The sequence below is a fragment of the Gorilla gorilla genome, chromosome 23 (assembly GCF_029281585.2).
Source record: "Gorilla gorilla gorilla isolate KB3781 chromosome 23, NHGRI_mGorGor1-v2.1_pri, whole genome shotgun sequence".
NCBI classification, from domain to species: Eukaryota; Metazoa; Chordata; class Mammalia; order Primates; family Hominidae; genus Gorilla; species Gorilla gorilla.
In genome coordinates, this window is record NC_086018.1 from 19,054,158 (window position 1) to 19,194,775 (window position 140,618).

A 140,618-nucleotide genomic window follows, 5' to 3' on the forward strand; every position below is an offset into this window, starting at 1 on the left:
CTCCCAAAGTGCTGGGATTACAGGTGTGAGCCACTGTGCCTGGCTGTAAGAAACTATCTGATGAAAAGGACCAGGTGGCTTTAAGCAACGGTAACAAAATATTAACTTAAATAATAAAATCTGGGCCAGGTGTGGTGACTCACCCCTGAAATCCCCACATTTTGGGAGGCTGAGGCAGGCAGATCGCTTGAGCCCAGGAGTTTCAGACCAGCCTGAGCAACATGGCAAAACTTCATCTCTACAAAAAATAAAAAAATAAAAAGCTGGGCATGGTGGTGTGTGCCTGTAGTCCCAGCTACTAGGGAGGCTAAAGTGGGAGGATTACTTAGCCCAGGAAGTCAAGGCTGCAGTGAGCCGTGAACATACCACTGTACTCTAGCCTGGGTGATAGAGTGAGACCCTGTCTCAAAAATAAAAATAAAATCTGGTTGGGCATGGTTGCTCACAACTGTAATCCCAACACTTTGGGAGTCTGAGGTGGGAGGACTACTTGAACCCAAGAGTTCAAGACCAGCCTAGGCAACATAGTGAGACCTCTACCAAAAAAAAAAAAAATTTAAATTAGCCAGGTGTGGTGCGGCTTTCCTATAGTCCCAGCTACTCAAGAGGTTGAGGCAGGAAGATTGGTTGAGCCCAGGAGTGTGAGGCTGAAGTGAGCCGTGATCGTGCCACTGCACTCCAGCCTGGGCAACGAATCATGACCGTGTCTTAAAAAGAAATAAGGGCTGGATGCAGTGGCTCACTCCTGTAATCCCAGCACTTTGGGAGGCCGAGGTGAGTGGATCCCGAGGTCAGGAGTTCAAGACCAGCCTGGCCAACACAGTGAAACCCTGTCTCTACTAAAAATACAAATATTAGCCAGGCGTGGTGGTGGGCACCTATAGTCCCAGCTACTTGGGAGGCTGAGGCAGGAGAATCGCTTGAACCCGGGAGGCAGAGGTTGTAGTGAGCCGGGATCGTGCCACTGCACTCCAGCCTGGGTGATAGAGGGAGACTCTGTCTCAAAAACAAAACAAAACAAAACAAAACAAAACACCAGGTGCGGTGGCTCACGCCTGTAATCCCAACACTTTGGGAGGCTGAGGCAGGTGGATCACGAGGTCAGGAGATCGAGACCATCCTGGCTAACACGGTGAAACCCCGTCTCTACTAAAACTACAAAAAAAAGTAGCTGGGCATGGTGGTGGGCGCCTGTAGTCCCAGCTACTCGGGAGACTGAGGCAGGAGAATGGCGTGAACGCGGGGGGGTGGAGCTTGCAGTGAACCAAGATCGCACCACTGCACTCCAGCCTGGGAGACAGAGCAAGACTCCATCTCAAAAAAAAAAAAAAAAAAAAAAAAAAAAAAAGAAAAGAAACAGTAAAAAAAATAATAATAAAATCCAAAATCCTTGCCTAGGGCAGTCAAAGTCCTCCAGCATTTGGGCCCTGCCAGCCTCACGGACGCCAGCCATTCTCCCACTACAGCCAAAACGAACTGTGTTTTATTTACGCACTTATTGATTTTTGTTTTAGCATTATTGGGGGTCAGCTGTCCCTGACTTGCCCACTTGCCACACTCAGCCAAGTGACGCTTGCGCTCCTGGACACTGTCCCCTCTGGCCTCGCAGCCATTCCTCTTCAACGCGGCACCCCCATGGCTCCCTGGGTGAGTCCTGCTCTTCTCCCACTCTTCCGTGTAGGCATAGAAACCCTGACGCTCTCCTTACCTCCCCTCCGCCTCACACCCTTCCTCCAGCCTGTCCCCAAGCCCTCGGGCTCTTCCATTGCAAACTGCTGGCCCATCTGCACCTTACTTCCTCAGGAGATGCTGTCCACCTCAGCCTGATTGCCACACAGAGTAAACGAGCTGATGTTTACAAAGTGTTAGTGACTCACAACTGCTCACTAAACAGCTTTAAATAAAATGTGAACCTCCAAGTTCTGACCCCTGCTTACCACCTTCAACACTATGGCTCTGGACTGCACCATTCCGAGAGCTCCTAAGGAGCCTGGCTGCCCCCACCTTGTCTTCCTCCAGCAGCCAGTAGAGCCTCTCAGACTTTCAGAGAGCACAAGTCCAAACCCCAACATGGCTCCTAGGCCCGGCGCCGCCAGGACCGCTCCTGCCGCTGTGCAGTCTGCTGCTACAGGCCTCTGTGCCTGCTCATTCCTCTGCCTAGCCCCTCCCTCACTTCCTATGGCCTCACCCTAATGCCATTTCTTGGGAAGCCTTCCCAGGCCACTCACCCCCAATTGCAACAGTGTCCCCACAGCACTCAGCATTACCAAGGATGCTTTCATTTATTTATTTATTTTTTTGAGATAGGGTCTCACTCTGTCATCCAGGTTGGAGTGCAGTAGCACAATCCTAGCTCACTGCAGCCTCCACCTCCCAGGCTCAAGCAATCCTCCCACTTCAGCCTCCCCAGGTAGCTGGCATTCTAGGATCCAAGAGCTCACGGACCACATCTTGTGCACCTTTCCCTCCATTGACAAACCCAGGGCTTGGAAAACCAAACACACTCAAATGCTCTGACACCTGAATGGAGAGCCAGCCCGTCTGCACCTCAGAGACATGGCATCTGTCCAAGGCAAAGGCCGCTGCCAGTTGGGGCTGGGATTCAAATGCTCTGGGCTCCTTTCAGCTGACCTGGAGGTACGGCCTGCTGATCGAGAAGCACGGGATGGCCTGATTTCACAGCAGGGACCCTGCAGGAGGCAACTCATTGTTACCTTGGCCAGAAAGAGGAGCTGAACATGAATAGGCAAAAATTCCAAATCCCAAAATCGCTGGGGACTGAGTTTTTTTGTTTTTTTGTTTTTTTGTTTTTGACATGGAGTCTCGCCATGTCGCCCAGGGTGGAGTGCAGTGGCGCAATCTCAGCTCACTGCAACTTCTGCCACCTGGGTTCAAGCAATTCTCCTGCCTCAGCCTCCCAAGTAGCTGGGATTACAGATGCCTGACACCATGCCTGGCTAATTTTTTGTATTTTAAGTAGAGATGGGGTTTCGCCATGTTGGCCAGGCTGGTCTTGAACTCCTGACCTCAAGTGATCTGCCCAACTCGGCCTCCCAAAGTGCTGGGATTACAGATATGAGCCACTGCACCTGGCCATGGGGGCCAACATTTTCTTAAATCCACTGGTCAGCGGCATTAGGGGAGGCCACGTGGCTCAGAAAGTGTCTGGGCACAGGGACAGGTGAGCGCTCCTCAGCCATCTGCCCAGGGCACGGTTCTCGGTAGCACCAGGCGCACTGAGAAAGACACCTGGGCCCTGCTGGTGGCCCAGCCTCTTACACTGCCACCAAGGCCCTCCAGCCTCCCATCTGGTCTCCACAGCACAGAGGCGAGCCTTTGTGTGGGAAAGGACGCAGCCTGGCACTGCAGGGAGAGGCCTCGGCTGCTGCACCCCTGGCCAGTTCTGGCCTCCTAGGGAGCCTGCAGCCCTGCCTGCCTTTCCCAACCCTGGTCCCCATGCGGCCCCTCGATGACTTCTTCCTTCAGCATGGGGTCCGTGCAGCTTCCTGCTCTGTGGGGGGCTTCCTGCCACCTCCCCGTTGGCTCTTTCCGCCCCAGCCTGGAGCAGTGGAAAGAGTAAGTCCGGCCTGTGCCGCGTGGGTGGACATACGAATGCGGCCCAGGCCAGGGGGCTGCAAGACCAAGTCCCAGCCACCCAAGCCTAGGGCTTACATGTGTCCACACACTCTTACGCGATTGTGGAAAGGTGATCAGTATGGATGCTGCACACTACCTTACAGCACGGTGGAGGCAGGGGCAGCATCCTGCCACTGGCAAAAGTAACATTTTACAGCACAACACCAGGGACCTTTAATGACACAGTCTGATTTTACCCAGGTCATTTCGAGAAAAAGCCTTTCACAAGCTTCCTTCTACATTTGCTGTGCAACTTAGTGAATGTCCTTTACAAAGTCCTATTGGAGGCTGGGCACGGTGGCTCACGCCTGTAATCTCAGCACTTTTGGAAGCTGAGGTCGGCAAATCCTGAAGTCAGGAGTTCGAGACCAGCCTGGCCAACGTGGTGAAACCCCGTCTCCACTAAAAATACAAAAATTAGCTGGGCATGGTGGCACGCACCTGTAGTCCCAGGTAGTCGGGAGGCTGAGGCAGGAGAATTGCTTGAACCTGGGAGGCGGAGGTTGCAGTGAGCCAAGATTGCGCCACTGCACTCCAGCCTGGGCAACAGAGTGATAGTCAGTCTCGGAAAAAAAGAAAAAAAAGTAAGTCCTGTGGGAAACATTTCTTGGAATATTTAGCATGGGGACACTTCCTTTTGTACTAAGATGAAAACCACCTCCAATTCCCACTTCCCGGCCTTTGCTTTTTCACATCCCTCCTCTTTTTGGGAGCAGGGCAGAGGGACACCTTGGGCACACAGAGCCAAATAGGATCCTCAGCCACACATTTTAGCCCCCTGGAAAGCATGGCAGCTTTCTCCTACTCCTGTTCTTTTACTGTGTCAAACATTCTCCACTCCATAGAAGACTTTTACTGCAATCCACCTCAAATGGCTTTTGGAAAACGACTTATTTTTTTTTCTTTTAGAGTCTTGGCTGGGAGCAGTGGCTCATGCCTGTAATCCCAGCACTTTGGGAGGCCGAGGTGGGTGGATCACGAGGTCAGGAGATCGAGACCATCCTGGCAAACATGGTGAAACCCCGTCTCTACTAAAAATACAAAAAAATTAGCCGGGCATGGTGGCAGGCACCTGTAGTCCCAGCTACTTGGGAGGCTGAGGCAGAAGAATGGCATGAACCTGGGGGGCAGAGCTTGCAGTGCGCCGAGATCGTGCCACTGCACTCCAGCCTGGGTGACAGAGCGAGACTCTGTCTCAAAAAAAAAAAAAAAAAAAAAGATAGAGTCTCACTCTGTTGCCCGGGCTGGAGTGCAGTAATGCAGTCACGGCTCACTGCAGCCTCAAACTCCTGGGGCTCAAGGGAGCTTTCTGCCTCCGCCTCCTGAGTAGCTGGGACTATAGATGCATTCACCTCACCTGGCTGAAAAGCTGGTTTTTGTTTTTGTTTTGAGATGGGTGTCTCACTCTGTTGCCCAGGCTGGAGTGCAGTGGCACGATCTTGGCTCACTGCAACCTCCGCCTCCCGGGTTCAAGTGATTCTCCTGCCTCAGCCTCCCGAGTAGCTGGGATTACAGGTACCCACCACAATGCCTGGCTGCTTTCTGTATTTTTAATAGAGACAGGGTTTCGCCATGTTGGCCAGGCTAGTCTTGAACTCCTGACCTCAGGTGATCAGCCCACCTCAGGCCTCCCATAGTGCTGTGATTACAGGTGTGAGCCATCACGCTTGGCCAAGAAGCAAGTTTTTTTTTTTTTGAGACGGAGGCTCGCTCCGTCGCCCAGGCTGGAGTGCAGTGGCACAATCTCGGCCCACTGCAACCTCTGCCTCCCGGGTTCAAGTGATTCCCCTGCCTCAGCCTCCTAAGGAGCTGGGACTACAGAGGCGTGCCACCACCCCCAGCTAATTTTTTGTATTTTAGTAGAGACGGGGTTTCACCATGTTAGCCAGGATGGCCTCGATCTCCTGACCTCGTGATCCACCCACCTAAGCCTCCCAAAGTGCTGGGATTACAGACGTGAGCCAACGCACCCGGCAGCCCAGCTAATTTTTTGTATTTTTTTTGTAAAGACGGGGTTTCACCATCTTGCCCAGGCTGGTCTCGAACTCCTGACCTCTGGTGATCCACCCGCCTCAGCCTCCCAAAGTGCTGGGATTGTAGACATGAGCCACCGTGCCTGGCCATAAATGAAGTTTTACTGGAATATATCCATGCTCATCTGCTTACATATCATTGGTGGCTATTTTTTTTTTTTTTTTAAGAGTTTTGCTGGTCGCCCAGGCTGGAATGCAATGGCTTGATCTCGGCTCACTGCAACCTCCGCCTCCTGGGTTCAAGCAATTCTCCTGCCTAGCTGGAATTACAGGCACCCACAACCATGCCCAGCTAATTTTTGTCTTGTTTCTGAGATGGAGTTTCACTCCTGTCATCCAAGCTAGAGTGTAATGGCACGATCTCAGGTCACTGCAATCTCTGCCTCCTGGATTTAAGAGATTCCCCTGTCTCAGCCTCCCGAGTAGCTGGGATTACAGGCACCCACCACCACACCTGGCTAGTTTTTTGTTGTTGTTGTTGTTGTTTGTATTTTTAGTAGAAAAGGGGTTTCACCATGTTGGCCAGGCTGGTCTGGAACTCCTGACCTCTGGTGATCCACCCACCTTGGCCTCCCAAAGTGCTGGGATTATAGGCGTGAGCCATTGTGCCTGGCCCCACTGATGGCTACTTTTGCACTATGACAGAAGGCTGAGTAGTCACAACAGAGATGGTGTTACCTGTAGAGCCTGAAATATTTACTATCTGGCAGCCAGAGGCAGTGGCTCACACCTGTAATCCCAGCATGCTGGGAGGCCAAGAGGCTCGCTTAAAGCCAGAAGTTCAACACTAGCCTGACAAGATAGCAAGACCGTCTCTACAAAAACAAAAAAAATTAGCTGGATGTGGTGGTTCACACCTGCAGTCCCAGCTACATGGGAGGCGGCAGTAGGAGGATCAGTTGAGCCTAGGAGTTTGAGGTTACAGTAAGCTATGATCCACTGCACTCCAGCCTAGACAAAAGCTGGAGTAAATATATATATATGTAAATCTATATGTAAATATAGATTTTATATATCTAATATAAATATATTTTTACAATCTACTTAATAGAAAGTTTGCCAACCTCTAGATCAAACTACACATTTTACAACTATTTGGTGGATATAAATTAGGGAGAAGAGAGTATAAATGAACTAAAATCCTTATTGATAATAAGTCCAGACTCCAAAACGGAATAAGACAGCAGTGTAAGAATACTATTTAGACACGTAGAGACAAATGCAGAAGAAAGTGCTAAAATAATTCAAAGTGATTGGCTGTATAGTATGGGATGGAGTTGGGGAGACAAACTATTTTTGTTTTAAGCCTTTTTGAGAACCATTTAATTACTTAAATTCTATTCAGGAATTACTTTGATAAAGCCAAAAAATCATTTTAAAGCAAATGAACAGAACTCACCAAGACTTAGAGTAGCTGTGCTCAAGTTCTTCTGGAGTCTGGGGTCACTGTGTTCATCTCCGGCTGCCAGGAGCCACCAGATGTCTGCAGTCCATGCCAGAGGTCTAAGGTGGCAATCACCCTCCACCCCTGCTCCTCCTCCTAGGTCTTCACATGAGGATCCCCATTCTGGGTGGTCCCTGGGGATTAACATTACCCCTTTTCCTTCCTCCCTCCCCCCCCTCTCAGGCCAAGCACCAGGAAGCAGCAGTGGGCAGAAGGGAGCAGCCCTCACCTTGCCCCAGCCCTTCCTCAGTCCCAACTGAGCCACTCCAATGAGGGGTCCCAGGCACTGGGCAGCCATCCTCCTCTCCCCAGTCACCAGGTCCATGCTGCTGTAACTGCGCACGCATCGCTGCTTCCCAGACAGCCTCAGCTAACTCAGGCCAACACTGCCCAAGAGGATGCTGACACCAAAGTGCTAGTTCCCTGGCACGGTGCACACCCCAGGACCCACCAAGCACCACTGAACAGTGGCAGGCAGATGCCCATCCCAGACCCCACCCTTCTAAGACTTAGAAGCCATGTCACTTTGCTAGAGAGAACAGCCAAAGCAGAATATGGAGGTCCCACACCAGAGTTTTCAATCAAGCTTTTAATGAAAAGATCATAAAATAACAGTTTCTTATCGCTGTACATTTAAGACTGCACACTTCTGAATGGAGAGATCAGTCGTTGGTGAATTGCTTTTCTATGACACTGGGCAGCTGTGTAGCTGCAGCTCTGACCTGAATTTATACAAACTCTCAAGGGACATGAACTCAATGTGACAAGTGACAGCGGCGGTGGCCAGTACAGGAGTGCGATCCCGGTGTCCCTCCCCCCTTCTGGGAAGGGCATAAAACAAAACATGATCCCTCTTCCAGTTCCAATTAAACAAAACAGCTACAACCCCATCCCTCCCCCCTCCCCTTCGAGGTATTTGCGAGAAATGAGCCAGTGCCCAACCTGGGTCCCCCCGGGGTGGGGGAGGGCAGAGGGAAGCTAGTGATGGGTGGGGCAGAAAGGCTCCCCTCAGCACCTGGCCCCACGGGGCCCGCCAAGTGGAGGGTGGGAGCCCTGGGGATCCTCCCTGCCCCAGTGAGGTCTGTTATGCAGCATTTTTGAGGTCAATAAATTACAGCAATAAATAGCAAGGTGAGGTAGGGGGAGGGGGTCCTGGTAGAAAGTTAAAGTGGGGTGACTGAAGCCGGGGCATCCTAGGAAGGGGGTCCTGGGCAGCCTCAGTTCCCACCGCTCATGCCCACCCCCACCCCAGCATGGAATGTCAGACTGAGGCTCCAGTTAGGTCCCTCCCCAGCCCTCACTCCTGGCGTCTGATTCACAGGTTCAGTAACATCTGCCCCAACGGGGTTCTGGGAAATAGGAGGACCTTGGTCCCTTTAGAGGGCATGCCAGGGCTGAGAGCCCTTGTCTGCTCTAAGGCCTGGCACCTTTGGCTTTTGTCCCCCATGCCTGGGGGGTGGACGGATGCAGCCTCCTGCTCCCTGAGCCCTGCCCTCCGGCTGCCCAGGCCTCACCCCAACTCAGGATGGCCGCAGGAGGGCAGGGGGTCAGCCTGCCCAGCGGCCCAGCCCGGATCGCACTCCTGCACAGGGCCTGAGGTCCAGTGAATACTGACGGATTGGGGGAGTGGGTGGGTGGCCCGGTGCCCCCGAGTGGTGATGAACGGTAAACACACACGGCTGCCTGAGGTGGGGAAAGTCGGTGAGGGTCCGGATTGTTCATTTCACAGGCTGAGGTGTATGGCTATGCTGCGAGTCTCTGAGATTCTTATTTGCTTAAAGGTTCATCTTTTCTCTTCCTTTTTTTTGCAATCCTGGAGGAGCCCTTGCTGGGGCTCGGTCCGGCGGGAGCACACAGTGGCAGAGCCCGGCCTGCCACCCGCTCACTCGCCCCAAGTCTGAGAAATAAATACATTCATCACTGCACAAACATATTGATACAAAAACAACACTGTTAAGAGTGTTTGCACCGTCTATGTTGGTAAGGACCAGACCCAGTCAGCCCCTTCTGCTGCCTGGGGTGGGGTTAGGGGGTCCCCAGGAGTGGGGACCCACCAGAGTCGACTGAGCTGTGCAAAGGTCCCGGCTTTTTGGCTTGAGTGGGACCCTCGCATCAACCCATCCCCAAGGGTCACGGGCAGAGCAGCAGGGGGACCCAAGCCCAGACTCGGGTCCTGTGGCCAGAACTGACGGCCATCCCCACGTAGGCTAGCTGGTCAGGACCAGTGTGGTCCGGCCAGAGGGCCTTGGGGGCTGGTCAGCACGGGCCCAAGCTCTTTGGTGCCAGCTGGGCTTGGAGGGGCCCTGGGAATGGGGACGAGGGCTCAGGTGACTCCAGGGAGGCTTCCAATCCCTCCCCCAGCCCCAGGGCTACCCTTCTCTGCCTGTGAGCCACTCCAGGGCCAACTCAGAAGGGCTTCCAGCAGCAGGGGAGGGTTCCCTGGACTGGCCTTACAGCTGCTGAGGTCTGAAACTGTAAAAGCTTATGTAAACAATGAGATAAATATATTAGCATCTTTTTTCTGAGCCCATGGAGGTTCCATACTCATTCAAAATGTGCTTTGGTTTAAAAAATAGGCTTTGTGAATTTGGGTATGAGCTTATTTTTTTTTTCTTTGTTTATCCTCTCTTTCCTACATGATATCTGCTATTTTCTGATTCCTGTTTCTCCGAAACATTCAGGAATTAAGTGACGAACGCAGAGAACTGTAAGCCGCCTTGGCCTCCAATAACCCAGTTTCCTTGTGAGGCTCTTAACATCTCCACACACACACACTCGCACACACCTGACGTGGAAATCAAAGGAAAAAGAAAACAAAGCCAAATGTTGTGTTAATCCCGCCCCGCCCCACAAACCCTTAAAGTCTTAAATAGGAAACTAGTGTTCTGCTTTCTCATTAAAATACAGAAAAGGCTCGATACAATACTAAGGTGGATACAATACTATGTCGCACGAACGTCGTTGAGTGAGGGGCCTCTGCTCCCAGTCCCTGAAGTTCTGCAAAGGAATCACCTACTTTCACGAGTCACCTCACAGATGCGGCTGCCCACAGCCCGGGAGGCCATGCACACGGCCAGGCGCATGAACATTTCCCGCGCGGTACAGACTTTGTGTCGTGTGGCTTAAGTGCTGATGGGGTGGGGTGGCGTCAGGACAGCAGGAGCCCCCTCACGGAGTATGGGTGAAGTCCATGGGTCTCCTCCCCCTAGGTCCCTAGCCTGACTTGCTGGAACCTGAGACCCAGGGTCCAGTCCTCTGTCTCCCACCAGGAGGGAAGAGGGGCCGTCTTAGGCTGGGATCACCACAGGGAGGGCTCAGCCAGGAGCCTCATCTGCCCAAGCTCCCTCACCCCCAAAACACGCCGCTCACCACTTGGGTCCCTGAACTCAGGCTCTGTTTTTAGCTGGAGGGTCTCTAGAGGGGTGGGGGTAGGGGATGACTCTCTATTTTTTTGGTCTAAACTTAAAATAGAATGAAAAGAGAGAGAAAAAAAAATGGTGAAGCAAGATGACGATAAAGGCTGCCAGCCCAGCCCCACAGCTTCAGCTGGCTGAAGACAGTGGGACTGAGATCAGCAACCTTGGTCTGGCCTTGAGAGCCCACTTCAGGGCCCACAGAAGTATCTGAGGCTGGCTAAGCCCAAGATGAGGGGCGAGAGGTGGGCCCCGAGACAGTGGCCGGGGGCCAGGACTGCTCAGGGAAGTGCCATCCCTGTTCCCCGGGGGGCCCTGTGGTCAGCTCTCTCAAGCTTAAAACTCTTGCACAAATGGAGGATAGGAGTGGCAAGATGAGGGCTCACTTCCGCCTCACCCTGGCCAGGAGCTGCAAAGACCTGCCATCCTCCTCATGGTTCCCGTCAGCACCCAGTGCCTGGCTCCAGGCTGGGGCCTCACACCCCTCACCTATACCACAGAGGTTTGTGTGCCCGGGGTGCCAGGGTCCCCTCGAGGTGGATGTGGCCCAAGGCTCAAAGGGAAAACCCACAGGTGAGCTGCAGGCACTGGGCCACTTGGCGCCCTGCTGGCTCCTGCACACGACTTCCTAGGTGCTAAGCGAAGGAAAACAAGAGTGTCAAGGGCTTCCACTGCCAGTCACCAACATATCGTTGTCATTAATTCAAGAGGTAGCAAAAGGTCAGAAGTCTCCACCTTGTTCAGTGAGGAAGGAGGGAAAGCGAAACATCTGCCCATGCATACGGCACACACCACACAGACAGACACACACACACACACACACACACACACACGCACGCGCACACAAATGAAAACGAGTACCGACGGCCCCGGCATTGAGTCTAGCCTCCCCCCACCCCCCGGAACCCCAGACCTTCCAGTTCAAACAGTCACATAAACGTTACACTGGTTTTTCTCTTAATAAAAAACAAGTACCTCTAAACAAAGAATATTCCTTGGAAACTACAGGAAAAGCACTCTCCCCTGAGGCAGCCGAGGCAGGGCTCAGGGACCAGGGAAGCCTTTGGGCAAGAAGGGCTTCTGGGGCCTGGAGAGGTGGCACGCCGACACCCCTGCAGCGCCAGAGCCGGGGGACGCGCAGGAGTGCCAGCGGCCCCTGTTACATTCAGTCTTCAGACCCAGGCTCAGCCCCGGAGGGGGCGGAAAGAAAATAAGCTATTGTTTGTTTTGGTTTAAAAAACAAAAATCAAAAAGAAAAACAGAGGAACAGATCAGTAGGAATAACAGCAACACAGGCCCAGAGGGCTCTTTAGTTGTAGAGAGGTAGGCGGTGGGGTCACCCTGACTGTCCCAGCGCCAGTGAGCAGTGCCACCCTGGCTCAAGGAGGGAGGGATCTGCACCCCCAGCACCTGTTCCCTGCAGAACCAGGGCCGCACGCGCCCGCACAGACACAAGCACACGTGCACACACACAGACACAGCCAGCAGGGTGAGGCCTGCTCCCGACACCACCCTGGCCGTGGCCAGCGTCCCACTGCCCTTTCTCCAAGCCGCCTGCAACAAAGGGACCAGGTCCCAGCGAGACCCACGTGACCCAGCCCACAGGCCCTGCGGTGGCCCCCGCGGGGAGCTGGGGGCCTGGGTGGGATGGGGAGGTAGACGGGCTGGGACCCCTGGCTTCCCTCCTCTCGGCTCTGCTTGGTACGGACTGTCCATTAAAGCTCTGGGTGTGGGCAGTGGGGGCCAGAGGGGCCACCCGGAGCCTCCACTGGACCCAGGGTCTCGCCCCTGCTGCTGCATCACCTCGCTTCTCCTTCCATGGGTTCCCGGGGAGCAAGGTGGCAGAGGGCGCCCGCGGGTCTTTGGCTTCTAGGAGGGGGAAGTGTGCATGCGCAGGTGGCTGATGAGGTTGCGCTGCTGGGTGAACTTGCCCCCGCACAGCTGGCACTCGTAAGGCTTCTCGCCCGAGTGCACACGCATGTGCTCCGTGAGGCGGTACTGACGGGTGAAGCGCATGCCACACTCATCGCAGGCGAAGGGCTTCAGGCCCAGGTGGCTCCGCATGTGACGCGTCATGGTGCCGCGCTGCGTGAACATTTTGCCACAGATGTTGCAGGGGAAGGGCCGTGTCAGCCAGTGTGTCTTCTCGTGCTGCCGCAGCGTGGCTGGGTCCTTGTAGGTCTTCTCACAGACCGAACACTTGAAGGGCCGGGGCTCAGCCGTGTAGGCCGCACTGGGTGCTGACAGGTCCTCGGCCTCCTCCTCGGCACCCCCACTGCCTGTCTCGTAGGCCCCCTCTTCCTTGATGAACAGCTCTTCCTCCGTGTGAGTCTCCACGTGCGCATTGAGCTGCTCAGAGCTGGGGAAGCCCTTGGCGCAGGGGATGCACACGTACAAGTTGTCCCCGTAGGACACCGTCTCGTAGCCCTCCTGCCGGTACATGTAGTGGGCGCTGGCGTGGCCGCTGCCCCCCTCGCTCCCGCTCTGCGCACTGTCTTCACTTGCATCCTTGCCGTTCTCCTCCTCCTCCTTGCAGGGGTAGGGGGGCTCCCCATAGGGCCCGCTAGGGCCAGCCCCACCAGCCAGGATGCCATTGGGAACCCTGTCCCCGACCCCCTCACCCTCCTCTCCCGGGCAGGGACCCTTGGGCCCCGCTTCTCTCCGCTCAAAGGGGGAGCCAGCCACAGGCTCCTTCTTGCCCCACTCCTTCTTCCGAGTGGAGTGCCGGAGGCTCTTCCGAGGCTGCCCACCAGGTGCCTCCAGCAGGCTCAGGTGGTTGTCCTCGGCCCCCTCCAGATCCATGGGCTCATCAGGGGTGCCCCCCAGCTCAGAATAAGAGGCACTGTTGGCAACGGGAGGGGCAGAGGCCGCAGGGGGCGAGCCATGTTGGCTGTCGCTCAGCTGGGCTGCGTCATCGGGAGTGAGGTGGGGACCTGGGGTGGCAGGGGGCAAGGGTGGGCTTTTCTTGGACAGGTCCAAGCCCAGCTCCTGCTCGCAGCCCCCGCTGCTCCCGTTGGTGCTGCTGCTGCAGCCCCCCAGACCCGCCTCCCCGCCAGCTGGGCAGACGGCCCGGCCCAGACCTTGCACGCTATCCTGGTTAGAGCCACCAAGAAAGAGTTCATCGTCTGAGCCTTTGGCTTGGGGGAGCTCCTGGGGGGCGTGGGCCCCCTTGCGCCCATCCACGAGCCCCTGATACCGAGCTTGGATGACAGAGGCTGTGGACAGCCGCTGGCTGCGGGGGGGCCGCCCCATGCCAGCGGACCCCGCCCTCCCAGAGCCAAAGGGCTTGCCGGCTCGCTTGAGTTTGCGGCGGCAGAGGGCTGCCAACTCGGGCAGCTGGAGGTAGCTGGCGGCAGTGAGGAGGGTGCTGAAGTTGGGCTCGGCTGGCTGGTCGCTGGGCAGCAGCTTGCCTGTGTAGATGAAGTCCAAGATCTGCTGGAACACTGTGGAGCTGACCATGTCTGTGTCCAGGTTGATGAGGTTGTCGTGCAGGACCAGGGACTTGAAGTAGATGCTGCTGGCGGCTAGGACGTTCTTGTGGGCCCGGAAGATGGAGTTCTCCACCATGATGATGACGTCACACAGGAAGCCCTTGGTCCTCTGCTGGTTCAGCTGCAGCAGGAGCTGCTTTGAGTGGCTGGGCAGCTCCATGTCGGGCCCCATGTCCCCGCGCCCTGCCCACGCGCACCACCTGTGGGCAAGAACAGGCATGCATGCGTCAGATGACTGGCACACTCGGACCAGGGCTCTGGGGCAGGGTGGGGCTCGACGAGGCAAAGGGCCTCAGAACTGACCCCACATAGGGCAGCAGCCCCTGCGGCACAGTACACGGCACATAAGCCCACAATGCCCACCACACGCAGGCGCAGTACACGTGTCACCTCACTGAGGACTCAAACTGAGAAGGGACAGAGGCCCCTGCCCCATTTGCACTAATGAGAAAATGGAGGTGGAGGGTGATGAGGAGACAAATAGAGAAACTGGGATTTGCATTTGGTTTCACAGCCCGGGCTACTGTCTCTACACTAAATGAAGTCGATCACACACCCTCAGGGACCAGAAGGGGACCCAAAAATGACCAGATGGCTTTAAACTTCGGGAAGCAGAGGACTCTGTGAGAGGAGCTTGTCTTGAAAGCTGGCAAAAATCCCCCAAAACTAAATGGTGGTTCCTTTTGAAATACGGCAGGGCCCAAATCAAACTGCCAGCAGTCATGTTGCTGCCTCCCAGATGCTGCAGTCAGCCTGCAGCCAGCCCTGCCTCTCCCCAAGGCCCTGGGCCACCTCGCACTCTGGGCGGGCGCCAAGTGCTGCCCCAGCCTGGGCTTCCAGCTGCCAAGGAGGAAAGGTAGCTTAGGCCAAGCACCTGGCACCACCTGAACCCTCTGTCCTCTCTAGGAAGGGCAGCGCCATCTGGGCCTAGGAAAGGTGGACAGCTGGCCTCCACCACACAGACTGGCACAGGCACTAACTGAGATCAGTAAGCAAGAAACACACCGACGCCGCTGGTCTCTGCAGGAACCCTGCCGGCCCAGGTGTGTTCCTGCTTATGCAGCAGCAAGACATGGGGTTCTGAGAGCGGGTGCTCCTCGCCACGCTTCCCATCCCCACTGAGCAGCCTCCTCTGCCATGGACCAGGCACCCCACAGTGGGAGTGCAAGGGCAGGGCAAACGGGTGCACAGTGGGCACCAGATGGACCCCAGGGGGAGGAGGGAAATGTCCCTCCAAGGGCAGAGGCAAGGACTGTGGCCGGCGGTATAAAGAATGACTCTGGAAGGCTTTGAATAACTCAAAGCCATCCTCAGCCCTAAGCCCAACTCCCCAGTACAAAATGCAGTACTCCCAGCTCCATCCTCTCACTCCTACCAGAGTCCCTCAGAGAATGGCTCAGCAGGAGGGTGCTGGGGAAGGCATGCCAGTGTCCAGGTGGCCACCTGTGCCCCGGATAGGCTCACAGGCTTCCACAGGGCAGGGGGCCAGTGAAAACATGAACTTTCCTCATGGCTGACGGACAACCGAGCAGCAGGGCCCACAGGCAGCTCTGAGCCTCGCAGTTCAGGGTCCAGTCTCTCAGCAGCTGAACTACTCTGAGCCCACCGCCCTCTGGGATCTACTGTCCCTCCCAGAGTGTCCAGCCCTGCCTCCCAGAGCAGAGGCCTGGAAAGGGTCCCACCCTACCCAATCTTCTCATGACAGAAGCTCTCCCCAGCCTCATGCCTACCCTTGCTTGCAAAGACAAAGAAAAACCCTAACATTCACATGCCCCTGAAGGTGCCAGAGCTCAATGTGAACACGCAAGGGTGCAACACAGCCTGGAACACCGCTGGCACTCAGAGCCTAACAGCAAGAGGCAGCAAGCACCTGCCAGCGGCTCTCTACCTAGCAGCCCAGCCCACAGCAGTTCAGGAGGGTGCTCATGGGCTGGAGACTTCATGAACCAATCCTCCTCCACTTCCTGCCCCCTCAACCCACCAGGCAGGGACAAAGAGCCCCCAAGGTGTGGCTTCCACACTTGGCCCCAGTAACCTAGCTCCCAGAAAACACCAGTGCCGGCTCTGCCAGCACCCAGACACCTGGTACCCCGAGACTGGCAAGGGGACTGGAAGAGGGCAGTGGCCTCCAGGCTCCCTCCACACTGCCCAGTGCTGTGTGCACACAAAGGACCACGGGTCAGACAGATAGAGGCCGAGCTGTGGGGCTGTGTGCCACCCAGAAACTCCGGGGAAAGGGGCCAGTGGCGGTCCTCCCTCCCCTGCGCCTCACCGGAGTGCCAAGGGCCCAGACACCATGTGAGCAGCAGCCAGCGGGGGGGGGCCTCCTGAGCGCGTGGCCTTCCTGGGGGTGCATCAATGCCTGGTCACCTGGGGAAGAGAAGACGAACACAGTCACCCAGACAGCCATCAGCGAAGAAGGGAGGGAAGGGCGATGAAGGGAAGCACCTGGGGGTCTCTGGCTGGGGCACCAGGGGCAGCCCAGCAGGAGACTGTGGCCACAGAGCCTGCTAGTTGGATCTGACAGCCAGGAAGAGTAAGGACCAGCGAACAGGTCTAGGGAGTTCGGTGGGTGCAATACCTGCCCCTCTAACACATACAGGACATTAAGGACACCCAGGGGCCACCTAGGCCAGGGGGCGCTGGTGGCAGACACACAGTTCTTGGCCTGCGGGTGTGGTAGCAGGAGGCCTGGGCAGGGCCCTTCCCAGGCTGGCCACATTTACATAACAAAAGGTCAAAATTGGAGCCACTTGTGCAAGGGCTATTTATAAGAACCAGTCTCAACCGCTTTTGGTTCCCCTGTTCCTTCCCTTCCTGATCTGCTCTCACCGCCTCCCTGCCCAGAGGGCCCAGCCCCCTAGCCCGCCTGGCCTGACCACATGGCCTTCCCTCTCCAGAGGTTTCACTGCCTAAGGGCTCACCCAAGCTGCAGGCCTGGGCTTTCAATACCGGCCCACCAAAGCCTTGGGCAGCTGCCGCCAGGAAACGGCGGGTTCCCTCCCACCCCCAGAGCTCTGGGTCCTGCAGGAGGGGGGATCCTGAGGTGGTGGGTCCTTGCACCCCACACCTGCCAGCCTGGGCCCCCACGGAATAGAGCCGGGGTCGGGGAAGGGGCGTGCAGCGGCCCGTCCCCGTTTCCCCTTCCCCCACTCCACCCCCAGGGCCAGGGAGGCTCAGCAGGTCCCTCAGGAATGTGACCAGACCCGGGGTGCCGGCCCAGAGCTGGGAGGCCTAGGCTGCAGCTGGCCAGCTGTCTCTCCAGCCCCTAGTGCAGCTCCCCTCTGGGTGGGGGGTGTGAGGGGAGGGGTGCATGGCTGGTCCAGGACCCCACCAAAGGCCCAGAGGGCAGCAGAACCAGCTCTGTTGGTAGGAAGCCCAAGGGCGTCCACAGTTAGCAAGGGTTGGGCCCAGTGGACTAATGCTGGGATGAGGCCAGTAGGGCAGGGGCCACTGAAACACTGGCGGGAGCAGTCGAAAAACTGGATAGAGGGTCTCGGTGGCACACTGGAGGCAATCAGATACCACCATCCAGCCCTGTGCCACTTCATCTGCTCCCCAACCACTGGCCCTCAGGACTCAGTCAACCAGAGCCCTGTTGGGTAGAGCGCACGCCAAACTCTGCAGCCAGGGGTCACCTGACCTTGCCAGAGGCCAGGCCAGCTACTGGATGCCGCGCAGGGAGTGGGTGGCAGAATAGGACTGGGGGGCACCTGAGTGCCATGGGGGTGGGAACACCCTCCGTCAGTGCCCACTGCCTGGCCCTGACAGGCACTTTACAAGCCCAAGGCTAGGACTAGGTCTCCCCACCAAGGAAGGATGGCCCCAGGCTGGGTCAGCTGTGATGTAGAACAGGGCAGGGCTCCTCCCTGAACCCTCCACTTGAGTTAGGGGGTGTCAGAGCCACCTGCAGAAAGTTCACAGCAAGCACAATGCCACCATGCGTGCCATCCACACCAGCTGGGCCAAGTCTGGGCCACATCTAGGCCGCCACTGTGTCTGCGAGCAGCAATGCGGCCTCACCCCATGGCGGGGCAGGGGGGTGGCACACGCCATCCTGCTGCGAAACGCCTACTAAGCACTGCTCTTTCCTTCTCAGCCACAGAGCTCCGCCCTACCCGCTCACCGCTGGACATGAAACAGCAAGCGCCTATCCTGGAGGGCTCCGCCTGGGGAGTGCCAGGTAACCGGAAACACGGCTCTGGGTGCTGGCCCGGATGCTGGTGCTCAGCCCTGGAAGCAGCTGACTGCAGGCTGCGACGAGAATGCCACCTAGCACCCAGCAGCCCCTGGCGGCAGGCCCGGGCAGCACGCCTATCAGCCCCAAGGCTAGCACGCCCAGCCCTGGCCTACTGCCCATCCAGAAACGCTGGCTCCCAGGACGCCCAGGATCTGAGGCAGTAGGGCAGCAGGCCTGGGCTATTGGGGCCAGCTGGGCATTCGCCTAAGGCTGTGACCCATCCCCTCCCTAGGACAGAGCCTTCAGGGGTCCAGGGGAGAGGCAAGAAGGGCAGCACAGAAACTATCTCCCAAGTTAGGACCCCTCAGCTCCAGGATTCCCCCTGTAGGTGGACTGGCCCCAGCTGGGAAGGGCAAGAGCCCCAGCAGCTGGAGGGAGGGCCAGCTCTCTCTGCGGAATCCTGAAGGTCTGCAGGAAGGAACACAAAGCCTCGGGGTTACCTTCCCAGGCCATCTGTTAGAGCAGACACACGGCCCTGTTTACAGAACAGCCAACATGCAACTGCTCTCCTTTCCTTCCCCTCCCAGTCCCTGCCACAAAAAAGCCAGAAAGCCATGTCCCCAGACACTGAGGGCAGGCCCAGGGCCCAGGCAGGTGCTAGCGGGCTGGAACAGCACTGAGATACTCCAGCCTCTCAAGCCACTGGTGGCACATGCCCAAGCTCTGTAGAACTGGGCCAGCCACAGCAGCCCCACCCCCGCTCTGTTCGCCCTCAAAGAACTTACAGTAAGGCAGCTGCTCTGCAAGGCCCAGTCAGAGCCTACCCGGCCCAGCAAGTCCATTCTGTGGCAAGAAAAACCTTGGGGACACACATACCCAACTGCTAAATAAGATTATCTCTGGGGAGCGGGATTACAGAAAAACCATAGTATCTGTATATTATGTTCATTTCTGTAATACTCAACATTTTAAAAAGTATTACTTTTTTTTTTTTTTTTTTGATGGAGTCTCATTCTGTCCCCCAGGCCGGAGTGCCATGGCGATCTGGGCTCACTGCAAACTCTGCCTCCCAGGTTCATGCCATTCTCCTGCCTCAGTCTCCCGAGTAGCTGGGACTACGGCCGCCTGCCACCACGCCCGGCTAATTTTTTGTATTTTTAGTAGAGACGGGGTTTCACCGTGTTAGCCAGGATGGTCTCGATCTCCTGACCTTGTGATCCGCCTGCCTCAGCCTCCCAAAGTGCTGGGATTACAGGTGTGAGCCACCGTGCCCAGCCAAAAGTATTACTTTTAAAACCCTAAAAATACAAAGGGCAGAAATGATGCAGACACATGGATGAACCTCACAGTCGTGGCACTGAGTGGAAGAAGACTTTTGCGAGAGTACAGACTGCATGACTCCATTTACATCAAGTTCTAGAATAGGCAAAACAGACTGAGGGTAAAAACCAGAGCAGAACAGGCTGTGAGGGACAGGTGAGGACTGTCCAGGATGGGGCGAGGGACAAGCGCCCACTGCCTGGCCCTGACAGGCCTATCCAGGACGGGGCATGAGGAACTCTTTGGGGTGAGGGCAGCTCTCTATCTTGCTGGGAATCTGGGTTAAGGTAAATGAAAATACAATTTTAGGCCCTTAATTGCATGTAAACTTTACTTCCAATGAAACCTCCAGACAGACGCTTTCACAGGACATTCTCATCTCAGAAGCTCAGCACGATACCCTGGAAACACCACCAGCTAACCTTTTCTGGGCACTGTTGTATGCCCGACCATGTGCTATGTCACTGGAGCCGCAGGGCCACCCAGGAGCCTGTGTGTTCTGTCCATGTGATGAGGTGGGCTCCTCTCAATCTTCACACAGCACAGCTGAGCCTCAAACCCAGCACTCACCCTGACCTCTCACCTCCCCACAAGGTAGGAAAACCTGGGGCTGAAAGTGTGCAGGGACATGTCATCTTTAGCCTTGGGCACAGGCAACCCTTCCCACTGATGATTTCCAGATCACCCAGGGGTATTGGTTCTGCCTCAATTTTCCAACTGGCACAGAGATCAAGGGCGACGGTGAAGCAGATTGGAAGGGCAAAGACGCCACGGTGGGAACAGGTTCCTATCCCTCCCGGCTGCTCCCCAGCTGGGTGGCCCTCAGTGCATCTCCAGAGGGCAGTCAAAAGCCCCAGGCCAAGACCACCCTGCACTCTGGATCCCTCTACTCGCTCACCAAACACAGACCAGCCAAATAACCAACGGGGATGGCAGAGGCCAGGGCACTGTGCACCCCTCGCTGCCTCCTGACACTCGAAGCAGCCCCCCATTGGGGGACCCACTAGCCCATGATCCTACGCGAGCGAGGTCAGGCCACGCCTGCCCGTGTGTGGAGCCTCTGGTCAGTCCACGTGGCTGCAGGGGCCTGTGGGGAGGCTGGAACAGGGTTACCTCAAGGCCTTTCTTCTAAGCACCCAGCAAAGGGCAGGAGAGTGTGCTCTGGTCAGCATCTTTCAAAGGCCAGGAGAGAGGAGGTTTTCAGATCAAAGTGATCCCTGCTGAGGCAGAAAGCAGAGAACTCCAGCCCCAATTCTGAGAGGCACTGCCCCAACCCAGCCTGGATACCCACCTTGCCTAGAACCTTGGCCTCCAAGAAGCCAGGCATTCAGAACTGCTCCAGGTGCTGGGCCTCCACACGGCTCCTTCTGGAGGCCATGACTCTGGGAGACAGGAACACATCTCACGCCCACGTCCAGGCCCACAGGTGGGGGTCAAACTCAGGGTGTGGTCTCAGCCACATGATACCCCTGCCTTCAGACTGAAACTTCTGGCTCACGCCCAGCCAGGAGGGAGGCCTGGGGAGAAGGGTGAAGACCAGGAAAGGGTGCCACCCCAAGCAGGCCATCCCGCCTAGCCCTCCTAGGATCCTTCTCATCCACCTTCCTCCCTGGAAGCTATCCTTTACTACCAAGAAAGGGGCTTCCTGCAGGAGGCCTGGAGCTATGCTGGAGGACTGAGAAGATCCCCCCAGCCCACTCCCAAGGAGCAGCACCTTAACCACCTCCCAGCCTAAACAAAAGTAACAGTGAAATGAGAACCCTCCAGCTGACGCCAAGACAGCTGAGAGTGAGCAGGGCCGCCCACAGCCCGCCCGAGCTCCACTGTCAGGTGGGAGGGACAAGCATGCCAGGCTGAGAAGCCATGCTAGGCAGGGCAGGGACACCAGGCAACTTCCACAACCCAGAGGTCTAAGTACATCTGACCAGGGTCAGAGAGAGCCCCAGACTTGCTGCCACTGCTCCCAAACTTAAGTCTAAGGTCAGCATCGGCCCTGGTTCCAGGCCAACCCCCAACTATAGTCACCTCATACTTCAGGTGTGGCCGGGACAGATGCAGCTGCAACGGGTGGCCCTGTGTGAGCTCAGCCTCTTCCCAGGAGCCCCTAAGCCATGGGAGAGACTGCCTGGAAGGCACAAGGCAGCCAGGCAGGAGGCAGCCAGTATCCCACAAGTGCCCCAAGGCCCAGCCCCTGGACACACCAACCAGCCCTGCACAGTCACAAGCCCAGGACTTTGTTCATCCTATCCCCATGGCCTGGAGTCCTCCCTGAGGAAGTCTTGGTAGACAAGAGATAGCTCCAAGGGGCGAAGGCTGCACCTCGCCCACCGCCACAGCCCTGTATGAGATGGCAGCCTACATGTGGGCAGGTCTGATCTCCTCAATCTTCCCACAGGCCCAGCGAGCGGGGCGTTATCTCTGCAGTTTCAGATAAGAAATTAAAGGTTCTTGGGGGTTAAGCAACTTGCCCAGGGTCACAAGAGCATGTAGGTAGCAGAGTGAGGGCCTAAAGCATGACTCCAGAGTTGTAGTCTGATGACCGCCCCCTAACGCAGGCAGGGCCAGGGATGCCACTCACACATGGCTTCCAACTGCCAAGCTGCTTGGGGGAGCTAGAGGAGGCACCGCCCTCCATGCACTGGTGTGCCAGGAGCAGGGACTCCAGTCTACACCTCCACCCTCACTCCCCCACCCCCCAGCACCACCTGCCTATCCACAGCAGGGCCTCACCTGGGTGTATTCTCCCAAACTCACTGTGAGGGCATGGGGTCTGCCCAGCTCCTCCACCAGAAGTGACAAGATGGAGCCCCCATGCAGCCTGCTTTGGAGGCCCAGGTTGTGCTTGCTGCTCCTCTGGGAACACCTCCACCCTCCATGACCTCCTTCCCTGTCCCTTCAGGCATGGGCTGGTGGTGGGTGGGGCTCACTGCTCTGGGCAAGCCCAGCCATGTAATCCAGCCCAGACCTGGATGCCGGCCAGCAGCTCCTGGCTCTCCTCCCAGACCATCCTCCTGGAAAGCAACAGGCTCCACAAATGCCAGGAGCCCAGCTCTCTCCAACGCAGCTTCTACAAAATAAACACTCGGGTTCCACTCAACACATTGGTGATGCAGCGATTGGGACCTGAGGCTGGCCTCCTCCTCCTCTGCTCCTCAGGCCAGCCCTGTGGCCTAAAGTGAGGGAGGTAGCATCCACCCCAGCCCAGTGACTTTCCCAAGCCCGTCCTGAAATGCCCATGGGTCCTACTGATGACCTCGTACTGCCCACAGCAGGGCCAAGCCCTGCATGGTCCGAGCCACCAGCCCATGTGTACTGTCCCTTCTGAGGTGAGGAAGCCCGGGCTAACACCCCAGCACAAGGAAAAGGCTGGAATGGGCTGCTGAGAGGAGAGCTGGACCGAAAGTGCCTCCAAACTGTGCTTCCCCAGAAGGTACAGCCTCAGTCCCCTCCCTCTCCTCATCACTTCCGGGTTTGGAGCCAGCAAGGAATGGGGCCAGGAAGACCTTGGAGACCTGCAGCTGACTTCCCCTGCTAGTGCTGGCATCAAGGAGGGCCCCAGGCCTGGCACAGTCTGGCTGACAGTTCTGAGACAGGATATTGGAGAGAGGCAAGGGAACATTGCTTTAAGAAGCAGAATAACGGCCAGGTGCGGTCTGTAATCCCAGCACTCCGGGAGGCTGACATGGGTGGATCATGAGGTCAGGAGATCAAGACCATCCTGGCTAACACTGTGAAACCCCATCTCTACTAAAAATACAAAAAATTAGCTGGGTGTGGTGGCACGCGCCTGTAGTTCCGCTACTCCGGAGGCTGAGGCAGAATTGCTTGAGCCTGGGAGGCGGAGCTTGCAGTGAGCCGAGATCGCGCCACTGCACTCCAGCCTGGGTGACAGAGTGAGACTCTGTCTCAAAAAAAAGAAGCAGAATAACAATTTAAGGTTGTGATAGTGACTACGAATGCTGTGCTCACCTCCAAACTCCATCCCAACACCACCCTGCCCCCTAAGAGGGGCCTGAGCATGGGGTAAAAGGCTCGCTGACAGCCACAGAGCAGGAGCCCACGCAAGACCACCAGAGGATGTGCAGCTGCTGTTCCTAGTAGGTGAGGAAAAAGCAGGAATCTGGCAGCCACGTATGTCAGGAGGCAAAACAGGCCCTGTGCTGGTTTCTGCAGTCTTCTCCAGCCCACTTCCCTGCTCTTCTTGCTCACTGGCCATGACCCAAGAAACAGCAGCAGCACCACCAGGGATCTTGTTAGACATGCAGAGGCTCAGACTCCATCCAGCCCTAACCACCAGAACCCTGGGGGCTCAAACGCACAGTCAACTCTGAGAAGGGCTAGGTTAGAAGCTTTTTTCCTTCTTTTGTTTTTACCTGGACACCACTGATTGGAAAGCTCTCTACGGCCTGAAAGCCAAGCGCTCCACAAGTAGTAAACGCTCAAGGGATGGGCATCAAGTGGAAGGTGAAAGCCCCCAAAACAAAGATACATGTCCCATGTACACAAGCTCACAGGCTGGTGAATACAAACGGTAGACCTAGAATGTGCCACACCAAGGCTGAGCGTGTTACCACAGGTACCAGAATGGTGACCACGCTGGAGGGTTCCACAAACCCTGATCAGAGAAGCAGGCGTGAGTGGCAGGCAGAGAACACAGCTCTGTGTGGCAGGGAGGGAGGACAAGCAGTGGCAGCACAGCAGACAACAGGTGGAAATTCTACATGCAAGGCACTAAATGGGCGAGGAAAGCCTGGGCCGCCCAGGTGGAAGGGACTATCGTGATCATCTCTCTCACCCTAGGGACACCTTAAAAGGAGGTAACTGAGCCCCAAAGGGAGGCACCCAGCACAGCTGAGTCACAGAGCTGCAGCCATCCAACCCACAGCTCCAGGAGGGACTCTCCAACTTCACAATTTCAAAATCAACCCTAGCAGCTAACAATTTCTTAATGCCAAGTAAAGACTAGAATTAGAAACAAACAGAAACCCTATCATCTTCTACCATCATTACTTCACAGAAGAAAACATTTCAATGATCGAAGAGCAGGAAGAACTACTGGCAGTCCTGCACCTATGCAGTTCTCCAGGCCTGGCAAAGGCTCTGAGGCAACCAGCATGAAGGAGCCACTGCACCGTCTGTACGCAACACCGCCTGACCCCCGGGCTGGGACAAGACTGAGATGACATGCTGAAAGGGAATCAGAAAAAACAGAAACACAAAAATTCAACAACAGATACTAAAGACGGGATTTTGACTAGCCAAACAAAGACTAAAAGAGTATCTCCCAGGGACGAAAGGAAAATGGGGATGTTTTTAAACAAGACCAGGACTGTTCCGGAAAGAATAAGAACGTCAAAGCCCATCAGGAAAAAGGTAACACCAAATGTTGGCCAGGCAGTAAGGCAACCAGAAGTCTCACATACTTTATAATTTTTTATTTTTTTGAGAGAGAGTCTTGCTGTGTCACCCAAGCTGGAGCGCAGTGGCGAGATGGCTCACTGCAACCTTCGCCTCCCAGGTTCAAGCAATTCTCCTGCCTCAGCCTCCCGAGTAGCTGGGATTACAGAAGTGCAGTGCGCCACCACCCGCAGATAATTTTTGTATTTTTCGTAGAGATGGGGTTTCACCATGTTGGCCAGGCTGGTCTCCAACTCCTGGCCTCAAGTGATCTGCCCATCTCAGCCTCCCAAAGTACTGAGATTACAGGCATAAGCCACCGCACCTGGCCAGAAAACTCACATGGTTTAGAAAACCCTTGGATGGCACAATCTAAAACTGTGGGCCCAAGGCCGTGGGTGGTGGCTCACGCCTGTAATCTCAGCACTTTGTGAGGCCAAGGTGGGTGGATCGCCTGAGGTCAGGAGTTTTGAGACCAGCCTGGCAAACATGGTGAAACCCCGTCTCTACTAAAAATACAAAAATTAGTCGGGCGTGGTGGCAGGCTCCTGTAATCCCAGCTATTTGGGAGACTGAGGCAGCAGAATCACTTGAACCCAGGAGGCAGAGGTTGCAGTGAGCTGAGACTGCGCCACTGCACTCCAGCCTGGGCGACAAGAGCCAACTTCGTCTCTAAATAAATAAAGCAAACAAGCTAGCTAGCTAGCTAGCTGTGGGCCCAAAAACTCACCCAAGGTATACGCCAACAAGAATGCACACGTATGCACACCAAACAGGCAGGCACACTCATGAAGGCCCAACAATGGAAAACAACTATGCCCACCTTGAGAAGGGACAGCTGCAGGTATAAAAGACTATGATCCAGCAGTGAACAGGACAGAACGTTTAGGTTGAACTGTATGAATTTACCTTTTAGGGGTAAAAAAACAGCTGACTGCTGATAATTTCACATGGTTTGACTTACAAACAACACAGATGAATCTCTCAAATATACTTTTGAGCAAAGATGCCAGAGCCAAAAAGACTATGACAGTTCCATTTGCATACATTCAAAAGCAGGCAGCACTAATCTTATGGGTGGGGGTTGAGAGTGACTAAAAGCCTCAGGATACGTGAGGGGCTTCCAGGGTTGTGTTTCTCACTCTGGATGCTAGTTACAAGGGCATAATCATTTGTGAAGAACTCTTGGAGCTGTGCACACTTCTTACGTAGGCTGTCCTGGAATTCAATACAGTGCACAGAAACCTTCAGAAGGGAAGCAGAGATCAACTTCATCCTGATCAGCAAGTAGACTCAGTCCAGGCAGCAACCTCTCCTGGACCCCCAACCAATAACAACAACACAGGAAGCAAAATATTGGCAGGACAGCTGGCAACGTGGCAATGTCCAGGATGGAGCGCCCATCCTAGAGGAGGGAGTTCACACAAGCCAGCCAGGAGCCCACAGGAAACAGAGAGACTACTGTAAATCCTTATTAAGAGCAGACTCATGTCTGCTATCTAAAAGATAAAAACCTGATAATGTTTTTAAGTTGTCCTAAGGTCCAACTGACTTTTTTTTTTTTTTTTTTTTTTTTTTTTTTTGAGACAGAGTTTTCCTCTTGTTGCCCAGGCTAGAGTGCAATGGTGCAATCTCGGCTCACCGCAACCTCCGCCTCCCGGGTTCAAGCGACTGTCCTGCCTCAGCCTCCCGAGTAGCTGGGATTCCAAGTGTGCACCACCATACCTGGCTAATTTTGTATTTTTAGTAGAGACGGGGTTTCTCCATGTTGGTCAGGCTGGCCTGGAACTCCCGACCTCAGGTGATCCGCCCGCCTCGGCCTCCCAAAGTGCTGGGATTATAGGCGTGAGCCACCACACCCAGCCCCAGTTGACACTTCTAAAGGAGAAGGGGTTCTGCAAATCCTGAAAGGTAAGCCCAGGAGAAACAGGAAATCTGGGAGCACGGCAAGCGAGGTTCAAACAGGACACCAAATAATTCCCAGCAACCGCCTCCAGCAGGTCCTGGTGGCAGCCAGGTAGGGCAGGAGCCGGCTGGGCATATCAAAGGGAGGAAGCCAAGAAGAAAATGGGCGAGACTCTCAGGGATTTGGGGTCAAAGGAAGCCGCTGGGAGAAGGAAACAGCCCACTTGCTCCTTCATAGGTAATCAACACACAAACCCCCCCAGTGCCTCAAATGGCTCAAGAGCTACAGCCAAAGATCAAGGATCAAGTTATTTTACTCCAAATAAGAAAAAAAAAAAAAAAAGTTATACATTGGGCATCCATTGGAAGTTTTGTGATTGTTTGGAGACAGGGTCTTGCTCTGTGGCCCAGGCTGGAGTGCAGTGGCGCGATCATAGCTCTAATTTCTGGGCTCAAGGGATCCTCCCGTCTCAGCCTTTTGAGTAGCTGGAATTAAAGGTGCATGCCACGATGCCCAACCAATTTTTAAAATTTTTTGTAGAGATGAGGTCTCACTATGTTTTCCAGACTGGTCTCAAACACCTGGGCTCAAGTGATCCTCCTGCCTCAGCCTTCCAAAATGTTGGGATTACAGGTGTGAGCCACTGTGCCAGGCCTTAAAAAGCAATTTTTACAGATAAAATTGGGCAATTGCTATGGAAAATATTACAATCTATGGTCCTGTGCCTGAAAAGCCTCCAAGTGTGATACTTTACAGAGAAGAGGTCTCTCCTGTCCAGTAGGTAACTTGAAAGTGTCTAAGAGACAAGTGCCCAAGAACTCAAAGAATGAGCGAGGGATCCATTCAAACTCAGGGAGAAAAATGCTCACAAAGTTTCACTGCACTTCTAAACTGAGTCTCAGTGGTGCATTAAGGAACTGGATTTAGAGACAGAAAACAAAATAAACTGGCACTTCTCTGCCTCAGGAAGCATAGCTTGGGGGTGAAAAGTCAGCTACTTAGAAGGCATCAAAAACAAAACCCAGAAACCCACCCAAATGCTCACTGCCAGCAGGACAGGTGATTATGTGTGGATGGCGCCACCCTGGACACTGAAATGGAGAATGGGAACGCAGGAACTGCTGCTCCTGGTGTCCCAAGAGTGCAGGACACCCGGCTCCCAGCGATCTGAGCCAAAATCATTCGCAGTTTCAGGATCCAGACAAAGGCGGGAAACCGACAAAAGCCAGCGAATGGCTGACCCACAATTCAGAAGACTGTTGGCTTCTAGAGGGAAGTGGGAATAAGCCAGGGAGAAGTGCATGGGGTGTCCCAGGAACTTGGGAGGCTATTTCTTATGTGGCCATGAGGGAACAACGGTGTCACGCTTAGTGGGACACCCACGATTCAACCAATAGTGGGTTTACCACTACTTATCTCTCTATTCTTTAAGATTTGTGCACACACATATATACGTGTAATTTACCTTTGTTTTTTTTTTTTTTGAGTCTTCCTCTGTCGCCCAGGCTGGAGTGCAGTGGCACAATCTCGGCTCACTGCGACCTCTGCTGCCCGGGTTCAAGCGATTGTCCTGCCTCAGCCTCCCGAGTAGCTAGGGATTACAGGCACCCATCACCACACCCAGCTAATTTTTGTGGTAGAGACAGGGTTTCACCATCTTGGCCAGGCTGGTCTCAAACTCCTGACCTCAAGTGATCCGCCTGCCTCGGCCTCCCAAAGTGCTGGGATTACAGGCATGAGCCACCATGCCCGGCCTATTTACACCTTTGTAAATAACTTCTTAGAGTTCAATGGCTAAGTCTACAAAGGAAGCTGAGCCTGCTCTGTGCAGAAGTCTCAAAAGAAAGGAAAGTCGGGTGTGGTGGTTCATGCCTTTAATCTGAGCACTTTGGGAGATTGAGGCAGGAGGATCGCTTGAGCCCAGGAGTTCAAGACCAGCCTGGGCAACACGGCAAGACCCTGTCTCATTTAAAAAACAAACAAACAAACAAAAAAACAGAGAGAGAGAAAGAGAGAAAAGAAAGAGAAAAAAGAAAGAGGAAAGAGACCTCCCTGGAAATCCCAATCCAGGGAGGAGCCAAGAGGCTAAAGCTGAGGTGCACTCACAGAGCACCTCCCTTTCACCACCCGAGAGATCACCTGGTCCACAGCCGTCAAACTCAGCAAGGCCACACAGTTGGGCAGCTATGACAACAATGCACAAATGAGGGCTTTGGAGGGCTCAGTTCCCACAAGAGATAACCCAGAAAATATCACCCTGTCCTAATCATACAAAGCAAAAGAACCTGGGGCCTCCACACCCGGGGTAGCAGGTACGCTTCACTCAACAGAAGTTGTCCAGGAGGGAGAAATCCCAGGCAACCTCCCAAGGTCTACAGGAGAAAGAAGGGCAGAATCAGAGCCACTCTAAGTGAAAATATCAGCGTTTAGAACACAATCGCCCCCCTGCAACCCCTCCAGCCAACCCTCGCCTAGTCCCTGTACCCTCCAATTCAGAGTCCAACAACCCTGAGTTATCTTTCTCAACACCCATCTCATCAAGCCACTCCCCTGCTTAAAGCTTTCAATGGGCCGCGCATGGTGGCTCACACCTTTAATCCCAGCACTTTGGGAGGCCCAGGCGGGCAGATCATCTGATGTCTGGAGTTTGAGACCAGCCTGACCAACATGGAGAAACCCCATCTCTATTAAAAATACAAAATAAGCTGGGCATGGTGGCGCATGCCTGTAATCCCAGCTACTCAGGAGGCTGAGGCAGGAGAATCACTTGAACCCGGGAGGAGGAAGTTGCAGTGAGCCAAGATCGCGCCATTGCACTCCAGCCTGGGCAACAAGAGTGAAACTCTATCTCAAAATACAAAAAAAAAATTAAAAAAAAAAATAAAGCTTTCAATAAATTCCTGATGCCTAGTATAAAGTCCATGCTCAGGCCTGGCATGCAAAGCACTTCCCACAGGGGCATCAAGCCCACCTCATCCCTTCCACAGACACACCTGAGAGCTCCTGCAGGCCGTGCCCTACTCTGGGAGGAGCCTGCCCCCACACGACTCCCTCCTCTGTGAAGCCAGAACTGCCTCTGTTGTCCCCCCGCTTCCAACGTCAGCACCAGCTGCCAAGCTGCTTCCCTCCTGCCTACCCCACCACCCCATAGACCAGTACCCAAAGCTAGACCCTGTGTCCCAAGCAGCCACAGCAGCAGGCATGCAGCAGGCACTCATAAACATTCATTAGGTGAGCAAATGCTGGTCAGAGCCAATGCTGAGAAGAGACAGAGTGAAACAACATGTGAAAGATAAGGAGGCACGTGGTGAAGATGGAAATGTCCAGTACCCTCCTTGCCACTGGTTCTAACATTGTGTTGTTTACATTCTTAAATAGTCAGGGCTCCTAAAGAGCATCTGCTTATGTGGCTTCTATATTACTGTTTTATGGGGTTTTTTCTGAGACAGGGTCCTGCTCTGTCACCCAAGCTGAAGTGCGGTGGTACAATCATAGCTCACTGCAACCTCGAACTCCTGGCTTCAAGCCATCCTGCAGCCTCAGCCTCCCAAAGTGCTGGGATTACAGGTGTGAGCCACTGCATCTGGGCTGTTGCTGTATTTGATGTTACCATGTACTACAGTAGTGCCCTCTTATTCAGTTTTTTTTTTTTTTTTTTCTGAGACGGAGTCTCGCTCTGTGGCCCAGGCTGGAGTGCAGTGGCGTGATCTCAGCTTTCTGCAAGCTCCGCCTCCCGGGTTCACACCATTCTCCTGCCTCCGCCTCCTTAGTAGCTGGGACTACAGGTGTCCGCCGCTGCGCCCAGCTAATTTTTTGTATTTTTAGTAGAGACGGGGTTTCACTGTGGTCTCGATCTCCTGACCTCGTGATCTGCCGCCTCAGCCTCCCAAAGTGCTGAGATTACAGGCGTGAGCCACCGCGCCCGGCCAAAAAAAATTTTTTTAAAGGCTGAGCACGGTGGTTCACGCCTGTAGTCCCAGCACTTTGGGAGGCTGAGGTAGGTGGATCACCTGAGGTCTGGAGTTCGAGACCAGCCTGGCCAACATGGTGAAACCCCATCTCTACTAAAAATACAAAAAATTAGCCAAGCGTGGTGGCAGGTGCCTGTAATCCCAGCTACTTGGGAGGCTGACGCAGGAGAATGGCTTTACCCCGGGGGAGGGTGTGGGGTGGAGGTTGCAGTGAGCCAAGATTGTGCCATTGCATTCCAGCCTGGGCAACAAGAGCGAAACTCTGTCTTAAAAAAAAAAAAAAAGGGCCGGGCGCGGTGGCTCACGCCTGTAATCCCAGCACTTTGGGAGGCCGAGGCGGGCGGATCACGAGGTCAGGAGATCGAGACCATCCTGGCTAACATGGTGAAACCCCGTCTCTACTAAAAATACAAAAAATTAGCCGGGCGTGGTGGCGGGCGCCTGTAGTCCCAGCTACTCGGGAGGCTGAGGCAGGAGAATGGCGTGAATCCGGGAGGCAGAGCTTGCAGTGAGCTGAGATTGCGCCACTGCACTCCAGCCTGGGCGACAGAGCCAGACTCCGTCTCAAAAAAAAATAAAAAAAAAGGCTGGACGCAGTGGCTCATGCCTGTAATCCTAGCACTTTGGGAGGCCGAGGCGGGTGGATCACCTGAGGTCAGGAGTTTGAGACCAGCCTGGCCAACATGGTGAAATACAAAAATTAGCCAAATGTGTTGGTGCATGCCTGTAATCCCAGCTACTGGGGAGGCTGAGGCAGGAGAATCACTTGAACCTGGGGGAAGCAGAGGTTGCAGTGAGCCAAGATCACGCCATTGCACTCCAGCCTGGACAAGAGCAAAACTCCCTCTCAAAAAAAAATAACAACAACATTTAAAAAAATACAAAAATTAGCTGGGCCTGGTGACAGGTGCCTGTAATCCCAGCTACTCAGGAGGCTGAGGCAGCAGAATCCCTTGAACCCAGGAGACGGAGGTTGCAGTAAGGAGAGATTGTGCCACTGCACTCCAGCCTGGGTGATAAGAGTGAGACTCTATCTCAAAAACAAAAAAAAAAGGGCTGGGCACGGTAGTTCACACTTGCAATCCCAGCACTCTGGGAGGCCGAGGCGGGCAGATCACGAGGTCAAGAGATCCACACCATCCTGGCCAACAGGTGAAACCCCATCTCTACTAAAAAATATATATATACATACAAAACTTAGCTAGGTGTGGTGGCGCACACCTGTAGTCCCAGCTAGCCGGAAGGCTGAGGCAGGCGAATCACTTGAACCCGGGAGGTGGGGGTTGCAGTGAGCAGAGATCGCACCACTGCACTCTAGCCTGGCGACAGAGCGGAGACTGTCTCAAAACAAAAAAAAAAAAAAAAGAAAAGAAAAAAAGAAGGATAGCGTTGCTTTACACTTTTATAAATCTCTTTAATGTCTAGCCTAATAGAAGAAGCTGGATTCTCATATCTCCTGCATTCAGTCTGTTAGGATATGTGGTTTTGATTAAAGTCTTTAAAGAAATTTGGCCTTACACAGAAAGAAGGAAGGAGTATTTTAATAACTTTTTCAGAAAACTGTCTATTCTTCATCGATATTACACTAAAGCTCGACAAATGAGTTTCTTAAAAGTTGCTATGGGCCAGGCGCGGTGGCTCACGCCTGCAATCCCAGCACTTTGGGAGGCTGAGGCAGGTGGATCACTTGAGGTCAGGAGTCCAAGACCAGTCTCGCTAACGTGGTGAAATCCCGTCTCTACTAAAAATACAAAAATTAGCCAGGTGTGGTGGCAAGCGCCTGTAATCCCAGCTACTCAGGAGGCTGAAGCAGGAGAATTGCGCAACTGCACTCCAGACTAGCAACAGAGCAAGACTCCGTTTCAAGGAAAAACATAAATAAAAGTTGCTATGTAGGCCAGGTACGGTGGCTCACATCTGTAATCCCAGCACTTTGGGAGGCTGAGGTGGGCGATCACAAGGTCAGGAGTTTGAGACCAGCCTGACCAACATGGAGATACCCAGTCTCTACTAAAAATACAAAAATTAGCCGGGTGTGGTAGCACGTGCCTATAATCTCAGCTACTTGGGAGGCTGAGGCAATAGAATTGCTTGAACCCGGGAAGCAGAGGTTGCAGTGACCCAAGATCGTGCCACTGTACTCCAGCCTGGGCAACAGAGACTTGATCTCAAAAAAAAAAACAAAAAACAAAAAAACAAAAAAACAAAGTTGCTATGTAGGCTGGGCACAGTGGCTCAACACCTGTAATCCCAACACTTTAGGAGGTCGTGGTAGGAGGACTGCCTGAGCCTAGGAGTTCAAGACCAGGAAGATCCCATCTCTGGAAAAAAAAAAAAAAAAAAAAATAGCTGGGTGTGGTGGCGCATGACTGTGGTCCTAACTACTCAGGAGGCTTATGCAGGAGGATCATTTGAGCCCAGAAGGTGAGGCTGCACTGAGCCGTGATTACATCATCACTGCACTCCAGCCTAGGCAACTGAGGGAGACCACATCGCCAAAAAAAATTAAAAAAAAAAAAAAAATTGTAAAGCCTCATGCCGGGCATGGCGGCTAATACCTGTAATCCCAGCACTTTGGGAGGCCGGGGCGGGTGGATCACCTGAGGTCAGGAGTTCAAGACCAGCCTGGCCAACATGGCGAAACCCAGACTTTATTAAAACTAGAAAAAATTACACCAGGCGCGGTGGCTAATGCCTGTAATCCCAGCACTTCGGGAGGCCGAGGCGGGCGGATCACGAGGTCAGAAGTTCGAGACCAGCCTGACCAACATGGTGAAACCCCATCTCTACTAAAAATGCAAAAATTAGCTGGGCATGGAGGCACATGCCTGTAATCCCAGCTACTTGGGAGGCTGAGGCAGGAGAATCGCTTGAACCCGGGAGGCAGAGGTTGCAGTGAGCGAGATCGCACCACTGCACTCCAGCCTGGGCAACAGGGCAAGACTCCATCTCAAAAAAAAAAAAAAAAAAAAAAAAAATTAACCAGGCGTGGTGGCAGGCGCCTGTAATCCCAGCTACTCGGGAGGCTGGGGTAGGAGAATCGCTTGAACCCAGGAGGCGGAGGTTGCAGTGAGCGAGATCGCACCACTGCGCTCCAGCCTGGGTGACAGGGCAAGACTCCGTCTCAAAAAAAAAAAAAAAGAAAAAATTAACCAGGCGTGGTGGCGGGTGCCTGTAATCCCAGCTACTCGGGAGGCTGAGGCACGAGAATGACTTGAACCCAGGAGGTGGAGGTTGCAGTGAACTGAGATTGCGCCACTGCACTCCAGCCTAGGCAACAGCGAGACTCCATCTCAAAAAAAAAGCCTCATGCATCCTTCCTATTTCATCACACAGAAAAGTAAAAATATGTGTAATTAAAGGTCTAGATTTAATACTCAGTCATCTGTACTGCCTCCCCTGGACATGTGTAGAACTGGTGGGTCTCAGCCCCCAGTGCTGGCTAACAGTGGGGAACACAACTCTGGCAGTGCAACTGTCCACCCACGGCAGAGGCCAGTGATTTTTTTTTTTTTTTTAGATGGAGTCTCGCTCTGTCACCCAGGCTGGAGTGCAGTGGCAAAATCTTGGCTCACTGCAACCTCCGCCTCCCAGGTTCAAGCCATTCTCCTGCCTCAGCCTCCTGAGTAGCTGGGACTACAGGCGTGCGCCACCACACCCAGCTAATTTTTGTATTTTTAGGAGAGGCGGGGTTTCACCATGTTGGCCAGGCTGATCTGGAACTCCCAACCTCAGGTGATCCGCCCGCCTTGGCCTCCTAAAGTGCTGGGATTACAGGCGTGGGCCACCGCATCTGACCTTGTAACTTCTAAATATACTGAAAAAGGTATCGGGGACCCTCAGGGTCTGCAAACAACTTTGAGAATAGCTGACAAGCACTGTCTCAAATATTTCTAACAACTCATTTACAGGCAAGGAGAATGAGGCCTGGAGAGGTTAAGAGACTGGCCCACGGAGGAAGCAGGAGTCATCTTTCCACAAAACTACAGTTCCCCAAAAGCTGAACTCTTGGACAAGGAGCCCACTGCCAAACCTAAGAGTAACAAATTTCAGCAAATAAAAGGAAGTGCCATTTCCAATGGCATCCTCGAACACTCTAAGAGGCAGGGCTGGCAGAATCCATCAGTAGGCCTCCAGAGGCCTGCTACTAAGAGCCAGCAACGCTGCTGAAAGCGGCACTGCCTCTGCAGGCTGTGTGACCAGGACCCGGCGGGGGCCCTGCACCTGGAAGCAGAGGGGGTCGGTGGGGGAGGGGTGCTACCAGGAAGCAAGATGTGCATGCTGCCTGCTGGGGGCATGAAGTCAAAGTCCCCTCCTGCCCAAAGTGGCTAGGCCAGCCCTAGGCTGCCTTATCAGCATCAACACATGCCTGGAATGTGGGACTTTGGCAACAACCCTCTCCCTTCGGCCAGCACGGGGCTGACGCCTGGTCCCTGGGCTCTGGTTCACAGTCAGAGGACAACCACCTTGAAGCACCACAACCCGCACCCCCAGCCCATCTACCAGAAGACAATCTACCAAGAGTCACCGAGAGGAGCTATCCCGCCTGTGTCCCCACACCACCAAGGGCCGTGTCTGAGCACCTCGTTTGTCCACACTCAGAGAATCTCAAGAGCTCAGCTCTGGTCCCTGCAACATCCAGACCATCCCCCACATGGCTCTCCTGGAGGTGTTCGGCAAAGGCACAGGCTGCCGTGGGGCAGAAGATTCCCACATACCAGACAGTAAGGAGCTGCGTGTGACTGGAAGGATGAGGACGACCCAGACAATGCTCTCTGGCCCCTGGTCCTTGGGGAGGAATGGGGGACCTGCAGGGGACCACCTTCCCACTCTGGGAGCCAGACTCCCTGGCTTTGTCCAGAGCAGCCATCCCACTACCCCACTCAAAATGAACATCTCAGCTGCCCTCCAGCCCAAGCACTGCGCAGAGTAAGGAGTCCTCACTCACAAATGGGTCCGAGGCTTTCACACACTTCACCTGGAGCTTCGCCACTCACTTCTTAGATGTATGACTCTAACTTCTCTGAGCCACTTGTACAACGAGGACTGACAAAATGATGAGGACCACACCGGTGTGTTCTGACAACTGAACCGGGCATAGAATGCCCACTGCCAGGCTGAGCCCAGGAACGAGCCCAGGATGAGTGCTTACCCTCTTCGCCACTACCTTCCCAGCCTTCTGTCAGAACTCCGTGGGGACCATCCTCCTCCCATCTTCTAAGCCAAGTACCCTGGTACAAGCCAGACAGAAACTATAATAGCAGCTGCTTCCATAAAGGGGAAGGGCCATGGGGTCCCGGAGAGGGCTGGGGTGAAGGGGCACAAGACCTAGGGCAGGAATCCACCCCCAGATCACTCACTCAGGACAGGACCACCTGGACCCAGCTACCAAGATGTGCACCACCCCCTTCCTTCTGAGCCCCTTTTCCCATCTCCTCTACTGCCCCTGGCCAGGTTGCTGTCCCAGCTCTAAAAGGCAAGATTTCCTACCCAGGATGCTGACCAAAACCACACCCAGGGGCCTACCCGTCCCCCCACATGATAGGCTGCTCCTAGCTGGCAGGAGCCGTCTTATAGCCTCTCTCCCTCAAATACAAACAAAACCCCAGAACAACCTATTGTTCTGTTCCAGCAAAGGGGGCCAGGCCCAGCCAGGCCCTACCTGAAGCTCTGCCTCCCGTCCCCCTTCAGTCCCCTCCCACTCTTCCTTCTCTGCCCCTATTAATGGCCTCATATACCTTGCCCAGATAACACAGCCCAAGAAACCAACCTCAGGGACAAATCCCTTCTCTTCCAGGGAGAAGAAGACAGAGGTCCCAGGAGTCCCAGGGGCCCCCATTACTGGCCACCTCCGCTCAACCCAAACTGCACTATGTGAGGTCCCGCCAGACTACATACAGGCCGACAAGAGCCCAAGAATGCAGCCAGGAAACCAGGCCAGGCAGACTCCAAAAGCCCGTGCTACAGGGTCAGTAGGACCCGCCTACAGCTGAGGGCTATAGGCAGCTCTCCAGAGGACCTCCCAGGAGAAGCCAACAGTGCACATGGGCTAGGTTCCTCCTGCTGTTCACCCTCTGTGCCCAGTAACTACCCAGGAACAGGCATGACTGATTCTGCCAACTCATTCACTGGGTAACCGCTGACCCCACCAGGCCCTCGGAGTAAAGCAGTTAGTGAGAACCGCAGGTAAAAGCGCGGGCTACTCATCCCTCCGCCTGTGGATTCTATTATCAACAAAGATGCATCACCTGCTAGAAAAGCGGTTCTCAAACTTGGCTGCACATCAGGTTCACTTCAAAAGCTTCAGGAAGAGCTAGTGCCTTGGGCCCACCCCAGAGACAGGTATAAGGTATAGCTCAAGGTGAGAACCAGAGCACCAGCAGGCAGGCCTCTGCCAGGCAGCATGGGCAACGTGTGCTGGGTGAATGTGCGGCCTGCACTCATCACCCAGAAAAGCCCCACTGTGTCCACACAAGGACAGGCCACCGAAGTCCCAGTCCCCACTCTCCCTTCTCACTTACTTTGTGAATGAGAGCTCACCAACAGTTTACCGTCTTCCGAGTGCTGCGGCCTCACCGCCCGACCCGCAGCAGGGGTGAGGGCTGCAAAGGCCATGCAACAGATCCTCCCCCTCAAAGGGGCTCAGGCCTCAGTGTGGTAACGGGAGCGGCCCCTTCCCACACTTGTCAGAGAACCCACCCACCCGGTGGAATGAAGCCGAAGCCGAAGCCCAAGCCGCAGGGCAACAGCCCAGGACGGCAGGGGACAAGTCTGTACAGCAGCCACACCCCTGCCAGAGCCAGGAGCTCTTCCATTTCCACAGCAGGCCAACTCTCACCTGGAAGCACCCACCTAACCAAACCCAATCCCTGCCTTCTTTTAGTCACACTGGGAACTGCCACAGGAAGGCTGGGGACTCCACATACTCCCTCCTCACCACACCCCATGTGTGATCACCCTTAAACAGAAAACATGCACCTAAGATCCTACGATGCGCTGCCCACCTCACAAAAAACAGGTGCCTCTAGGTAAGAGGCACCTAGCTGACCCATCCCTGTTCCCTCTCACCATTAGAAGGACCCCCAAGTCCCCCTGTTCTAACACCGAGGCTGCACTCCCACTCTCCACCCACTAACATTACCATAAAAAAAATTGAATAGTTAGAAGGAGGGGCTCCCCAAAGCCTGGCCACCTTCCCGAGGGTCCCAAGCAGTTTCTTGGAGTCCCTCTCCCCACTCAGTCCCGCCACACCCCTCTCAGGCAGTCTGGCCCTTCCCTCCTGAACTTTGGCGGGCTGGAACCAGCTCCCAGCCTTTCCTCCCTTATCAAGCTCACTGGGGGCCCACACAGAGCTCCCATCCCCACCAGCTTTTCTCGCTTTGCCACTCCCAGCTAAAACTGGGCTCAAGGCAAGCAAGCCTGCAGTCCCTCAGTCCCTCGGGGCCCAGCCCCTCCTCAGAGCCCTCCCCCAGCCCAGGTCCCTAACCCTTAGGGCAAGGCCCCTCCCAGCAGGAAGCGAACCCTGGCGGTGCCAGGCAGAGTCAAACTGGAAGGGCTGGTTCAGAAGCCCCTAAATGGGAGCCAGGACCTCTCTGAGGGAGGGGGCTTTCAGCCCCACTCCTCCCTCGTGCGATCTCAGATCTCTCCAGACACCACACTATATGGGCCTCCACAGGCGGTGGAGTCAAAGGCATTTACCCTCCAGCCCCCAGCAAGCTACTTAACTTCCAAAAGCAGCTCCTTCCCTCCTCCAGAGGAGACCGGGCCGCGTGCTGAACTGCAAGCGCCTCTATCACCCCGCCCAGGCAAGTCTGTGAGCACCAGAAAGCAGGGGCCAACACGACTTGGTCTAAACCAAGGGGGCCAGGCACTGACTTTGTGCTCAGAAAATGTGGCGGAATGAATAAAAAGCTTGAAAAAGAGCCGCATACATGCCTGGCTGGCAGTGGGGTCTCCCAAGCGGGCTTCACAGCTCACACAGTACCCGTGGGTCCGCGTCCTCAGTGCTCTCCAGCTGTCTCCACTGCCACCCTCTACCCTACCACTGCCTTTTAAAACCCAGTAGCAGTCACTTCCTGGTTAAAACCCCTCCCCTCCAGGCCAACCCCAACCCACATGGCATCCAGGGTTCTCAGCCAGCCCACGGCCGGCTCCTCCCACACCACCGCTATGCCCTCTGCGCTCCGCTAGATGCCAGCCCTTATCACCCCATCTTATAATCATTTGTTGAGTGTCTGCCTTCCCTAGGCTGAGCTCCAGAAAACAGCGATACATGAATGTAAACTCCAGTTCTGTTCCCATTGTAGAAACGAGGCAGGAGAGTCAATCACTGCTCAAGGTCATGACGGGAGTAAATGGCAGAGCCAGCAATGCACTACAGACTTTGCGACCAAGTCCAGTTCCCCTCTCACTGCCCCACAGGGGTCCGTCCTAGGCCAGGCTCGGAGGAGACAAGAAGGGAGGAACCCAATGTGTTCTTTCTTCCCGCGGTGAAAGCTGCCTCCCAGGCCAGCAAGAGCAGCCCAGAAGAAGTGCCCCACTCTCCCAGGGATCAGGTACTGGGGGCAGCGGGCAGGACAAGGTATGGGGTGGGGCTGACTGCTCCAGGCCAACAGACCAAGCAATAAGGTTGGAACCACAAGTCCCCTGGGTAAACTGAACTTTATTCCTTCCTCACGGCTCTCACTCTCCAGAACTGCCCCGCCAGCTCTTCTCCAGGGGCTGGCTGCTGATTAAATGGCACTTCCCCACCCCTCAGATCTGACCCCGCAAACAATAAGGACTTGAGGAAGGCGGCAGGCTATCAGCTCAATAATGCAAAACCCTGTTGCTCCTCGTCCACAACAGCTGACTTCAAGTGGATGGGAGGCTGCGCTTATTAACAAAATGAGAAATCTGATCTACGGAAAGAAAACACTACGTGAGGATTAATCCGCGACTGCAGCTTGTGGAGAAGGCTGGGCTGCTGGCCAAGACCAAGGATCGAGGATGGGATCGTGCCTACCTGTCCCCAGAGCAGGTATCATGCAGCACAACAGGACTCATCACCCCTGCCCCACCTGCGCCTTCTCTTCTCCTTCCAGCAACTTCGACAATCATTTCGGTTTTGCCTTAATTAAAGGCCTGACTCCCTCGGGCTGCTTCTTCCTCTACACAGAGGCAGCAACCAGAGGGAGATTTTTCTTTTCAGGAATCGGTCGTAAAAACTCAGTGACTAATCTACAGGTTCCAACAACTGGCAGAAAAACACCGCAGGGAGAGGTTGCTGGGCACGCAGCAGCACTCAGAGCCAATTGACCAGAGAAGCTGGGCCACAGGCACTCTACTACAACCTCCCTCCCCCCTCCCAGCCCGACACTGGCCTGCCGACCCACCTGAGAGCTCTCACCTCCCAAGGCAGGCAGCTGGGGAGCCTCTTCCCAGCCTTCCAAGTCTACTGCTCGTCCTGTGGGACCTAGAGATCTTCACAGTCTCAATGGCACAAGACGGAACGTTCACTTCCAGGCAACAATCCTGGGCCACAGGACTCAGTTCAGCCCCCAAGTATCAGACTCCCAGCCCTGTTCTCGGTGTTCAGAGCCCACTAAACCAGCAGTCTTGCCACACAGCTTTGTCTCCAGAGGCCAGCTCATCCTCTTTTTTTCACACTACTCCAGCAACCCGGCTCCACCAAGCATGCACACTCTCCTTGACACAGGGCTCCAGACCAACCACATGGCCTGTGCTCCTGAAAATGTCTGCCTGAAGGCCCAGGGAGTCCAGACACTGGCAGATGAGAACGGAGGAAAAGAAGCCAAGCCAGAAGCCAGGAAGCAATAAATGCTAGACCCAGAAAGGCCTTAGCTTTGAGTGACCCAGCTCCATCCCTCCATCCTGGATCCTTGGAGGACAGCCCCAAGTTCAGCCTAGGAGCTCCCAAGGCCCCTCCACTACCTGCCAGCTCTCCGACAGCACAAGAGACACACCAATCCCACATCAGTCAACAACCCACCGCCACAGGATTCCTATGGGCAAGGCTCTGCCCCTCCCCCCAGCACATATGTCAGAGGGGTGGCTTCCCTGGGTTACACCCCTCCTGCTGTTGGGGGAGTGGGGGGTCGGGGAACACAGCTTTCCAGATGTGCTTGGCAACTCCTACTAGAAAAGACTAGGGGTGCGGGGGACAGGAGAAGACATGGATAAACAACTTTAACACCGCTCCAACCCATCCGGCTCAGCACTGGGCTCCCTTACACAGGCAGTCCCAGGCAGTTCTGGGTGGGGCCGTTGGGAGCATTATCTGGCCTCATTCCCTCCTCTCAGCAAGTCACTGCCCCCCAGGGAGAGGCATTCCCCCCCACCACGCACACACCCAGGCCTGTGTGAATATGAACCATCTTGGAAGATAAACAGAGAGTGACAAGCTGGGGCCCCTCAGCCCCCTCCCTCAGCCAGCCGGTCCCTTCCCCCTGAAAGCCGACCCCCTCCCCCAAGCCCATCTCTCTTCCTGCCAAGCGGCTGCCTACAGGAGAGGTCTGGGGGCAGGGCAGCGAGCCCACCAGCCGCAGAGCCCGGCCCTCTGGGAGCGGCCCCTCCAGGCCCGCCCCTGTCCCTGCCGTGGCCAGTCTTCCCGCGGGGAGGAGGCAAGAGGAGAGGAGACCGCAGACGGTGCAGGACCGCAGTCCTGGAAATCGCAAAATCCTCTAGCGAGGGGGCGGCCGCGGGCGCAGGACCGTTTGCATAATGGGAGCCCTCCCGCCTGTCAGGCAGCGCAGCTCGCCCGACGCTGTTCGGATTAGATTGCTAATGAAAAGGCACAAAGAGCCGGCGCCCGCTCGCCCGCCGACCCCCGCTCCGCAGACCCGCGCCGCCTGGGCCTGGCGCGGCCCGGTGGGCTTTGTGCCCCGGGTGCCCCACCGCCCGCGCCCCTCCGGGCATCTGGCCCACAAAGCCCGGGCCTGCCAGGGGTCCCGCGTGCGCCCCAGCCCAGGCCCGCCAGACGCTAGCGCGTCCCCCACGCGCGCAGCCCCACGTCGCCCGGGCGCGCGCGCGTCCACGCCCCTCTCCCCGGGGACGCGCCCAGCCCGCGGCCCCCGCCCCCGCCCGCGCCCCGCGCCCCGCGCCCCCCGCCCCCCAAGGCCGCCCCTCACCTCGTGTGCGTCGGCGGCGGCGCTCCGCCCGCCGGCCGGCCGGCCCTACCAGCGGCCCTTGTCCTCAGCGCCCGGCTCGCGCCGCACGCGCCCGCCCCGTCCGCCTGCCGCCAGCCCGGCTCGGCTCCCCGCCTAGCGCGCCCCGAGCGCCGCTCACAGCCGCCCGCCCAGCGCCATCTTGGAAGCTTGTGACGTCGGCGCCGCCCGCTCACCCCTGACCCACATCTGAATGGGCGAGCGGCGGGGCGGGGACAGGGGGCAGCTGGGGGCGTGGTCTGTGAACAGGGGCGGGGCCTGCGGGGGCGGGGCCGGGCCGGCCAGCGGTCCCAGCACTAGGCGGGGCGGGCTGCCGGGGTCCGGCGCCGTGGGGGAGGGGTGCGCAGGAGGAGCCGGGGACCCAGACCCCGGACATCTAACCGGACTCCGACCTCAAGCGCCAGGGCAGGACCGCGACCTCGCCCCTGAAATATCCGGACCGCATACCCGCCCCCGGGACGGGGACCCTGGCCCCCCCGACAGGCTGACGCCCACCCCCTCAAACTCTGGTGGACTTACCCCCTTTTAGCCCTACCCTGACCCCTAGGAGCCCCGAATTAGGGACCTCTATTCGGCCTACGCGCCCCCTCCCCGACCCCTTTGCGACCCCTGCTCGACGCTCCCTGCGGTTGCCCGAGGCTCAAAGGCGCAGCCAGCAGTGACTGCAAGCTCGGGGGTCTGGGCTCCTGGGGAAGCCCGGGCTGGTTGGGTGCAAAAGAGAAGGGGCGCCCCTCCCCTGACCCCAGCGCCCCTCGGGCCCCCGCGGGCGCACCCCCGCGAACCCTACCTGCTCCGAGGGCGCGGAGGACCCAGCACGCTGCGCTCAGCCAGCCCCTTCCGGTGGCCGCAGCCCCTCGCAGGCCCCAGGGGTCAAGCGCCTGCCCGAGCCGGCCCACCAGGACCCGGGCTCCCGGCCGCCATGCAGATAGCCTTCCCAGGGGCTGGGCTGGCCTGAGCCGCCACTGCTTCTCTAGGGAGCTAGTTAATGGACCTCTCTCTACTTTGAACACCAAACAAAGGAACACACCACTATCGAGGTCGCCCAAGTCCAAGAGGAGCCCAGGCCTGCCTTACAGGGAAGTTGTGCCCCAGCTCCAGTCAAGATCAAAAACCAGTTTCAATAACCCTTCGCCAAGCTGATGATGCAACCTTTCTTTCCTAATCGATGTATAGGTTTAATGTCATCCTAACAACATTTCTTAGACTTCACAAAATTCTAAGTTCACCTGGAAAAATAAATAGCCGAAAACAGCTATGGTTTTCCCCCCTTGGGAACAAAAGCAGGCATGAGGGTAGACTTGCCCTAACAGATATCAAAACAAATTGTAAAGCTACCGCAGGCATTTCAGTGTGGTACAGAACAAGAAATAGAATAGAAAGCCTAGAAACATCCTAGAAATGGTAAGAACACAATAGATGAAAAAGGAAATATCAAACATCTGTGGGAAAAAAAAGAGCTATCAAACATCCCTGAAGAAGAACAAGAATATTCCACAAATAGAGCCTAGCAGAGGACTCACTATTTGAAGGAACGACTGAAAAAAAAAGTCAACCATTCTACTAACCCAAGACATATAAATTAAAACTATAGGCCGGGCGCGGTGGCTCACGCCTGTAATCCCAGCACTTTGGGAGGCCAAGGCGGGCGGATCACGAGGTCAGGAGATCGAGACCATCCTGGCTAACACGGTGACACCCCGTCTGTACTAAAAATACAAAAAATTAGCCAGGCGAGGTGGCGGGCGCTTGTAGTCCCAGCTACTCGGGAGGCTGAGGCAGGAGAATGGCGTGAACCCCGGGGGGCGGAGCCTGCAGTGAGCCGAGATCGTGCCACTGCACTCCAACCTGGGCGACAGCGAGACTCCGTCTCAAAAAAATAACTAAATAAATAAAACTATAAGAAGCTGGGTTTTCTCCTAAACAAATTAAAAATCAGTTTCAAGTGATAACCTTCAAACACAAGGTCTGATAGGTAATCACTCTCATATACTTTTGGAAGCACATAAATCACCTCAAAATTCCTGGACATGAGTTTGGCCGTATGAGCCAAAAGTTGTTTTTTGGGGGTTCTTTTGTTTTTTTGTTTTTTTGAGACTCGGAGTCTCACTCTGTTGCCCAGGCTGGAGTGTAGCCTCAAACTCCTGGGATCAAGTGATCCTCCTGCCTTCCAAAGTGCTGGGATTACAGGCATAAGCCAACGCACCTGGCCCCAAAAATATTTTAAAATAATTATACCCTCTCAGACCAGTATCCCAGGATTCTGTTCTGGGGAAATTAGCCACGTTTGCAGACCACGTACTTATTATCTGTCTCTCTACCCATAAGTAAGTTTGTACCTGTAAGTTTGGAACCCATGCCTAGGAGCACACCTGAGACAACAGGCATTCAACGGTCCCTTGTTTCATCTGCATTTGAAAACTAATGTGGCTGGCTCATGCCTGTAATCCCAACACTTTGGGAGGCCAAGGCCGGCAGATCGCCTGAGGTCAGGACTTTGAGACCACCCTGGCCAACATGGTGAAACCCCGTCTCTACTAAAAATACAAAAATCAGCCGGGTATCGCGGTGCATGCCTGTAGTCCCAATTACTCGGGAGGCTGAGACATGAGAATTGCTTGAATCTGGGAGGCTGAGGTTGCAGTGAGCTGAGATCATGCCATGACACTCCAGCCTGGGCAACAGAGGGAGACTCAGTCTCAAAAAACAACAAAAGAGATAGCTAATATATGATAATATTTTTTAAGTGTCATGTATAATAATGAAAGAAAGCATATACAGGCGGTGGCTCACGCCTGTAATCCCAGCACTTTGGGAGGCTGAGGCGGGAGGATCACCTGAGGTCAGGAGTTTGAGACCAGCCTGGCCAACATGGTAAAACCCCGTCTCTACTAAAAATACAAAATTAGCTGGGCATGGTGGTGTATGCCTGTAATACCAGCTACTTGGGAGGCTGAGCAGGAGAATTGCTTGAACTCCAGAGGCGGAGGTTGCAGTGAGCTGAGATCCTGCCATTGCACTCCAGCCTGGGCAACCGAGCAAGACTCCGTATCAAAAAAAAAAGAAAAGAAAAAATAAAAGAAAAAAGCACATACAAATTTCTCACAATGGGGTTAAATAGTCCACATAATGGAATGTGGATTAGGCCAGGAGTAGTGGCTCATGCCTGTAATCCCAACACTTTGGGAGGCTGAGGCGGGCGGATCACCTGAGGTCGGGAGTTCGAGACCAGCCTGACCATTATGGAGAAACCCCGTCCCTACTAAAAATATGAAAAGTTAGCTGGGCGTGATTGCTCATGCCTGTAATCCCAGCTACTCGGGAGGCTGAGGTAGGAGACTTGCTTGAACCCGGGAGGCGGAGATTGCGGTGAGCTGAGATCGCACCATTGCACTCCAGCCTGGGCAACGAAAGTGAAACTCCGTCTCAAAAAAAAAATTAGCCAGGCATGGTGTCACATGCCTGTAGTCCCAGCCACTCAGCAGGCTGAGGCGCAGCACGAGAGTTGCTTGAACCTGGGAGGCGGAGGTTGCAGTGAGCCGAGGTGGTGCCACTGCACTCCAGCCTGGGCGACAGAGTGGGACTCCATTTTAAAAAAATAAATAGGCCAGGCGCGGTGGCTCACGCCTATAATCCCAGCACTTTGGGAGGCCCAGGCAGGTGGATCACGAGGTGAGGAGTTCAACACCAGCCTGGCCAAGATGGTGAAACCCCGTCTCTACTAAAAATACAAAAATTAGCCAGGCATGGTGACGGGCACCTGTAATCCCAGCTATTCGGGAGGCTGAGGCAGAGAATCGCTTGAACTCAGGAGGCGGAGGTTGCAGTGAGCCCAGATCACACCACTGCACTCCAGTCTGGGCGACAGAGTGAGACTCGGTCTCAGAAAATAAATAAATAAATTAATTAATTAAATTAATAGGATGGGCACGGTGGCTCACTCCTGTTATCCCAGCACTTTGGGAGGCCGAGGCGGGTGGATCACCCAAGGTCAGAAGTTTGAGACCAGCCTGGCCAACATGGTAAAACCCCGTCTCTACTAAAAATACAAAATTAACCAGGCATGGTGGCGTATGCCTGTAATCCCAGCTACTTGGGAGGCTGAGGCAGGAGAATTGCTTGAGCTCCAGAGGCGGAGGTTGCAGTGAGCTGAGATCCTGCCATTGCACTCCAGCCTGGGTGACAAGAGTGAAACTCCGTCTCCAATAATAATAATAATACATAAGTAAATTTTTAATTAAAAAATAAAATTTTTATTTATTTATTTATTTTTTGAGTCAGAGTCTCACTCTGTCATCCAGGCTGGAGTGCAGTGGCATCATCTCAGCTTGCTGCAACCTCTGCCTCCCAGGTTCAAGCAATTCTCTGCCTCAGCCTCCTGAGTAGCTGGGATTACAGGCGCCCACCACCACACCCAGCTAATTTTTGTATTTTTAGTAGAGACGGGGTTTCACCGTCTTGGCAAGGCTGGTCTGGACCTCTTGACCTCATGATCTACCCGCCTCGGCCTCCCAAAGTGCTGGGATTACAGGCGTGAGCCACTGCGCCCAGCCAAAAATAATTAAAAAAAAAAAAAAAAAGAAGAGGCCAGGTGCAGTGGCTCACACCTGTAATCCCAGCACTTTGGAAGACTGAGGCAGGAGGATCACTTGAGGTCAGGAGTTGGATACCAGCCTGGCCAACATGGTGAAACCCCATCTCTACTAAAAATACACACAAAAATATTAGCCAGGCATGGTGGCACGCCCCTGTAGTCCCAGCTACTCGGGGGACTGAGGCAGGAGGATCACTTGAACCCAGGAGGTGGAAGTTTCAGTGAACCAAAATCACACCACTGCACACTCCAGCCTGGTCAACAGAGCTAGACCCTGTCTTAAAAAAAAATTGTATTTTTTATACAAAAAAAATTAGCCGGGCCTGGTGGCAGATGCCTGTAGTCCCAGCTACTCAGGAGGCTGAGGCAGGAGAATGGCGTGAAAACCTGGGAGGCGGAGCTTGCAGTGAGCCAAGATCATGCCACTGCACTCCAGCCTGGGTGACAGAGCGAGATTCCGCCTCAAAAAAAAATTTTTTTTTAATTTGTATTTTTTAAATGCATGCAAAAATATTGATATATGGAAAAGCAACTGAAGAAAATAAATCAAAAATATTTACGGAGGTTCTCTCTGGAAGTTGGGAATTTTTTTTCTACACATGCATACTTTAGCGTGTGTGTTATTTTTATTTTATGAAAGTAACATTTCTAATCGGAACAATTCTAGAGATGCTGAAGCACATTTTATTTTTATTTTATTTATTTTTGAGACAGAGTCTAGCTCTGTTGCCCAGGCTGGAGCATAGTGGCGTGATTATGGCCCACTGCAGCCTCCACTTCCTAGGCTCAAGTGATTCTCCCAGCTGGGACTACAGGCATGCACCACCACACCCGGCTAATTTTTTATTTTCTGTACAGACAGGGTCTCACTGTGCTGCCCAGGCTGATCTCAAACTCCCAGACTCAAGCAATTCTCCCACCTCAGCCTCCCAAAGTGCTGGGATTACAAGCATGAGACACCATGCTCGGTAATTTTTTTTTTTTTTTTGTGCAGGTGGAGTCTCGAGCTGTCACCTAGGCTGGAGTGCAGAGGCGCGATCTCCGTTCATTGCAACCTCCAGCTCCCGGGTTCAAGCGATTCTCCTGCCTCGGCCTCCCAAGTAGCTGGGATTACAAGTGAGCACCGCCACACCAAGCTAATTTTTGTAGTTTTAGTAGAGATGGGGTTTCACCATGTTGCCAGGGTTGTCTCGATCTATTGACCTCGTGATCTGCCCACCTCGGCCTCCCAAAATGCTGGGATTACAGGCGTGGGCCACCGTGCCCAGCCCATGCCCAGCAATTTTTTAAAGTTAAATTCTCCCTCCTCCTCCACCCTAATCAGTCCTTTCTGAAGTAACATTAACAGTTTAACTCTCTTCTCTGACATCAATATGTATCTACTCACCTTACAAAAAAGATCCTACTATTTTGAAATCATAGACATTTTTCTAGTTCATTTCCATAATTCCTTCTTTTTTTTTTTTTTCATGTCAGACGGGTAATGTGCCTATGTCGTAACAAGATTTGAAGGTGGCGGCGGGGCACCGTGGCTCACGCCTGTAATCCCAGCACTTTGGGAGGCCAAGGCGGGCGGATCACGAGTTCAGGAGATTGAGACCATCCTGGCTAACACAGTGAAACCCCATCTCTACTGAAAATACAAACAAATTAGCCAGGCGTGGTGGCGGGTGCCTGCAGTCCCAGCTACTCAGGAGGCTGAGGCAGGAGAATGGCGTGAACCCGGGAGGCGAAGCTTGCAGTGAGCCAAGATCGCGCCACTGCACTCCAGCCTGGGTGACGGAGCAAGACTCCCTCTCAAAAAAAAAAAGATTTGAAGGTGGCACATCTTACATGGGAACGTGTGTGAACACATAATCATCATGCTTATGAACTACAAAAGGATCATAATTCATTCTTTAAGAGCTGACAAATGTTCCAGAGTATGGAGCTTCTGTAATTTATTCACACTTCGTTAACCATGGTTGTTCAGTTTATTTACAGTGTGGTGCTTTTTGTTTTCTTTTTTCTTTGCTTTTTTTTTTTTTTTGAGATGGAGTCTTGCTCCTGCCACCCAGGCTAGAGTGCAATGGCACAATCTTTGCTCACTGCAACCTCCACCTCCCGGGTTCAAGCAATTCTCCTGCCTCGGCCTCCTAAGTAGCTGGATTACAGGTATCTGCCACCATGCCTGGCTAATTTTTGTATGTTTCGTAGAGACGGGGTTTCACCATGTTGGCCAGGCTGGTCTTGAACTCCTGACCTCAAGTGATCCACCCGCCTCAGCCTCCCTAAGTGCTGGGATTACAGGTGTGAGCCACCGCACCCAGCCTACAGTGTGGTGCTATTAAAAAATATTTTTAGGCTGGGCACAGTGGCTCACACCTCTAATCCCAGCACTTTGGGAGGCCGAGGCAGGTGGATCACTTGAGGCCAGGAGTTTGAGACCAGCCTGGTGATCATGAAGAAACCCTGTCTCTACTAAAATATTAGCCAGGCATGGTGTCACATACGGATAATCCCAGCTACTCGGGAGTCTGAGGTGGGAGAATCACTTGAACTAGGGAGGCAGACGTTGCAGTGAGTTGAGATCATGCCACTGCGCCCAGGCTGGACAACAGAGCGAGACCTCGTCTTAAAGTAATTAATTAATTAATTAATAGAAATAAAATAGCAGATTTCAAAAATTTGTTCTCCCTGGCAGCAACCCAGTAAAGCTAGATCTGGGCGGAAGGTAATATGGAAATATAAAAACTACAGATTAGCAGGGATGGGAAGACCCGCCAGAAATGGGTTCATTTTGTGTCCTCACTCCCTCCGGATTCTCTGTGTGTCTAGTCCAAGATCTAACCACTATGATCTGCTTTCCTCATCCATTTGGGAATCAGGGCACCACCCCCTTGGGAGGCTTGAATGACATGTGGTTGAGCAGGCAGAGCACGGAACTCAGGCTCTGGTGAGCCCTGGTACAGTGACTATGATTGTTGTGTCATGTAGGAAGGGTCTGTTATTTTACCATTATCTGTTTTCAATAAAAACAGAAAGAAAACAAATATACAAAATACCCCCATACAGTAAATTTCAGCTTCTTACTATGACAGCTAGATTTAGCATTTAACAGTATGCCCAAATTTGAATTTCGGATAAACAACCAATAATGCTTTAGTATAAGTATGTCCCGGCCGGGCGCGGTGGCTCATGCCTGTAATCCCAGCCCTTTGGGAGGCCGAGGCGGGCGGATCTCGAGGTCAGGAGATCAAGACCATCCTGGCTAACACGGTGAAACCCCGTCTCTACTAAAAATACAAAAAATTAGCCGGGCGCGGTGGCGGGCGCCTGTAGTCCCAGCTACTCGGGAGGCTGAGGCAGGAGAATGGTGTGAACCCCAGGAGGCGGAGCCTGCAGTGAGCTGAGATCGTGCCACTGCACTCCAGCCTGGGTGACAGCGAGACTCCGTCTCAAAAAAAAAAAAAAAAGTATGTCCCATACAATATCACTTCTCACCTTCCCATATCCCAAGCTCAAGACACCTTATATACGCCATGATTTCTCCTGCCATCTCTGGGCATTCACACCAGGGCTCCTCCTGTCCAGGCCAGCCTTCTCCCTTCTCCCACCTGTGCCTGGTGAACAACTCAGTTCAGACATCATCTCTTGTAGGAAGTCTCCTGTGATCCCAGGCTAATCACCCTGATACAGTCCTGAAATACTGCTGAGCAGCTGGCATGAGGGCAGGAAGGCTTGGTCTTGTTCACTCTTGTATCCAGCTTATACATGGCACCAAGTAGGTTCTCAATTAAAAGTCAAATGAGGGGCCAGGTGCAGTGGCTCACGCCTGTAATCCCAGCACTTTAGGAGGCCAAGGCAGGTAGATCACCTGAGGTTGGGAGTTCGAGACCAGCCTGGCCAGCATGGTGAAACCCCATCTCTACTAAAAGTACAAAAATTAGCCAGACGTGGTGGCAGGCACCTGTAATTCCAGCTACTCGGGAAGCTGAGGCAGGAGAATCACTTGAACCCGGGAGGGAGAGGTTGCAGTGAGCCAAGATTGCGCCATTGCACTCCAGCCTGGGCAACAGAGCAAGACTCCATCTCAAAAAAAAAAAAAAGTCAAATGAAGTCGGGCACAGTGGTTCGCGCCTGTAATCCCAGCACTTTGGGAGACTGAGGCAGGAGGATCACCTGAGGTCAGGAGTTCGAGACCAGCCTGGCCAACATGTGAAATCCTGTCTCCACTAAAAATACAAAAAAAAAAAATAGCTGGGTGTGGTAATGCACGCCTGTAATCCCAGCTATTTGGGAAGCCGAGGCAGGAGAATTGCTTGAACCCGGGAGACAGAGGTAACAGTGAAGTGAGATCATGCAACTGCACTCCAGCCTGGGCTACAGAGCAAGACTTTGTCTCAAAAAAAAAAAAAAGTCAAATGAGACCACTCATGGTAGCTGGCGCCTATAATCCCAGCACTCTGGGAAGCCAAGGCGGGAGGATTGCTTGAGTCCAGGAGTTTGATACCAGCCTGGGCAACACAGTGACATCTCGTCTCTACAAAAAATTTTTAAAATTAGCCGGGCATGGTGGCACTCGTCTATAGTACTAGCTACTTGGGAGGCTGAGGTGGGAGGATTGCTTGAGCCCAAGAATTCGAGGTTGCAGTGAGCTATACTTGCGCCATTGTACCATAGCTGGGCAACAGCCAGACGCGGCCTCAAAAAAAAAAAAAAAAAATTAGCCGGGCATGGTGGCATGCACCTATAGTCCCAGCTACTCAGAAGCTAAGACAGGAGGATCATTTGAGCCCAGGAATTTGACGCTGCAGTAAGCCAAGGTCACACCACTGCACTCCAGCCTGGGAGACTGAGTGAGACCCTGAGTCTAAAAAAAATAATAATAAAAATGAAAATGAAAGTCAAATGAATGAGGCCAGGGGTGGTGGCTCATGCCTGTAATCCTAGCACTTCGGAAGGCTGAGGTGGGTGGGTCAGCTGAGCCCTGGAGTTACAGACCAGCCTGGGCAACATGGCGAAACCCTGGCTCTACAAATACAAAAAAGAAAAAAGCCAGGCCCATGGTGGTGAGTGCTACTCAGGAGGGTGAGGTGGGAGAATAGCTTGAGCTCAGGAGGTCAAGGCTGCAGTGAGCTGAGATTGCATCACTGCAGCCTAGCCATGATGACAGGGCAAGACCCAGTAGAAAACCAAGGTTAGAGAGGTTAAGTCACCTGCCCAAGGTCCGTAGCTAACCTCAGACTCCAGCCCCTCAGACTGACATGAGCTCAGTTCACCCTCTTAGGAACACCATCTGAAGAATGCATCCCCAGCAAGCATATTCCCTGTAGCAAAGGCCAGGCCTGTGATGGGTGCCCCGCTCCTCACCACACACCTCCCTGTCAAGTCACCACTCCTTCACCCCTAGCAGAGCCAGGCACCTTGAGTCCAAGGGAGGCCACTCATGGAACTGTCATTCAACCAACAGATGCTGACAGCAGTGATGAGGTGGGCACTGGGCTAGTGAACAGCACAGATGTGTTCCCTGGCCTCAGAAGCCCACAGACTAAGGAGAAGATGACAGAATACTCACAAGGGTGCTGGGGCTGGGCAAAAAGGTGCAGGCTGCTTTGTCTGGTCATAAGAGGGGAACTGACTTCCCTGGTCTGAGGAGCCAAGGAAGGGGCCGTGCCCTTGCCATGCCCTCTGCCTGCCATGCCTTGCTGTTCTTCAGTGCCTGCTCTAAGGTCACTCCTAGTGTGGTTTTCTCTGGCTGCTCTTTTTTTTTTTTTTTTTTTGAGACAGAGTCTCACTTTGTCACCCAGGCTGGAGTGCGGTGGCACCATCTTGGCTCACAGCAACCTCCGCCTCCTGAGTTCAAGTAATTCTCCTGTCTCAGCCTCCTGAGTAGCTGGGACTACAGGTGTGCACCACTACGCCCAGCTAATTTGTGTATTTTTAGTAGAGACGGGGTTTCACCATATTGGTTGGCCAGGATGGTCTCAATCTCTTGACCTCCGGATCAACTCCCCTTGGCCTCCCAAAGTGCTGGGATTACAGGCGTGAGCCACCGCGCCCGGCCACTTGTTTTTTGGAGTCTCACTCTGTCCCCCAGGCTGGAGTGCAGTGGCGCAATTTCGGCTCACTGCCAGCTCCGCCTCCCGGGTTTACGCCATTCTCCTACCTCAGCCTCCCGAGTAGCTGGGACTACAGGCGCCCGCCACCACGCCTGGCTAATTTTTTGTATTTTTAGTAGAGACGGGGTTTCACCGTGTTAGCCAGGATGGTCTCGATCTCCTGACCTTGTGATCCGCCCGCCTCGGCCTTCCAAAGTGCTGGGATTACAGGCTTGAGCCACCACGCCTGGCCTCTTTTTCTTTTTTTTTGAGACAGATTCTCACTCTGTCGCCCCCAGGCTGGAGTGCAATGGCGCAATCTTGGCTCATTGCAACCTCTGCCTCCTGGGTTCAAACAATTCTCTGCCTCAGCCTCCCGAGTAGCTGAGATTACAGGCGCCCACCACCACACCCGACTCATTTTTGTGTTTTTAGTAGAGACAGGGTTTCACCATCTTGGCCAGACTGGTCTTAAACTCCTGACTTCATGATCCACCAGCCTCTGCCTCCCAAAGCGCTGGGGTTACAGGCTTGAGCCACCGCACCTGGCCATGCTCTTTCTTTTTTATTTGTATTTTTATCTGTTTCTTAGAGACAGGGTCTCGCTCTGTCATCCAGGCTGGAGTGCAGTGGTGCAATCATAACTCACTGCAGCCTCAAACTCATGGGCTCAAGGGATCCTCCTGCCTCAGTCTCCCAAGCAGCTGGAAGCAGCTGGGACTACAGGTGTGCACCACTATGCCCAGCTATTTTTTTTTTTTTTTTTTTGAGACAGAGTCTCGCTCTGTTGCCCAGGCTGGAGTGCAGTGGTGCCATCTCGGCTCACTGCAACCTCTGCCTCCCGGGTTCAAGTGATTCTCTGCCTCAACCTCCTCAGTAGCTGGATTACAGGTACCTACCACCATGCCAAGCTAATTTTTTTGTTTGTTTGTTTTGTTTTTTTTTTTGAGATGGAGTCTTGCTCTGTCACCCAGGCTGGAGTGCAGTGGCGCAATCTCGGCTCACTGCAAGCTCCACCTCTCAGGTTCACGCCATTCTCCTGCCTCAGCCTCCCGAGTAGCTGGGACCACAGGTGTCCCCCACCATGCCCGGCTAATTTTTTGTATTTTTAGTAGAGACGGGGTTTCACCGTGTTAGCCAGGATGGTCTCAATCTCCTGACCTCGTGATCCGCCTGCCTTGGCCTCCCAAAGTGCTGAGATTACAGGCGTGAGCCACCGTGCTCGGCCTAATTTTTGTATTTTCAGTAGAGACACGGTTTCACCATCTTGGCCAGGCTGGTCCTGAACTCTTGACCTCATGATCCACCGGCCTCGGCCTCCCAAAGTGTTGGGGTTATAGACGTGAGCCACCGTGTCTGGCCTGGCTCCACTTTCTTAGGGAGCTTTGCTTGCCCTCTGCTTGGGGTAGTTTGTGAATTCAGTGCTCTGTCTCTCCCAGGTCCTGGGTCTCCTGCTCCTGATCAATCTGCCACGTGCCATTTGATCTCAGAGTTGTCTCCACCATTAGACTGGCAGGGTCTGTTTTCTGGGGTCTGTGTGTAGGATACAGTGGCCCCAGGATGGGTAAAGGAGGGGACCCAGTTGTTCTTCTGTGATAGGTGGAGACAAGGGCCAGCAGGGCTGTTTCTCGGTGAAACTCATGGGGAGACAGTCGAACCAGGAACCAAATCCGGCCGGGCGCGGTGGCTCACGCCTGTAATCCCAGCACTTTAGGAGGCCGAGGTGGGCGGATCACCTGAGTTCGGGAGTTGGAGACCAGCCTGACCAATATGGTGAAACCCCATCTCTACTAAAAAAAAAATACATATATATACAAAATTAGCCTGGCGTGGTGGCACATGCCTGTAATCCCAGCTACTCGGGAGGCTGAGGCAAGAGAATCACTTGAAACTGGGAGGCAGAGGTTGCGGTGAGCCAAGATCGCACCATTGCACTCCAGCCTGGGTGACAGAGACTCAGTCTCCAAAAAAAAAAGTCCAAAAATTAAAAAAAAAAAAAAATGCCAAGCTCAGCGGCTCACGCCTATAATCCTACCACTTTCAGAGGCCGAGGCGGGCACGGTGGCGCGTGCCTGTAATCCCAGCTACTCGGGAGGCTGAGGCAGAAGAATCACTTGAACCCGGGAGGCAGAGGTTGCAGTGCGCTGAGATCGTGCCACTACAATCCCGTGTGGTGACAGAGCGAGACCTGGTCTCAAAAAAAAAAAAAAAAAAAAAAAAAAAGTCCTGGCTGTGCCACTAGGCCAGATGCCCTAGAACTGACTTCTACGGACCTCAGTTTTCATACCTGTGAAATGGAACTCAGAGCCATATCTGCTTCATTGGGTTGTGTGAATGTGAGGTAGTTACAGGATGGAGCAGGCAGAAGGTCAGCACAGCCTCAGTGGTTGGAGGAGTGGGGGTCAAGTGGACAGAGAGGGTACCCCAGGGCCAGAGGTAGAGGCAAGGTGAAGCAATGCTTCATTTCCCTGCTGAGGTTCCTCTCTAGCAGTTTGGAGGTGGGGCAGGAGTGGAGAAAACACATCCCCTCCTCAATCTGGGCTGAGGAACAGGGTTCTTGAGGCACCAAGAACCTCTTTGGGGCTCTGGCTTGCCTCCTGTAGTGAAAGGGATGGGCTGTGTGCAATGAACTCACACCTGTAATCCCAACACTTTGGGAGACAGAGTCAGGAGGTCCAGAACAGCCTAGGCAACATAGCAAGACCCTGTTTCTACAAAAAACTTTTTAAAAATTTAGCCAGGCGTGGTGGTGGCACCTGTAGTCCCAGCTACTTGGGAGGCTGAGGTGGGAGGATTGCTTGAGCCTGGAGAGGTTGAGGCTGAAGTGAGCTATGATAGCACCACTGTACTCCAACCTGGGCAACAGAGTGAAACCCTGTGTCTAAAATAAAAAGAGGGCCTGGCGTGGTGGCTCACGCCTGTAATCCCAGCACTTTAGGAGGCCGAGGCAGGCAGATCACTCGAGGTCAGGAGTTCAAGACCAGCCTGGCCAACATGGTGAAACTCTGTCTCTACAGAAGTACAAAAATTAGTCGGGCGTGGTGGCAGGCGCCTGTAATCCCAGCTGCTTGGGAGGCTGACCTGGGAGAATCTCTCGAACCTGGGAGGCAGAGGTTGCAGTGAGCTGAGATCACACCATTGCACTCCAGCCTGGGCAACAAGAGCGAAACTCCGCCTCAAAAAAAAAAACAAAAACAAATAATAAAATAATAATAATAATAATAAAAAGAGGGTGGGAGTGGACCAAGGCCTAATGGCATGGAATTTGCAAACTCTATCTTCCTAGTTTTCTTTGGGGAGCCTTCCTCCATCACCAGGGCCCAGCAGGGCCTCAGATGGCAGGGGGTGGGGGGGACTACACATATCCCTCATGGCCAAGATGCTAGGAAGCCCCTGAGCTGGGGCAACAGCCTCTGGTCACAGTCATGAGGGAGGCTGGGTGCAGTAGCGCTTATCTCGCCTGACCTTGTGGAGACTGACCACTCCCTCCTTCTGGAAAACGTTGCCCCCTGCCCTCTCCAAGGCCTCCTTCTTCTTACATCCCCTGGTCCTGGCTAGGGCCTCAGCACCCAATTCTACTCCTTGACCCACCACCCTGTGGTGCTTTTGCCAGGCCCCAGCCCACAGCCATCTGCCAAACACCTCCCCCTGGAGTCCCTGCGGCGTCTCTGACTCAGCAGGTCTGTGCCTGCCCCTGCTGTTCCCCCCACCCAGTGGCTCTGCAGAGCACCCTGTTGCCCAAGCCCTGAGTGCTGGCCACTCCCAGGGCCTCGCCTTCCCCCACCACCAGCACCACCAATTTGAATTCCTATCTCTCCCTCTGGCCTCCTCCCTAGACCCAGGCCCTGCCCCAGGGTGGGGGAAGGAATCCTATAGATAAGGGCATTGGTCAAAGGGACACACCTGGGTTCAGGCCCCCAGCTCTGGCCCCAACCTGCTAAATGACCACACCCCTCTCCAAATCTGAGTTATTCCCTATGTAAAAGGGGGAAGTAATTAAACTAGCTGGGTATGCTGTGCTGAGCAATATGTGAGCTCAGGAAAGGTCAGTTTTCCAGGGGAAGTATGGCCGCTGAGAGCCTCAGTCTAGTGCTTCTCATTCACGAGCTGGTTGGTGCCTTTCCTAAGTTGGAAATGGGTTAGTCCACAAATCCCGTTGCCTGGTCCATGCCAGGTCCAGGTACCTGCATTCAGGGTGCAGGGTGGAGTAAGACAGTCTGAAGGGAGAGGTAGCAGGATGAATGAGTAATTCCTGGGTGCGTTTTGGGATTATGCCTAAGGGCTGTCCGAGCACGTGGGAGGGGTAGCTAAATCCTGTAAGGGAGGGGAGAATGGGGAAGGCTGCCTGCAAGAGGTGGTGGAGGGTGCTTTCAAAGGATACCTGGGAGTGAGCTGGCTGTAGGCACAGGGCAGCTGGAAGGCCAATTTTAGGGAAGAGGAAATTGAGGCTGAAAGTCAAAAAACAAGGGAACTGCCTGAGGTCTCTCAACTGAGAAGTGAGTGGGCCAGGGTTCACATTCAGCCCCCACTCCATTCTCAGGCTGGGCAGGAAGGTACTTTGCCCTCAGGAGGGCACCTTCGACCCAAAGCACCCTGACCAAGAGGCTGTGCACTGTGGCAACCCTAAGACTGAGGCCCAGGTCCTGGAGTTCCACCAAGGTAGGTACAACCAGCCAGGCCGTCAGTGACAGGAGGATTTACTGGGGCTTCTAGGGACCCCGTGAAAGGGCAAAAAGACGGCACAGAAGCCTGTGGATATCAGATATAGATAGTGAGGGCTAGGGCTTTATGGGGAGGGTGGATGGGCCCTGTGGGTGGGGGATGTTTAGGAGATCTTCCAAACAGAGCATTCCAGCCTGGGGGAACAACCCATTATAGACCCCACCCAGCACCGAAGACAGGGACAGGTGGGGCTGAGCCTGGAGGCTGGCAGGACCTGTGCGGCCGGCTGTGGTGTCAGCAATGCCACCGTGTGTGGAACCCTCTGTGCCTAGGTTCCTGGAGCCAGCTCCACCTGGCAATGTGCTTTGTTTCACAAGACTAGAGTTGGCCCATCTTGTTCCGCCTCAGATGGAACACCTGACCTCCTGCACACCCCACCCAGCCTCCAAATTCAACCACCCCAGTAGTGAGACAGGGAGAGTAGGGTGTGACCAGAAGGTGGAATGAGCTTAAAATAGGCTGCAGAGATATCTCTGAGCTTTTAAAAAGTCATATCTTTCATATCGTGTTCTTGTGAAATCTTCTCCAGATTTTTTACAATGACTCTGAAATTGATCAGTTAGCCTCATGCTTTCAAAATCCATAGCCGCAGTGAGCGAGAGGGGGCAGGTCAGCTAGAGGTGGAGGGGGCAGATGGGCCAGAGGCGCCTGGGCAGGGGTGGATGGGGCCTGGACAGGCTTAGTGACCCTTGCACCAGAACTCTCCAGACACCACCCCTTCGCCCACTCGTTAGGCTCCTCTGCCTTCGGGCCGGCTGGGCTGCCCATCCCCCCTCGTTCCCCTCCTGGGCAGGTCTGGACTGGACAGGTTTTGGGCCTCCAGGTCGTGCAGTCAGTCAGGGAAGGGGCCTGGTGCAGGCCACAGCCAGGCATCCACCTCCTTCCCAGCCCACCCCTACCCCCCAGCAGCCTGCCAACTTGCTAGACCTGTGCGGCCTTCCCTTCTGCTGAAAGTCTCCAGATTCTCAGGGCTCTGCACGGGGAGCCAAGCTGGGGCTTAGAACTGTGCTCCCTTGCCCCCACCCCCGACTTGTGCCCTCATCAGCTTTCTTTTTTTTTTCTTTTTTCTTGTTTTTTTTGAGACAGAGTCTCGCTCTGTCGCCCAGGCTGGAGTGCAGTGGTGCGATCTCAGCTCACTGCAACCTCTGCTTCCCGGGTTCAAGCAATTCTCCTGCCTCAGCCTCCTGAGTAGCTGGGAGTATAGGTGCGTGCCACCACACCCCGCTAATTTTTTGTATTTTTAGTAGAGACGGGGTTTCACCATGTTGGCCAGGATGGTCTCAATCTCCTGACTTCGTGATCCGCCCGCCTCGGCCTCCCAAAGTGCCGGGATTACAGGCGTGAGCCACCGCGCCCGGCCTATTTTAAATTTTTTTTGTAGAGACAGAGTCTCACCATGTTGCCTAGGCTTGTCTCGAACTCCTGGTTGCAAGTGATCCTCCCCCCTCTGCCTCCACCGTAGCTGGGATTGCAGGCACAAGCCATGACACCCCCCTTCTCATCAGCTGTCTGGGTCTTTCTCAGGGTCCTGACACCAGGCCAAGTGTTCTGCACACCTGACCTGCTCAAAACAAAACCAGTTCTGCCACAGTCTGGGAAAATGAGGCTCAGAGAGGCCTTGCAGCTGTCTGTGAGCAGGCTGGCATTTGGATCCAGTGACTGGGTTCTGGAGCCCAGTGGCTCTGTGGCCCTGCCTCTCCAGCCTTATGCTTCTTTAAAACTGCCCATGGCCTCTGAGGTTGAGGATTTAGGGGAGCAGGGCTGCCAGAGGGGTGAAGAAGGAGATCTTTCTGTGGGTGGGTGTCAGAATGACCGGGCCTGACACTGGTCCCTGCTCCCCTGGAAGGACAGCCCCTCTCGGTTATGTGGGGGGGTGGGCTGCCTATGGTGCTCTGGGGAGAAGGGAGGGAGAGAATGGGGCTGGTCGGGTGGGGTGTGGATTCCAGGCCTGCTTGGTCAAAAAGATACAGTATTTCCTATTCCCCCTTATACTGGGCAGGCAGGTGTGGCCCAGGCAGCTCTGCCAGGTGTGCAGTCCCTGGAGAATGACCCTTAAGTGCACCTAGGCTGCCCCCTGGCGGCAGCATGAGGTCCTCCTCCCAGGGCTTGTAACCCTCCCAGGGGGAGGAGGTCCACACCAGCTGATGGGTTGGCACCTGTCCCCAGTCCCTTTCTTCTTTCCTGTGCCACTGCTCCCAGAGTTGCCCAAAACACACGATCAGGTGCAGTGGCTTGAACGAAACCCTGTCTCTACAGAAAATACAAAAATTAGCCAGGCATGTTGGCTCATGCCTACAGTCCCAGCTACTTGGGAGGTTTAGGTGGGAGGATCAACAGCCCAGGAAGTCAAGGCCGCAGTGAGCAGTGAGCTGTGGTTGCGCCACTGTACTCCACACTGTAGCCTGGGTGACAGAGTGAGACCTTGTCTTTTTTTTTTTTTTGAGACGGAGTCTCACTGTGTCATCCAGGCTGGAGTGCAGTGGCGCGATCGGCTCACTGCAAGCTCCGCCTCCCGGGTTCATGCTATTCTCCTGCCTCAGCCTCCCGAGTAGCTGGGACTACACGCACCCCTCAGCCTCCTGAGTAGCTGGGACCACAGGCGCCCGCTACCACGCCTGGCTAATTTTTTTGTATTTTTAGTAGAGACGGGGTTTCACTGTGTTAGCCAGGATGGTCTCAATCTGCTGACCTCGTGATCCACCCGCCTCGGCCTCCCAAAGTGCTAGGATTACAGGCGTGAGCCACTGAGCCTGGCCGAGACCTTGTCTTAACTAAAAAAAAAAATAAAAAATAAAAAAAAATAAAAACCTAGGTAACATGCTGGGGGGTGATGAGGGTTATGGAGGAAAATAAAACAGGTGGGGGCTGGAGTGAAGAGTGGGGGTGCCCCTTCATAACTCTGACAAAGACTACAATGCAGCTGTCAGAAAAAAAAGCTGATTTGAGGCAATGGTCAGGGAAAGTTGTGAAATTAAGTAAAAAGTGATGGAACAGGCTAGGTGGGAAGTGGTGGCTCACACCAATAATCCGAGTGCTTTGAAAGGCCAAGCAGGAGGATCTCTTGAGGCCAGGTGTTTGAGATCAGCCTGGACAACATAGCAAGACCCTGTCTTTACAAAAAAATGTAAAAATTAGCTGGAGGCTAGGCTCAGTGGCTCATGCCTGTAGGGAGGCCAAGGTAGGTGAATTGCTTGAGCCCAGGAATTTGAGACCAGCTTGGGCAACATGGCAAAATTCCATCTCTACAAAAAAATTGCCAGGCATGGTGGCTCACGCCTGTGATCCTAACACTTAGGGAGGCCAAGGTGGGCAGATTACCTGAGGTCAGGAGTTTGAGACCACCCTGGCCAACATGGTGAAACCTCGTCTCTACTAAAAATACAAAAATTAGCTGGGCGTGGTGGCGCATGCCTGTAATCCCAGCTACTCGGGAGGCTGAAGCAAGAGAATTGCTTGAGCCTGGGAGACAGAGGTTGCAGTGAGCCTAGATCGTGCTACCTACTGCACTCCAGCCTGTCTGACAGAGCAAGAGTATGTTTCAAAAAAAAGAAAAATTAGCTAGGTGTGGTGACATGCACCTGTAGTCCCAGTTACTCAGGAGGCTGAGGTGAGAGGATCACTTGAGCCCAGGAAGTTGAGGCTATGATCGTGCTACTGCATTCCAGCCTGGGTGACAGCCAGATTCTGTCTCAAAAATCAAAACACAACAGGGCACAGTGGCTCACTTTGGCCTTCCAAAGTGCTGGGATTACAGGTCTGCACCACCATGCCTGGCCTGAGAGTGCATGAATTAAAGTTTCTATTCTCTTGCTAGTCTGTCATTGCTTCCCTAGTGTGTGGGAACCATACTTGTCCCCACTTCTCAGTCAGAGAGCAGCCTGCCAACCTCCAAGTCTGTTGCCCCTGACCCAAAAGGTCCCAGGCTGTCCTCTCGGCAGAAGCAGCTGTCTTGTGGCTTACTGTGCTCAGACTCCATTTCTAGGCTGTGGGCTCATCAGGGATCTAGTGCTTTGAAAAAGTGTAAAGGAGAGCAGCAGTATTATTCACAATAGCTAAAAGGTAGAAACGACTAAAGTATCCATTGACAGATGAATGGATAAACAAAATGCATTACATACACACAATGGACTATTATTCAGCCTTAAAAAGGAAGGAGGCCAGGTGTGGTGGCTCACACCTATAATCCCAGCACTTTGGGAGACTGAGGCAGGCGAATCACTTGAAGCCAGGAGTTGGAAACCAGCACAGACAGCATGGGGAAACCCCCTCTCTACTGAAAATACAAAAGTTAGCCAGGTGTGGTGGCACATGCCTATAATCCCAGCTACTGTGGAGGCCAAGGCATGAGAATCGCTTGAACCTAGGAGGTGGAGGTTGCAGTGAGCCAAGATCATGCCACTGCACTCCAGTCCGGGTGACAGAGTGAGACACTGTCTCAAAAAAAAAAAAAAGGAAACGTCTGGTGGAAGAAGGGAAGAAAATTGGCCAGGCACACTCTGGTAGGGGATGGTTGGATGATGAAATACAGACAATAGAAAAACCTAGATAAAGACCTGGCATAATGGCTCATGCCTGTAATCCCAGCACTTTGGGAGGCCAAGGTGGGCGGATCACCTGAGGTCAGGAGTTCGATACCAGTCTGGCCAACATGGAGAAACCCCATCTCTACTAAAAATACAAAATTAGCTGGGCGTGGTGGTGTGTGCCTGTAATCCCAGCTACTCGGGAGGCTAAGGCAGGAGAATCGCTTGAACCCGGAAGGTGAGGTTGCAGTAAGCTGAGATTGTGCCGTTGCACTCCAGCCCAGGCAACAAGAGTGAAACTCCATCTCAAAAAAATAAAAATAAAAATAAAAAAGAAATAGGCTGGGTGCAGTGGCTCACGCCTATAATCCTAGCACTTTGGGAGGCCAAGGGGGGGGCGCGGGGTGGATCACTTGAGGTCAGAAGTTCGAGACCAGCCTGGCCAACATGGTGAAACCCAATCTCCACTAAAAACACAAAAAATTAGCCGAGCATGGTGGTGGGCACCTGTAATCCCAGCTACTCGAGAGGCTGAGGCAGGAGAATGGCTTGAACCTGGGAGGTGGAGGTTGCAGTGAGCCAAGATCACCCCACTGTACTCCAGCCTGGGTGACAGAGTGAAACTGTCTCAAAAAATAAATAAATAAATAAATAAAACTTTTAAAAAGTAAGAAGAAGAAGAAGAAAAAATATGGAAATAAAAAAACAAGAAAAAAATAATAGGCCAGGCGCAGTGGCTCATGCCTGTAATCCCAGCACTTTGAGAGGCCGAGGTGGGCGGATCATAATGTCAGGAGTTCAAGACCAGCCTGGCCAACATAGTGAAACCTCGTCGCTACTAAAAATAGAAAGAAATTAGCCGGGCATGGTGGCGGGCACCTGTAATCCCAGCTACTTGGGAGGCTGAGGCAGGAGAATCACTTGAACCCATGAGGCGGAGGTTGCAGTGAGCCGAGATTACGCCATTGCACTCCAGCCCGGGTGACAGTGCAAGACTCCATCAAAAAAATAAATAAATAAAATAAATAAATATTAATAATAATTTTAAACAATTAAAAAATATGGTTTTTTTTTGAGACAGAGTCTCACTCTGTCGCCCAGGCTGGAGTGCAGTGGCATGATCTCGGCTCACTGCAACCTCCGCCTCCCAGGTTCAAGTGATTCTTCTGCCTCAGCCTCCCAAGTAGCTGGGACTACAGGCACGCGCCACCACGCCCAGCTAATTTTTGTATTTTTAGTAGAGACGGGGTTTCACCATATTGGCCAAGCTGGTCTCGAACTCCTGACCTTGTGATCCACCCGCCTCGGCCTCCCAAAGTGCTGGAACTATAGGTGCGAGCCGCGCACCTAGCCAAAAAATATGTTTTTTAAAATAATAGAGATGAGGCCGGGTGTGGTGGCTCATACCTGTGATCTCAGCACTTTGGGAGGCCAAGGTGGGTGGATCACTTGAGGTCAGGAGTTGGAGACCAGTCTGGGCAACATGGTGAAACCCTGCCTCTACTAAAAATGCAAACCTGAGCTGGGCATGGTGACGCATGCCTCTAGTTCCAGCTACTCGAGAGGCTGAAGCAAGAGAATCGCTTGAACCCGGGAGGCGGAGACTGCAGTGAGCCAAGATTGCGCCACTGCACTCCAGCCTGGGAGACAGAGCAAGACCCTGTCTCAAAAAATAACATAACAACATAACATAACATAACATAACATAACATAACATAACATAACATAACATAACATAAAATAAAATAGATGAAGGCCAGGTGCAGTGGCTCACGCCTGTAATCCCAACACTTTGGGAGGCCAAGGCAGGCAGATCACCTGAGGTCAGGAGTTAGAGAGCATCCTGGCCAACATGGTGAAACCCTGTCTGTACTAAAAATACAAAAAAATTAGCCAGGCATTGTGGCGGGCGGCCAATAATCCTGGCTACTTGGGAGGCTGAGGCAGGAGAATCACTTGAACCTGGGAGGCGGAGGTTGCAGTGAGCCAAGATGGAACTACTGCACTCCAGCCTGGGTGACAGAGCAAGACTGTGTCTCAAAATAATAATAATAGGCCGGGCACGGTGGCTCATACCTGTAATCCCAGCACTTTGGGAGGCCGAGGCGGGCAGATCACAAGGTCAGGAGATCAAGACCATCCTGGCTAACATGGTGAAACCCTGTCTCTACTAAAAATACAAAAAATTAGCCAGGCGTGCTGATGGGTGCCTGTAGTCCCAGCTACTTGGGAGGCTGAGGCAGGAAAATGGCGTGAACCCGGGAGGCGGAGCTTGCAGTGAGCCAAGATCGTGCCATTGCACTCCAGCCTGGGCGACAGAGTGAAACTCCATCTCAAAAAATAATAATAAAATAAAATAAAATAAAAATAAAAATAATAATAATAGAGATGAGGTTTCGCCATGTTACCCATGCTAGTCTCCAACTCCTTGGCTCAAGCGATCCATCCACCTTGGCCTTCCAAAGTGCTGGAACTACAGGCTTGCGCCACCACCCTGGCCTTAAACAATTATTCATGAAAGGAAGGAAATTCTGACACATGCTGCAACATGGATGAAGCTCAAGGACATTATGCTAAGGGAAGGAAGCCAAGGACCTGCCAGCCGAGGTCCCAGTCCGTCAAGGGCTCCAGTGAGCGAGCAGGATTGAGCAGGTCCCTGGACTGAGCAGTGGGAACTCTGCTTTGCTGTGAGTGTGGCACAGGTGGCGGCAGCCTGTGGAGTGCAGGCTCTGTGGAGCAACTGGACACTCTGTTGAACGAAGTGCAAGGTGGTAGGTTTTTGCTTTTTTTTTTTTCTGAGACAGAGTCTCACTCTGTCTCCCAGGCTGGAGTGCAGTGGCATGATCTTGACTCATTGCAACCTCTGCCTCCCGGGTTCAAGCAATTCTCTGCCTCAGCCTCCTGAGTAGCTGGGATTACAGGCGTGAGCCACCACGCCCAGATAATTTTTTAAATATTTTTGGAAGAGACGGGGTTTTATCATCTTGGCCAGGCTGGTCTCGAACTCCTGACCTCGTGATCCACCTGCCTCAGCCTCCCAAAGTGCTGGGATTACAGGCATGAGCCACCGCGCCCGACCACAAGGTGGTAGTCTTTCTCAAGGACGCTGGGGCAACCCCATTGCGTCTTCACCAACACCCTGGTACAGATCCTGCAGCTGCAGTCTACCCCGCATACAACATGTTCAATGATCCGTAGCTAGACAAGGCATTGAAAACTATCCCATAGGCCAGGTGCAGTGGCTCCTACCTGTAATCCCAGCAGTTTGGGAGCCAGGCGGGTAGATCATCTGAGGTCAGGAGTTCGAGACCAGTCTGGCCAACATAGCGAAACACCGTCTCTTCTAAAATACAAAAAATTAGCTGGGTGTGGTGGTGCATGCCTGTAATCCCAGCTACTTGGGAGGCTGAGACATGAGAATCACTTGCACCGGGAGGCGGAGGTTGCAATGAGCCGAGATCACACTACTGTACTCCAGCTTGGGTGACAGAGTGAGACTCTGTCTCAAAAAAAAAAAAAAAATTAGCTGGGCGTGGTGGCATGCACCTGCAGGCCCAGCTACTCAGGAGGCTGAGGCAGGAAAATCGCTTGGACCCAGGAGGCTGCAGTGAGCCAAGATCGAACCACTGCACCACAGCCTGAGTGACAGAGTGAGACTCCATCTCAAAAAAACAACAACAAAAAAATCAACTATTCCATGGGAGGCAGAGGCAGGAGGATGGCTTCAGGCCAGGAGTTGGAGCCAAGCTAGGCAACATAGCGAGAATTCCTCATCTCTACACACACACACACACACACACACACACATTAATTAGCTGGGTGTGGTGGCGCATGCCTCCAGATACTCAGGAGGCTGAGCGGGAAGGATGGTTTGAGCCCTGGAGGTTGAGGCTGCAGTGAGCCATGATCATGCCATGACAGAATGAGGACCAGGTGGAAGAACTGAAAACGTTGGGGATCCACACGTCCGCTCCATCCTTTCAGATGGAAAGAAATACCAAGACTCAAAAAAATGAGGGTGCCCAGGTCCTCACTGAGCAGAGATTCACTGCTAAAAAAAAGCCTTACCTATTTGGGTTTTCACTAGTAAGCTAACAACTGCTAGCACTGATCTTTATGGTTTGTAAGCAGTTGGTGATTTTAGTTTGTCTGGGTTTCAGCCATGAATATTCTATTGTAAACTTAATTATAACAACTGCACTGTAATAATTCAATGTCCTATTATGATGTTGTTATAGACAAAATTTGCCTTTACATTGTCATTTATTTTATTTTATTTTTCTTTTGAGACAGGGTCTCACTCTGTCACCCAGGCTGGAGTGCAGTAGCTCAATCTTGGCTCACTGAAACCACTGCTTCCCAGGCTCAAGCGATTCTCCCACCTCAGCTTCTCGAGTAGTTGGGACCATAGGTGTGAACCACCATACCAGGCCAATTTTTGTATTTTTAGTAGATACGGGGTTTCAACATGTTGCCCAGGCTGGTCTTGAATTCCTGTGCTCAAGCAATCCACTTGCCTTGCCTCGCCTCCCAAAGTGCTGAGATTACAAGTATGAGCCATTGACATTTAATCTTCCTTCCTTCCTTCTTTCCTTCCTTCCTTCCTTCCTTCCTTCCTTCCTTCCTTCCTTCCTTCCTTTTCTTTTTTTGAGACAGAGTCTCGCTCCGTCGCCCAGGCTGGAGTGCAGTGGCACGATCTCAGCTCACTGCAAGCTCCACCTCCTGGGTTCAAGCATTTCTCCTGCCTCAGCCTCCGGAGTAGCTGGGACTATAGGCGCGGGCCACCATGCCCAGTGATTTTTTATTTTTATTTTTTTTGAGACGGAGTCTCGCTCTGTCACCAGCCTGGAGTGCAGTGGCGCATTCTTGGCTCACTGCAACCTCCACCTCCGGGGTTCAAGCAATTCTCTGTTTCAGCCTCCCGAGTAGCTGGGATTACAGGCACCCACCACCACACCCAGCTAATTTTTGTATTTTTAGTAGAGATGGGGTTTCACCGTGTTAGCCAGGATGGTCTCGATCTCCTGACCTCGTGATCTGCCCACCTTGGCCTCCCAAAGTGCTGGGATTACAGGCGTCAGCAACCACGCCCGGCCTCTTTCAGTCATTTCTGATGACACCGGAGAAGGCAGTGTCCTTCCCTTATTGTCTCTTTTTTTTTTTTACCTGGGTATTCTGGAAGTGTCTTTCCTCTGACAGTGTTGTTGGACGTGGGGAAGCAAAAGGGTATCAAAGAGAAGGAGAGAAGGGTAAAGACCGCCCCTCATTGCTGCCCTCCCAGAGGGGCAGCCTGGGGAGTCTATGGAGGAGGTGACTTTGAGCCATGATGTGACCTTAGATGAGGGGCCTCTCTGAGCCTCAGGAAGCTCTTCTGCAAAATGGGGCAAATAAAGAAATGCCCTCTGTGTGCAGTGGCTCAGGCCTGTAATCCCAGCACTTCGGGAGGCCAAGGCAAGAGAATCACTTGAGCGCAGGAGTTCCAGACCAGCCTGGGCAACATAGTGGGACCCCATCTCTACCAAAACATTTAAAAATTAGCCAGGCATCAGGTGTGGTGGCTCAGGCCTGTAATCCCAGCACTTTGGGAGGTTGAGGCAGGCGGATTGCTTGAGCCCAGGAGTTTGAGACCAGCCTGGGCAACACAGTGAGACCCCCTGCTTTTACACACACACCAAATTAGCCAGGTGTGGTGGTGCACATCTGTAGTCCCAGCTACTTGGGAGGCTGAGGTGAGAGAATCATTTGAGCCCTGAAGCTCAAGACTACAGTGAGCTGTGATTGTGCCACTGCCCTCCAGCCTGGGCAACAGACCAAGACTCTGTCTCAAAAAAAGGAAAGGGCCGGGCGCGGTGGCTCATGCTTGTAATCCCAGCACTTTGGGAGGCTGAGGTGGACGGATCATGAGGTCAGGAGATCGAGACCATCCTAGCTAACACAGTGAAACCCCGTCTCTACTAAAAATACGAAAAATTAGCCAGGCGTGGTGGCGGGCGCCTGTAGTCCCAGCTACTCAGGAGGCTGAGGCAGGAGAATGGCGTGAACCCGGGAGGCAGAGCTTGCAGTGAACTGAGATTGCACCACTGCACTCCAGCCTGGGCAACAGAGCAAGACTCCATCTCAAGAAAAAAAAAAAAAAAAACCGGAAAAGAAGGCCGGACGCAGTGGCTCACGCCTGTAATCCCAGCACTTTGGGAGGCTGAGGCGGGCGGATCACAAGGTCAGGAGTTTGAGACTAGTCTGGCCAACATAGTGAAACACTGTCTCTACTAAAAATACAAAAAATTAGCCAGGTGTAGTGGTGTGCACCTGTAATCCCAGCTACTGGGGAGGCTAAGGCAGGATAATTGTGTGAACCCGGGAGACGGAGGTTGCGGTGAGCCGAGATTGTGCCATTGCACTCCAGCCTGGGTGACAGTGCGAGACTCTGTCTCCAAAGAAAAAAAAAAAAAGGAAAAGAAATGCCATCCCAAGGTGATCCCTCACAGGAAGTGACTCAGAAAAGCAGTGAGCTACGAAAGCTATCTGAATGAAGCAAGATCGTCATCTGGGAGACACTGACTACCCACTCCTAGCAAAGGGCTCAGCAGCACACGGCCTCCCTGCGGGGATGCCCTCGGGGAAGATGTGGCCCAGGGGAGATTTTTGGACCTTGCTCCTCAGTCCTGGCTCTTAGTAGGACCCTCTGCAGCCAAACTAGCATATCTTGAGCCAGGCTGACCTTAAAAAGTAAGCATTCAGGGCCTAGGGACCTTGGGCAAAGCAGAGAAGCTGGTGTCAGATGAGGTGCAGCATGTACAGTAGGATAAGGTGTTCTCAGGTCCCCAGTGCAGCCCCAAGATGAGCCTGCAGTATTTTCCTTATATGATCTGGTCCTACTGTGGGCAGCGCTGCTGCCCAGAGCCTGAGAGGATTATGAAAACATGGCAACGGAAGTGAGGCCAGGGGACACAGCATGGGGGCATGAGGAGCAGGGGACAGCGGGTGGGGCTAGAGGAGAGGGAGGTTTAGGGAGGCCTCTGCTGCTGTGACTGTGAGCCCCAGCCAGTGATGACGTGGCCACCGCACAATCTGAGTTCTGGGAACCATGTGATGGAATGTGTTCTGGGAATAGATTGCAGCCAGGAAAAAAAAAAAGCAGAAGGGTGCACCCTCCCTTCCTCAGCCAGGAAAACATTTCTGTAGCCCTTGCAGACCCAATGCGCAGAAGTGAGAGGGAGGAAAGCCAGGCTCATGTTTCCTTGGTTGTGCTTCAACTTCTAAAATATGTTTTTTCTATGAACATTTTAATGAGGGGTTGGACATAAGACAGAAAAATAACATTCTGAGAGCTCGTTTGGAGGTTCTAGCAGGGGAGCGCAGCTACTCTTATACTCTTGACTGAAGACCGATCGTCCTCTATCGGGGATGGTCATCCTCTTTCATTGAGCACACAGCTTCTGGAGGGACGCACATGGAGTGGTGAGGGAGGAAGGGGATACCCGCCTAGTCAGCCAGATCAGCCGAATCAACCCTGATGATCAATGGGGTGACACATGTCGCAGCCAGATCACCCTCACATCCCAAAAATAACATTCAGAATGCTTTTTTTTTTTTTAAGATGTAGACTTTTCTTGAGACTTTCGTACAAGGCAATGGATAGATAACCTTAACCGCCTAGACAAAACACACATTGGCCACAGAAAAAGGCGCTTCTCCATATACCTGCCATAGTTATCAGCAACTTTGAAATGACTTCTCAGACTCTCAGGGGTTGGCTTATTGTGTTTGCTTTTGCAAATAACTCAGGCTTAAGTCCTGCTACTTTCAGAGCCTAGGGGACGCTTAAGGACTATCATCAGTTTAAGACAGTGGCACTTGGAGCACATGCTACTTATGGTGGTGAGGAGGGGTGCTGGTGTGAGGGTCTGAACGCTTGCTTCTCCTCTGGCAGGGTGTGAGCAGCCAGAGGCCACTACCTGGCTTGCTCAGTGTCCATGGAGGGACATGTGATCCAGCAGGTGGGCAGGAACCAGGCCCCTGTGGCCGCCCAACTCTCCATAATAGAATCCTTGGTCATCCATGGGCCCGTAAACCATGACCACGTCTCCTGCCCTCAGCGCCAGCCTGCCCTTCCCCTGGCCCCCCATTTGCCCATCCCCAGGATCATAGTCCAGAGCTGCTATCATGATCTTTGAAGTCCACAGTGGGAGTCTCTTGGAGTTCCCCTGGAGCACCAGGCAGGAACCCTGGGGGTTGGTGAGCCCCTGAAAGTCCTCGAGGTGGGCCACAGAAGGCGGGTGCCCTTGGGCCAGAGAACGCCACCTCCTATCAGTCTGCTCTGTCCCCACCTCCATTTCAGCCACTAGGCGCCCAGGGATATTGCCCACTTGCCTGTTGCACTCGCTGAGGTAGAAATCATGGGTGTCCTGAGAGCCCCACACTCTTAGCAACTGCCTTTTCTGGAAGACCAGCTCCTCCTCTGCAGCCTTGAGGTTGGCAGACATCACCAGGGGGTTGTAATCAGAGAGGGCCACAAAGACCCTGGCTGGAGTGTTGGCCCCCGTCCCCAGCTGTTGGGGGCCACCCCTGGGCATCTTGATGACTTTGGCGGATGGAGCTGGACACAGTGCCGAGCTGGGCTCATGGAGCTGGCACTCTCTCTTGACCCCCAGAGCTTGTCCTTGCCTGCTGTGGGGCTCAGGCTCCCTCCTCTCCTCTCGCCTCTCTGTGCCCCACAGATCCAAGCACAGTGCCTCCTGCTCCTCCTTCAAAATGTTATGGAAGTCAGATGCATACTGTTGGCTGGCGCCCAGCTGGGGAGGTGTGAACCCTTGGGCATCTTGCTTTTGCCGAAGTACCCTCTCAAGGGCAGCCTTTTCCTGACACGCTTCTTTCCTGGGCCCACACTCGGTGCGTAGATGGATGAATCCTGGAGCAGGGCTTTTGCTGGTGCCCATGTGCTGGTAGCAATTTTCCTTCTCCCCAGGCTGGTCACTGACCGAAGGTGGCCTGTGGTTATGGGGACTCTTCTGAAAGAGCAGGTCCTTTCTACAGCCCTCCCAGGCCTCTGCAAGCTCCTGGGCTTGGCTGCCAGCCCCTGAACTCGGACATTCTCCTTCTGAGCCCAGGTTGGACACTGGGGATTGCCTCCTTGGGGGTTCTTCAAAGAATGCTTCTAGGAACTTGGCCTGGGGCTCCCCGCAGCTTCCAGGGTTGTGGGGGCTGGCCTTGGCACTCAGAGGAGCCAGTGCCAGCTTCTGGGGGCAGACGGGGAAGGTGACTCTGTAGGTGGATGGGTCGCCACAAGTGTAGCTAAAGGGTGGAGTCTCTGGCCATCGGTGACACATGAAGAAGTCGTCGGGGATCTGAGCCGGCACTGAATCCAGGGACTCACCACAGAGTGACATGGTTCTCACTGAGACCTTCTGCCACGTGAGGGGCACCTGTAGCTGGGAGAATTCCAATAGGGTGCTCCCAGCAGTGGCATCGGCGACCTCACAAACCTTAAGCCCATCTGCATACACAGCATAACCGGTGACCTGGACTCCATTGGAGGACCCAGCTGAGTCAATGGTCACAGGGAGCCAGCTGACCACCAGGACACCTGGCGAGGCATGGCGCTCCACCAGCACATCCAGCGGTGGGTGGGGAGGTCCTGCCAAGAGTGTGTCGAAGGTCATGGTGGAGGACATAGTTCCCCAATACACCTGCAGCAAGTCCCATGGCAGCCGCACCTCCACCCGCGCCCGGTAGTGCGTGCCGGGGCACAGGCCCTGGAAGGTGTAGCAGCTCACGCCCGCTGGGGTCAGGGCATGCTCTCGGTCATCAAGATATACCACATGGGGGTGGCGGTGGCTGCTGTAGACCCAGGTGATGTTGGCTGATGTGGCTGTGACATTCTGCAGGTGTAGCTGCATGGGAGCCATACGGAGCACCCCTTTGGTCCCCAGAAGGGGTCTGGAGAGGCCCTGCTTCCCCATGCTCTGCAGCAAGCCCAGCTGGCAGGCTTCCATGTTGGTATCCAGGATCTCTGTTGCTACTTCTGTCTTGGAGCCCACCCTGACCATCTGGCACAGCCCTCTGTCCACCACTCCCTGGGCTTTCCCAGATAATAAGCTGTCTTCCTCCAGAGCTTCATCCTGCCCCGCTGGGAGTTGATTGGGGCCAAGATCAGGGCATTTGGCAGGCAGGCAGCCTGGGATGTAGCTGTCCGGAATCTGCTCCACGAAGTTGGAGGGCACCAGCCCCCGCCGGCCATCCTCAAGCTCCCCCTCATAGAAGCCATCCTCATCCATGTCCCCGAAGATATATATGTAGTCCCCAGCTGTGAGGGGCAGCTCACCCTCAGGGTGATCACTGGGCCCCTCAAATGGGTTGTAGTTATACTGAGCCATGAAGATCTTGAGTTTGGGGGCAGCAGGAGCCGCCGAGTCCCCCATTTCCAGGGCCAGGGACACGCTGTCAGGCTCCAGGTCATCCACCTCACTGGCTGTGTCCCTGTCCAGAGTAGGGCAGGATGGCACGGTGGCCCACATCGACCCCTCAGAGGAGGAGTTTGACTGGGAGCTGGTTTTCTTGGACAGAGGTTGGCTGGCAGGGACTGTCTCTGAAACTTGGGGGACACTGGCTGACTCCCCAAGGGCAACTGGGCTCTCCTCGAGGGAGGCTTCCCTTTTCTCCTGTATGTCTCTGTTGGGCTGTGACACTGCGTAGTCTTCAGGCCGTGCCTGGAACTTAGGCCTTCTGCTACCTTTAACTTGGGACTCCGGCATTTGACTGGTCTCCCAGGGCTGTTCAGGAGGGTGACCAGGCTGACACTGGAGCGCCTGTATCTCCTTCCAGGAAGCATGGAGGTCACACAGGGCCTTCTGCGGGTCGCGTTGCAGCTGCTGCTGCCTGTCCTGCCCGCGCGCCGCCTGCTGCAGCAGCTGTTCGGCGATCAAGCCGGAGGCATCGCGCTCTTGACACGCGCGGCCCAGGTGGCCGCGCACTTCGCTATTCTCAGCCTCCACCTTCCGCACCCAGTCGGTCTTGGCCTGCAGCCGCCCATTCTCCTCCGCCAGCCAGGCGTTTTTGAGCAGCGCCGCCTGCAGCTGTGTCTCGGCCTCCTCGCCACGTCGCCGCGCCGGGGCCGCCTGCGCGCCCAGCTCCTGGCACTCGCGCCGCCGCTGGTCCAGCTCGCGCTCCAGCGCCAGCATCTGCCGTCGCACCTCCTCGCAGGTTGCGCTCTGGCCGCCAGCCTCAGGCGGCGGCCTGCTGAAGCCGTTGCCCTGCTGAAGCATCAACTGCCTCTGCAGGCGCAGCACTTCCCGCTGGGACTCGCGCTGCAGGCGGTCTAAGTCTCTGACGTTGAGCCACTGGGTGCAGAGGCCGCCCCTTCCAGTATGCAGGTCGCTGCAGGGACCCGAGGCAACACGCGCCTGCAGGAGGTGGCACTCCTGCCGCAGCTCTTCGATCTGCTTGTCCTTGGCCAGCGGCGCGCTCGCCTGCTCCGACAGGTCCCGAGCGCGCTGGCGGGCAAAGACTTGGCATAGCTCCAGGCCGGCGCAACTCTCGCCGGGTATAGGCGCGCTCACGGCCCGGAGGTTGGTCTCCTGCAGCTTGCGGGCGCGGTCAGCTAGGCGCCGCGCGAGCCCGGTCAGCTCCGCGCGCTTTACCTTGAGCCGCTTCACCTTCTCGTCTGCCTGGTAGGGGCAGCCTGCACGCCGCAGCTGCTTGTTCTCCTCTTGCAGGGTATAACAGCGGCGCGCCAGCACCCACAACGCCTTGGCCAGCAGCCAGTTCCGCTTTATCAGCTCTTGGTGGCCCAGGCCCGGGGGTGAGGGAGTCAGGACTTCGCAGGGCTGGCTCTCAGAGCCTTCTCCTCCCCGCGGGTTGCTGAGTTTCCTGTGGGCTGATGGTGGTGGTGGCGGCGGGAGTGGCGATGGTGGCGGCGAGAGCCTCCGGGAGCCAGGGGTGGAGGTGTCTGGTGAGGAGGGCCGCTCCTCGGATTTGGAGGCCTTGGGGAGGCTCCGGGTGCTGTCAAGCGAGCGGGAACACGCAGGTGCGAAGCAATCAAGGGAGCTGGCGTGCGTGGAGAGCAGGCCGTCTGGGGAGCTGGAGCACGCAGAGGACACCAGGTCTGGCGAGCGGGAGCGCACACCGACTTCAGCACTCAGGCTGTCTAGAGATCCGAGTTGACAGGCGGGTTTGGGGGCGTGGCAAGAGCCGCTGGAGGTCTGGGGCAGCGGTTCTTCCAAGGAATGCACAGCTTGGGGGTCCGGTGATCCCGACAAAGCCGGGTGCCCGCGGAAGTGCGCCAGGATGTACTTGAGGAAGAGCTGGCGCCCCACCTCCAGCGCCGCCTGCAGATAGCGGATGCGCGCCGCCTGCTCGCCGTCAGTCTGCCAGCGAAGCTGCGCCAACACTTCCTGCAGGCGACAGCGGCACTGCGCCGCGGAAACCTCGGACGCCCCCGGGCGGCTACAGTGGCCGCGGTTCACCAGCTCCTCGGCCAGCTGGCGCTGCAGCTCCCGGGCTTGGCGCACCACGCCATCGCGCTCCCGCTGCAGCAGCTGCTGCAGCTGCCGCTGCTCGGCCTCCTTCCAGCGCAGCAGCTGCCGGATCTCGGCCTCGCGTTCCCGCTGCATCTCCTCTTGCAGCTGCCGCAACTCCCGGCTGCGCTGTGCCTCCCACTTGGAGCGCAGATGGTCAGCCAGCTGCCGCCGCTCCCGCTCGGCCTCCTCACGCAGCTGGCGCTCCCGGGCAGCGAAGCGCCGCCGTTCCGCCCGCCAGCCTGCCCGCTCCGCCTCCAGCTCCGCCCGTAGCTTCTCCAGCTCCCGCCTCTGGTTCTCCAGCACTGCCGCCGGCGGGCTGGAGCAGCCCGGCTTCTTGGGCGACGCGCCCAAGGGGCTGGGCGAGTCCTTGGCCATTGCGGCCGCGGCCCGGCTGGTCTCCAGACTTCGCCTGGCAGGCCTCAGCTCGCCAACGGCCGCCGCCGACCGCCCGGCGCGCCCCTTCCGGCGCCCCCTGGGGGTCTCCGCGTGCCCCTTCCGCCTCTTGGCGTGTTCCCCCGCCTCCTGCCGCGGATGTCTGGCCCAGGCGCCTCTCCACCTGGCAAGGCCAGGGCTGGACTCCCACACCCCTGCTCAAACTGGCCCATGTCCCTTCCAGGATGCACGGGGGCTTTTCCGGTCCCTACACTTTTCCTGCTTCTAGCACCAAGTCCCTTGTGACCCTCCCCAGGCACCCTCCCAGGCACTGTGCAGTCCCAAGCAGGCCGCGGTGCCCTGAGGGAAGTCTGGGCTGCTGCTCCTGTACTTGGAGAAAGGGGCAGGGTGTGTGTGTTAAGGCCACCCATGGGGTGTGGGCATACCTGGTCGTGGGTTCAGGTGGTGTATTTGGGTCAGGTGGCTGGAAAATGCAGCAGGATAGGCCTCAACTTGGCTAGACCTGGACTCCCCAGGACCCTTCAGCCCCCTAACAGCCCTGATCACCCAACTGGTCATCCACCTTTTGGGGAAAGGATGTGCCTGATACACATTTGTGTTACTGCGCAGAGTCGGCTCAGAGGAGGTGTAAGCGAAAAGACCCTCCCCAGCAAGGTGGCATAGGGACCCAGGGCCAGATAGGCATGAGGGGCACTGCCCAAACTGGCCATCCCACATCCAGGTACCACCTGGTGACAAACGCTGGAGCCCCAGTGTCTGGGCTACTCATTGGCATCTTAGGTAGAGGCCTCAGGATGGGCCAGGAGTGAGGGTGAGGCTTCAGCAGAAATGTTGGAGGCATCCTGAGCTGCAGAAGAAACACACACACACACACACACACACACACACACACACACACACACACACATAGAGCTGCAGAAGAAACATACATACATACACACACACACACACACACACACTGAGCTGAAGGAATACACACATACACTGAGCTGCAGAAGAAACATACATACACACACTGAACTGAAGAAATACACACACACACACACACTGCCTCTCTGACTGGTGGCCACCTGTGTGGCTTGGGAGCTAAGAAGCCCTGCTTCAGTCTGGCTCCTCTTTGCCCTTCCTGTCTGCTCCTGGTGCCAAGTGGCTTTTGGGAGACATGGATGGACACCTGATACCTGGCAGTCTGCATCGAGACATTGATTTTTTTTTTTTTTTTTTTTTGAGATGGGGCCTCACTCTGTCGCCAGGCTGGAGTGCAGTGGCGCAATCTTGGCTCATTGCAACCTCTACCTTCCACGTTCAAGAGATTCTCCTGCCTCAGCCTCCCAAGTAGCTGGGATTACAGGCTTGAGCCACCATGCCCAGCTAATTTTTTGTACTTTTTAGTAGAGACAGGGTTTCAGCATGTTGGCCAGGATGGTCTTGAACTTCTGACCTCAAGTGATCCACCCGCCTCGGCCTCTTCAAGTGCTGCGATTACAGGCATGAGCCACTGTGCCCGACAAGACCTTGATATTGAAGTCACATCAGAGGCCCCTTTGCTTCTTGGTCTGTCGTATCTCCCTGTCCCCAGGAAGCACCTGGGATCTCTCACAACTGCTGTGTTCACTCAGCTTATGGCCCTCCTTTACAACACTCAAGTTTTTCAAATCAGTTTCCCCGGAACCCACAGAACATGCCTTTAGGCAGTGTCAAGTAACAAGAACATCGGGAATTATGGCTCCAGATGTTCTTTTTTTTTTTTTTGAGATGGAGTCTCGCTCTGTCGCCCAGGCTGGAGTGCAGTGGCGCGATCTCTGCTCACTGCAAGCTCCGCCTCCTGAGTTCACGCCATTCTCCTGCCTCAGCCTCTCAAGTAGCTGGGACTACAGGTGCCCGCCACCAGGCCTGGCTAATTTTTTTTTGCATTTTCAGTAGAGATGGGGTTTCACCATGTTAACCAGGATGGTCTCGATCTCCTGACCTTGTGATCTGCCCGCCTCGGCCTCACAAAGTGCTGGGATTACAGGTGTGAGCCACCGCGCATGGCCCTTTATTTATTTTATTTTATTTTATTTTATTTTGAGACAGAGTTTTGCTCTGTCACCAGGCTGGCATGCAGTGGCACGATTTCGGCTCGCTGCAACCTCCGACTCCTTCGTTCAAGTGATTCTCCTGCCTCAGCCTCCTGAGTAGCTGGGATTACAGGCATGCGCCACCATGCCCAGCTAATTTTTGTATTTTTAATAGAGACAGGGTTTCATCATGTTGGCCAGGATGATTTCGATCTCCTGACCTTGTGATCCGCCCACTTTGGCCTCCCAAAATGGTGGGATTACAGGCGTGAGCCACCGTGCCCAGCCCAGATGTTCTTTATGAGAGGTGAGGCAGATGTAGTGTGTATGTGAGAGGAAGGGGAGGTGAGATGCAGGGATGGCCTTAGCCTTGAACTGGTGCTGGGCTCCTGGACATGGTAGCCACAGGGAGGACTATCTTGAGAGAATCTTCATCACAGCCCTGTTTTACGGAAGAGAACCTGAGGCTCAGTGAGAGCCACTGGCTTGCCAGGGCACATAGGCAACTGAGGCAGAGCTGGTGGGTGGGGTTTCACAGCCTGGATGCCCTGCTGCAGTCTCCAGTAGGGCCTCAACTGTCAGGTCAGGAGGGCAGGCTGGGCCGGGCATGGTGGCACAGACCTGTAATCCCAGCCCTTTGGGTGACCAGGGTGGGAGGATCACTTGAGCCCAGGAACTCAAGACCTGCCTGAGCATCATAGAGAGACCCTGTCTCTACAAAAAAAATTTTAGCTGGGCGTGCTGGTGCATGCCTGTAGTGCCAGCTACCCAGGAGGCTGAGATGGGAGGGTCACTTAAGCCCGGGAGTTTGAGACTAGCCTGGGCAACAGAGTGAGCGAGACCCAGTCTGCATTTCCAGCTGAGATGAAATGATTGCTTGAGCCTGCAAGGTAAGGTCAAAGTCACAATGAGCTGTGATGGCACCACTGCACTCCAGCCTGGGCAACAGAGCAAGACTGTCTCAAAAAAAAAAAAAAAAAGCCGGGTGCAGTGGCTCACTCCTGTAATCCCAGCACTTTGGGAGGCTAAGGCAGGTGGATCACGAGGTCAGGAGATAGAGACCATCCTGGCTAACACGGTGAAACCCCGTCTCTACTAAAAATACAAAAAAATTAGCCATTAGCCAGGCATGGTGGCAGGCACCTGTAGTCTCACTTATTTGGGAGACCGAGGCAGGAGAATGACATGAACTCAGGAGGTGGAGCTTGCAGTGGGCCGAGATCCCGCCACTGCACTCCAGCCTGGGTGACAGAGCGAGACTCCATCTCAAAAATAAAAATTAAAATTAAAATTAAAAAAAGAGAGTAGGCTGTCACCAAGAAAAAGGACACTGGGGTGGATGGGTCTCTGGGAACCCCACAGTTACCATCCAGCAGCTGCCCCAAAGTATGTCAAAAGCATTCGGGAATGTTGGTTGAGTGGATGAGCAAAGCCAGGCTTCCCCAGGGCTGGGTTTCTGCCATCCCTGTTCTCATCATGTTGTGCAGTGATTGTCCAGTGACCTGCCTGTCACCCCCATCAACTCTGATCTTGGGGAGAGCAGAAGCCGTGTTTTCCCTTGTCCCTATTGCATCCCTGCATGTGACTTAGCACATCACTGGTGCCCAAGACATATGAGAATGAGTTGCAGGGAGGCAGGAGTCCCAGCATGAGCTCACCATGCTGCTGCCTTCTCCAGGTTCAACTTTCTCACCTATTAAATGAAAGAGATGGTTTCTTTTTTTTTTCTTTGAGATGGAGTCTCACTCTGTCACCCAGGTTGGAGTGCAGTGGCATGATCTCGGCTCACTGCAATCTTCACCTCCTGGGTTCACGTGATTCTCCTGCCTCGGCCTCTCAAATAGCTGGGATTACAAACACCTGCCACCATGCCTAGCTGATTTTCATAGTTTTAGTAGAGACGAGGTTTCGCCATATTGGCCAGGCTGGTCTTGAACTCCTGACCTCAAGTGATCCACAGGCCTCAGCCTCCCAAAGTGCTGGGATTACAGGCGTGAGCCACCATGCCCAGCCTGAAAGTGGTGGTTTCAAACTGGGTTCTTTAGGGCTCCAGGGTTCCTTGGAAATATAGAACTGCTGGGCACACACCTATACTCCCAGCTACTTGGGAGGCTGAGGCAGGAGGCTTGCTTGGATCCAGGACTTCTGGATTGTAATGTACTATACTGATGGGGTGTCTGCACTAAATTTGGCATAAATTGGTGACTTCCTGGGAGCAGGAAACCACCAGCTTGTCTAAGGAGAGGTGAACTGGCCCAGGTTAGAAAAGGAGCAGGTTGGCCGGGCTCGGTGGCTCATGCCTGTAATCTCAGCACTTTGGGAGGCCAAGGCGGGCAGGTCACCTGACGTCAGGAGTTCGGGACCCGCCTGGCTAACATGGTGAAAACCCGTCTCTACTAAAAGTGCAAAAATTAGCTAGGCATTGTGGCGCATGCACGCCTAATCCCAACTACTCGGCAGGCTGAGGCAGGAGAATTGCTTGAATCTGCGAGGTGGAGGTTGCAGCAAGCTGAGATTGCACCACTGCACTCCAGCCTGGGCGATAGAGTGAGATTCCATCTCAAAAAAAAAAAAAAAAAAAAAAAAAAAAGAAAGAAAAAGGAAAATGAAAAGGAGCAGGTCAAAACTCCTGTGCTGGCTGGGCGCAGTGGCTCACGCCTGTAATCCCAGCACTTTGGGCAGTTCAAGACCAGCCTGACCAGTATAGTGAAACCCCATCTCTACTAAAAATACAAAAAATTAGCTGGGTGTGGTGGCGGGCGCCTGTAGTCTCAGCTTCTCGGGAGGCTGAAGCAGGAGAATCGCTTGAACCCGTGAGGCAGAGGGTGCAGTGAGCCGAGATCATCCCATTGCACTCTAGCCTGGGTGACAGTGCAAGACTCCATCACAAAAAAAAAAAAAATTTTTTTTTTTGTAGGCTGGGCGCCGTGACTCATGCCTGTAATCCCAGCACTTTAGGAGGCCAAGGTGGGTGGATCACTTGAGATCAGGAGTTCAAGACCAGCCTGGCCAACATGGTGAAACCCTGTCTCTATTAAAAATACAAAAATTAGCCAGGCATGGTGGCACGCGCCTGTAATCCCAGCTACTCGGGAGGCTGAGGCAGGAGAATCGCTTGAACCCAGGAGGTGGAGGTTACAGTGGGCTGAGATCGTGCCATTGCACTCCAGCCTGGGCAACAGAGAGAGACTCCATCTCAAAGAGAAATAAAAAAATTGTGGCCCAGAATGGTGTCTTAAGCCTGTATTCCCAGCCCTTTGGGAGGGGGGGATGGGTGGATTACTTGAGCTCTGAAGTTTGAGACCAGCCTGGGCAACATGACACCCACCTCTACAAAAAACACAAAAATTAACTGGGCATGGTGGTGCATGCCTGTACTCCTAGAGACTTGGGAGGCTGAGGTGGGAAGATTGCTTGAGCCTGGGACGGCAAGACTGAAGTGAGCCATGAGTGAGTCACCGCACTCCTGCCTGGGAGACATAGTGACACCCTGTTTCTAAAACAAACAAAAAAAGGCCAGGCATAGTGGCGTGTGCCTGTAGCTCCAGCTACTTGGGAGGCTGAAGTGGGAGAATAGTTTGAGCCCAAGAATTCAAAGCTGCAGTGAGCAATGATCATGCCACTGCACTCCAGCCTGGGCTACAAAGAGAGACTCCATCTCTAAAAAAAAAGTAAAATAAAATAAAATTTAAAATTGTTTTATTATTTATTTTTTGGAGACAGGGTCTTGCTCTGTCATCCAGGCTGGAGTGCAGTGGCGTGATCTCGGCATACTGCAACGTTCGCCTCCTGGACTTAAGGAATCCTCTCACTTTAGCCTCCTGAGTAGCTGTGACTACAGGCTAGCACCACCATGCCCGGCTAATTTTTCTTTTCTTTCTTCTTTTTTTTTTTCGCTTTTTTTTTTTTTTTTTGTAGAGATAGGGTCTTACGATGTTGCCCAGGCTGGTCTTAAACTCCTGACCTCGAGCAATCCACCTGCCTCGGCCTCCCAAAGTACTGAGATTACAGGCATGAGCCACCACACCTGGCTAATAAAAAAATTAATAGGCTAGGCACAGTGGCTCATGCCTGTAATCCCACTAAGGAGGCCGAGGTGGGCGGATCACGAGGTCAGGAGTTTGAGACCAGCCTGGCCAATATGGTGAAACCCTGTCTCTACTAAAAATACAAAAATTAGCTGGGCATGGTGGCAGGTGCCTGTAATCCCAGCTACTCGGGAGGCTGAGGCAGGAGAATTGCTTGAACCCAGGAGGTGGAGGTTGCAGTGAGCTGAGATCACGCCATTGCACTCCAGCCTGAGCAACAGAGCGAGAGTCTGAGTCAAAAAAAAAAGAAAAAAAAATTAACAACAGGCCAGATGTGACGGCTCATGCCTGTAATCCCACCACTATGGGAGGCTGAGACGGGCAGATCACTTGAGCTCAGGAGTTCAAGACCAGCCTAGACAACATGGCAAGGCTGCATCTCTATAAAAAAATTACAAAATTTAGCCTGGCATGGTGGTGCACGCCTGTAGTCCCAGCTATTTGGGAGGCTGAGACGGAAGGATACCTTGAGCCTGGGAGGCAGAGGTTACAGTGGACTGAGATTGTGCCATTCCACTTCCACCTGGACGAAAGAGCCAGACCCTGTTTCAAACAACCAAAAAAACAAAAAACCCAACCCCCCAAAATAAAAACAATAATAATAAAAATAAATAAAACAGAAATACCATAGGCCTGTTGGGAGGAGGTATGCAGGAAGTGGATGGGGAAAGACACTGCCCCTACTTGCTTCAGTGGGCAGATCTACTCTTTTTTTTTTGAGACGGAGTCTCACTCTGTCACCCAGGCTGGAGTGCAGTGGTGCAATCTCGGCTCACTGCAACCTCCGCCTCACGGGTTTATGCCATTCTCCTGCCTCAGCCTCCCGAGTAGCTGGGACTACAGGCGCCCGCCACCGAGCCCGGCTAATTTTTGTATTTTTAGTAGAGATGGGGTTTCACCGTGCCAGCCAAGATGGTCTCGATCTCCTGACCTCGTGATCCACCCTCTTCGGCCTTCCAAAGTGCTGGGATTACAGGTGTGAGCCACAGCACCCGGCTGGCAGATCTACTCTTAAGTGTCATTTATCAGATTCAAAGAAGGGTTTTGGTTTAATAAAGCGTTATGCTCCTTGAAACAAGTTTGAGAACCCCTGGGTTAGAGGACCTCTTGCCCATTGTGTGCTCACACACACACGACACACACATACCCCATCCCAGTACGTAATGACTTCCCTGACCCGGACAGAAGGCGATATGTCCCCCTTACATCTCAGCTGGCTCCACATCGCCAGCTCTGTATTCCACTTTCCCTCTCTCTACAACCCCAGTCTATGACTTTTGGGCCATGGAGTCTGGGTTCCTGGGCAACCTGGTTCACATCCTTCTCCTGCCGGCATGGCCTGGCTCCATTTCTGTTCGGCTACCAAAGCCCCAAGCTTTGTAGAGCCTGCCTGGCCTTGAGGAGGGGAATGGGCTCCATCCTGAGAGCCTGCAGGAGGGTTTAAGCTTCCCATCCCCCATTGCTACAGTAGCTCCCCCAGCTTTTCATTCCATATCCTTTATTTTTATTTATTGAAAACTTAATTTTTGGCCGGGTGCGGTGGCTTACGCCTGTAATCCCAGCACTTTGGGAGGCCGAGGCAGGCGGATCACGAGGTCAGGAGATCGAGACCATCCTGGCTAACACGGTGAAACCGCGTCTCTACTAAAAATACAAAAAATAGCCAGGCGTGGTGGCGGGCGCCTGTAGTCCCAGCTACTTGGGAGGCTGAGGGAGGAGAATGGCGTGAACCTGGGAGGCAGAGCTTGCAGTGAGCTGAGATAGCACCACTGCACTCCAGCCTGGCAACAAAGTGAGACTCTGTCTCAAAAAAAAAAAAAAACAAAAAAAAAAAAACAAATTTTTTCTTTGTAGAAACAGGGTCTCCCTATGTTGCCTGGGCTGGTCTCAAACTCTTAATCTCGAGTGATCCTCCCACCTCAGCCTCCCAGAGGGCTGGGATTACAGGCACGAGCCACCACACCCAGCCACATATTTTTTATTTTTGTTTCTATGTGTTTTCTGTCTGTTCTTTGCTGTCTCCTCCATGTCTAGAACAGTGCCTGGCACATGATAGGTGCTCAGTAAATACAGGACTGAAGAAGACAGAGGCAGACAGGCCAGATGTGGCTGCTGTCCTTAGGGAATTGACAGTCCATGATCTATGAGAATGAGCTGCAGACTGGGAGGCAGGTGTCCCAGCACGGGCTCACCAAGCTCCTACCCTCTCCCGGTCCAGCTTTCTCACCTATGAAATAAAAGTGAAACTGGACATGGTGGCCCACGCCTCTAATCTCAGCAGTTTGGGAGGCCAAGGTGGGTGGATCACTTGAGATCAGGAGATTGAGACCAGCCTGGCTAACATGGTGAAACCCCATCTCTACTAAAAAACACAAAAATTAGCCGGGCGTGGTGGCAGGTGCCTGTAATCCCAGCTACTTGGGAGGCTGAGGCAGGAGAATTGCTTTAACCTAGGAAGTGGAGGTTACAGTGAGCTGAGGTTGTGCCACTGCACTCCAGCCTGGGTGACAGAGCAAGACTCTGTCTCAAAATAAATAAATAAATAAACAAACAAACAATAAATGAAAGTGATGGATTACATGAATGGTTTTCAAACTGGGTTCCTCAGGGCTCAGTTTGGGGGAGAATGCAAAGGTTAAGTACAAATAACAATGGGATGTAGTAACATTGGCGCTTGGGCGAGTGCTCTGGGTGAGGAATGTGGTGCTCATGGGGAGAAGAGCCGCATCAGAGCAGGCTTCCTGGATGAGGCAAGGAGGAAACACAAGAGCTGAGAGCTGAAGGAGAGGGAGTGAGGAGCTGGGAGGCGATTTCAGGCAGTGGGAACTGGAGCTGCAAACCCCCAGCCTCCTGCAGTCTGGCTATCTGTACCAGCCCTCACCCATGCCCACCACCCTCAGGGCACGCACATCCCTTCTTGCACGGATATTCTCCCGTCCTATCATGACCCTCGTTTGAGGGTGCAGGGAGGACTGGAGCTCAGAGAGGGAGGGTCACCTGGCCAGACCCTAACCAGCTGAGTTCCAGTGGAGTTCCTTCCATCCCCCAGCACTGGATGGGGCTGGATACCTGGAGAGGGTGCTGCTCTTCCTGGGCCCTGCAGCCTGCCTGGCTGGTCCACATCTTCCTGGGCCAGGAGGGCAGTATTGTGCGAGCTTCTAGCTCTCTGGCTGGGGCCCCCTGGCCTACTGGGCTGGCTTCCTGCCCTGGTGGCCCTGGCCCAGCTCCCCAGCTCATGTGCCTCTGCAGCGAGTGGGTCAGCCCCTTCCCATCTGCACTTTACAAGCCTCATCCCTGAATCCTCCCCATAGCCAGGGAGCCTGGCACTCTCCTCTCCAGAGAAGGAAACTGTCCAGGGTCACACAGGGACTTATGGGCAGGTCTGTGTGACCTGAGTCTGGGCTCTGAACTGGTGCTTGCAGGGTCTTGCCCTCTGGCTCTGGCAGCCTGAGTGTTACTGTAATTCCTGAGCCTTTGAACAAGCAGGCACTGCTTCCTGAGATCCCCACTGCTGCTGTCAGCGTCTCTGTTTCCCAGCTCCACACTGCTGCCAGGACAGACGTATCTTCTGTCTTGTAGCATCTCCATTTCTCTTCCCTTTAGATATATATATATTTTTTTTTTGAGATGGAGTCTCGTTCTATCATCCAGGCTGGAGTGCAGTGGCGCAATCTTGGCTCACTGTAACTTCTGTCTCCTGGATTCAAGCGATTCTTCTGCCTCAGCCTCCCAAGTAGCTGGGATTACAGGCGCATGCCACCACGCCTGGCTAATTTTTGTATTTTTAGCAGAGACGAGGTTTTACCACGTTGGCCAGGCTGGTCTCAAACTCCTGACCTCAGGTGATCTGCCCACCTCAGCCTCCCAAAGTGCTGAGATTACAGGCATGAGCCACCGCTCCCGGGCTGGGTCTATTTCAATCACCCTCCTTCCTCTGCAGCCTGAAACTTGAGGCTTTGCCCACTTCCCAAAGGCACGAGTAGCAATGACCATTTGTTCTGTCATTTGGCCATAGCTCTAGGTCAGAGGACAGTCCTTCATCAAATGTTTGTTAAGCATCCAATCTAGCCAGGGGATGACAAGGGCCAAGTAATGTGTTAATTTCTTCATTCACGAAGCACAGAGAATGGAGTAGAAGGAAGGTGGAAAGGAGAAGGAAGGAAAAGAGAGAAGAAGGAGGATAGAAAGGAAGGAAGGTGGGAGGGAGAAAGGAAAGAAAGAGGGAGTCCTTTAGGTTATCTAAGCCCCCTCAGGACTTGGTCTGGCCCTCACAGTCCAAGAACAGACTTGGGCTTGAGCCTCTGACCAGCCAGATGACTGAGAAGCTGAGGAACAGCTTGAGCCTCAGTTTTTTCCTCTGTAAATGGGGTTGATAGCAGTTCTGACCCAGCGGGCTGTTGGGGGAGTCACAGAGATGCTGGGTGCTGCCTTTGCACTCAAAAGGGTCCAGGCTAGGTGTGGTGGCTAACACCTGTAATCCCAGTACTTTGGGAGGCTGAGGTGGGAGAATCTCTTGAGTCCATGAGTTACAGACCAGCCTGGGTAATATAGAGACAAACTGTCTCTATAAATTTTTTTTTCCAAAAATTAGCCAGGCATGGAGGTGTGCACCTGTAGTTCTAGCTGCTTGAGAGTCTGAAGTGGGAGGATAACTTGAGTACAGGAGGTTGAGGCTGCACTGAGCCATGATCACACCACTATACTCCAGCCTGGGTGACAGAGCCAGAACCTATCTCAAAAAAAATAAAATAAAAAAAAAAAAATCAAAGGGGTCCAGCATGCATCTTACTGTCAGCTTACCTAAGGGAGCATGATAAATTGAGTCCCTGCCACGATGGACATGGGGAGTGTAGTGGGAGGGAATGGCAAAGGCACCACAGGCAGAGGGAACAGCCTGGGCACAGTGGGGGGTGTGATGTGGCACAGCACTGATCGTGGGAAGCGAGGGATGTGGGAGATGAGGCTTCAGGTAGTCAGAGGGAGGTTGAGGCAAAGTCTCACCTGCATGCTCTAGATGAGGTCCAATTCCTGGTACCCAGCTTCCTAGCCCAGTGATGGGCCACTTCTCTCAGGGCCACAGTTTTCTCTCCTATCAAATAGAACATGTTAGCACTGCTCTATGGTGCCAATGAAGGGTATAAGTGTCCAGTGCCCATTTCCTGCCCCAGCAGAGGCACTTTCTTTTCCCTGTCCTCTTGCCTACTGGGGAACTCCTTCCATCCCTGGTTCCTCCCCCAGCTTCTGCGAGGCCCCTCCTCTGAGCCCCCACACCTCATCAAACCCTCAACACCCTCTGGTGTTTTCCTTGGTGCCTCTTCAAGATGCTGTGAGCTCCTTGGGGGCAGGTGGTGCCTGTTTACCTCTTTTTTTTTTTTTTTTTGAGTCGGAGTCTCGCTCTGTCGCCCAGGCTGGAATGCAGTGGCGCGATCTCGGCTCACTGCAAGCTCCACCTCCCGGGTTCACGCCATTCTCCTGCCTCAGTCTCCTGAGTAGCTGGTACTACAGGGGCCCGCCACTGCGCCTGGCTAATTTTTTCTTTTTTTCTTTTCTTTTTTTTTTTTTTTTTTTTGAGACGGAGTCTCGCTCTGTCTCCCAGGCTGGAGTGCAGTGGCACAATCTCCGCTCACTGCAAACTCCTTCTCCCAGGTTCACGCCATTCTCCTGCCTCAGCCTCCCGAGTAGCTGGGACCACAAGCACCCGCCACCACGCCCAGCTAATTTTTTGTGTTTTTAGTAGAGATGGTGTTTCACCGTGTTAGCCAGGATGGTCTCGATCTCCTGACCTCATGATCTGCCTGCCTTGGCCTCCCAAAGTGCTAGGATTACAGGCGTGAGCCACCACGCCCGGCCTTTTTTTTTTTTTTTGTATTTTTAGTAGAGATGGGCTTTCCCTGTGGTCTTGATCTCCTGACCTCGTGATCCACCTGCCTCGGCCTCCCAAGGTGCTGGGATTACAGGCGTGAGCCACCGCGCCTGGCCCTGTGTATCTCTTTTTCTGGACCTCGGCCCAAGGCCTAATAGGTGAGTGCCCAGGACTCCATGCTGACTGGAGGAAGGAACAGCATGTGGTCAATGTGAGCAGAAGGGCCTGGTAGTCCAGGAGAAGGAAGAAGCCACTTCTTTTCAAAAAAATTTATTGCCAGGCATGGCGGCTCACGCCTGTAATCCCAGCACTTTGGGAGGCCGAAGCGGGCGGATCAGGAGGTCAGAAGTTCGAGATCAGCCTGACCAACATGGTGAAACCCCGTCTCTACTAAAAATGCAAAAATTAGCTGGGCATAGAGGCGCGCACGTGTAATCCCAGCTATTCGGGAGGCTGGGGCAGGAAAATCGCTCGAACCCAGGAGGCGGAGGTTGCAGTGAGCCGAGATTGCGCCACTGCACTCCAGCCTGGGTTGACAGGGCAAGACTCCGTCTCAAAAAAAAAAAAAAAAATTTATTACTGGCCGGGCGTGGTGGGTCACGCCTATAATCCCAGCACTTTGGGAGACCAAGGCGGGCGGATCATGAGGTCAGGAGGTCAAGACCATCCTGCCTAACACAGTGAAACCCCATCTCTACTAAAAATACCAAAAAAAAAAAAAAAAAAATTAGCCGGGCGTGGTGGCGGGCTCCTGTAGTCCCAGCCACTCAGGAGGCTGAGGCAGGAGAATGGCGTGAACCCGGGAGGCGGAGGTTGCAGTGAGCCGAGATCGCGCCACAGCACTCCAGCCTGGGCGAAGAGCGAGACTCCGTCTCAAAAAAAAAAAAAAAAAAATTATTATTTATTTTATTTTGAGAGGGACTCTCACTCTGTCACCCAGGTTGGAGTGCAATGGCGTGATCTCGGCTCAAAGCAACCTCCACCTCCCGGGTTCGAGCGATTCTCCCGCCTCAGCCTCCCAAGTAGCTGGGACTATAGGCGCCCTCCACCACACCCAGCTAATTTTTGTATTTTTAGTAGAGATGGCGTTTCACTATGTTGGCCAGGCTGGTCTCGAACTCCTGACCTTGTGATCCGCCTGCCTCAGCTTCCCAAAGTGCTGGGATTACAGGTGTGAGCCACTGCACCTGGCCTATTTATTTTTATAGATATGGTGGTCTTTCTATGTTGCCCAGGCTGGTCTTGAACTCTGGGCCTCAAGTAATTCTCCCGCCTCAGCCTCCTAAAGTGCTGGGATTATAGGTGTGAGACTGTACCCAGCCAAAAAACTCTACTTCTGTTTTTCTTTTCTTTTCTTTCTTTCTTTTTTTTTTTTGAGACATGGTCTCACTCACACAGGCTTGAGTGCAGTGGCACGATCACGGCTCACTGTAGTGTCAATCTCCCAGGCCCAAGTGATCCTCTCACTTCAGCCTCCCAAGTAGCTAGAATTACTTGGCCATCACACCTGGCTAATTCTTTTTTTATTTTTTGTTGAGACGGGGTCTCCCTATGTTGCCCAGGATGGTCTCAAACTCTTGGGTTCAAGCAATCCTCCTGCCTTGGCCTCCCCAAGTGCTAGGATTACAGGCATGTGTCACCACAAGGTTACTTCTGATGGGAGGCTTGGGGAGATGGCACAGAAAGGATAGGTCTGTATGAACAAGGTTTGGCTGAGTGCAGGGGATCGGGTATGACTAGAAGCCAGGCCTGCTAGAGGGAGCAATGAAGGTTTTAGAGCAGGAGAGGGGCCCCAAAGGCCAGGCAGCCCTTCCACTGGGACTGGGTACATTTCCTGAGTGCTTGTTTAGTAAAAGCACTTTGTAGCTCAGCGGCTTGACTCCCCACCTGCAAAGTGCAAGGGAGTCATCTTGCAGGCAGCGGTGAGGATGTAAGAAGATGTCATGGCAAAGGCTAGCTAGTCCTTGACATTGAGCCTCTGATGATCTCACTCTGTAGTCTCAGCTTAGCACATCCGGGTCAAAGGTATGAATTGTGCTTCCTCAACTGGCTTGGAATTTCTCAGCGTAAGCGTCCCTTTCCTCCGTAATTCTCCACAGAGGAAAGCAGTTCCCAATACAGCTATGTTTTTTCTTTGTCCTGGGCCCAGTAAGGGCAGGTTCTGTGCTCACAGTAGACCCCAGAGTCAGTCCCAGACGTCTAGTCCCACCATGACCCTAGAGATCTGATGGGGTCCCTCATACATACGCTGAATGTGTATTGAACACCCAGTGTACTGGCTTTGGGGGAGGTAAAAGGCAGGCAGAATCGCTGATCACATGAGGCTTGTCATCTAGTTTCTCCCTCCTTTACTGTGTCAAGCCTGGGCTCCCAAGATGAGTGTGAGGCCAGCCTTATTCCAGGATATATATATCTATATATATATTTTTTTTTTGAGACGGAGTCTCGCTGTGTTACCCAGGCTGGAGTGCTGTGGCGCGATCTCCGCTCACTGCAAGCTCCGCCTCCCGGGTTCACGCCATTCTCCTGCCTCAGCCTCCTGAGTAGCTGGGACTACAGGCTCCCGCCACCACGCCCGGCTAATTTTTTGTATTTTTAGTAGAGATGGGGTTTCACCATGTTAGCCAGGATGGTCTCGATCTCCTGACCTCGTGATCCGCCCACCTCGGCTTCCCAAAGTGCTGGGATTACAGGTGTGAGCCACAGCACCCGGCCCCAGGATATATTATTTCCAGTTCCCTTTCCTTCTCTCCTTTCAGGAGAAACCCACTGTTCTTAGAAATGGAGAAAAATGTCCAGGCCCAGTGACTCACACCTATAATCCCAGCACTTTGGGAGGCCAAGGTGGGTGGATCACTTGAGGTCAGGAGTTCAAGACCATCCTGGCCAAAAATGCTAAAACCCTGTCTCTACTAAAAATACAAAAATTAGCTGGGCATGGTGGCAGGTGCCTGTAATCTATGCTACTCAGGAGGCTGAGGCAGGAGAATCACTTGAACCCGGGAGGCAGAGGTTACAGTGAGCTGAGATCATGCCATTTTGTACTCCACCCTGGGTGACAGAGTGAAACTGTGTCTCAAAAAAAAAAAAAGAAAAGAAAAACTCCTTAAGAAGGTCTGAGTATATTCTGAAGCTATGTTCTTCTCTCTGCATTGCTACCTGAGGTCCAAACCACTGTCACCTCTTTGCCTGAATGATTGCAACCGGTTTCCAAATGGCCCCTGCTCCCCTTCTTATCCTCTTACCCACCTCCATTCACCATTTTCCAATCAGAGTACTCCTTTTTTTTTTTTTTTTTTTTTTTAAGATGGAGTCTCACTCTGTCGCCCAGGCTGGAGTGCAGTGGCGCGGTCTTGGCTCACTGCAACCTCTGCCTCCCAGGTTCAAGCGATTCTCCTGCCTCAGCATCCAGAGTAGCTGGGATTACGTTCGCCCACCACCACACCTGGCTAATTTTTGTATTTTTAGTAGAGACGGAGTTTCACCATGTTGGTCAGGCTGGTCTCAAACTCCTGACCTCAAGTGATCCACCCCCCTCAGCCTCCCAAAGTGCTGGGATTACAGGCATCAGCCACTGCGCCGAGCCCCAAAGTACTCTTTAAAACATGCGTCTCAGCCCAGGTGTGGTGGCTCATGCCTGTAATCCCACCACTTTGGGAGGTTGCGGCGGGAGGACTGCTTGAGCTCAGGAGTTTGAGACCAGCCTGGGCAAGACAGTGAGACTTCATTTCTACAGAAAATAAAAAAAACTTAGCAGGGTGTGGTGGAACGTGCCTGTAGTCCCAGTTAATTGGGAGGCGAAGCAGGAGGATCCCTTGAGCCTAGGAGGTCGAGGCGGCAGTGAGCTGTTATCGTGCCACTGTACTCCAGCCTGGGTGACAGATCAAGACTCTGTCTCAAAAAAAAAAAAAAAAAATCATCTGACCATGGGGTCAATACTCATATCTATCAAAGACCTCTCACAGCACATGGAATAGAAACCAACTCCTCCCCTTTCTACAAGACCCTCCATCGTCTGTCCCCTGCCTCCCTCCCACCCTATAATCCTTTTACTCCATTCCGGACCCTGAGACAGCCTCATGGTCTTTGCCAGTGCTGCTTCCTCTGCTTGAAACATTCTCCTCCAGTCCTCCCAGCTGTTCCTGCCCATTTTCCAGGTCCCAGCATTGGCTTTGGAGCCAGCAGCCCACCTGTGACAGGAGCCTGGCTCTGCTCCTAGCTGGCCGTGTGACCTTGGGCAAGTCACTGGCTTCTTCTGTGCTTCTGTTTATTGTGAAATGAGGATGTTAATGCTAACGTATCCCAGAGGATGGTTTCAAGGATTAAAGAAAATAAAGCACTAGAGAGAGGTCTGGCACTTAGTAGGGCCATTTCCTCAATTTGGCTTCCTTGACCTCTCAAAGTATGTCCCCACAGTCACTTTCCTATCATCCAGTTTTCTTCACAGAGCTTGGCAGTGTGAAATAACCTTGGTTATTCAACTTTTTTTTTTTCCCCCAAGATGGAGTCTTCCTCTGTCACCCAGGCTGGAGTGTAGTGGCAAGATCTCGGCTCACTGCAACCTCTGCCTCCCGGGTTCAAGCGATTCTCCTGCCTCAGCCTCCTGACTAGCAGAGATTACAGGCGCCCGCCACCACGCCTGGCTAATTTTTTGTATTTTTAGTAGAGACCGGGTTTCACCACGTTGGCCAGGCTGGTCTCGAACTCCTGACCTCGTGATCCACCCGCCTCGGTCTCCCAAAGTGCTGGGATTACAGGCGTGAGCCCCCGCGCCTGGTCAACTATTTTATGCAATCAATATTTATTATGCTCCTACTATGTGCCAGGCACTGGTTGTAACTGCCATCTGATTGGACGATCCGTAAACGCTGAGGCCCAGTCTGTGCGGTTCACTTGCGTTCCTCCACGCGCCCCCCAGCACAGTGGGAAGCACACAGTAGGTGCTCCGCTCTGCTCCTGTGCCCCGCCCCGCGGCCCCTCCCCCGCTCCAGGAAGTGCGGGGGCTCCAGCCGCCCGGCCGGCCGCGATGCATTCTGGGGAAGGAGCAGCACCAAATCCAAGATGGCGGCCAGCAGGAGGCTGATGAAGGTAAAAGCCATTCTCTGGCAGCGGCCGGGCGTGGGGCGGCGTCCCAGGCTCCGGATCCCCGAGGCAGGCGGCGGCTTCTCAGGGCGCTGCCGTCTGGCTTCCTGCCCTACACGGCCTCGTCGGTTCCCTGGGCCGCGCGCAGGCTCAAGGTGCTAACGGGGCTGGCCTAGGCCGCAGCCTGGGCGGGAGCGCGAGGCCGCGCTGGGAGCCGCTGTCGGCCCCTCAGCCCGGCCCGGGGCGTTCACGCCACTCTCCGCCCGGAGCTTGGCCGCGTCCCCCTGTCGCGGAGGCCGCGGTCCGATCCGAGGGCGTCGTTAATGTGAGAGCCCGGTTGGGAGGCTCCAAACCGGGCGCCTTCGGGGAAGGCCCGAGCGCCGGAGCCCCTGCCCGGAGCCCGCGCCGCGGAACCGCCCCGCCCTGGGCCGCAGCGCGCCGGGCTTGCAGCTCCGCTTGGCCCGGCCGCAGCTCGGGAGTCTGGGAGGTTCGGGCTAGGAAAGAGAGAAGGAGGCCAGGCGGCCAAAGTTAGGTCAGTTTGTTGGTGGGTCGTTTGGAATTGCGCTGGGTCCTAGCAAACTGTCGCCTTGTGACTGCAGAGTCACACAGCGGGTAAGTTCCAACTCCAGGAAGGCCTGAGGTCGGCCCCGATCGCGGCGCGGTTCTGCTTCCCTCTCCTCCACTCAGTCATCCCGATCTCCCTTCCCTGATAAAGTGCCATTTTTGGGGGGATAACGGTTGATTTCAGTCGTTCGAATCAAAACGGGCCAAAGTTTATAATAATAACTTGGTACTTTGGATCTTGAATGCAGCAGGGTGCTTTCTCGCTAATTGGCACCTTTTGGTGAGGAACACATGCTAAATTGGCTTAGTACTTTTGCCAGTGGATTTGCCAAGGTCCTCCGTAGCCCACCCCGCCAGCATCTGTGAGTCGGCGGCTGGGTAGTGCTGCCGGCCTGCAACGGGCCGGAAATTAAAAAAAGGCCCAGGAGCCAGTTTCCTGAGGGGAGATAAAGAGCTGGGGTTCGTTCTGGGCAGAGCAGTGCTTGGTAGAGCTAGACATTGAACTTGGAGCCACAGTCTCTGAGCCTTCCCTCCCTCCCTGGGAACGTTTCCTTTCTTTTGTTCCCTAAGGGCTAGAGAGGACATTAACTTTATAAAACTGGAGTGGAAGTGGGCACAAAAGAACAGTCAGAGGACTTCAGACCTCTCCTCATCTCTTAAGCTAGTGACACCACCATTCACCAGATAAGGGGTCGGTTAATGGCTTTCTTTCCTACCCTACTCCCAGGTGCAGTCGTCCATTAACCCTTGTGGATTTAAATTTAGAAAGATTTCTGGAGTGCAGGCCGGGCGCGATGGCTCACGCCTGTAATCCCAGCACTCCTGGGAGGCCGAGGCGGGGGATCACTTGAGGTCAGGAGTTCAAGACCAGCCTGGCCAACATGGTGAAACCCTGTCTCTACTAAAAATATAAAAATTAGCTGGGCGTGGTTGCATTTGCCTGTAATCTCAGCTACCCGGGAGGCTGAGGTGGAAGAGTCGCTTGAACCCGGCAGGTGGAGGTTGCAGTGAGCCAAGTTTGCACCACTGCACTCCAGCCAGGGCAACAGAGTGAGACTCCATGTCAAAAAAAAAAAAAAAAAGATTTCTGGAGTGCATGCCTTGCTTTCTAATGTTACTGAAATTACTCTGAATCTATATCCTCATCTCTCAGGTGCCCTCCCAAGTGCTCTCCTCCCCAGACTACCCCTGACGGACACCAGAGTTCTTTTAAAGCAGATAACTCAATTCTTTCACTCCTGTTAAAAAATTCTATGGTCTTATTGTCCTCAGCAATTAATCCTAACCTCTTACTTGGCATGCAGGACCTTTCTGAGACTGGCTGAAAGCAATCCCTTGAGCCTCACCTCCTGCCCTTTGGTTTCCCACAATTCTTGAACCTAATCACAGTAGCTACTATTTTTCCAGCTTTTACTTCGTGCTTTATATGCATGATCATGTTTAATCCTTCCTGTGAAGTAGACATTGTGATTTCCATTTTGTCGATGAGAAAAGATTCTTTGGCTTGCCCAGGGTTACCTAGCTAGGGAGAGTGAGTTGTGATCGAATTCGGTTCTTTCTCCAAAGCAAAGTCTCCTGCTCTTACTTGCTGTCTGATGTCCCTTTGCACGTGTTGTTTGCTCTACCCAAGAAAAGCTGCCTTCTCCTCACTTCTCCCTTCCAGAGAAGTCCCAGGTTCAACTCCAGTGCCAACTACTCTGTGAGCCTGTGCTCCCACATCCCCCTTCAGAATGTGTTGTTTCCTCCTTTGTGTGACCACAGCGCTTTCTTTATATTTCTCTTTGAGCACTTGTCACAATCTCTTTGTGTTAGAGACTTGTCTTTCCTGTACTGGGTTCTGAGATCCCGAAGGGCAGGGATCTTGACCTGATTCATCCTGGTAGCCCCCTAGCCTATCCCAGTTGACCCAGTTTGGAATCTTCAGGCTCTCAGGGGTCTAAGAGGGGACTTATTATGGTTTTAAAATTATTACTCTGTTTCTAAAAAAAAAAAACAGACCTTGGAAAAAAATTGTAACATTAACTGAGTATTTATTAAATATTAGGTTATTTACGTAAGTCATCTTTTCAACACTCAAAGTTAGTGTATTGTCATTTGTATTTTTTATAAATGAGGACATTGTGAGGTTAAGTAGGTTAAGGGAGTTACCTAAGGTAGAATTGTAGAACGTGGTGGGGAGAGAGAAGACGCTGACTCTTCCTGGCTCCAGGACCCAAATTCCATGCCTCTTGTCAGGCTTTCTTTCTTACTCAAAGGCTGCATGGAGCGGTGTGTTGTTTCTTAAGTTGAGGATGGAAAGGCTTTCAGTTCACTAGGGGAACACCAGTTATGTAATGCTGATCATTGGCTGTGAGAATCAATGTTTAAGACTGTTTTTTTTTTCTTTTAAAGGAAGAAAAATTATTGATACAAGTTGATAAACAGTCTTTTCAGTACATAGGGTGGTAATAAAGTGATTTTCGTTGGTGAAAAGTTGGGGCTTAGTGCATGGAACAGTGCCTTAGACATAGCAATCTAGCAAATGTTGAATGATCAAATTAATTACATCTTAAATAACTTTAGATTTCTGTTAAAAATGTTTTCTAGGACATTCCACAGCAAAGGTTTCTTTGTAACAATGGACTGTCTGCAGATAGTGTAAAACACATTATTAAAAGTAGAGTGATTTGCATATACTACACTGAGAAGTTATTTTAGGCAAAGTGAGTATGATAAAGTCTTTTATTTCAAAAGCACTTGCCAGGAGGATTAACCTCTTTTAGAACCCTTTTTAGGAATTACAGTGTTAATAAAACATTAAGTACATTTTAATTTGCAAGCAGCTAATTTAGCATTGTTGGCTACAACCAGATTGTAACCATTGCTTCAATCAGGATGGGGAAATTGCTGCAAAAGCCAAAAGTGAAACCTTTATGTGTGGCTTAGGCAACTGATTGCCATCTGATCATTTCTTTGCAGCTTCACACTGCACACATTTCCCCTAAGGGCCCTCCTGTTGAGTAGCTTCCCAGAAGGGCTTTTCTCAGAGGGGAAATCTGTGGATTTAGAGGGGTGTGTGTGTAATGTCTTATTACTTATCATGACATAACTGTTGAGTTAAGGAGTTTCGCTCTTGTTGCCCAGGCTGGAGTACGATGGCACGATCTCTGTGCACTGCAACCTCTGCCTCCCAGGTTCAAGCGATTCTCCTGCCTCAGCCTCCCAAGTAGCTGATACTATAGGTGTGCACCACCACTCCCTGCTAATTTTGTATTAGAAAGGAGGTTTCACCATGTTTGCCACGTTAGGAGTCTCTAACTCCTAACCTCAGGTGATCTGCCCGCCGAGGCCTCCCGAAGTGCTGGGATTACAGGTGTGAGCCACTGCGCCCAGCCTAATGCTATTTAAAAATGTTCACTCAGAACTTCATATTGTTATATTTTCTCCCAGTTCATAGTCATAGTAGGAGGAACCTCTGAAAGTTCATTCCTTGGGTTTCGTTGTATTAAGCAGTGAGGTAGTTTGCTTTTGAGTATAGGTTTAGATTCTGAGGTTGGGTGATTAAGGGGATAGAGCAATGAGTATGTCACATGTTTCAGGAGGTGAGGGGAGTTTTATATGTGATGTTATGCCAGTGTAAATGTCCTGAATCCACTGAGGCTTTGTGAATTGTGAAAAACGTTGCGTCTTTTTTTCTAAATTCATGCATTCCAGTAAGTTGGGACTGTTTCAGCCTCCCTTAATGGTATTCTTTGTAAATGTTTGGGACAGGTGATGGGAAGGAGTATACTCAATTATTGCAACATTTGGGAACTTTTAAGGTATTTACTAGAAAACTCTGAGGCAGGCCAGGCGTGGTGGCTCACACCTGTAATCCCAGCACTTTGGGAGGCCGAGGTGGGCGGATCATGAGGTCAGGAGTTCGAGACCAGCCTGGCCAACATAGTGAAACCCCTGTCTCTACTAAAAATCCAAAAAATTAGCTGGGTGTGGTGGCAGGTGCCTGTAATCCCAGCTACTCGGGAGGCTGAGGCAGGAGAATTGCTTGAACCCGGGAGGCAGAGGTTGCGGTGAGCCGAGATTGTGTCATTGCATTCCAGTGCGAGACTCCGTCTCAAAAAAAAAAAAAGAAAGAAAGAAAACCCTGAGACAAAAACTCTTGTCTCAGGGTACTGGGGCCTTTTCTGATCTTGTTAAAACTCTAAATTAGGAGACTGTTGCTTTAAAATTCTATTATAAGAGGACACCTGAAAGTATTCTCATTTTATTGGAACATTTATTACGTTTAAGATATTTCTATATTCTTTGCTACAGCAGTAAATGTGAGAGCCACATTTCTTTGCAGCTTCACACTGCACACACTTCACACCACACACACTGTGCACATTAGAGAGCCACAGAGACGTTCCTCCTGAGCCAGACTCCAACCACTTCCAGAGTTTTCTTGGGAACGGCACATAGATCTGTAGGCATCTAAGTCTTAGCTCCTCCTGTGACTCTCTCCCTCTGGCCCCATGGGTCTCCTCCTGTCCCACCTTAGTTAATGGTTCACTTGTCTACTCAGTTGCTCAAGGAAAAAACGCCAGCGGAGCCCTTCTCGGCTCTTCCTTCCTTGTCTAGTCACCTGGCGGATTCTGCTGAACTATGCCTTCAGTCTCTGTTCTCTGCCTGTCTTCTCTCCATCCCCACTCCCACTCCCAATGCCACTGCCACTCCCACTGCCTCAGTTCAGGTCATCCCTGTTTGTGGTAGACACCTGCATCGAGCTCCTTAATGGTTCGTCTAAACTCCTTACTGATCAGCGCACTCTCTGTCCCACACTACTCCTGACCAGCAGTGCATCAGAGTAGTGTGTGGTGTGGTGTGCAGTAGAAAAGTGCACATGACCAGGCCCTGCTCTCAGAGATTGGAGCAGAATTTATTAGGGTGAGGATGAGGCTGGGACTCTGGATTACAAGTGCACATTCCTTAGCTTTTTCCTTCAAGGTCTTGTCTCACCAGCCTTGTCTCTCCCCACTTGCCCGTTGAGTCCCCTAAAAACAGCATGCTTTGCGCACACACTCTGGATCTCGTGATTGGCATCCCTGTCTCTTCTCTGTACCAGGGTAACTTTTTGACCTTTGAGACTCAGCTCAAGGGGCAATTCCTCTGCCCTTGAGGAGCTCAACAAAGGAGAAAAATGGCACGTACCTGGAACAAAGAAATCCTGGGCTGGCCACTGTGTGCTAGATGTCTGCCACCTGAATAATGGCTTGCAGGAGAGGGAAAGACCCCCTCTGACACTGAGGAGGAGGTCGAACTTGGCCTGGCCCTGAAGCACGAGTAGGGTTTCAGCAGTTGAAGAAGAGGGACTGAGTGGCCAGTGAGGTTGAGTCTCTCTCATCCCTCAGGAGGGCTGTGGGCAGTGCCTATGGGAAATGCTTTGAGGCGCCCCAGAGACCATCTGCCTACTCCCCAGTGCTGCTTGCTTCTGACCTTGTGCCGTCCCGCTTTGGGTTTTAGTTAGGCCAGCATCTTAGATGCTTTCCAGAAGTGTTGAGGCATTGGCTTGATTTTACCCCAGATTGGCATGTCCAGTGCACCTGGTTCCTCCAGAGCTAGGAGACCTCCCTCTGCCAGGCCAGCCTTGGAGGGTGAGCTACCTCTCTATAGAGGGGTCACTGAGGGCAGTGCTGATGGATTTAAGGACAGGTGGCAGAGATGCCATAGCCTTTAGGTTGAGGGGCCAGATCTACATATCTCCTGGATGCTACAGCTATCCAGGAGAAGTGGCATGCCACTCACTCAGAAAGGGCTTTGCATGTATCTCCTGTGGCCAGCTTCATCATGCCTGTTCTTGGGGGACATAAATAAGCCTAACCTCCCCAAGCCCCCCCACCCCTATAAGAAAGGGAGGAAGGGGCTTTTGCTCAGAGCAAAGCTGTTTAGAGGAAGACTACAGCATAGCAGTTAAAAGCTCAGGTTCTGGAGTTTCAATCCTGGGCCTGCCATGTCTTAGCTGAGTGACCCTGGGCAAGTTACTTTACCTCTCTGTGCCTTAGTTACTTTGTCTGTGTGTGAAGGTTAAATGAGTTAATATGTACCAACTGCTTAGAAGAGTGCCTGGCATATAGTAAGTGTGAGCTACTTGTAGATATTATTATTGGGAATAACCAAGACATGTTCTAGGGCAGGGAGGTGACCAGCCTGACAGGAGGGGAGGATTTGGAGGAGTGATAGGAGATGGTATTGCAAAGGTGTTTTCGGGACAGGTTGGGGCCAGTCTGCCTGGACATACCCTCATCATTGAGAGCCCATTCTCTTACCTGTGGTACTCTCTTATTCTGTAGGTTGGAGAAGGAGTTACTGAGACAGCTGTGTGAATGTTTGTTTAAAAATGTTGGCTGGGGCCCAGGCGCGGTGGCTCATGCCTGTAATCCTAGCACCTTGGGAGGCCAAGGCAGGTGGATCATGAGGTCAGGAGATTGAGACCATCCTGGCCAACATGGTGAAACCCCATCTCTACCAAAAATACAAAAATTAACCAGGCGTGGTGGTGCGTGCCTGTAATCCCAGCTACTAGGGAGGGGGAGGCAGAAGTATTGCTTGAACCTGAGAGGCAGAGGTTGCAGCGAGCTGAGATCGTGCCACTGCACTCCAGCCTGGGTGACAGAGTGAGACTCTGTCTCAAAAAATGTTGGCCTGGTGCAGTAGCTCACACCTGTAATCCCAGCACTTTGGGAGGCTAAGGCAGGTGGATCACTTGAGGTCAGGAGTTCGAGACCAGCCTGGTCAACATGGTGAAACCCTGTCTCTACTAGAATCACAAAAAAATTAGCTGGGTGTGGTGGCACGTGCCTGTAATCCCAGCTACTCGGGAGGCTGAGGCAGGAGAATTGCTTGAACCCGGGAGGCAGAGGTTGCAGTGAGCCAAGATCATGCCACTGCACTCTGGCCTGGGCAACAGAGTAAGACTCCATCTCAAAAAAAAAAAAATGAAAAGGAAAAAGAAAAATGTTTACTTGGCTGGGCGTGGTGGCTCACACCCGAATCCCAGCACGTTGAGAGGTCAAGGCGGATGGATCACTTGAGGAGACCAGCGTGGGAAACATGACGAAACCCCATCTCTACTAAAAAAAAAAAAAAAAAAAAAAAAAAAACAAAAATCAGCCGAGTGTGGTGGTGCATGCCTGTAATCCCAGCTACTCTGGAGGCTGAGCCAGGAGAATCGCTTGAATCCGGGAGGCAGAGGTTGCAGTGAGCTGAGATGGTGCCACTGCGCTCCAGCCTGGGTGATAGAGCGAGACTCTCGAAAGAAAAAAGAGAAAAGTTTACTTTTCCCAACAAAGTTGAACAGGTTTTTTTTTTTTTTTTTTTTGGAGACGGAGTCTCACTCTGTCACCCAGGCTGGAGTGCAGTGTCGCCATCTCAGCTCACTGCAACCTCTGCCTCCCATGTTCAAGCCATTCCTCCTGCCTCAGCCTCCCGAGTAGCTGGAACTACAGATATGCGCCACCATACCCAGCTGATTTTTGTATTTTTAATAGAGACGGGGTTTCTCCATTTCCCAGGCTGGTCTCGAACTCCTGCCCTCAGGCGATCCACCCACCTTAGCCTGCCAAAGGATTACAGGCGTGAGCCACTGTGCCCACCTTAAAATTGAATAGCTCTTGAGCTCAAAATCTGTCTTTCTAATATCTTGGAAATTTACCTTGCATATTGTAAACATCCAGTGTAGTGTGACAGTCACTGTGTCCAAAGATGAGCATAGGTGCTATGGAAGGCTCCCACAGGTGCTGAACTGGGGCAGGGGTGGAGGTTTGAAAGCAACTTTTTTTTTTTTTTTTTGAGGCGGAGTCTTGCTCTTTCACCCAGGCTGGAGTACAATGGTGTGATCTTGGTTCACTGCAACCTCCACCTCCCGGTTTCAAGCAATTCTTCTGCCTCAGCCTCCTGAGTAGCTGGGATTACAGGCGCACGCCACCACGCCTGGCTAATTTTTGCATTTTTGTTTTTTTTTTTGTTTTTTTTTTTGAGATGGAATCTTGCTCTGGCGCCCATGCTGGAGTGCAGTGGTGCGATCTCGGCTCACTGCAAGCTCCGCCTCCCAGGTTCATGCCATTCTTCTGCCTCAGCCTCCCGAGTAGCCAGGACTACAAGTGCCCGCCACCATGCCCAGCTATTTTTTTTGTATTTTTAGTAGAGACGGGGTTTCACCATGTTAGTCAGGATGGTCTCGATCTCCTGACCTTATGATCCTCCCGCCTCGGTCTCCCAAAGTGCTGGGATTACAGGCGTGAGCCACCATGCCCGGCCCCCAATTTTTGTATTTTTAGTAGAGCTGGGGTTTCACCATGTTGGTTAGGCTGGTCTCAAACTCCTGACCTTGTGATCCGCCCACCTCGGCCTCCCAAAATTCTAGGATTACAGATGTGAGCCACTGCACCTGGCCGAAAGCAACTCTTGATTGAGAAGTTGAGGTCTCAGATGTAATATTCTTGCTTCTTGTCTTCTCTTTCCATTTTTTTTTTTTTTTTTTTTTGAGATGCAGTCTCGCTCTGTCGCCCAAGCTGGAGTGCAGTGGCACGATCTTGGCTCGCTGCAACCTTCACCTCTGGGTTCAAGCAGTTCTACCTGCCTCAGCCTCCTGAGTAGCTGGAATTACAGGCGTGTGCCACCATGCCTGGCTAATTTTTTTTTTTTTTTTGAGATGGAGTCTCGCTGTGTTGCCCAGGCTGGAGTGCAGTGGTACTGTCTTGGCTCACTGCAAGCTCCGCCTCCTGGGTTCACGCCATTCTCCTGCTTCACCCTCTCGAGTAGCTGGGACTACAGGCGCTCGCCACTACACCCAGCTAATCTTTTGTATTTTTAGTAGAAACGGGGTTTCACCATGTTAGCCAGGATGGTCTTGATCTCCTGACTTCATGATCCACCCACCTTGGCCTCCCGAAGTGCTGGTATTACAGGCGTGAGCCACCGTGCCTGGCCTAATTTTTACATTTTTTAGTAGAGACGGGGTTTCACGGTGTTGGCCAGGCTGGTCGTGAACTCCTAACCTCAGGTGATCCGCCTGCCTCAGCCTCCCAAATATCTGGGATTACAGGCGTGAGCTACCACGCCCAGCCCTTGTCTTCTCTTTCAACCTTGAAGCAGAAAGTTAAGAAAGTTGCTTCTGGTGGCTGTGTAGTTTCTCCTTCTGACCCTTGCTGCACACATACTCTAGAATTCCAGAGCTGTGTGAGGGATCTTGGAAAGCAGACACCAGTGGCCTCTGTTTACAGATGAGGAGGCTGAAGTCAGTGGTGGAGCCAGGCCCAACGTCAAGGTCCCCTGCTCTCTGGGCCTTGCTCCTGCTTTTTAGATGGTTGCTTTTGGTCTTGAGGAAGGGACAAGATGGAGAGGAAGAGGGTTCATTTCAGATTCGGTGGCTGTTTGGGTTTTGTTTGTTTTGGTTTTTAACACTTCCAGGGCTGTGTTGATTATAGTTTTCTGTATTTCATTTTCTTGTCAGATTTTGTCCCCACTTTCCTAGCATAGGTAGGCAGAGTGGGGAACATTCTCTTTTGACAGCCCTTAGCCCAGCAGGCACATCTGCAACCAAAGCAGGTGCTAATGTCAAAGGGCTCATGGGCTAATGTCAGGGCTTATGTGATGCTCCATCTTTCTGAGAGGAGACCACCTGACTCACGGTGAGGGAGAGGGTGTAACTCAGAGGTTGAATAGCCTCTGAACCCGTCTGAGATGGCTTATAAAAAAGTGTTTCACACCAGCACGCCTCTCATTAAGAACAGTCAGCGGCTGGGCATGGTGGCTCAGGCCTGTAATCTCAGCACTTTGGGAGGCTGAGGTGGGAGGATCACGAGGTCAAGAGATCGAGACCATCCTGGCTAACACAGTGAAACGCTGTCTCTACTAAAAATACAAAAAAAAATTAGCCGGGCGTGGTGGTGGGCGCCTGTAGTCCCAGCTACTTGGGAGGCTGAGGCAGGAGAATGGCGTAAACCCGGGAGTCGGAGCTTGTAGTGAGCCGGGATTGTGCCACTGCACTCCAGCCTGGGCGACAGAGCAAGACTCTGTCTCGAAAGAAAAAAAAAAAAAGAACAGTCAGCATAAGAAAACCTAAGCTTCCTGAAGGATTCTCCACGAGTTTTACACAGGCAGTTCCCGTCGTGCCCATTTGTCCTGTGTCAGGCTTTGTGTGGTTGAGTCTGTTGTGGACAGACTTGAAGAGGTCGGTGTCCCAGCCCTCAAGGAGCTGTCAGTCTGGTAGGGGGGTGCTGGACTCTGGAGTTTGTAATGGAGGTCAGGAATGCCAGGCACACCCATGTACAGATGGACACGGAAACACCTTCCAGGAATGAGGCCCGGCAGCCAGAAGCTGGTGTCAAGGCCTGCTGAGTTGGAGCTTTGGCCATGCTTCCCCCATGCTTACTGTGGAGGTTGTGGGCAGTGCGTTCCTCTAAGCCTCTGTTGAGTGTTTTCTTTGTCATGTCCTCTTAGAATGACCACCTGAGAAGGAGTGTGCTATAACCTCTGAGAAGCACTGTGCTGTGATAGAGTAAGAGTTCAGATGTAGATTTCTGCCTTTGACTCCTTAGTGTTGTGCCTTTGAGCCTCAGTGCCCTGATTTGTCCAGCAGATGATGAGATGACTTCATAAAGTTATGATCATAGCTAAGTGTATTATTTATATATTTATTTTTTGAGATGGAGTTTTGCTCTTGTCACCCAGGCTGGAGTGCAATGGTGTGATCTCGGCTCACTGCAACCTCTGCCTCCCAGGTTCACGCAATTCTCCTGCCTCAGCCTCCTGAGTAGCTGGGACTACAGGTGCCCGCCACCACGCCTGGCTAATTTTTGTATTTTTAGTAGAGACGGGGTTTCACCATGTTGGCCAGGATGGTCTCGAACTTCTGACCTCAGGTTATCCACCTGCCTCGGCCTCCCAAAGTGCTGGGATTACAGGCGTGAGCCACCATGCCCAGCCCCAGGTGTAATTAGTTATGATGATAACTAAATGTAAGATAGCTACCATACTGATGACCTATGGAAGGGATGATGTCTTGGCATGGGTCCTGCCCCCTTAGCTAAATGTTAGTTGAAATGAGAGAATTGCATTAGAAGGCCATGAGGCTTATGTTTAGATTTTCAGTATATTGAATTACATTTAAGTCATGATTTAGTGGCCAGGCATGGTGGTCATGCCTATAATCCCAGCACTTAGGAAGGCTGAGGCAGGAGGATCACTTGAGCCTAGGTATTTGAGACCAGTCTGCCCAACATAGTGAGACCCTGTCTCTGCAAAAAATAAAATGATTAACTGGGCATATTGGCACATGCCTGTAGTCGCAGCTTCTCAGAAGGCTGAGGTGGGAGGATCACTTGAGCTCTGGAGGTTGAGACTGCAGTGAGCCGTGATCATGCCACTGCACTCCAGCATCGGCAACAAAGCAAGACCCTGTCTCGGGGGAAAAAAAAGGTCATGATTTTAGTGTCATTGCTAACGGTTGTCTTATGCAAGCTTGGAAAGTTTGCATTTCTGTTACAATTATTTACTTTGATAGACCAGTTATACTGGAATTTGGTAGATTTAAGGCAGGTTTATGTAACTTTCCTCAGATGTCCAGCTCCATCTGCCAGGTTTTGTTTTGCCTGAGCAGTAGGAGCCTAGAAATATTCCTTGCACAACACAGGCACATAATGACTAGCTGTGCAGGACTAGGGAAGATACTGAATATGTTCATGTTTTTGTTGATGTAAATATTGGTCAATACTATTTCAGAGCAAGCTAAGTCCTCCTGGGATCCCACAGAGTAAACAGGAACACCTGCTCTGTCCGTTTCTAATGGGAGCATTAACTCACTGCTTTGGGTGGCTGAGATAGTCAAAAAAGAGCAATTTCAGTGCAGGTTCTAGTCCTGGGCGTGCTCTATACAAGTTCTTTGACTTGGACATCTCTGAGCCTTGGCTTTACCATCTGTGAAATGGGGCTAATATGCCCCACTTGCCCATCTCAGGACTGTGAATTGTAAACAGTGCAGAATGGCCTCATAATTGACCACTTCCTCTCAAGCCATGGCTACCCCTTTCCCAGCATCTCTTTGTTTTCTGTTCTTGTTGGAATTACTCTTTTCTTTTCTTTCTTTTATTTTATTTGAGATAGACTCTCACTCGGTTGCCCAGGCTGGAGTGCAGTGGCGCGATCTCGGCTTACTGCAGCCTCTGCCTCCTGATTTCAAGCAGTTCTCCTGCCTTAGCCTCCCGAGTAGTTGGGACTACAGGCACGTGCCGCCATGCCTGGCTAAGTTTTTTGTATTTTTAGTAGAGACAGGGTTTCACCATGTTGTTCAGGCTGGTCTCGAACTCCTGACCTTGTGATCCCCCCACTTCAGCCTCCCAAAATGTGGGATTACAGGTGTGAGCCATTGTACCGGACTTAATTTTTGTATTTTTAGTAGAGACGGGGTTTCACCATGTTGGCCAGGCTGGCCTCGAACTCCTGACCTCATATGATCTGCCGGCCTCAGCCTCCCAAAGTGCTGGGATTACAGACATGAGCCACCATGCCTGGACTCTTTTCTTCGAGAGACAAGGTCTTGCTCTGTTGCCCAGGCTGGAGTGCAGTGGCGTGATCTCAGCTCACTGCAACCTCCACCTCCCGGGTTCAAGCGATTCTTCTGCCTCAGCCTCCCAAGTAGCTGGGACTACAGGTGTCACCACCACGCCTGGCTAATTTTTGTATTTTTAGTAGAGATGGGGTTTCACCATATTGGCCAGGCTGGTGTTGAACTCCTGACCTTGTGATCTTCCTGCCTTGGCCTCCCAAAGTGCTGGAATTACAGGCGTGAGCCACCACACCCGGCCTCGGCCTAAATTTTAAATTTTAAGTTTTATTTTATTTTTATTTTTTTGAGACAAGGTCTCACTCTGTCACCCAGACTGGAGTGCAGTGGCATGATCATGGCTCACTGCAGCCTGGGCCTCCTGGGCTCAGGCAATCCTTCCGCTTCATTTTTTGATTTTTTTGTAGAGATGAGGTCTTACTGTGTGGCCCAGGCTGGTCTCCAACTCCTGGCCTCAAGTGATTTTCCTGCTTCGGCATCCCAAAGTGCTGGGATTACAGGAGCACTTTGGGAGGCCGAGGCGGGTGGATCCCTTGAGGTTAGGAGTTGCAGACCAGCCTGGCCAACATGACAAAACCCCATCTCTACTAAAAATACAAAAATGAGCTGGGCATGGTGGTGCGTGCCTGTAGTCCCAGCTACTCAGGAGGCTGAGGCATAAGAAGCACTTGAGCCTGGGAGGCGGAGGTTGGAGTGAGCTGAGATCACGCCTCCATACTCCACCCTGGAGAGCGAGACTCCATCTCAAAACAAACAAACAAAAAACAACAAAATGTGGAATTACTGGCATAAGCCACTTCGTCCAGCCAGCAGGTGAACTTTTTAACGCCAGCCAGCAGGTGAACTTTTTAACGTTTGAAGACAGATGTGTGTCATCTTCACATTTCTTTAGGCCATAGGTTCCTGGACCTTTTGGTTGTTCCTGGTAGGACATGGTCCTTGCTGTTCTTGTCCTGAGCAGCCCTTATTTGATGTGGTCTTCTGAAGTATGGTGTCCAGAACTGGACACAGCATTTGGCTCTGAATAGTGCAGGGTGGCCTGGACGCTAAACATGGCACAAACGATTGGTCAGCTAAACCAGTCAGTTTGTCACGCTGCTGCTAAGGTTCATGCCTTTTGCTTGGTGAAAAATTAAGTGTTTGGAACCAAGTCCAGGTCTTTACTGGATCCTAAAATATTTCATTCTGTGACTTGGGGTGTTGTTTTGCTAGCAAGGACCCTTAGAGGTGTGGTCTTTAAGCCTGTATTCGTTCCTTCCCTGATATGTGGTACTTAACTACATCTCTCTCAGCCCACTTCTCACCAGGGTGACTTCAGGCCACCAGTTCTAAAGCCATTCGATTCTCCTCAACTCTTCTTGATCCAGCCTCTGTTTATCCATTTTGTACAGAAACATTGTAGTGGCTGTTGAGAGAAAGGAGCATCACTTTTAGCCAGGGCTTGGGGAGCTCCTTAGAGGAACAGGCATTTGAGAGAGGCTTTCAATGATGAGCATGTTGGGGATGTGGGGCTGGTGATAGGCAGGACAGTTAGGGACATCCTTCCAGGAGACATCCTGGGGAAAGACATAGAGGGGGGAAATCACCAGGCTGACTTGGTAGGATTCTGCACACTGCTCATTTGGGTTGCACCAAAGAGCTTTAGTTGGAATTACTGGGTTGCACCAAAGAGTTTTAGCTGGAAATATTGGATGGGAGGATTCCTACATATTTTGCGGGGGGAAGGGTCGTCTAGTGCTGTTGGATTTCTTTTCTAGTTTTTCTTTTTTTGAGACAGGGTCTTGCTCTGTTGACCAGGCTGGAGTGTAGTGGCACCATCATGGCTCACTGCAGCCTCAACCTTTTGGACTCAACTGGTCATCCCAAGTCAGCCTCCTGAGTAGCTGGGACCACAGGCATACATCACCACACCTGGCTCATTTTTTTATTTTTTTATTTTTGTAGAGATAGGGTCTTGCTGTATTGCCCAGGCTGGTCTTGAGTTCCTGTGCTTAAGTGATCCTCCTGCCTTGACCACCCAGTGTTGGGATTACGGGTGTGAGCCACCGCCCCTGGCTCCTGGCCTAGATTTATTTTATTTATTTTATTTTTTTGAGACGGAGTCTCACTCTGGGAGTCTGCACCCAGGCTGGAGTGCAGTGGCGTGATCTCAGCTCACTGCAACCTCCACTTCCTGGGTTCAAGCAATTCTCCTGCCTCAGCCTCCCGAGTAGCTGAGACTATAGGTGCACGCCACCATGCCCAGCTAATTTTTGTATTTTTAGTAGAGATGAGGTTTCACCTTGTTGGCCGGGCTGGTTCTCAAACTCCTGACCTCAACTGATCTGCCCACCTCGGCCTCCCAAAGTGCTGGGATTACAGGCTTGAGCCACTGCACCCAGCCTTTTTTTTTTTTTTTTGAAACGGAGTCTTGCTCTGTCACCCAGGCTCAAGTGCAGTGGTGTGATTGCAGCTTACCACAAGCTCCACCTCCCGGGTTCCAGTGATTCTCCAACCTCACCCTCCCAAGTAGCTGGGAATACAGGAGTCCACCACCATGCCTGGCTAATTTTTGTAGTTTTAGTAGAGACAGGGTTTTACCATGTCGGCCAGGCTGCTCTCAAACTCCTGTCCTCAAGTGATCTACCCGCCTCAGCCTCCCAGAGTGTTGAAGCGTTGGAATTACAGGTGTGAGCCACTGTGCCCGGCCTTTTTTTTTTTTTTTTTTTTTTAAGATTGGTTCTCGCTCTGTCGCCCAGGCTGGAGTTGGAGTACAGTGGTGTGATCTTGGCTCACGGCAATCTCTGTCTCACTTGTTCAAGCAATTCTCATGCCTCAGCCTCCCAAGTAGCTGGAACTACAGGCATGCACCCCTATGCCTGGCTAATTTTTGTATTTTTAGTAGAGATGGGGTTTCACCATGTCAGCCAGGCTGGTCTCAAACTCCTGGCCTCAAGTGATCCACCTGCTTTGGCCTCCCAAAATGCTGGGATTACAGGCATGAACCACCACGCCTGGCGCTGGCATAGATTCCTTTTTTTTTTTTTTTTGAGACGAAGTCTTGCTCTGTCACCAGGCTGGAGTGCAGTGGCGCGATCTCGGCTCACTGCAACCTCCGACTCCCTGGTTCAAGCTATTCTCCTGCCTCAGCCTCCCGAGTAGCCGGGACTACAGGCACGCGCCACCATGTCCACCTAATTTTTGTATTTTTTGTAGAGACGGGGTTTCACCATGTGGTCTCGATCTCCTGACCTCGTGATCCGCCCGCCTTGGCCTCCCAAAGTGTTGGGATTACAGGCGTGAGCCACCGCGCCTGGCCTAGATTTCTTGATTAGTGGCTCCTGAGGGGTTCTGAAACCTGGCCTTGTGTGAGGGTTACCTGGGGAGATTTTGAACAGTTTTCTAGGCCTCATTGTAGACCCCAAAAAGAAGCAAAAGAGGAACTTTGTTAACTGCTTTGCCAAGACGCAGGTGTGTACATCTGAGCTGTGTGACTGAGCACTGGCTATACACAGCAGTCTCCTGTTCTCCCATCTCCTCTCAGGACTTGAGTCCGTGGCCTTCTGCTGGGGCCCAGGGCCCATCTCTCCTGTTAGTGCTTGCAAAGCTGTTAAGTAACCATCCCTCTCTGCCATGCTCCACACTTTGCCCTGGAGTGGGCATCAGGCTCTCTGGGGTTGAGTTTGGGGCATGGGTGTTTTCCATTTTCAGGAGCTGGGTGGCACCCTGGGCTTTTTCAGTTCCCTTCTATACACTGAAGTCTACTTGGGCTCCGAAGTGGACCTCATTCTGAGAAGCATTGCTCTCTTTCTCCTGTACCACCTGCCCTGGTTGGGAAGCCTGCTGTCCCCATCAAGAGAAGGAATGTGTGAGCTGCCTGGTGCTTTCCCTTGAACTCTTTCTGTGTTTGTCAGCACTGCACCATCAGCCCTGAGCAGCTGACTTGGGTTGCTTCTTGCTCTGAGCAGAACTGAAACAAACCTTTGTGGGAGTGTTATTTGTAAGCATCTGTCATTCTTGGCTTTGGTCTTCCTAACTCTGTTCTAGAGCTGGGCTGCTCTTGCGGTTTTTATCAGGTCCTTCTGTCATTTGTAACATCCTTTTGAATTCCACTTCTTGGAATTTACATTGGTTTCCTTCAATTCCTTCCCTGATTCTTCACTGTCAGGACCATTCTCAGTTATCGGGGCACAGTTTTGCTTGAGGGTTTACAACCATCTTGAGGGTTTGAGTCATCTGGCCTTTTGAGTCTCAGATATTCAGATGGAACTGATCTCTGACTGATTCCAATTTTTCTTCTTCTTTCTTTTTTTTTTTTTTTTTTTTTGAGATAGGGTCTCACTCCAGTTGCCCTGGCTGGAGTGCAGTGGTTGTAATCTTGACTCACTGCACAGCCTTGACTGCCAGGGCTCAGGTGATTCTTCCGCTTTCACCTCTCAGCCTCCCAAGTAGCTGGGACCACAGGCATGTACCACCATGCCTGGCTACTTTTTTTTATTTTTTATTTTTATTTATTTATTTTTTGAGACAGAGTCTTGCTCTGTCACTCAGGCTGGAGTGCAGTGGCGCAATCTTGGCTCACTACAACCTCCGCCTCCTGGGTTCAAGCAGTTCTCTGCCTCAGCCTCCCAAGTAGCTGGGATTATAGGTGCCTGCCACCATGCCCGGCTAATTTTTTGTATTTTTAGTAGAGACGGGGTTTCACCATCTTGGCCAGGCTGGTCTTGAACTCCTGACCTCGTGATCTACCTGCCTTGGCCTCTTAAAGTGTTGGGATTACAGGCATGAGCCACTGCACCCGGGCTGTATTTTTTTTAGTAGAGACAGTGTTTTGCCATGTTGGCCAGGCTGGTCTTGAATTCCTGGGCTCAAGCAGTCCGCCTGCCTTGGCCTCCCAAAATGCTGGTATTACAGGTGTGAACCACTGCGCCTGGCCTGAATTTATCTTCTTGAAGTTGTTTTCCTCAGTGGAGGCATGATTGGAATTTTTTTTTTTTTTTTTTTTTGAGACGGAGTCTCACTCTGTCACCCAGGCTGGAGTGCAGTGGCGCAATCTCGGCTGACTGCAAGCTCCGCCTCCTGGGTTCACGCCTTTCTCCTGCCTCAGCCTCCCGAGTAGCTGGGACTACAGGCGCCCGCCACCATGCCCGGCTAATTTTTTTTGTATTTTTAGTAGAGACAGGGTTTCACTGTGTTAGCCAGGATGGTCTTGATCTCCTGACCTCGTGATCCGCCCACCTCGGCCTCCCGAAGTGCTGGGATTACAGGCGTGAACCACTGCGCCCGGCATGATTGGCATTTTGGGCTAAATAGTTTCTGTCCACAGGACCGTCTTGTGCAATGCAGGTCTTTTAGCATCCTGGCCACTCATAGTGCCCGTGGTTCTCAGTGGAAGCTGTAGAGGATGTTGGGAAATTGGGGTGGGTTGGTCACAGTGCCTGGCATCTGTCTCAGGGTAAGGGCTTGGGAGGCTCAAGTGCAGAGTCGTATCTGGATGCCAGCAACACCCTGTTGAGAAACTTTCTACTATGGTATGCTCATCATTCTCTGAAGATGTCAGGGCCTGTTTGTTTGTTTGCCTGTTTCTCTCACTTTTGCCTTATAATCAGTTCTTCCTTGTTGGTTAGAATCGTGTAAAGGAGGTTGCCTTTTCTGTCTTTGGAGAGCTTAACTTGACGGCAAGGTAAGTTGGGAGTTTATCTGATAACCCTACTTAGGATTCTCTGAGCTTCCCAACCCTGCTGTCATTAGCATCCTCAGGGTTGCCCATTCTTCTTTCTGGCCAGGTGTGTGGCTCACTCCTACGGCAGTATTGCTTTTATCTTTGTCTGTGGATTCCCTGGATCTCCTTGATACCAAAGCACCAGTAAGTGTCCTTTCTGCACCCCTGCCCTTAGTGCTCCTCACTGACTGCTTCCTCTCCTTTTTCTTGAGCAAGATACAGTTTTTCACTCTCATGTTACAGTTGAGTTCCATCTTGCCATATTTTTGTAATTCTTGTGAAATTTACCTTGTGTTTATCATCCCTAGTTTATTTTTTTTTTTTTTATTTTTTCGAGACAGAGTTTCGCTCTTTTCGCCCAAGCTGGAGTGCAGTGGTGCGATCTTAGTTCACTGCAACCTCTGCCTCCCGGGTTCGAGCGATTCTCCTGCCTCAGCCTCCTGAGTAGCTGGGATTACAAGCGCCCACCACCACACCCAGCTAATTTTTGTGTTTTTAGTAGAGATGGGGTTTCGCCATGTTGGCCAGGCTTGTCTCGAACTCCTGACCTCAGGTGATCCACCCACCTTGGCCTCCCAAAGTGTTGGGATTACAGGCGTGAGCCAGCGCACTCAGCCGTCACCCATACTTTATACTGTTGGAGTGTGGATTTCTGAAACCATAAAGTATATTTACAGATGATTTTAAAATTTGTTTTCTCCCATAAATGTTAGATATCTTCACTGTTGTTTCTTCTTTTTTTAGTTGTCTAGTTTCAAAGTTCTGTGTGGCATATTTTTTTCCTATCTGTATTTGGTTTAAAACATTTTGTTTGCTAGGACTCCAGCCTTAAGGGACATGCATGGTATATCCTGTCCTTAGCCAAGAATCTTACTCTAGTATCTTGAGCCAAGGTCAAAAAAGCCAAACACAGCATTGGAACTGTATTTATAGAAAATCCTTCCCACCCCAGATTCCTTTTTCCTCCCAAAGCCCCAGCTTCCCATCCACCCACCAACCTGGTCATTAAGCACATGTTTGAGCACCACTGTGAGCCAGGCGCTGGCAGGACCAGGGCTTCCTGATCCCTGCCCTCGTTGAGCTTACATTCTATTTGGAGAGTGGAAGGAGGTGGCAGTGTGGGTGTGAGATCTCTTCCCCTTTCTGAGTCTGCCCAGGCTTCATAATCCCCAGGGGAGCATTTCTTATGAGTCCTGTGAGCAGGAGGACCAGGTGGCAGTTGGCAGGTTGGAGTGGTCCCTCAGGTTCTGTACCTCCTTATACAGGGAAAGAGGGGCCTCATGCAGGTGGAGAGGGGCCAGGCCACCCCATTCCTCACTGCAGGAGGTTGCAGCCCATGCCGCTAACGCCTCCTCAGGGAGAAATGGATCCGTCATCGCTCCCAGCAGTGCCTCTTCTCTCACCACAGGTATAGCCTGTGAGAAATCCCTATGTTCAGGCTCCACCCACACTTGCTGGACCAGAATTTCTGGGGCTGGGCCCAAGTCCAGGTGATTGTGGTGGGCAGATAAGGGTGACAGGCAGGAGCACCCTGTGGGGGGAAACTTGTGCCTGTTGCCTGCTATGAAGCACCAGTGTGTTCCACCTCTTCCGTGTATTCATTCACTGCACTCTCCCTCTCTGCTGCTCTGGGCCGGCACCCAGCACATCTTCCTACTCAGAACCAGTAACCTGGGCTCCGGTTCCCCCTTCCTTGCAAATTGTTTCCTTCCCTGCCTGTGTAGCCTCAGGGTGCCTTTTAAACTACCACTGTGTGATGGAAGTATGAGGTGCAAGGATCTTTTGGGCTTGATGTGGGGGCTGATAGGGAGCCCCCAAGCCACTGTGAGTTGAAGTACCATGTAAGGAGGTTCTGGAGGGTGCTGGAGCTGGGCCAGAGGAAGCAGCCTGGCGAAGGAGGCAGGGCTCAGCTGGATGGTGCTCGGGCTGTAGAAGAGAAGGTGCCGGACAGGTGTGGAGGTGGCTTTTGTGCCACTGGATGGGAGGCCGGGCTGAGGCGGGTAGAGTGGCACTTCATGTGTCAGAGTGGAGGAATGTTGGCGAGGCTGGTGTTCTGGCGGGAGGGCATTGCTGGGTGGTTTGGGTTATAGCGCCTGCCAGGCATTCAGTGAGATGTTGGAAGCAATGGGAAATGTCAGGCTGGTGCACAGTTGAAAAACAGGTGACAGACAGTTCTGAAGACATCTCAGGCAGGACCCTGAAGTCGTAAAGTTGTGCTTTCTGGGTGAAATGGCACTTGCTGCATTGACTGTTTATACAACAATAACCCCACATATTTGCAAGGGGTCCTGTTGCCCACAACATGGCTTCCCTTTCCTTTTCTGCACTCTGGGTCTGTTTTGCAGCTGAGGAAACAGGCTCAGTGAAGGTTTCCCGTCCCCACCCCCCCAACTCCCACCCCAGTCCCAGACTGGATGGTTCTCTTTGCTGTGTGCCCATGTTGAGGTGGAGTCCTTCTGAAATCACACTTATAGCACTGGGTAGAAAACTGGATATGCGTTTGTGTCTGGTTTGTTCCCAGTCCCCAGTTTTATTCATCTTTAGCTTCTCAGCATCTGGTGCATAATCAGTGCTTAATGAATCTTGATTGGAAGGTATCAGGTGTACAGCACCTCAGGATAGCTCCTGCCACATGTCTGCCCTATGCAGGGTGCTGAGGGATTTAAACAGCCATGGTGACCAACCCAAAGAGGAGGTGGTATGTCTGCAGAAGCATGGTTCCCCCTGTCCTATTCAGGGGGGTTCACTGAGGTGGGGGCTTGTCTTGGTCTGGGGCATGGGTAGAGGCAACGACCTTGCAGAGGGGACCGCCATGGCAGCTCCATGCCTCCTTAACCACTCCAAGCACAGTTTAGTCCTCGCTGTCCAATTTTGTCATTAGCATTTTTGGCACTTGGTTTAATTTGAGGGCATCAGGAGGGATCTTAATATGTGGTGCTTTCCCCGATTTGACACCCCTTTATGCTTTGTCAATCAACAGGAGCTTGAAGAAATCCGCAAATGTGGGATGAAAAACTTCCGTAACATCCAGGTTGATGAAGCTAATTTATTGACTTGGCAAGGGCTTATTGTTCCTGTGAGTATTGAACACTTCCACTTCCTACCAGATTATTCTTTAAGGTGATGTGTGTGCTGTTGGGCTTGTTTTTCTGCTCCTTAGTAGGCTTTTAGTGTAGGCAGCCAGCAGATGCACAGAAGTGGCTGTCGTTCTAGGGCGATAAGGTAGGGAGTGTAGCCTTGGGTCCTGAGTAGAGTCACATCTTGGCACTTGTTTTGTCAAATTCAGGGAGTCCTGAGCTTTGCAGATCTGTAGACACAGAGAAAAGGAGTGTGTCTGTGCTCCTGCTCTTTCCTGACTTCCCTGCGCCTGGCCCGATGGATCAGCAGGACCTTCTTCTCTGAGCTCCTCAGGAGGGGACAAGCATTCCCCTCTAGATATTTTGCTTTCTCTCTTGGTTTTGCATTCATGTCTCTAACCCTTTGGATACCTGTATTTCGGGCTTTATTCCTGGTCCCCTCCAACCTGTGCCTTCCATTTGTCTCAAGCCCCTTTTCCTAATTGCCCACATGTTCCCCTCACCCCATGTCTTTTCTGGGGCTTATGCCTCCAGTGTCTGCCCCCACAGCCCAGCTCCCCCATCTCACAGTCTTCTGCCTTCTGATGGGCTCAAGGCCCTCCTAACAATGGCTTTCCCTGGACCTTAGCACCCTCTTAGTGCCTACTCTTTTCTGCATCCTTTGATCCCCTCCCCTTCAAGAGGCTTGTCTAATAATTAACTCCGGTTTGCAATCCCCCTTCCTCTCACTCTCCTGAAACCACGTCACACCCGGCCCACAGGCTGCCCCCACTGTTGTCACACCTCTAGCTCAGCAGTGCTGGCATCATGGCCCTTGCTTGCCTCCTGAGCTTTTGGAGCACGGGCAGCATTCCAGCCCCCAGTCCTGTGACCAGCCTGCCCCTCGCTCCTGTTCTGCCACTCCTTCCTCCTTACTCTTAAACATGACTCTTGTTGGTCTCCTGCTGTTTTCCTGTTCTGTTTTGTCTCGGGACCCTACTACTTTCGGCATCATAGATGATTATGCCGGACATGAAGGATTCCCACACCTGTCTCCATTCCTGCCTTCTCCCCGGAAGCTGCACCATCTGTCCACCAGGCGGCCTCACTTGGTCGTTGTGTAGCCTTCAGCTACCTCAGCTCACACCCTTGTCCTGCGTGAGTGCCCTCCTTTCCTGTTCTTCCTCATCCACTCACCTTCTCTGTTCCTTTTCATTCCCACTTTGCACATCTGAGCCTCTGGCCCTTGCCCTGTGCCTGCCGCTGTCCTGTATATAATTTGTTCTCATGGATGGATTGGCTGCTTTGCCAAAGCAGAGCATGGAGCATGCTTCCTCCTGTAGATGCTTCTTCCTGATGCTGGTTATAAGGTCATGAGCATGGAGCATGCTTCCTCCTGTAGATGCTTCCTCCTGTAGATGCTTTCTTCCTGTAGATGCTTTCTTCCTGATGCTGATTATAAGGTGAGCATGGAGCATGCTTCCTCCTGTAGATGCTTTCTTCTTGATGCTGGTTATAAGGTGAGCATGGAGCATGCTCCCTCCTGTAGATGCTTTCTTCTTGATGCTGGTTATAAGGTCATGCTTTTTTTTTTTTTTAAGTCCCTGAATTTGATCAGCAGTTATTGGATTTGTAGTTTATTTCCATAATCATTTGGATAACTAAGGAAAGATATGCTTTGTAATGATTTAGTATGCTCAGAATGTTTAAATCTGGGAGCTTCCAGTCTGATTTTGAAGATGAGTCCTTTAGATTTCTTTAGGCTTGATGGTGTTAGGGCTCAGGGCAAAGGGTGTGGGTGGCAGAGACACCTCTGCATGGGAGGGGTTGGCCTGTGAGTGCAGCCCTTGCCTACTCTAGGGACCTGAAGATGGCCGGGACCATCTGACCTCTTGTCCCTTTTCTAATTGAGATTGTGTAGTCTACTGAGCAAAGAAATGAACAGTTAATCTGTGGCTCTTTGGAAAATGATGAAAATGAATGGGATGGTTTTAAGTGGTAAGGCTTGGGCAGTCTGGCCCTGAGAATTTAGTGGCCTGAGAGCCTGCTAGCCAGCTCCAAGGGTAGATTGCTGCTGGGCATGCTCTGCCCCAACTCATGCAAAGGCCTCCCTCTGGTTTCACGCTGGCAGGGGCTATGGAGCAGTGGGCTGAGATCTTACTAGGGCAAAGGTGGAGGCTGACTGGTAGAATCCCAGTGTGCTTGGGCTGAGGCTTCTATCCAGGCCAAAGTTTCACCTTGGAGACAGTAAGCAACAGCCAGGGCTGCTCTTGTCCCTGTGTATACCACTTCTTCTCGGTCCTCTCCCTTGCTTTCTTCCAGGGCCCCTGGGTTTGTATGGGGAATGTTTCAATGAAGTCTTCTTCCTTCTCCAGAGCAGTTAAGGCATTCTTGACATCTGACATCCCCAGGGTCCACACTTGTACCCCAACCTGGGCCTTAGGTCTTCCTGCATTGGACGGGCTGGGCCAGCATGGGAATCTACTATACAAACTCACCTGAGGCCTGCCCAGTTGGGGTGAAAGTAGAGCCAGGCCGATGAAGGCGTGGTAGCCCAGCCCTGGTCCTTAGTGGAGGGTGGTGCTGTCCTTGGGTAGCCACCTAGCAATTGCCCTGGTCATAGTGCACAGAGGAGGGCAGGTGGGAGGGAAGGCTGGGGAGGTACTTCCTAGAGACTTCATTGTTGCCAACGCAACTCAGGTCTATTCCCTTTAAACATTTGTTTTTCTGTAATTTTTTTTCATCTAAGATGCTAAGGTAACGTCTAAAGAAGAAAATATTACCCATAATCACATCATCAAGAAATTCAGTTACATTTTGTGTACTGCCCTTTAGGAACTAGAGGTGTGGTAGTCAACCTTCTTGAAGCTTCTAGCCCAGTGAATGTGTTCACTCTTAACCTTCAGCATACTTCCTCTCAGTCTTTTTTCATGCAGTTTCTTTTTTTCTTTTTAATTGAGTTGGAGTCTCGCTCTGTCGCTATGCAGTGGCACGATCTCGGCTCACTGCAACCTCCGCCTCCCGGGTTCAAGCGATTCTCCTGCCTCAGCCTCCCAAGTAGCTGGGACTACAGGTGCGCACCACCACACCCCGCTAATTTTTGTATTTTTAGTAAAGACGGGGTTTCACCATGTTGGCCAGGATGGTCTCAGTCTCTTGACCTTGTGATCCACCCACCTCAGTCTCCCAAAGTGCTGGGATTACAAGCGTGAGCCACCACGCCTGGCCTTCATGCAGTTTTTAATAAACCATTTCATAACTTCATAATAATGTTTTGGTTTTTTGAGGCAGGGTTTTGTGCTGTCACCCAGGCTAGGGTGCAGTGGTGTGATAATGGCCCATTGCAGCCTTGAATTTCTGGGCTCAAGCGATCCTCGTGAGTAGCCAGGACTACAGGTGTGTGCCACCACACCCAGCCAATTTCTTTTTATTTTATTCCATTTTATTTAATTTTTTGAGACAGTCTTACTCTGTCACCCAGGCTGGAGTGCAATGGTGTGATTTTGGTTCACTGCAACCTCAGCCTCCTGGGTTCCAGTGATTATACATCAGCCTCCCGAGTAGCTGGGATTGCAGGTGTGCACCACCATGCCCAGCTAATTTTTGTTCTTGTTTTTGAGACAGAGCCTTGCTCTGTTGCCCAGGCTGGGGAGTGCAGTGATGCGATCTCGGCTCTCTGCAACCTCCATCTCCCGGGTTCAAGCAATTTTGGCTAATTTTTGTACTTTTAGTAGAGACTGGGTTTCTCCATGTTGGTCAGGCTGGTCTTGAACTCCCGACCTCAGGTGATCCACCCATCTCAGCCTCTCAAAGTGCTGGGATTATAGGCATAAGCCATTGCGCCCATCCTGTAACATCTTAAATTTCCACTACAAAGGTTCCAGTTCATCCACATCCTTGCTAAGATCTGTTATTTTACTTTTTTTTTTTTTTTTTTTACGTTACAGCCATTCTAGTTGGTTTGTAGTGCTGTCTCATTGTGGTTTTGATTTCTGTTTTCTTCATACTAAGGATGTAGAACATGTTTTTGCATGGTGTGTTTTTTGTCTTTTTGTTTGTTTTTGAGACAGGGTCTCACTCTGTTGCCCAGGCCAGAATGCAGAAGCACAATCTCGTCTCACTGCAACCTCTGCCTCCCAGGTTCAAGTGATTCTCCCACCTCAGCCTCCCGAGTAGCTGGGACTATAGGCGTGCACCACCACACCTGACTAATTTTTGTATTTTTTGGTAGAGACAGGGTTTTACCATGTTGGCCAGGCTGGTCTCGAACTCCTGACCTCAAGTGATCCGTCCGCCTCAGCCTCCCAAAGTGCTGGGATTACAGGCGTGAGCCACTGTGCCTGGCCTGGTGCGCTGAAGTTTTAAATTTTTTAATTTAATTTTTATTTTTAGAGAAGGGGTCTTGCTCTGTCATCCAGGCTGGAGTGCAGTGGCTCAATAATGGCTCTCTGCAGCCCCAGACTCCTGGGCTCAAGCAGTCTTCCCAAGTAGCTGGCACTATAGGCACATGCTGCGACACCCAGCTAATTTTAATTTTTTTTTCTGTAGAGATGGAGTCTTGCTGTGTTGCCCAGGCTAGTCTTGAACTCCTGGGCTCAAGTGGTCCTCCTGGCTTAGCCTCTGAAAGCTCTGGGATTTACAGATGTGAGCCATCACACCTGGCCTTAAATTTTTAATAAAGAAGTCCAATTTATCTATTTTTAATTTTGTTGCCTATACTTTGGTTTGATTTTTAAGACACTGTTGCCAAATCCAAGGTCTTGCAAATTTTCCTGAGTTTTCTTCTAAGAGTTTTATAGTTTTAGCTCTTAAATTTGGATCTTTGATCCATTTATATGTAGATTTTTTTTTTTTTTTTGAGACAGGCTCTCGTTCTGTTGCCCAGGCTGGAGTACAGTGGCATGATCATGGCTCACCACAGCCTCAACCTCCCAGGCTCAAGCGATCCTCCCACCTCAGCCTCCAGAGTAGCTGGTACTGAAGGCATGAGCCACCACGCCCAGCTAATTTTTGTATTTTGTTTTTTTTTGTAGAGATGGGGTTTTGCCATATTGCACAGGCTGGTCTTGAACTCCTAGACTCAAGTGATCCGCCTGCCTCAGCCTCCCAAAGTGCTGGGATTACAGGCATGCACCACCATGCCCGGCCTCATTTCTTATTTTAATAATATGAGTCTTTTCTCTTTTTCCTTTTATCAGTCTAGCTAAAGTTTTTTCAGTTTTGTTGATCTCTTCAGGGAAGGTTTCATTAATGTGTGTGTGTGTGTGTGTGTGTGTGTGTGTGTGTGTGTGTGTGTGTGTTTCATTTATCTCCTCCGTGCTTACTATTTACTTCTTTCTTGTGTTATTACTTTCTTTGTTCCTTAAAATATCCAGTTAGATTATTGATTTCAGACTTGCTTTTTCAATGTAGGTATTTAAAGCTGTAGATTCCCTTTGAGCACTACTTTTGCTGCATAACTTAAGTTTTGGTATGTCATTTTTTTTTTCTGAGGATATTTTCTAATTTCCCTTGTGATTTCTTCTTTGACCCATTGCTTGTTAGAGAGTACGTTTAATTTCCCCATAATTGTGAGTTTTCTAGTTCTGTTATTGATTTCTAGTTCCCTTTCCTTCTCCCTTTCCCTTTCCTTTTTTTTTTTTTTTAAAAAATAAATAGAGATGGGGGCTGGGTGCAGTGGCTCACACCTATATTCCCAGCACGTTGGGAGGCTGGGGTGGAAGGATCGCTTGAGCCTAGGAGTTCAAAACCAGCTTGGGCAATATAGCGGGACCCCGTCTCTGTTTTATTAAAATAATAATGATAATAAATGGGTTCTCCCTATGTTGCCCAGGCTGGTCTCAAACTCCTGGGCTCAAGCGATCCTCCTGCCTCAGCCTCCTAAAGTGCTGGAATTACAAGCATGAGCCACCATGCCCCCACCCACCTAGTTCCATTTCTTTTTTTTTTTTTTTTTTGAGACAGAGTCACTCTGTCTCCCAGGCTGGAGTGCAGTGGTGTGATCTCAGCTCACTACAGCCTCTACCTCCTGGGTTCAAGCAATCTTTTGCCTCAGCCTCCCTGGCAGCTGGGGCTACAGGCATGCACCACCACGCCCGGCTAATTTTTTTGTATTTTTAGTAGACACGGGGTTTCGCCATGTTGGCCAGGCTGGTCTTGAACTCCTGGCCTTTTTCACCTTTTTGCAGTTACATTTGTAGTTAGACCTCTCACCTTCTTTCTGCAAGTTTGTTTGCATAGCAGTTGCTCCTAAAATCCACGCCCTCCAGATGCCTCGTTCCTCTTTTCTGCACTGCCCCTCTGGCCTTTGATGGGAGCTGCATCCTGCCTCCCTGGGCTCAGCACTTGCCTGTAATTGTCAGTTCTTTTCTGCTTCCTGCTAATTGTGCTACTCTGCCTTCTCCCTCCCCTACTTCCGTCTCCTGTAGCTGTAATGGTTGAGACCAATGAGGGCAGCCCTGTTTTCTGAGGGCACACTGGAGTTGTTTTGGGGAGAAAGAGTATCCCCCTACATTGATGGGGCTGTTGAGCTCCTATCACAGCCAGACACCAGGTTCTATGGACAGAGGCCACAGAGAAGCCACCCTCCTGGAATCCATGGTCTCTTAAGCACTGAGTGTGGCTCCACCTGCAAGGCACTTAAGACCAAACAGAAGCGGGGCAGCGGTGGGTGGGAGGGTGACAATATCTGGACTGCATAGTGGAAGGCAGTGTGAGCAGAAACTATGAAAAAATATAGGCAGTGTGAGGACATACGTGTAGTTTGCATAGATGTACAGAAATTAAGGCCTTTGAGAGCACCATGTATGCACAGAGAACATTCTCGGGCTGTGCAGCAGAGGCCTGACGGCATCCTGGGGAATGGGGTGTCTGGTGGGATTTTTTGTTTGTTTTGTTTTTTTCACTTCTATTTTTGGTGTGAGTGCTGTATTTTTTCCATTCTTGGGAGAAAAGTGAATTATGTATGAGAAGTACTCATGGCTATTTGAGCCCAAAGGAAGGAATGGTCTTTGTCAAATTCGGTTAATGGAGATTGTGATTTTAATTGTAGATACAATTCAGAAGGTAGTTTATGAACATTATGAAATGAAAGATTGGAAAACCAGTTCTAAAATACTTATTCCTGGCCGGGCGCGGTGGCTCATGCCAGTAATCCCAGCACTTTGGGAGGCCGAGGCAAGTGGATCACCTGAGGTCAGGAGTTTGAGACCAGCCTGGCCAACGTGGCAAAACCCCGTCTCTACTAAAAATACAAAAAATTAGCCGGGCCTGGTGGTGGGCGCCTGTAATCCCAGCAATTTGGGAGGCTCAGCCAGGAGAATCGCTTGAACCGGGGAGGTGGAGGTTGCGGTGAGCCGAGATCGTGCCATTGTGTTCCAGCCTGGGCAACAAGAGCAAAACTCCATCTAAAAAAACAAAACAAAACAAAACAAACAAAGAAAAAAACTTATTCCTACTATTTACTTCCAAAGGGAATACGATTGAACTCTTTAGTGTTGAAATATTTGTTGCCGGCCGGGTGCAGTGGCTCATGCCTGTAATCCCAGCACTTTGGGAGGCCAGGGGAGGCGGATCACTTGAGGTCGGGAGTTCAAGACCAGCCTGGCCAACATGGCAAAACCCCATCTCTACTAAAAATATAAAAATTAGCCGGGCGTGGTGGCAGGCACCTGTAATCCCAGATACTAGAGAGGCTGAGGCAGGAGAATTACTTGAACCCAGGAGGCGGAGGCCGCAGTGAGCCAAGATCGCGCCACTGCACTCCAGCCTGGGCGACAGAGTGAGACTCCGTCTCAAAAAAAAAAAAGAAATATTTGTTGCCAAAGAACTGTATTATGAAAAATCCCCAAAACCAAATTGTTGAAAACAGTACAAAGAAGTCATCTTCAGAAACCAATATTAGAACAAGATGGGTCTCGTGGCAGATTTTGTGATTCAAATAACCAAAAAGCCTGTTTTCAGAAGAGACAATAAATACTTAAAGGCAAGGAGGGACGTGGTGGCTGACACCTGTAATCCCAGTGCTTTGTGGGGCCGAGAAGGGTGGATCACCTGAGGCCAGGATTTTGCGACCAGCCTGGCCAACATGATGAAACCCTATCTCTACTAAAAATACAAAAAATTAGCTGGGTGTGGTGGCAGGTGCCTGTAATCCCAGCTACTTGGGAGGCAGAGGCAGGAGAATTGCTTGAACCCAGGAGGTGGAGGTTGCAGTGAGCTGAGATCGCGTCATTGCACTCCAGTCTGGGTGACAGAGTGAGACTCTTTCAAAGAAAAATCAATCAATCAATCAATCATACTTAAAGGCATTTTACAAAGTTAAGTTCTTGTGACTTTCGAACATGGAGTAAGGACATATTCCATGTTCAGAAGTCACAAGAACTTAACCTCCTAAACTTAACTCTTTTGGGTTTTTTTGTTTTTTTTTGTTTTTGAGACAGAGTCTCTCTCGTCCCCCAGGCTGGAGTGCAGTGGTGTGATCTCAGCTCACTGCAACCTCTGTCTCCCGGGTTCAAGCGATTCTCCTGCCTCAGCCTCCTAAGTAGCTGGGATTACAGGGGTGTGCCACTACGCCTGGCTAATTTTTTTGTATTTTTAGTAGAGATGGGATTTCACCATGTTGGTCAGGCTGGTCTTGAACTCCTGACTTCAAGTGATCCACTCACCTCAGCATCCCAAAGTGCTGGGATTATAGGTATGAGCCACTGTGCCTGGCCTAACTCAGCTCTTGACAAGGTTCCAGAGTGGATCACGAAGGCTTGAGAGCATAGAAACCAGCCTGGGGCAGGGCCAGGCATGGTGGCTCACTCACGCCTGTAATCCCAGCACTTTGGGAGGCTGAGGCAGGCGGGTCACGAGGTCAGGAGATCGAGACCATCCTGGCTAACACGGTGAAACCCCGTCTCTGCTAAAAATACAAAAAAATTAGCCGGGCGTGGTGGCGGGCGCCTGTAGTTCCAGCTACTCGGGAGGTTGAGGCAGGAGAATGGCGTGAACCCGGGAGGCGGAGCTTGCAGTGAGCCGAGATTGCGCCACTGAACTCCAGCCTCAGCGACAGAGACTCCATCTCAAAAAAAAAGAAAAAAAAAGACAAACCAGCCTGGGGCACTCCGAGCAGGGCAGGCCGCATCCCCTTGTTCTCTCTTAACAGGGGACTGGACTGTGTAGGGATAGGCAGCCCACAGGGCTGGTCTCAGTAGACATCCCTGTGGCAGGGAAAGCTTCGGCTTTGTTAGTTCACTGGGTGAAAAAGGTTAGCCACAGGGAAAGGACGCTGCTGTGGAGTCGCCACCAAGCTAGACAGAAGTGACAACAGTGCACAGGACCCTTCAGTCCATCTGAAGCCTGGCATGAAGAAGGAGCAGCATGCTAGTTAGATCCAAACTAGGATCCAGCTCTTCAGGTCAGCCATGAGTCCTGTCTGTGGTGTCCTACAGCCAGCTAGGAACACACCACAAGGAGGTGCCGTGTAGTAGCAGTCCGAGTCAGACAACCAGAAGACACCTTGACTTCCTCTGTGGCTGCCAGAGAGCTGTATGGTGGTCTTCCCTGCTTCACAGCAGTGACATGAAACGGTGACTTCTGTGGGATGAAGGACTCTGGGTCTATACTTGGGAAGGGAAAACATGAAGTGGAATGGGGTTTTAGGATTCTTGAAAGGTTGCCATGGGAAAGGAAAACTAGATTTGACCACAGGGTTAGAGCTAGGACAAGTGGGTGAAAGACCCCAGATAGTTCAGTGCCATATGGCAAAGAGCTTCCTCTTAGTCTTAGCTGCCACAAAATGGCTTTGTGCCATGGGAGGTTGATATCAAGAGCTGTGAAGGATCTGAGATTTTTACCCTACTTGCAGCCTGAAAAGGTGTCCTGCCAATTTATTGGATGTTGGTGGAAGACTCGAGAAAAGGGCCAGTTCCCCTCGTCCCCGCGTCCCACAAAGGTGATGAGGATGGGCCCAGATGGATACCTGCAGATGTGGGGGGTTGTGTTCCGGGACAGGAAGGCTGAGTTTAGGGGAGGTCTCAGGCCAGTCACTCAATCGTACTTCACTTGCTCCATTTCCAAATGCAAGTGATGGCAGCACTGGCTTCCCAGGGTTGGTGTTAGGGGACCAGGAGGGGCGGAATATGGGCTGGAGATGGCACGGAAAAGCACCTGGCATCTAAGTACTTGAGAAACTTTGGTCAAATTTTTTTAAATTGGCTTTCCCAGGTTGAAATGATCAACTCTTATTTACCTGCATGCATTATAATGACTAGAAGCAAATACAGGAAAATGTTAGCCATACTATATATAAAAGAAAATCCACTTTAAAACCGGTATCTTTCTTTCTTTATAAATAGCAAGTGGGCCGGGTGCGGTGGCTCACACCTGTAATCCCAGCACTTTGGGAGGCCGAGGCAGGCGGATCACCTGAGGTCAGGAGTTCGAGACCAGCCTGGCCAACATGGTGAAACCTTGTCTCTAATAAAAATACAAAAAAATTAGCTGAGAGTTGTGGTGCATGCCTGTAGTCCCAGCTACTTGGGAGGGTGAGGCAGGAGAATCGCTTGAACTCAGGAGGTGGAGGCTGCAGTGAACCAAGATCGTGCCATTGCACTCCTGCCTGGGTGACAGAGCGAGACTCTGTCTTAAAAAAAAAAAAAGACAAGTGGGCTAGGCAGGAGAATGACATGAGAGGCGGAGCTTGCAGTGAGCCGAGACTGCGCCACTGCACTCCAGCCTGGGCAACAGAGCCAGACTCTGTCTCAAAAAAAAAAGACAAGTGGATAAAACGTCTGTCCTAGAATTTAGACATGGATTGAAAAGGTGTTTTTTGATTTTTTTTTTTTTTTTTTTTTTTGAAACAGGGTCTCACTCTTGCCTAGGCTGGAATGCAGTGGTGTAATCATAGCTCACTGCAGCCTCAAACTCCTGGGCTTAAGCGATCCTCCCACCTCGGCCTTCCAAAGTGCTGGAGTTTAAGTTTGTGAACTAGTTTAGAGTGTGTAAAATTATCATAAGGAATTAATTTACATCTCAAATGATTTCCTCAATACAGCAGTATGAGCTTAGGGAGCACAAGACAGTCAAACAAAGGCAGGCATAACAGAACACTAGTCGTGTTCATGTGAAGATAATGCTGAAATCAGCTGGGCGTGGTGGCTCACGCCTATAATCCTAGCACTTTGGGAGGCTGACGTGGGTGGATTTTTGAGCTCAGGAGTTCAAGACCATCCTGGGCAACACGGTGAAACCCCGTCTCTACTAAAATACAAAAAATTAGCCGGACGTGGCAGCCTGCGCCTGTAATCCCAGCTACTTGGGAGGTTGAGAGACAGGACAATCGTTTGAACCCGGGAGGCGGAGGTTGCAGTGAGCTGAGATCCCACCATTACACTCCAGCCTGGGCAAGCATGAGACTCTATCTCTAAATAAATAGATAATGCTGAAATCTTTGGTTTATTTGACATTGAAATATTGCAGCTTAAGTTGGAGGCAAATTTTCTGCAATGTTGTATAATATATATATTTTTTACAACAAAACCATGTTTTTTCATTAACATCCCGTGTTATTTCTGAGCGGCCTTCCCAAAGGGCAAGTTTAGCTCTAATGTTGAAATTCACTTGTAGAGCTGTAGGCCTTTACCCGGAAGGTATATCTTATGTTTTAATTTTTGCATGCCTCTTTCACCAGAAATCTCTGGGACAGGCACATAGTTTGTGTGACTTATGCACACCTGAGCCACTCCTTTGACCATCCACAGATCCCCAGACTAGGAAGGAGGCCCAGAGAAGTTCAGATGAGTTTGGCCAAGTTCCCTGGGTGGTGAGAGGCCTGGCCTGCCTCATGTAGCAACAGAACTGCTTCTTTTTTTTCTTCCTCTTTTTGGAAGAAAAAAGAGGCAGGATCTCACTGTCTTGCCCAGGCTGGAAGGCAGTGGCATGATCATGGCTCACTACAGCCTTAACAACTAACAACTTAAAACTATAGCCTCAAGCAGTCCTCCTACCTCAGCCTCCTGAGTGGCTGGGACTACAGGTGTGCACCAGCAGCACGCACAGTTAATTTAAAAAATTTTTTAGCAACAAAGTGAGATCCTGTCTTTACAAAAGGATTTGTTTTTGTTTTGTTTTGTTTTTTTGAGACAACACCTTGCTCTATCGCCTAGGCAGGAGTGCAGTGGTGCAGTCTTGGCTCACTGCAGCGGTGTGATCTTGGCTCACTGCAGCCGGTGCCTCCTGGGTTCAACCAGTTCTCATGCCTCAGCCTCCTGAGTAGATGTGATTACAGGTGCGTGCCACCACGCCCAGCTAATTTTTTGTATTTTTAGTAGAGGCAGAGTTTCACCGTGTTAGCCAGGATGGTCTCGATCTCCTGATCTTGTGATCCGCCTGCCTCGGCCTTTTTTTTAGTATAGATAGGGTTTCTTTTTTTTTCTTTTTCTTTTTCTTTTTGAGATGGATTTTCACTTTTGTTGCCCAGGCTGGAGTGCAATGGCATGATCTCAGCTCACCACAACCTCTGTCTCCCAGGTTCAAGTGATTCTCCTGCCTCAGCCTCCCAAGTAGCTGGGATTACAGGCATGTGCCACCACGCCTGGCTAATTTTTGTATTTTTAGTAGAAACGGGGTTTCACCATGTTGGCCAGGCTTGTCTCAAACTCCTGGCCTCAAGTGATCTGCACATTTCAGCCTCCCAAAGTGTTGGGATTACAGGCATGAGCCGCTGCGCCCAGTCTGTTTTTGGCTTTTTTGAGACAGGTTCTCATTCTGTCACCCAGGCTAGAGTGTAGAGGTGTGATCATGTCTCACTGCAGCCTCAGCCTCCTGGGCTCTTGTGATCCTCCTGCCTTAGCCTCCCAAAGTGTTGGGATTACAGGCATGAGCCACTGCACCCAGCCAAATCTGCTTCTCTTGAGCTTTGCCCATGTGTCAGGCATGTAGGACTTTATAGTCCTTATCTCTCATCATGAACTCTGGGTACAGGCTGTTGCTACTCCCCTTTTACAGATGTACAGGAACATTCTCAGACTCTTTAAGCTAGGAAGAGGCAAAGTCTGAGGCTAGACCTGCTAACTTGGGGCCAGATGGCCTCGTTCATGCTTGACCCCAGCTCCTCGGACAGGACCTGGCCCACAGTGGGGAACAGGGGAGGTTGGTCGGTCCTGGACAATCAGTGAAGACCTTTAGCAGATTTCACCAACCAAAAGTCATGTAGGAAAGTGCGCGTGTGTGTGTGTGTGTGGTGTGTGTGTGTGTGTGTGTGTGTGTGGTGTGTGTGTGTGTTTATGTGTCTTACTCTGTTGCCCAGGCTGGAGTGCAGTGGCACAATCTTGGCTCACTACAACCTCTGCCTCCCAGGTTCAAGTGATTCTCCTGGCTCAGCCTCCCAGTGTGCCATCACACCCAGTGAGGGAAAGCTGTTTTTACATGGCTCAAGCAGTGTAAATGACAATGATGTTTACTTACTTCCCCCCACCACCACCACCATTTAATTCTCCTCTTGAAAACTAAAAGCTGGCTGGGTATGGTGCATCACTCCTATAATCCCCGCACTCCAGCACTTTGGGAGGATCACTTGAACTGAGGAGTTTGAGGCCAGCCTGGACAACATAGTGAGACGCCATCACTATAAGAAATAAAAAAATAGCTGAGTGTGGTGGCATATGTCTGTAGTCCCAGCTACTTGGGAGGCTGAGGTGGGAGGATTGCTAGAGCCTGGGAAGTCAAGGCTGCAGTGAACCGTGATTGCACCTCTGCACTCCAGCCTGGGTGACTCCCCACAGATGAATATGCTAACAGTGGTTTCAGCTGCTCGGTGGTGATTCAGACCTGGATGCGTGGCTTCAGTAGCCCTGGGGCCACACTGCCTGCCCGCAGCCTCCTGTCTTGCTCTATGCTATTCCTTCCAAGTCCCTGCCATCTAGGCTTTAGTCCTCTCTGCCTGGGAGGCCTCTTCCGCTCCTCAGCCTTATGTCATCTTATCCATCCTTTAAGGCCCTTGCTCCATGCCTCCCCTCCCAGGGCAGGGCTTGGATGTAGGAGAATGTGGAGAACTGGCTCACGCCAGCCTTGCTCCCCAGCAGAGGAGCTCTGTTTACTGGAGTGCGTACTTAGGCCACGACTTGAAGATATGGGGCTGGGGTGTAGGGCTGTCAAGATTGTTCCTGGGGCCAGGTGCGGTAGTTCACTCCTGTAATCCCAACACTTTGGGAGGCCGAGGCCGGCAGTTCACCTGAGGTCAGGAGTTCAAGACCAGGCTGGCCAACATGGTGAAACCCCATCTCTACTAAAAATACAAAAAAAAAAAAAATTAGTCAGGCAGGGTAGCGGGTACCTGTAATCCCAGCTACTTAGGAGGCTGAGGTGGGAGAATTGCATGAACCAGGGAGGCAGAGGTTGCAGTGAGCTGAGATCGCGCCACTGCACCCAGCCTGGGCGACAGAGCGAGACTCCGTCTTAAAAAAAAAAAGAAAAAGAAAAAGATGGTTCTTGGGCTCCCTGTGAAGCTTGGATTTCTTTGGGTTGGGTGTGCCATGGCAGACCTGGGTGAGGGAAAAGGGAGTACAATGGGAAGGGCTTCCCCAGCTCTGGAGATAGGTAGGGTTGGGGAGAGGCCAAAAGACTCTTTGCTGAGTCATCTCTCAGGCTCCTGGGGCCATCAGAGTGTCCAGGCCCCAAAGGTGGTTTTCAGGTGGTTCTAGGGGCAAGGGGCTAGGGCATGGTGCTGGCCCTGCCTGGTGATCACCTGTTGAGTGACCAGCTCAGGTCCCCAGGGTCCAGCCATTGAGCTGACTACTGTTTCTACCCTGGGAAGATTGAGCTGGCCGGGATTTGGCATCAAGGCGGTTATTTGGACTTCTAGTACTCACAGTGTATTCTGGTTGGGTTGTAACTTACCTCTGGTACAACTCTACTTGTATCTTCAGAAAAGATCAAGAGATATTTGCAAAAACATAATATGATAAAGGACTGTCTAAAGGACAAAGAACACTTAAAACTCTATAATAAGAAAACAACAATAAATAACACCGTGCATCTCTTAGAATGACCAAAATCCAGAACACTGCCAAATGCTGCTGAGGACGTAGAGCAACAGGAACTCTCGCTCTTTCCTGGTGGGAATGCAAAATGGTGCAGCCACTTTGGAAGACAAGTTAGGCGGTTTCTTTCATTTATTTATTCATAAAATCTTTTTAACAAAGAAATTGAGTCTTTCTCTTGCCCAAAATGGAGTGCAGAAGCGTGATCACAGCTCACTGCATTCTCAAACTCCTGGGCCTAAGAAGTCCACCCTTCTTAGCCTCTGAAGTAGCTGAGACTACAGGCACACGCCACCATGCCAGGCCAATATATTTATTTTGTTATTATTTTTTGAGACGGAATCTTCCTCTGTCACCCAGGCTGGAGTGTAGTGGCGCAACCTCAGTTCACTGCAATCTCTGCCTCCCGGGTTTAAGCAATTCTTCTACCTCAGCCTCCCAAGTAGCTGGACTACAGGCGTGCACCACTACGCTCTGCTAATTTTTTTGTATTTTTAGTAGAGACAGGGTTTTACCACGTTGGCCAGGCTGGTCTTGAACTCCTGACCTCAAGTGATCTACCCAGCTTAGCCTCCCAAAGTGCTGGGATTACAGGTGTGAGCCACTGAGCCTGGCCCAGGCTAATATATTTAATTTTTTTTTTTTTTTTTTTTTTTTTTTGTAGAGATGGGGTCTTGTTATGTTTCACAAACTGATCTTGAACTCCCGGCCTCAAGTGATCCTCCCTCCCTGGCCTCCCAAAGTGCTCAGATTACAGACATGAGTCACTGCTCCTGGCCCAGTTTGGCAGGTTTTTTTGTTTGTTTGTATTTGGTTTTGTTTTTGTTTTGAGACTCAGTCTCGCTCTTTCGTCCAGGCCAGACTGCAGTGGCGCAATCTCTGCTCACTGCAAGCTCCGCTTCCCAGGTTCACGCCATTCTCCTGCCTCAGCCTCCTGAGTAGCTGGGACTACAGGCGCCCACCACCACGTCCAGCTAATTTTTTTTGTATTTTTAGTAGAGACGGGGTTTCACTGTGTTAGCCAGGATGGTCTCGATCTCCTGACCTCGTGATCCGCCCGCCTCGGCCTCCCAAAGTGCTGGGATTACAGGTGTGAGCCACCGCGCCCGGCCGGCAGTTTCTTACAAAACTAAACATATGTCTTACCATTGGATCCAGCAATTACATTCCTTGGTATTTAGCCAAATGAATTGAAAACTTGTATTCACACAGATGCTTATAACAGCTTTATTCATTAATTGCTAAGGTTTGAAAGCAACCAAGATGTCCTTCAGTGGGTTAATGGATAAATAAATTGTGGTATATCTAGACAAATGACATTCAACACTAAGAAGAAATGAGTCTGGGTGCAGTGGCTCACACCTGTAATCCTAGCACTTTGGGAGGCCGAGACAGGCAGATCTCTTGAGCCCAGGAGTTTGAGACCAACCTGGACAACATAGCAAAACCCGGTCTCTATAAAAATACAAAAAAATTAGCTGGGGGTGGTGGTGCCTATCTGTAGTCTCAGCTACTTGGGAGGCTGAAGTGGGAGGATTGCTTGAGCCTGTGAAGTCAAGGTTGCAGTGAGCCAAGATCACGCCACTATCCAGTGGGCAACAGAGCAAGACCCTGTCAAAAATAAATAAGTAAGTATGAAGGGGGGAAAAACAAGTAACGGCTGGGCACAGTGGCTCACGCTTAAAAACCCTGCATTTTGGGAGGCCGAGGCAGGCAGATCACTTGAGGTCAGGAGTTCAAGACCAGCCTGGCCAACATGGTGAAACCACATGTCTACTAAAGATACAAAAATTAGCTGGGCATTGAGGCGGGTGCCTGTAATCCCAGCTACTTGGGAGGCTGAAGCAAGAGAATTGCTTGAACCCAGGAGGCAGAGGTTGCGGTGAGCCAAGATCGTGCCATTGCATTCTAGCCTGGGCAACAGACTCTGAAAAAATAATAATAAGAAGAAGAAGAACAAATAGCTTCTAACAACAAATTTATTTCTCACTTATTGAGGCTGGGAAGTCTGAAGATCAAGGTGCCAGCAGATTCAGAGGCAACTGAGGGCCAGCTTCATGGTTTATAGATGGTGCCTTTTCACTGTGTCTTTATATGATGGAAAGGGCAAGGCAGTTCTCAGGGGCCTCTTTGATAAGGACACCAATCCCGTCATGACCTAATCACTTCCCAATGGCCCCAACTCCTAATACCATCACATTGGTGATTAGGTTTCAACATAAGATTTTTGGGGAGATACATTCAGACATAGCAGCTACATATTGCATGATTCCAGCTATCATGTCTGATAACCACACAAAACCTATAGAATGTGCAACACCAAGTATGAGCCCTAACATAAACTAGGGAAGCTGAGTGGTAATGATGTGTTAAGGTAAAAGGTTCATTGATGGTAACAAATTTGCCCCTCTGGTGAGGGATGCTGATAGTGGGAAAAGCTGTGTGTGTTCAGGGGCAGGGGGTATTTAGGAATTCTCTGTCCTTTCCTCTCAGTTTTGCTGTATACCTAAAGGTGTTCTAAAAAGTAAAGTCTTTTTTTTAAAAAAGTATGAAGAGACCAGGACATCAATCTCAAGCCCTTTCTCAGTTTAGCAGATAGCTTGCTCTAGAAATACTAATGGGTGGCTGGGTTGTCCTGAAGGTGGCAGGGCTTCAGTTGATACTTGAATCCCTTGAAATAAATTGATTTTTCAGATAAACAATTAAAACATTCCTATCTTGGCCATAGGTTTATGAACCATGGTGTGTTCATTTTGATCTCTCTTTCCTTCCAGGACAACCCTCCATATGATAAGGGGGCCTTCAGAATTGAAATCAACTTTCCAGCAGAGTACCCATTCAAACCACCGAAGATCACATTTAAAACAAAGATCTATCACCCAAACATTGACGAAAAGGGGCAGGTCTGTCTGCCAGTAATTAGTGCTGAAAACTGGAAGCCAGCAACCAAAACCGACCAAGGTAAGACATGTGCCTGTGTCTTCCTCGGAGGGGGTCTTTGGGGGTGCTGCTCTGGGGTGGGGGCTTCTCAGAGAATCTTTCAGGTACACGCAAAATGTAGCTGAGGTCCTGTCAGACCTTGTGGGAATGGCTCATCTCAGCTGAACTTTTGACCTGTATAGGGATTGAGGAGGCCTTTCCAGTGCTCAGCCCTGGGCTGCCATCCACAGTGGGAACACACATGGACAGACAAGCCCAGTGGCTTGCTGCTGGTGCAGAGAGGTGCAGGCACTGGTCCCTGGAAGGGATGAAGGACTGTGGGGCTGCCTACAAGAGGAAGGGAGAGTGGGATTTAAGGTGGCCTCATGCAGTAGTTAGTGCCTGAACTCAGACTTGAAGGAGGAAAGGAGGTTGGAGAGGGCCTTCCAGGCTATAAGAAGGGCATGAGCTAGAGCCTAGTTGCTCGGGTGATGTGAGGGGAGGGACAGAGGCAGATGTAAGGGCAGTATTCCCAGATGAAGGCACGTAGTTGGCTTTAGTGGGCCTGGGATTCCCTGGAGTTGGATGTGGCTGTGTGTGGTGCACATGTCTGTGTGTGGCTGTGTGAACATAAACATGCTCATTCTTCTGGGAAGAATATTTGAGTCAGTATTGTGGTTGTCCTCCCCTTTGTCCCCTAGAAGTGACTACTTTGTTATGGACTGTGTCTGGTTTTCATTTAATTCTAGACTTTCTTTTGAAGTCCTAATCTCATATTTTGGTGGCTTCCTTTTAAGTACCTAAACCAGTATAAAGTCTGTTTAGATTAGAGTGGATGAAGCTGGCACTTGAGAGGCTGCAAGTGGAGGGTTTCTTTTAGGGGTGCTGCTCTGGCGTAGGGGCTCATGGGTCCTTCCTGATGCCAGATCAGACAGAGTCCAGAGAACTCCTACCTTACCAGGTGCACGCAAAGTATGGCTGAGGTCCCACCAGTCCCTGTGGGAATAACTCAGCTGAACTTTTGACCTGCACAGGGATTGAGGAGGTCCCTTGTTTCAGTGATTGAGAAAAGCCCTGGAAGGTGGAGTTCAAAGCCTTTTGCAAGAAAAATCAAGCCTCACTTGTTGGAAATAATCACCATGAAAGGTGCCCATTAGACTCCCACACTGAGTAGAAGAAAGGAGTGGGTGCTAAACATTCAGTCAGGGCAGAACAGTCTCTAGTGGGCTTGGTCCTTGTTTGTGTACAAGCTGATGTTTATAAAAGCTTGACACAGTTCTTCTCAGTGCCTGGTTTTTTCTTTTCTTTTCTTTTCTTTTTTGGAAACGGAGTCTCGCTCTGTCACCAGGCTGGAGTGCAGTGGCGTGATCTCTGCTCACTGCAACCTCCGCCTCCTGAGTTTGCGCCATTCTCCTGCCTCAGCCTTCCGAGTAGCTGGGACTACAGGCACCCGCCACCACGCCCGGCTAATTTTTTGTATTTTTAGTAGAGACGGGGTTTCACTGTGTTAGCCAGGATGGTCTCGATCTCCTGACCTCGTGATCCACCCGCCTCGGCCTCCCAAAGTGCTGGGATTACAGGCGTAAGCCACCGCACCCGGCCAATTTTTTTTTTTCTTTTCTTTTCTTTTTTTTTTTTTGAGACGGAGTCACCCAGGCTGGAGTGCAGTGATGCCATCCCAGATCACTGTAACCTCCGCCTCCCGGGTTCAAGCAATTCTCCTGCCTCAGCCTCCCGAGTAGCTGGGATTACAGCCACCACGCTCGGCTAATTTTTGTATTTGTAGTAGAGACGGGGTTTCACCACGTTGACCAGGCTGGTCTCAAACTCCTGACATTAGGTGATCCACCCGCCTCAGCCTCCCAAAGTGCTGGGATTACAGGCGTGAGCCACCATGCCCAGCGAGCCTGGTTTTTTTCTATACAGATTCCTAGCACTGTGGAAAACCTATAGCTGCATTTGATCAAGAGTGTTCAATAATTCCTGGAGTCCTTGCCGAGTCATGTCTGTTAACCCATCGTGCCTGGGGAGTGGCAGTCCTTCCAGGCCAGGTTGCCCAGGAAAGCCCTGCACTTCAGGTTCTGGCCACAAAGAGTTCTGAGACTCCTCCCTTACCTGTAGACTGAGAGGGTGGGGCTAGGGCCAGGGAGGCTCTCAGGAGATGGATGCACGTGCTTTGCCACCTCTCATGGGGCTGCTGCATAGAAGGCCGTGGCAGGGTTATTCACTTTTTACCTTCCTATCCAGGTGCACTGCCAAAATGCTCTGCTTTTTCAGACTGTGGCTGCTTCTCCCCCACCCCCAAGAGCCAAGTAACTTAGGGGCAGCTTTTAATTTTTTTTTGTAAAAAGTACAGTTGACTTGGGATTTTTAAGGTAAAAATTTTGGTACAGGAGCTATTCTGTGTGCCATGATGGACAGAACCGGAATTGCTATTTTGTGATTTGGGACAGTTGAGGATTCCTTCCTAGAACATTATTATGTAGATTGTTTGTGGCATGGCCTTGATCCCCATCCTCACATACATCAAGAATGTTGTTCCTGGCACTTGACGGCCACATTCCCATGTTTGTTATCTATTACTGCATTATAACCCCTATCAAAACTTTGTGGCTTAAAGTAACACCAGTTTATTAGTTTTTACTCTGGAGGTTGGCTGGGCTTGGCTACATGGTTCTACAGCTGACTGTTCGTTCCTGGGGTCACTCATGCAGTTGTATTGAGGTGGGAACTCAGCTTGGCTGGGAAGTGCTGGTAGGCATAGTGCACATGTGTGGAAATGGTATTAGCTAAGGCACTTCGGTTCTCTTTGTGTTCTCTTATTTTCCACAAGGCTACATTGGACCCCTTCATAGCATGGTGGTCTCAGGGTTCCAGGGTGAAGGCATAGAACTGGTACAGTGTCACTTCTGTGGATTCTTTTGGTCAGGCAAGTCCAGATTTAATGAGAGGGAAAATAGACTTCAGCTCTTGATGGGAGGAGTATGCAGGATGGGAGACATGATGGCAGAGGTGGGACAGGCAGGCAAGGTTGCTGAGTCCCCTTGCTGCCTCCTCAGGCCCACTTGGGCCTGCTTTTCCCAAATGGCAGCTCCTCTGGACATGCCATTCCTTCTCCCACCTGCCTGATTCTTCATATGTTGGGTGTCCCTGTTTTTCTGGTGCTATTTCCTGACTGCTGTTCAGCTGCCACTGTCCTGCAAAGCCTGCCTTTTTAAATGCCTCACCATTCCTTCATTTGTTTCTTAAATATGGGAAGTGAAAGTGCCACCTGAGGCCGGGCACAGTGGCTCACGCCTGTAATCCCAGCATTTTGGGAGGCTGGGGCAGGCAGATTGCTTGAGCCAAGGAGTTTGAGACCAGCCTGAGGAACATGGTGAAACCCTGTCTGTACCAAAAAAAAAAAAAAAGAAAGGAAAGAAAGAAAGGGAAAAAGCCACTTGTGCCACCCTCCTGCTGTAATCTTCCAGCGCTCTTCCTTTGTCTCCAGAGCACCTGCTCATGATTTTTGTCTCCTGCCCTTGTCCTTAGAAACTTCAGCATTCCCAATCATGGCTTCTCTCAGATCCAGCCTTGAAGTTCTTTGACCTCCTCAATTCACAACCTGTAGCTGACTTTAGCCACCCACAAGTACAGAAAAGTAAGCATAATGGAAGAAATAATAATATGAAAAGATGCTCATATGACCCAGGAATTCCACTCTTAGGTATATCTACCCAAGAGAAATGAAAACATATGCCCAATAAAAACTTGTACACAGATGTTCATAGCACCATTATTCACAATGGATAAGAAGTGGAAAGAGCCCAAATGTCCATCAATTGGTGAGTGAATAAACAAAATGTGAGCCAGGCGTGGTGGCTCACGCCTGTAATCCCAGCACTTTGGGAGGCTGAGGCAGGTGGATCACCTGAGGTCCAGAGTTCAAGACCAGCCTGGCCAACATGGTGAAACTCTGTCTCTACTAAAAATACAAAAAATTAGCTGGGTGTGGTGGCGGGCGCCTGTAATCCCAGCTACTTGGGAGGCTGAAGCTGGAGAATCACTTGGACCTGGGAGGCAGAGGTTGCAGTGAGCCAAGATTGCGCCATTGCACTCCAGCCTGGGCAACAAGAGCCAAACTCCGTCTCAAAACAAAACAAAACAAACAACAAAAAATGGTGTATCTCTACAATGAAATATTATTTAGCCATAAAAAGCAATGAAGTACTGTCTTATGGTACATAAACCTTGAAAATATGCTAAATGGGCCGGGCACGGTGGCTCACGCCTGTAGTCCCAGCACTTTGGGAGGCCAAGGCGGGCAGATCACAAGGTCAGGAGATCAAGACCATCCTGGCTAACATGGTGAAACCCTGTCTTTACTAAAAAAATATGAAAAAATTAGCTAGGTGTGGTGGTGGGCACCTGTAGTCCCAGCTACTTGGGAGGCTGAGGCAGGAGAATGGCGTGAACCTGGGAGGCGGAGATTGCAGTGAGCCGAGATCACGCCACTGCACTCCAGCCTGGGCGACAGAGCAAGACTCCGTCTCAAAAAAAAAAAAAAAAAGAAAGAAAATATGCTAAATGAAAGAACCATCCACGGAAGGCCACATATTGTATGATTCCATTTGTAGTTGAGCCTCATTGTTCATAGAGTCTGCATTTGCGAATTTGCCTACTCACTAAAGTTTTTTGTAGCCCCAAAATCAATACTCTCGGCACTCGTGGTCTATCACAGATGTGTGCGTGTGCAGAGCAGCAAAAAATTTGAAGTACCCCATGCATGTGTTCCAGCTGAGGTTGTGTGGTTGAACAGTGCGATGCCCTGCCTTCTTGTTTCAGCTCTCAACTGAAGCAAGTGGGCTGTCTAATGCCACACTTCTTGGATTTTGTGCTTTTTGTTGGTGATTTTGCTTTGGCCCCAAACGTGGTGCTGAAGTGCTGTCTAGTATTCCTGAGCACAAAAGGTCATGATATGCCTTTTGGAGAAAATACATGTGTGAGATAAGCTTTATTTGGGCATGAGTTATAGTGCTGCTGAGTCAATATTACCTATTAAATAAGGTGTCTTTAAACACACATAAAACAAAGTTATATATTAATCAGCTGGCAAAAATGTGAGCAGAGGCTTGTTTGAACCTAAACCTCTGTTTCCCTTAGGAGCAATGATTCAGTATCATTAATTCAATGTTCATGGCAAGTTTATAGAACATAAGCACTACAGAAAAAATTCAGCTGTATATGGGATGCTCAGACTAGGGTGGATCCATTGAGACAAAGTAGATTAGTGATTGTCAGGGTCTAGGAGGAGGAGAATAGGAAGTGACTACTGAGAGTGGGTTTTCTTTTTGGGGGATGAAAATGTTCCAGGCTGGGCGTGGTGGGTCACACCTGTAATCCCAGCACTTTGGGAGGCTGAGGTGGGCGGATCACAAGGTCAAGAGATCCAGACCATCCTGGCCAACGTGGTGAAACCCCGTCCCTACTAAAAATACAAAAAAAAATTAGCTGGGCACGGTGGCGTGCACCTGTAGTCCCAGCTACTCAGGAGGCTGAGGCAGGAGAATCACTTGAACCCGAGAGGCGGAGGTTGCAGTGAGCTGAGATCACGCTACTGCACTCCAGCCTGGGTGACAGAGTGAGAGCGAGACTCCATCTCCAAAAAAAAAAAAAAAAAAAAAAAATTAGCCAGGCGTGGTGACAGGCACCTGTAATCCCAGCTACTTGGGAGGCAAAAAAAAAAAAACAAAAAAAAAACACCCCCCCCCTTTTTTTTTTTTAAAGCACATTCCATGGAAGGCTACAACATTGCATATCTTCTTGGGTTGAAGGTACATTGACATTTTATTCTTTGACAATGAAGCTCCCTGGATTTTTATGAAAAGGAGGGGAAATCACAAATATTGCTTACATCCGCTATTGCAGAGAAACTGTCATTAAGAACAAAAGGGCCAGGTGCGGTGGCTCATGTCTGTAATCTCAGCACTTTAGGAGGCCGAGGCGGGCAGATCACGAGGTCAGGAGATCAAGACCATCCTGGCTAACACGGTGAAACCCCGTCTCTACTAAAAACACAAAAAAATTAGCCGGGTGTGGTTGCGGGCACCTGTAGTCCCAGCTGCTGCCACTGCACTCCAGCCTGGGCAACAGAGCGAAACTCTGTCTTAAAAAAAAAAAAAAGAAAAAAAGAAAAGGAAGGAAATATTATAGGCTTTATTCTCTGATGAGAATATAGTGAGAGTAAAAGGTAAAATTGGCTAATTTGTTGTGTGGGTTTTTTGTTTTTTGTTTTTTGTTGGGGGGACAGAGTCTCACTTTGTCACCCAGGCTGGAGTGCAGTGGCATAATCTTGGCTCATTGCAACCTCCGCCTCCTGGATTCAAGCATTTCTCCTCCCTCAGCCTCCCGAGTAGCTGGGACTACAGGCGCATGCCACCACACCTGGCTAGTTTTTTGTATTTTAGTAGAGACAAGGTTTCACCGTATTGCCCAGGCTGGTCTTGAACTCCTGAGCTCAGACAATCTGCCCACTTCGGCTTCCCAAAGTGCTAGGGTTACAAGTGTGAGCTGCTGCGCCCGGCCTGTTGTATGTTTTTAAGCCCCTACATTTTGCAGAAAAAAAAATACTTCTGAGGAGCATTTGGGTCACGGAAGAGACCAAGAACCCAGGGCTGGATGGTTTATAAAATACAATTTAATATGCTGTCCTATATATGAAAAATGTTGATAGAGGGCCACAGTTGTAATTTGTAAAGCAGACAATCTGTCAGGTGTTCTTACTAGCAAAATAAGTTCAGCTCAGCTGAAGTTTATTATAGTTTAGCTAAGGAGCCAGAAATGCACCCAAGGGAACAGCGAAAGAATGAAATACTTATCAGAACTACTAAGTAAATTTTAAAATACTCAGACTTGAGGCCGGGCATGGTGGCTCATGCCTGTAATCCCAGCACTTTGGGAGGATGAGGTGGGCGGATCATGAGGTCAGGAGATCAAGACCATCCTGGGTAACATGGTGAAACCCCATCTTTACTAAAATTACAAAGAATTAGCCAGGCGTGGTGGTGGATGCCTGTAGTCCCAGCTACTGGGGATGTTGAGGCAGGAGAATCGCTTGAACCCAGGAGGTGGAGGTTTCAGTGATTTGAGATTGTGCCACTGCACTCCAGCCTGGGCGACAGAGTGAGATGCCATCTCAATTTAAAAAAAAAAATTCAGACTTGATCAAATTAGTGAAAGTGAAACTAAAAAAAATAACGAAATAGACAAATGGCATCTTTTGAGAAATAGGTCTTTTAATTTTTATTTTGCCAGGTGCAGTGGCTCACGCCTGTAATCCAGCACTTTGGGAGGCCGAGGCGGGTGGATCACGAGGTCAGGAGATCGAGACCATCCTGGCTAACACGGTGAAACCCCGTCTCTACTAAAAAATTACAGAAAATTAGCCGGACATGGTGGCAGGTGCCTGTAATCCCACTACCTGGGAGGCTGAGGCAGGAGAATGGCATGAGCCTGGGAGGCGGAGCTTGCAGTGAGCCGAGATTGTGAGCTGTGATTGTGCCACTAACTCAGCCTGGGTGACAGAGCGAGACTCCATCTCAAAAAAAAAAAAAAAAAAATTATTATTATTTTTTTGCGATAGGGTCTCGCTGTGTCACTCAGGCTGAGTATAGTGGCACAATCACAGCTCACTACAGCCTCAATATTGTGGGCTCAAGCAATCATCCCACCTCAGCTCCCAAGGAGCTGGGACTACAGGCATGTGCCACCACGACCGTCTAATTTTATTTTTTATTTTTTGTAGAGGCCAGGTCTTGCTATGTTGCCCAGGCCAGTCTCAGCCTCCTGGCCTCAAGTGATCCTTCCTCCTTGGCCTCCCAAAGTGCTGGGAATACAGGTGTGAGCCACCAACCTCTGCATTAGTTACCAAGGTGATGATAGTGAGAAGTAGAGAGCCTAAGTATTCATATCAGAGAGTGAGGTGAAAACTCCTGAGCGTGCCCCTAACGAAGTACTCAGCCTGTCCTTAGCCCAGTGAGGTTTCTAAAATGCTAATGCGGTAGTAATTATCCTGTTACAGGGCCATTTCTAATCATGGGAAGGGAAGGGGAGCCACCTATTTGTGCTCTTAGGCGACTGTGGCTCAATTTCCAACCCTGAAGTCAAGAACAGCCAGGAAAAGGGAGCAGTCTCACACCGAGGGTGGTGTGCACTGAAATACGCTGTGGCCAGTCAGCCAAGGGTGGGCTTCATTTATTAAATAAATAAATAAATGTTTATTAAATAAAAATATACCTCCAGGGCCTGCTGCCTCTAGAGGTACAGGTGGCTTGTACAGGGAGGTGATACCACCTACCCCTGAGGAGGCTTAGAGACTGAATTAGAGGCCACCCTGGCCTGCAGAGAGCTTTCCAGGCCCCTTGCCCCTGCTTGCTGTTCACAGTCCACCCTCCTTGCCCAACCACCGCCAACAAATGTGGAACCTGTCAGCACTGCATGCGCAATGCCCTCCTCGCCTCTGCCCCACTGCTTCACCTCTACCCACTGTGGTCACAGGAGCCCTCTCTTTCCCGTTCTCACTAGGCACAGTAAAAAGCAGAGGTTAGGCAGATGGGTTTTGGACACCAGGCCAGGAGTACTCTGTGCTGTGGCCCTCACTTAATGTGTGCTGTTGAATGATTATGCCTTTGCATATGACTCAGCCAGCATCAGCATTTTGTTTTATTTATTTACTTTTGAGACAGAGTCTCGCTCTGTTGCCCAAGCTAGAGTGCAGTGGCACGATCTCGGCTCACTGCAACTGCCATCTCCCGGGTTCAAGCGATTCTCCTGCCTCAGCCTCCTGAGTAGCTGGGACTCTAGGCATGGGCCACCATGCCTGGCTAATTTTTGTATTTTTAGTAGAGACGGGGTTTCACCA

At 51.9% G+C, this 140,618-nt stretch overlaps 3 protein-coding genes, 2 non-coding genes and 1 pseudogene across 11 annotated transcripts in view; 3 read left to right on the plus strand and 3 right to left on the minus strand.

Moving 5' to 3' along the window:
- Positions 1–7,683: 7,683 nt before the first annotated feature.
- HIC2 (HIC ZBTB transcriptional repressor 2) lies at positions 7,684–42,125 on the minus strand. 5 transcript variants are annotated; one of them, XM_055375064.2, is made up of 4 exons: positions 21,543–30,605; positions 20,809–20,899; positions 16,290–16,387; positions 7,684–14,217 (listed from the first exon to the last, which is right to left on the minus strand). In XM_055375064.2, the coding sequence occupies exons 3-4, from the start codon at positions 16,313–16,315 to the stop codon at positions 12,396–12,398; spliced, it is 1,848 nt and encodes a 615-aa protein (XP_055231039.1). In that variant the 5' UTR covers positions 16,316–16,387; positions 20,809–20,899; positions 21,543–30,605; the 3' UTR covers positions 7,684–12,395. The 5 variants fall into 5 exon arrangements, with proteins under 5 accessions (XP_055231039.1, XP_055231038.1, XP_055231037.1 ...); XM_055375063.2 differs by having other exon boundaries at positions 20,809–21,034; XM_055375062.2 differs by adding an exon at positions 18,144–18,271 and having other exon boundaries at positions 20,809–30,605.
- Positions 42,126–48,322: 6,197 nt separating this feature from the next.
- Positions 48,323–48,432, minus strand: LOC115932027 (uncharacterized; annotated as a pseudogene).
- Positions 48,433–68,682: 20,250 nt separating this feature from the next.
- Positions 68,683–68,825, plus strand: LOC115932009 (small Cajal body-specific RNA 17). The gene has a single exon (XR_004068398.1).
- Positions 68,826–68,910: 85 nt separating this feature from the next.
- Positions 68,911–68,993, plus strand: LOC115932006 (small Cajal body-specific RNA 18). Its single transcript, XR_004068395.1, has one exon.
- Positions 68,994–69,143: 150 nt separating this feature from the next.
- LOC101144123 (RIMS-binding protein 3A) lies at positions 69,144–75,247 on the minus strand. Its single transcript, XM_004063053.4, has one exon. The coding sequence runs from the start codon at positions 74,760–74,762 to the stop codon at positions 69,837–69,839; it is 4,926 nt and encodes a 1,641-aa protein (XP_004063101.3). The 5' UTR covers positions 74,763–75,247; the 3' UTR covers positions 69,144–69,836.
- Positions 75,248–91,716: 16,469 nt separating this feature from the next.
- UBE2L3 (ubiquitin conjugating enzyme E2 L3) overlaps positions 91,717–140,618 on the plus strand; it is a 53,046-nt gene continuing 4,144 nt past the window's right edge. The window contains exons 1-3 of one of the 3 annotated variants that reach the window (XM_004063094.4): positions 91,717–91,879; positions 113,699–113,794; positions 131,575–131,761. In XM_004063094.4, coding sequence (XP_004063142.1) covers positions 91,853–91,879; positions 113,699–113,794; positions 131,575–131,761 — 310 coding nt within the window. In that variant the 5' untranslated portion in view covers positions 91,717–91,852. Of the gene's footprint in view, positions 91,880–92,351; positions 92,486–113,698; positions 113,795–131,574; positions 131,762–140,618 lie in introns of those variants that run through there. The other 2 variants (XM_055375071.2, XM_055375072.2) reach the window with 2 other exon arrangements.

Bases quoted from the DNA above. Each gene is read 5' to 3' on its own strand.
- HIC2 (XM_055375059.2), bottom strand. From the start codon at position 16,315: ATGGTGTCTGGGCCCTTGGCACTCCG. The intron at 14,218-16,289 runs GTGAGGCGCAGG...TCTTGCCCACAG, and splicing joins TCTGGGCCCTTGGCACTCCG to GTGGTGCGCGTGGGCAGGGC.
- LOC101144123 (XM_004063053.4), bottom strand. From the start codon at position 74,762: ATGGCCAAGGACTCGCCCAGCCCCTTGGGCGCGTCGCCCAAGAAGCCG.